Genomic DNA, 131029 nt, shown 5'->3' with positions numbered 1-131029 from the left:
CCCCCCCCCCCCCCCCCCCCCGTCTCCTGAATTCTAGGACTAAAGGAATGCACCATCACCGCTCAGTTCGATATGAACTCACCAATGGGTTCTACTACACTGTGTACCCTAGGCTAAGTCAGTCAGACCCCCTGGGCCCTATCTTCCTGAAAATTACATATAAAATGGGGCTAAAATAGACCACTTTTTTTTTGTGACTGGATTTCACATAGCCCAGGCTAGCCCGAAGATGATTCTCCTTCACAGACTTCCTGAGTGATGAGATTGCCTGCTTCATGGGTGGAACCCAGGGCTTTGTGAACACTGGGCCAGCACTCTACCAACTGAGCCACATGCTACCCTCAACAGACTGTAAAAGGGAGTGTATCGGGACCCCCTACTTCTCTGTCACCCCATGAGCTCCTGTGACAAGATCTGTTCTCTCCCCACTGGTTACTGCAGACAGCTGTCCACAGGACTTGGTCTCTAACTGCCCTGAGACCTGGATCTCTGCCCTCCATCAAGCCAGTATGATTTCTGTCTATGCCATTCTAGACCACTGCTGTGGGACAATGCTCTAGTGCACTGTGAAGATTTGTCACTTCTATTAGTTTAATAAAACTCTGATTGGCCAAGCAGGATGTATAGGCAGGGCAACCAGACTAAGAGAATTAATTCTAGGAAGAGGAAAGTCAGAGACACAGAGGAAACAAAATGAGAATACCTCACTGAGAAAAGGTACCAAGCCATGTGGCTAACACAGGTAAGAATTACAGGTTAATTTAAGTTGTAAGAGCTAGTCAATAATAAGCCTGAGCTAATAGGCCAAACAGTTTGCAATTAATATAAGCCTCTGTGTATTTCTTTGGGACTGAATGGTTGCAGGACCAGGTGGGAGAGAAACGTCCATCTACAAATGGCATCCAAATGAATTTCCACATAAAGCCTGAGAAAGATTAAAAAAGAAATGGGGCCGGGCAGTGGTGGCACATGCCTTTAATCCCAGCACTCGGGAGGCAGAGACAGGCAGATCTCTGTGAGTTCGAGGCCAGACTGGTCTACAAGAGCTAGTTCCAGGACAGGAACCAAAAAGCTATGGAGAAACCCTGTCTCAAAAAATCAAATCAAATAAAATAAAATAAAAAATAAATGGGGAGGGGGGACTGGAAAGATGGCTCAGAGGGTAAGAGCACTGACTGCTCTTCTAGAGGTCCTGAGTTCAATTCCCAGCAACCACATGTTGGCTCACAGCCATCTATAATGAGATCTGGTGCCATCTTCTGGTGTTTAGGTATACATACAAGCAGAACATGGAGACAGAACACTGTATGCATAATAAATAAATAAATAAAATCTTTTTTTTTTTTTGTTTTTCGAGACAGCGTTTCTCTGTGGCTTTGGAGCCTGTCCTGGAACTAGCTCTGTAGACCAGGCTGGTCTCGAACTCACAGAGATCCGCCTGCCTCTGACTCCCGAGTGCTGGGATTAAAGGCATGCGCCACCACCGCCCAGCCAATAAATAAAATCTTAAAAAGAATTTATTAAAAAGATTCAAAAAAGGATTCTAAACAGACAAGAACAGAGTCAAATGCAGCTTCTTGGTAACTGCCTTTACTCCAGTAGGCTCTGTTTGCTGGAGGTGCGGCTCCTTTAAGAGAGGCTTCCTGATTCAGCCTTAGCAGAAAGAACCTCGTAGCTCTTTTAAGAGGCCTTACTACCAAACAAATGATGTTCATGAGCAGCCAGTGGCATGCTTCTTGGTGGTGCTGTGGACCTAGAAACTTCTCAGAGTTGTGGCAAAAAAATGTGGCTCCAGCCAGTACCTCCACCAAGAAGCTGGGCTTTCAGGAAGCCAAGGAATAAAATGGAACCAGCCACCGAAGCTGCAGCTTTAATCCTAGCCATATCACGTAGCAGATTAAAGACTTATAGATAGATATAGTAAAGACAAATTCAGACAAAAAAAAACCTCTAAATGGTTTACAGGGTGTTTAAAAATATACGTAGGCTTGGGTGAGACAAGAAAAAGTATAGAGAAAGTAAAAAAATAAAAAAAGAAATAGAGTAGTCAGGTATGGTGGCACACACCTTTAATCCCAGCACTTGGGAGGCAGATGCAGGCAGATCTCTATGGCTTCAAGGCCAGCCTAGTCTGCAGAGTGAGTTCCTGTATGGCCAAAGATAGATAGAGAGACCTTGTCTCAAAAATTTAAAAAAAATAAAAATAAAAATAAAAGAAATAGAGTAAAAAAAAAGCCACTTAAAGATGGAAAATACACAGAGATATGGATACTGTATGTTATTGTGTTGTCTTTGAATTGTTTGACAGCTGAGGAAGGAGCCACAGCTACTAAAAGACATTTGATTATAAATGCTGCTAGATTAACCCAACCTGTATATTTTGAAAGTGTCTTGACTTCAAAATTTAAGTCAAAAGATATGTTACTTTGGAGAAGAGGTTTTGCTTTTGTTTCCACAGGAAATGAGAGGCTGTGGATTCATTCTTGGTTAAGAAAAATAAGGTTCAATTTAAGACGCCCTGAAGAATCTCCAGTGGGAATGAATAGCCCAGATGAGCCAGTGTTTCAGAGCACCTCTGTGTAGTTTCCTCTGAGTTCTGCATCCAGAACAGCCTCAAAGCTGCTGGCTGAGATGATCCAGCCTCACAGAATACTCTAGTCAAGACTTGACCAGAATCCTAAATTTTCTTTGGGTCCCCATAAGATTATCAGCACCCACAAGCAGCAAGAAGTAGCCTAGAAAACTATGCCCAGGGGCTGGAGATATGGCTCAGAGGTTAAGAGCACTGGCTATTCTTCCAGAGGACCTGGGTTCAATTCCCAGCAACCACATGGTGACTCACAACCATCTATAATAAGATCTGGTCCCTCTTCTGACATGTAGGCATAATACGTAAATAAATCTTTAAAAAAAAAAAAAGAAAAAGAAAACTATGCCCACATTCCCAAAATGTGGATTATGGATGATTGTCTTTGTTTAGAGTGTTGGTTACAAGTTGTTATGGCTAATGATCAAGAAAAAGCTAAGATGGAAAGTGATGCCACATGCCTTTAATCCCAGCGCTCAGAAAGGCAGAGACAGGCAGATCTCTGTGAGTTCGAGGCCAGCCTGGTCTACAAGAGGTAGTTCCAGGACAGGTTCCAAAGCTACAGAGAAACCCTGTCTCGAAAACAAACAAGAAAGAAAGAAAGAAAGAAAGAAAGAAAGAAAGAAAGAAAGAAAGAAAGAAGGAAGGAAGGAAGGAAGGAAGGAAGGAAACCATGTCTCAAAAAAAAAAAACAAAAACAAAAAAAGAAACAAAACAAAAATCTTTCTGAGATTAAAAAAAAAGAAAGAAAGAAATTTATCCAAGTCTTTTGGCAAATGTTTGCAATCCGGGAAGTTGACAGAGTGAAACAGGTGGATGGCTGTGAGTTCAAAGCCTGTCTGAGCTATCTGTAGCACGAATAATAAAAACCCAGAGACAGATATGGGGGTTCAAGCTTAAGATCAGAAAAGCAAAGTGGCCAGCCACTGGATCTTAGACCGAAATGGCCATCCCGCCTCCAGGAATCCTCAGATTGAGACTGAGAGTGAAACCTGTCTCCTCCTGTTATATACTCCTCGCTAGTGCTGGGATTATAGGTGTGCACTACCATCACCCTGCCTCTCTGGCTAACTAGTGTGGCTGCAGGGATTAAAGGTGTGTGCCACCACTGCCTGGTCTGCACGACTGTCTAGAGTGTCTGCTTTGCACTCAGATATTCAGGCAAGTTTATTTATTAAAGCAAAAATAATAGCTATCTAGCAAGACTATCTCAATGAAAGAAAAAATAGGAGTTGGGATGCGGCTTAGTAGGCAGAGGACTTGCCTAGGATGAACAAAGTCCTGGGTCCATCCTCAGCACCACATAAACCATGCTTGGTGTCACACTTCTGAAATCCTGGCACCTGGGAAGTGGAGGAGGCAAGCCAACCTTGAGACTGTTTCACAAACATGAAGGGTTGAGAATGTAACAGCAGAGTGCCTGCCTAGAATCGGCCCCCCACCACCCAGTGAGGACTGAGGTGTGGCTCAGTGGTAGAGCCCCTGCCTAGAATCCCCCAGTGAGGGACTGGGTGTGGCTCAGTGGTAGAGCTCCTGGTTGGATGCTTCCTCAGTGCAAGGCTGGGGTCACACTCACTGCAGAGCTTATCCTCAGCGTGGACCTAGGTTCCAGCCTCTACACCATACATAAAACAAACTGGGAGAGCTGGCAAGATGGCGCAGTGGTAAGAGCACAGGGTGGCCTTGCAGAGGACCCAGGTTCAGTTCCAGGCACTCACCACTTGTGCCGGTTCACAACTGTCTGTAACTCCAGTTCCTGAGACTCAAGGCCCTCTTCAGACCTCTGTGTTGCACAAACTTGCATGCAGGTAAAAGACCCACATACATAAAATGAAAACAAAATTATTTAATTCAAATTTAAAAACCAAATGAATCTTTTGGAGTTAACGGCCCTTTTTATTTTAAAGAATCTAACTTTTTAATCTCTCGCTTGGTGGCAGTGGTGCACACCTCTAATCTTAGCACTCAGGAGGCAGAGGCAAGCAGAGCTCTGTGAGTTCCAGGCCAGCCTCGTCTACAAGAGCTAGTTCCAGGATAGGCTCCAAAACTACAGAGAAACCCTGTCTCAAAAAAACAAACAAAACAAACAAACAAACAAAAAAAAAACAAAATTAAAAAACTAAAGAAAAAGAAATAAAAGAAGATTTAATATTCACAATACAGAAATCTTGGTATTGGAGGCTTTTGAGACAAGGTTTTATGTGTTCCAGGCTAACCTCAAGCTCACAGAGATCTGCCTACCTCTTTTTCAGGAGCTGGAATTAAAGGTTTGAACTGCTCCTCCCAGCCCTACCTAAAACTTTTGATCTTCCTGCCTCCACCTCCACAGTGTTGGGATCATAGGCATGCGCCACCATGACTAGTTCTGTCTCTTTTTTAAAATTTTATTTTATATTTATTTATGTATACATATGTGGGTGTAGGTGCATGCCCAACATGGACGCTATTCTCTGCGAAAACAACCAATGCTTTTAACTCCTGTGCCAGATCTTCAGCCCCAGGCGCTGTCTTTTTAAACAGCTCCCACTACTCGTCTGTTTGTTGTTGTTGTAACAGGGTCTATTTCGATGCAGCTCAGGCTGGCATTCAAATTGCTGCGCATCTCAGGGCAGCCCCAAACTAGTGATCCTCCTGTTTCTGCCTTCCCAATGCTTGCCTGCAAACCCCGGTGTCTCTCCGCTACCCTGCACTGGTTGCCTCTCTCCGTCTCAAGGTCTCTCTGCCTCTCTCGAGCTGTCTCTGGGACTACGTAATTTCTCCAATTCTGTCTTCCTCCGTGCCTGGGTATCTCCTCAGCCCTGGCTCCCCCTCTGCCTCTCTCCACTCCCTGCCCCCGCCCCTGTTGCCTCTCCTCCGCTGGAATCTTTGAAGAACAGAGCCAGGCATGTAATTGACTCGGCCGTCTCCATGGTTGCAGCTGCGGCGTTACTGAGAGATCAATTTGGAGCGCCGGGCTCCTCCGTAATTGCACCTTAATAGTTTGTGTGCGGCGGAGTGGGGCTTCACAGGAGACAGTCAGGACAGCCCAGGGACCCTGGCTGGAAAAGCCACCTGGGGTCACCAGCATCTCTAGGTCAGGCCTCGGGAAGGATTCACCCAAGGCCTTGGCAAGGAGAGGAATAGGGTGGGAGAGGCTGCCCCAAACTCCCTCCTAGAGGTGCGGTGCCCCACCTGCTGGGCCCTGCTCCTGTTTATAATTTATGCTTATGATCAAAATTATCAGCAATAATGATAACGTGATTATAATTGCCAAGCCGTCTGGCTCAATTGCAATGCTGTTGGTAAATATTGTGATAGAGCCAAGCATGAGGCCCCTGCTTCCCGGAGCTTGAGGGACAGCCGGGGGATGGGAATGTCACTGAGGCAAGGGTGGGGGCACGGGATGTGTCGTGTCCCTGTGCCCTCTCCCAACCAGGACCCTCTATGGGCTCCAGCGAAGGTGCAGGGTTGGTTGATTTAATTTTATCACGCATCTCTGTGTGTGGGTTACCTGTGAGTGAAATGCCCTTGGAGACCAGCACAGGGTGTCAAATCCCCCCAGGCTGGAGTTCTATTACCCATTGTAGATGCTGCGAACCAAACCCAGGTTCTCTGCAAGAGCAGCAGGTAACTCTTAACCATTGCACCATGTTTCCAGCCCTGGGTTTGCTTGCTTGTTTGTTGAGACAGAGTCCCAGGCTGGTCTTGAACTCCAGGCAATCCTCCTGCATCAGCCATCCAAGGCTGAGATGACAGACATATACCATCACACCAAACAACTTCCTCATCTTACATCTGGGTACGTGAAGCTCAGAGAGACTGCCTTAGGTGACAGAGCCGTGAGTGTCAGGGTAAAGACCGGTGAAGCATGCTTAATAAAAACTCAGAGAAAGTAACTGGGCTTCAACCTGAAGGTCAGAAAAGCAAAGCAGCCAGCCACTGGCTCTTACCTCTACCTCAGCTCGAAAATGTCGATCCGGCCTCCATGAATCTCAGAATGAGACTGAGAGCTGTCTCCTCCTGCTTTATAATCCTCTCTAGTTCTGGGATTAAAGGCATGCACCACTGGGATTAAAGGCATGCACCGCCCGGTTTCTATGGCAACTAGTGTGGCTACTGGGATTAAAGGTGTGTGTTACCACTGCCTGGGTCTGTGAGGCTGACCAGTGGGGCTGTTTTACTCTCTAATCTTCAGGCAAGCTTTATTTGTTAAAATACAAATGAAACGCCACTACAACCCTGATTGAAACACATCTGTGGGACCACTCCGGGACCATCCAGAGTCCAGCACCCAGCGGAGCCCAGTGCTCAGCGGAGCCCTCTTCCCCCTTTCCTTTTCTTGTTTTGCAGGCCTGGAAATGAGACCCGCAGCCTTGCGTATGCTAGGCTGGCGCTCTGCCACTGACAGCCCCAGGTGTTTGCTTCGTTTTCTGGGTGGTTTGAGTTAGGATCTCACCAGGTAGTCCAGCCTGGCTTCAGAACTACTACTATACAGGCAAAGGTGACCTTGAACCTTTCAAACCCTAGGATAACAGAGGCGCGAGCTGTCGTGCTTGACTTTATATTTATCTTTTTTTTATTGTTTTTATTGAGCCCCTCCCTTTCTCTACCCTCCCCTTCTACCCTCCCCCAAGGTCCCCATGCTCCCAATTTACTCAGGAGATCTTGCCTTTTTCTAAGTCCCATGTAGATTAGATCCATGTATGTCTCCCTCTTAGAGTCCTCATTGTTGTCTAGGTTCTCTGGGATTGTAGGCTGGTTTTTCTTTGCTTATGTCTAAAAGCTACTATGAATGAGTACATATAATACTTGTCTTTCTGGGTCTGGGATAGTCATCTTTTTTTTTAAAACAAATTCTCTCTATGTAGCCTTGACTCTCCTGGAACTCACTATGTAGACCAGGCTTGCCTCAAAGTCACAGAGATCTATCTGCCTCTTTCTCCAGAGAGCTGCAATTAAAGGCCTGTGCTCCCATGCTCAGCTCCATTTGAATCCTATTGAGGAGCTGGGACAGAGCTCAGAAGGAACCTGGGACCTCGTACACGCTAGGCAGGCACTTTCCCAACTGAGCTACACTTCCTGTCCCACTTAGGGATGTCTGAGGAACAGTCAGTCTCCCGGGCCTGGGTCAGCCTAGTCTCCTACCTGGAGATCTGGGATCCTCTGAAAGTTAATCTTCAAGTATCTTTTCTCCTCCTACCCAGGCTGATGCAGCCTGGTTTCAGTGCCTGCATTGTGCTTGAATTTAGGTCAGGTCTATTTTAATTCTACTGAGGACTTAGGTCGACTGCCTTCAGGGCAGCCGAGGAGGAGAGGAGGGAAGGAGGAGTGTTGGGCCAGCGGAGATGCAGAAGTTTGGGGAAAGATGATTAAGCAAAGGGAGGAGGCACAAAGTGGAAAGGGGCAGGGGCCCAGAATTCTGGCCCCATGGGGCTCCTCCACCTTTTCCCTCCTTAGAATGTCGTCGTGGAGGAAACAGCCAGGAGCTAGGAATTTGGCTTAGGTTGGCAGAGCATTTGCCTAGAATGCATGAAGTCCTATAGCACAAACAATAAAAACCCAGAGACAGATGTCGGGGTTCAAGCTGAAAATCAGAAAAGCAAACCAGATCTACCAAGGCTGGGTGATCCTGTCCTCAGCGTGACTATAGACTGAGACCCCGAGCTTCTGTCTCCTCCCATCTTAAAATTTTTAAATGATTTATTTAACTTTATTTTATGTGCATTGGTGTGAAGGTGTCAGATCCCCTGGAACAGGATCTTCAGACAGTTGTGAGCTGCCATGTGAGCGCTGGGAATTGAACCCAGGTCCTCTGGAAGAGCAGTCAGTGCTCTTAACCACTGAGCCATCTCTCCAGCCCCTCCTCCTGTCTTATATTCCTCTCTAGTGCTGGGATTAAAGTATGCACCACCACTGCCTAGCCTGTATGCCTGACTAGTATGGCTATCTTTGCACTCTGATCTTCAGGAGAGCTTTATTTATTAAAACACACACAGACAAAAATCACTATAAAGCCCTGTATTCTATATCCCCCCAGCACAGCATAGAGCAGACACGGTGGGGCATGCCTGGGTTCCTAGCACTCAGGGGATGAAGGCAGGAAGATCAGAAATTCAAGATCATCCTTAGCTACAAAGGACCAGCCTGAGCTACAGGAGACCCTGTCTCAATTTAAAAACAGACAGACAGACAGACAGACAGATAAATGAATATGGGTTATAAACCAGGCATGGTAGTACAGATATACTTGGAGGGTAGAGGCAAGCAGGTCAGGAGTTCATGGTCATCCTCAGCTACACGGCTAGTTTTGTATCAACCTTGTGGTACATAAGATATTGTCTCAATAAAACCACAACATAGAAAAGAGTACCAATGAAAGCCAGGCATGGTAGCCAGGGCCTTCAATCCTAGCACTCGGGAGGCAGAGGCAGAGGCAGGAGGATCTCTGTGAGTTCCAGGCCAGCCTGGTCTACAGAGTGAGTACCAGGACACCCAGGGCTACAGAGAAAAAAACAGAACATGCAAAGAAAGCAAGCCAGGCATGGTGTTGCATGTCTGTAATTCCAGACGTGCGAAGGCCGGGGCAGGAGGATGTCCAGACTTTCTACTGTGAATGAATATCAGCTAAAAGCACGTACAACCCAGAACTGGTTGCTATCTGTTAGCTGTGTGACCCCATAGAGTTACAAAACTTCTCTGTGCTCGCTCCGGTGTTCCTGGTCATAAGACGGATTAAAATAGGACCTTTCTCACAAGGCTATTAGGAGCTCGATGACGTAAGCCATGGAAAAGTAGATCGTGGAGTGTAAATGAGAGACCTCTTGGGAGGGAAATGTGGTTTTGTGGCCATCATTTTCCTCCTTCCCAGGTGCTTGGCATTGCCTGCAGCCCCTCCACTGCCCCTTCTCAGCCCCGGGCCTAGGGTCTCATTGAGATTCTTCCCTCTCCAAGTAAACCAAACCCTCGCAAATCGCCAGCTCCAGCGACTGATACCCTCAATGGGTATTCAGTGGAGTCAGAGAAGCCCTGTGCGCGGTTTGCTTTCTAGTTTATAATCAGCCTCCCTCTCCACCTTCTTCCTTCCTGCAGCTGTCCTTACGGAGTAGCTGGATGGGAGTAGGGACCCAGAGCCTCGCCTCTCATGCTAGGTTTAACCATCTCTGCGTGGTAGGAGAGCTTACAGGAACACAAGGACACAGCCCGAGGTGTCTGCTGTTGTAGACCCCAAAGAGTTGTTACCCAGAGACAAAACCACACGAGAATAAGAAGAGGGTGGGGATTTGGCTCAAAGGACAAAATACTTGACTGGCATGCGGGAGTCCTTGAGTTCCATCCCCAGCACAGCATAGACTTACCCTGGTAGTGCACACCCCTAGTCCCAGTATTCAGGAGGTGGAGGCGGAGAGATCCGAAGTTCAAGGTCACCCTCAGCCACACAGTGAGTTGAAGGCTATCCTTTGCTATGTGGGACCCTGGGTCAACACCCATAAAAGGAACGGCTGGGCAGGGCTGGACAGACGGCTCAGCAATTTAGAACATGCACCTGTTTTTGCAGAGGACCTGAGTTTGGTTCCCAGCATCCCCACTGGGCAACTCACCACTGCCTGGAACTCCAGCTCCAAACAATCTGACCCCTCTTTATCCTCCACAAGCTTCTGTATGCTTCTCTGTTTATGCTAGATACACATATACTCAAGCACGTTCACATAAATATCAAATAAATACATTTTTGAAGAATAAACTTGCTGCTAGGCGGTGGTGGCTCATGCCTTTAATCCCAGCACTTGGGAGGTAGAGGCAGGCGGATCTCTGTGAGTTCGAGGCCAGCCTGGTCTACAAGAGCTAGTTCCAGGACAGGCCCCAAAACTACAGAGAAACCCTGTCTCAAAAAAAATGAAAAACAAACAAAAGTAAATGAATAAATAAATAAACAAACAAACTTGCCACCTAGCAGTGGTGGTGCACATCTTTAGTCCCAGCACTTGGGAAGCAGAGGCAGATAGATCTCTGTGAGTTCGAGGCCAGCCTGGTCTACAAGAGCTAGTTCCAGGACAGGCCCCAAAACTACAGAGAAACCCTGTCTCAAAAAAAATGAAAAACAAACAAAAGTAAATGAATAAATAAATAAACAAACAAACTTGCCACCTAGCAGTGGTGGTGCACATCTTTAGTCCCAGCACTTGGGAAGCAGAGGCAGATAGATCTCTGTGAGTTCGAGGCCAGCCTGATCTATAGAGCAAATGCTAGGACAGGCTCTAAATATACACAGAGAAGTACTGTCTCGAAAAACAAAAATAAAAAGCAAAAAACAAAACAAAAAATAAGCTTTCAGGGATATATATAGAAATCCTGTCTCAAAAAAAACTCATAAACAAACAAACAAATAAATAAAATAGATCAGCTAGTCCCAGAGGCCAAAGAAAGCACTTATGTGGTACTTGTGAGACTGCGTAGTTGGCTCAGTGGGAAAAACCTACCCTTCCAGGTGATCCGTGCTGTTCCAGGCAGCCGGAATCCTGTACGGAAAGGCTCCCGGTCAGCATGAAGCTGGCTGAGCAGATGAAGGTAGGTACTGCTGGGGGTGTCAGGAGGGGAGGCTAATGGACCAGGTATCCTGAGGGCAGCAGGGAGACTCAGCAGGTTACAGGCGGATGAGAGACATGGTCAGAAGTGACATTTAAACTCTTTGTCCACTGTGTGAAATGGTTGCCCTCCAGGGCTGTTCTGAGGTTCCAAGTTATTAGAACTGAGAGTCCCTGACCAATCAGGCCACGTTATACTTCCACCTTATGCTCCCAGGCGCCTGGATCTTCTGCAGAACGGCAGACTCGCTTCAATCCCAAACTTAACTTCTTCCTCCTGCTATTTTTAATATAGCCACCTTCTTAACATGCAAATGAGCATCTCTCGTCTTTGCATAATTTCCCCCAATTAACATTTGCAAGGTACCAAAGAGGACAGCAGATACCCCCCCTCCTCTTGGAGCCCCTCACTCTTGGAGGAGAAGGCTCAGCAAGCAAAGAACATGGTCCTTTTGTTCCTCAGGCGGGGACCTATTGAGATGATGAAACACTCCTGTGTGAGCCTTTTAGCACTTGGGGCTTCAGTTTCCCCGTGTGAATACACAGGGCACAAGGAATACACACGGCATCATCACTAAGGGGTTTTACACGGTTCTGGGGTTTAGAAATCTCCCAGGGTCTCTTCTCATTCCTTTATAAGGGGAAGGATAAAGTCAGGCAGTGGTGGTGCACACCTTTAATTCCAGCACTCGGGAGGCATAGGTAGATGAATCTCTGTGAGTTCAAGGCCAGCCTGGTCTACCAAGCAAGTTTCAGGACAACTAGGGCTGTTACACAGAGGAACCTTTTCTTGAAAAACCCGATAGATTAGATAGATAGATAGATAGATAGATAGATAGATAGATAGATAGATAGATAGATAGATAGATGATAGATAGATGATAGATAGATGATAGATAGATAGATAGATAGATAGATAGATAGATAGATAGATAGATAGATAGATAGATAGATAGATAGAGTAGATAGGTAGGTAGATAAGTAGATCAGTCAATCAATCAATCTGATGCCCTCTTGTCCTCCTCCGGCAACTGCACACACACAGTGCCATAAACAAATCTTTTTTTTTTTTTTAAAGTGATCAAGCCTGGGCTACAAGGAAACACTTTCTACACTCCAGGCCTCCTCAGTCCCAACCTACTGCCTACAGGCACCACACTCAGACTCAGTTTCTCCAAGCTGTTCACTTCTCACCCGATCAGGCCATGGGCTATCTCCTCCCAGGATGCTCTGGTGTTCCAAGCAGGTCTGGGGCTTTTTCAGAGCATAGAAGGTACCCCTCCTTTCTGTGCCCTCCTGTGGCCTGGCAGGGATCTGGGCACATAGAACTAGCTACCTCCAAATGCCTGGTTTTGAAATACATGGTAGGATCTTGGGTGCAGACTTCTTTGCTCTTCAGTCACCCAGCATCCCTGAGGCCCAACAGGATTCCTGCCTCTCAAATGTCCTAAAGACAGGATGCAAATTCTCTTTATTTTAAGATAGTATTGGGGATTGAACCTGGGGACTTACACATGAAGGGCCATATCTCAGCTCACTGGGGGATTCTAGACAGGTGATCTACCACTGAGCCACACCCCAGCTCCTCACTGGTGGATTCTAGGCAGGGGCTCTACCACTGAGCCACACCCCAGCCCCTCACTGGGGGATTCTAGGCAGGGGCTCTACCACTGAGCCACGCCCCAGCCCCTCACTGGGGGATTCTAGGCAGGGGCTCTACCACTGAGCCATGCCCCAGCCCCTCACTGGGGGATTCTAGGCAGGGGTTCTACTGCTGTATTAAACCCTTAGCCATTTTTTCCCTTTATTATTTTTGAGAAGAGGTCCGCGCTAATCTTGAACTGTCTATCCTCTGTCCCAGCCTTGTGGAGTCACCTCTCTGTATTTTGATACAGTTTCTCAACAGCCTAGAACTCAGGGCCCAAGGCTACATGCTGTCTTGACCTCTCCTACCGAACACTGCGACTATAAGCATGCCCCCCCCATTCCCAGCTGTTTACACAGGCTCAGGGAGTTAAATGTCGGCCTTTTTTCTAGAAAGGCTAGCGCATTACTGATGGGCCCCTGGTAAATCATCTTCAATAATGACTGAAGGGCTGAGGACTAGAAGGTTGACTTAGGAGTTAAGAATACTTCTGCTTTTTTTTTTAAAAAATTAATTTCATTTTACATTCTATCCATAGTTCCCCCAGCCACCCAGTCACCCGCTGCTTTTGCAGAGGACCTAGTTAGCCCTTCCCACCACCCATATCAGGTAGCTCACCACTACTTGCAACTCCCAGCAAATCCCAATTCCAGGGCGTCTGACACCCTTGTTTGGTCTCCATGAGCACCTGTATGACATGGTGCACATATAGACAGACACACACATATACATATAAATATAAATACAGAGAAATTTTGCAGGGCGTGCTGGTGCACATATTTAATCCCAGCACTCGGGAGGCAGAGGCAGGAGAACCTGTGTGAGTTCGAGGCCAGCCTGGTCTACGAGTGAGTTTCAGGACAATTAAGGCTACATAGAGAAACCCTGTCTCAAAAATCAAACCAAATATCTATCTATCTATCTATCTATCTATCTATCTATCTATCTATCTATCTATCAATCATCTATCTATCACAATATACATTATATTAGATATCTATACATTATATATTGTTATTATATATGGAGATTTTTTTAAAGAAGAGGAGGTTTGAACCGCAGTGTCTGTGTTTTCTAGTCACGTACACTTCCCTGTTCTACATTTTGTTTTGAAAGTTTTACAACTTCACTGTTCACACGCAGTTTTTTGCTCTGGGTCTGGCTTTGCTTATGTGGGAGGTGGGAATCTATTTTCGGTCTTTTCCCATATGGACAGCTAATTGTCCTTGCACCATGATTCGACTAGTCCAAAACAAAATATAAGGTGTTTGGGAAAAATCACTAAAGATCTTGATAGCACAAGACCGTAATAGCTAACTATAAAGATAGATAACCGTAAAGTTAACTTAGGGATTTACATTGTTATAATAATAATAATAATAATAATAATAATACAACCCAACTTGTCCAGGCATGGTAGCTCAGACTCGTAGCACGAATTCTCTTTGGTCTTAATAATAAAAACCCGAAGTCAGCTGTCAGGGAGTGCAAGCTGAAGGATCAGAGAAGCAGAGCGGCAGCCACTAGAGTTCTCACCTCTACCAATGCTCAGACCAAAGGGGCAATCCTATCCTCAGACTGACTGTCATGAGCTCTTCTGTCTCCTCCTGCCTTATAGTCCTCTCTCTGCCCAGCCCTACCCCTTCCTTTCTCCACCTCCTTAGTGCTGGGACTGAAGGAGTGTGACTCCCAAACATGGAGATTAAAGGTGTGAGCCACCGCTGCTTGGTTCTGTTTCTCTTTTAGACTGGATCAATTTCGTATAGCCCAGGGTGGCCTTGAACTCACAGAGATCATCTGCCTCTGTCTCCCGAGTGCTGGGATTAAAGGTGTGTGCCACCACTGCCTGGCCTTTATGGCTAGTCCTACACTATGATCTTCAGGCAAGCTTTATTTGTCAGATCAGAAATAAAATATCACCATGGGCTTATAATTCCAACAACACTCAGGTATCTGAGAAGGATGCCACAGACAGGCTTGTGACCAGTCTGGGTAATGGAGGAAGACCCTGTCTCAAATAGCTCTCATATACCATGGTCTCATATACCATGGCGGTGTATATCTTTCATTCCAACACTTGGGAGGCTGAGGCAGGCAGATCTCTGTGAGTTCGAGGCCGGTATGATCTCCATAACAAGTTATGGCCAGTCAGTGCTATGAGACCCTGGAGAGAGAGAGAGAGAGAGAGAGAGAGAGAGAGAGAGAGAGAGAGAGAAAGAGAAAGAGAGAGAGATCAAGCCAGAAGTGGGGCCTGGAGAGATGGCTCAGCAGCTAAAAGTGTATACTAGCGGACCTAAATTCTGGTGCCAGCACCCACATTGGGTGGGTCACGCCCCCCGGTAGTTCTCGCCCCAATAGATTCAGTGTGTTTTTAACTCCATGGTACCTGCGCTTATGCGTAACACAGACACGCCATGTTAGCCAGTGTTCTCTAGAGTACCAGAACTTACAGAATGAATCTCTCTCTCCTCTCTCTCTCTTCACATATCTCTGTGTGTACATATATATACTTCCAGCAGAATGCGTGACCCAGGTTAGAGGTGTGTCTTCCTACCTCAAAGATTCTGATCGTCCTACTTCAAACTGAGCAAAAATCTCTCACAGGTTTGCCTCCCATTTTTGTGTTTTGCTAACTCCAGATGAAGTCAAGCTGACAACCAAGAATAGCCATCATGCAACCTATTATTATTATTATTATTAATATTATTTTTATTTTATTTTGCTTTTTTGAGACAGGGTTCCTGGCTGTCCTGGAACTAGCTCTGTAGACAAGGTTGGCCTCGAACTCATGGAGATCCGCCTGCCTCTGCCTCCTGAGTGCGCCTGAATTTTTTTATGTGGGTACTGGAGGTGGACTTCAGGTCCCCCCGTGTTTGCAGAAAAAGCACCTATTGACTAAAGCATCTCCCCACACCCTGTTTTTGTTTATTTTTGAGACAGGGTCTTGCCATCCCTGGCTGGTCTCAAACTCATGGTCCTCCTGCTTTACCCTCCTGGGTGCTGGGGTTATAGGTGTCCTCCATCGCACCCGGTCTCTGAATCCTTTGATAACTGACTGGCGTGGGGAAGTTCAGCAGATCTTATTTATTCCCAAAGATGAAAGGCAACCATTTGCCCAAGAACACACCACTATTCCACAGTGCAATGGAGAGGGTGCTGCTGGGTGGGGCTTAGGCGTGTGGAGTTTCGTTTGGGAGTGACCAGAATGTGCTAGAATCATAGTGGTAAGTGAACAACTCGCGATTTATAATAAAAACCTTTTGAATTGTACATGGAATGGTGAGTGAGGTACGTGAATGGTCTCAAACAAAACATAGGTGTCTTTGTTCTGATGTGTTGTTTTAGACGAGAAACCGGTGGAGCCCAGACTGACCTCCAACTCAGTAGGCAGCTGAAGACAAGCTTGAATTTCTGATCCTCCTGCCTCCACAGATTACAGGCACAGACCACCGTCCTAGGATGTGCAGCGCCGCGGATGGACCCCAGGGTTTTTGTGCTGCTGGGCAAACGCACGGAAAACCAACTGAGCTACAGCCGCGGTGCCAGGACTTTTCTTTACAGAGCGAAGAGTAGCTCAGATGAAAGAAACAAGAGCGATGCCAGCGAGATGAAAAGTGGAAACCGCAAAGGAGAAGGGTGAAGTCTGAGTCCCAATCAGCACACACAGAATTAAAATTAGAAGCCAGGAAGAGGGACTTGAAAGTTACTCTTGCCAGATAAAAGTGAAGAGATTTAAAATAACGATAAAATTAAGTGACAGATGAAGATGATTCCAGAAGATAGGAGATCAAAGCCCGGAACCTGGATTAAAAGATTTTTTTTTTCCTCTAAACTATCAACGTTAAAGATTCAGGCGAGGTCTAATTGGATACAGGAGGCCACCCAGGAGGTGAAGTCCTGGGGGAGGCAGCCCGAGGGGCGGGGCCGTGGCGTGTTTGTTTTTTTAAACTTGATGGAACCTTAAAAGGCAAGAGCACTGAAAATAAACCTGTCTCGGAGGAAGAAAGCGTCCAGCCCAGAGCTGAAAGAGTCTAGGAAAGAAGAGACAGAGAAGCCAGGTGTGATGGCACACGCCTGTAATCTCAGCATTTGGGACGCGGAGGCAGGGGGATCAAGAGTTTCAGGTTACTCTTGGAGTTGAGGCACAGCCTGGGATGAAGTGAGGCTCTGTCTCCAAAAACAAATAAACCAAAACCAAAACAATAAAACAGTGAGAGAGAGGCAGAGGCGAGAGAGAGCGAGAGGGAGAGAGAGAAAGAGACAGAGACAGAGAGAGACAGAGACACAGAGAGAGACAGAGACAGGCACACACACACACACACACACAGATCTTCTACCTCTTTAGTGAACAAAGACACTGATGGGCAGAGAGGAGGCAGGCCCACGGGCAGTGGGCAGAGGCACGGCCTGTGGACATGAACTTGGTGTTAGGAAGAAGTGGCCGGGCGGTGGTGGCATGAGCCTTTAATCCCAGCACTCAAGAGGCAGAGGCAGGCGGATCTCAGTGAGTTTGAGGCCAGCCTGGTCTACAGAACTAGTTCCAGGACAGCCAGGGCTGTTACATGGAGAAAATCTGTCTTGAAAAACAAAAACAAACAACGCCCCCCAAAAGAAATCCCAAACAAACAAAAAGAAAAAAAAAGAAAAAAAAAAGAAATAAAAGGAAAGGAAGGAGCCTGTGACACAGTACTCAAACTCTGTTACTAGAATCAACACCCGTGTGCAGGGTCCCAGACAGCGAGCAGAGGAAAGGATTCTAGTGTTCGAGTGACGGCGTGTGAAACCACACACGTGCTAAGTGGCCCTGTACAGCCGCTCTGCAAGGCAGGCTGTGCCCTGCTGTCCTGTCCTACACAAGAAATACCTGTGGCCTTTGTTTCACTTTTTGGTTGTTGTTTCTTTATCAAGACAAGGTTTCTTGTAAAAGCTCTGGCTGCCCTGGAACTTGTTCTGTAGACCAGGCTGGCCTCGAACTCACAGATATCCACCTGCCTCTGCCTCCCAAGTGCTGGGAAATTCAAAAACAAAGAACAAGGCACTGGAGAGAAGGCTCAGGGGTTAGCAGGGCTTTCTGCTCTTGCAGAGGCTGTAAATTCAGATTCCAACCCCCATACAGGGCGGTTCTCGAGCGCCTGTAACTCTGGCTCTATGGGATCTGGTGCCCTCTGCTGGCCTCTGTATGCAACCACATACATGCGGCCTACAGACAAAATACAAACAAAATAAAGCCTGCACCTTGAGAGATGGAGCAGGGGTTAAGAGCGCATACTGCTCTTGCAGAGGACCTGAATTCAGTTCCCGGTGCCCATGCTGGGGTGCTCAGAGGACGACTTGTAATCCTACCTCCAGGGGGAGGTCTGATCGCTCTGGTTCTGCAGATACTGGCACTCATGTGCACATACCCACACACAGGCACACAAACACATAATAAAAAAAAGCAGGTAAATCTTCAGAAAATAGAATAAAAGCAGAGCTAGAGAGATGACTCCGTGATTAAGAGCACTTATTGCTTATTGTTCAAGTTCCCTGAACCCACATGGTGGCGTACAACTGTGAGTAACTCCAGAGCCAGGGATCTGGCACCTTCTTCTTGCCTCTGTTGACACCAGGGATATACGCAGTACATGCACATACATGCAGACAAAATACTTAAACATATAAAAAAAATAAATAGGGCTGGAGAGATGACTCAGTGGTTAAGAGCATTGACTGCTCTTCCAGAGGTCCTTAGTTCAATTCCCGGCAACCATGTGGTGGCTCACAACCACCAGTAATAAGATCTGGTGCCAGCTTCTGTCTGCAGGGACACATGCAGGCAGACCATTGTATACATAATAAATAAATAATTTTTAAAAAGTATTTTTTGTTGGTTTTTGGTTTATCGAGACAGGGTCTCTGTGTAGTCCTGTTTTGGAACTCGCTCTGTAGACCAGGTTGGCCAAACTCAGAGATCTGCCTGCCTCTGCCTCCAGAGTGCTGGGATCAAAGGGGTGCACCACCACCACCACCTGGCTAAGAAAGACATCTTAGACCAATAAAGAATGGGGATTAGAAAGGTCAGGACCAGGTGGTCCATACCTTTAGTCCCAGAACCTAGTAGGCAGAGGCAGGCAAATCTCTGAGTTCAAGGCTAGCTTAGTCTACAGAGTGAATTCCAGGACAGTCAGGGCTACACAGAGAAACCCTGTCTTGAAAAACAAAGCAAAATGTGAGGACAAACAGTGTCCTCCTCTGCAGTAGGAGGGTGCCTCTTGAGAGCGGCTTTGCCAAGAGGACAGGAAGAGCACACGTGTGTAAGGAGGTGCACAAGCACCTCTGGATGAGTGCAGATGCATGTCTGTAGGTTTGTGTATGTGTGTGTGTGCAAATGTGTGCCTAGATATAGTGATGCATGTATGGTTGTGATCACACAGGTAGATGTGGTTGTGTAAGAGTATGTGTAAACACACACAAATGTTTATATGCACAAACGATATTTGCATGTATTGCATATGGATGCATGTTTGGTTTGTATGTGTGTGGTGTGTTTGAGTATATTTATCTGTATATTGTGCATGTGGGTCTTTATGTATGTATGTTCATGAGTATCCATGTATGTGTATTGTGTAGGCATTTGTTACGTGTGGGATGTGTGGATATGTGCTATTAATGTGTATAAGTGCTTACATGTATGTTTGATGGGTGTGAAAGTGTAGGTATATATGTACATACATGTATGTACATGTATGTGTTAATACATGTATCTACATGTATTAGTAGGGGTTTTGTAGAATAACATAACTTATAGGATGAATACATACATACATGCATACATAAATACATACTTACATATATGTACAGACTGGTTTTGTGTCTCAATTTGACACAAGCTAGAGTCATCAGAGGAGGAAGTCTCAGCTGAGGAAATGCTTCCTTGAGATCCAGTGGCAAAGCATTTTCTCATTTAGTAATCAGTAAGATGACACACACACGCACACACACACTTGCATATGTACACGTGCACACGTGTGCACATACACGCACACAGGATGTACTGCATGAAGAATGACTGCAGGGCAGCGGTGGAACCTTTAACACCAGCACTGGGGAGGTAGAGGCAGGCAGATCTCTGTGTGTATACGTGGATATTTATATGCATGTGTGTGAGGTGTTTGTGTAACATGAATTCTAATTGTTCTTAATAATATAAACTCAGAGTCAGCTGTCAGGGCATGCAAGCTGAAGGATCAGAGAAGCAGAGCGGGCCAGTCACTAGAGAGACCTTTTACCTCCACCAATGCTCAGACCAAAGACTGCAACCTCAGACTGGCTGCTCAGCAGACTGCACTGAGCTCCTGTCTCCTCCCACTTTATAGTCCTCTCTCCCCCCCGGCCACATCACTCCTGTCTCCACCTCTCTAGTGCTGGGATTAGAGCCATGGGATCCCGAGTGCTGGGATCACCTTTGTGTGAGCTCTGTTTCTCTTTTAGACTGGATCAATTTTGTGTAGCCCAGGGTGGCCTTGAACTAACAGAGATCTGTCTGCCTCTGTTTCCTGAGATTAAATTCCTGGGATTAAAGGTGTGTGCCACCACTGTCTGGCCTCTAGTAGCTCAGTTCTGCACTCTGATCTTCAGGCAAGCTTTATTTGTTAAAACACAAACAAAATATCACTACATTTCCCCCTTTTTTGTCTAAAATAAAAATGAAGGCTAAAACTAAATAAGAAAAACTATATATAGTAAGTATAATAACTATATATAACATTTACAGGCAATAAGTCCATCAACAATGTCTAATCCATTTGCATTTGACAAATTCAGAGAAAATATTCCATATCGATCCTATCTTATGAGTCCAAAGTGTTGTACATAATTCACTCTTTTTAAAAAAATATTTATTTATTTATTATGTATAAAATACTTTATCTGTGTGTATGCCTGCAGGCCAGAAGAGGGCACCAGACCTCATTACAGATGGTTGTGAGCCACCATGTGGTTGCTGGGAATTGAACTCAGGACCTTTGGAAGAGCAGGCAATGCTCTTAACCACTGAGCCACCTCTCCAGTCCCTAATTTACTCTTTATTCTAACTTGCATTACCAACTCAAAATTATCTTTTTAAGTCTCTCAACCTTATATACTTTAGTGAATCTCTTTTCTGAGTCTGGTAAACAAGGGAAACTGTAGCTATAACTGTCTAGTCCTCAACTCCCTCAGAGACCCAGGAAGGAAATGACATTACCTGAGCAAGCAGGAAGTGTGAGCAAGTGACTTCCAAAAAAAGTGAGAAGTTACAGAAACAGCTGGCTGCCTGGACAGTCACCTAAGGTTCCTCTGCAACGCTGGAGCATCTGTATTTGACCTATAGGTCTAGAACATTCAACAGACTTTGCTAGGAAGCAGGAGTTTTGAAGGACTGTCCTGTCTTCTCTTGACAAGGTTTAGCAATCACTCTTTTGTGTCCTGCTTGTTCAATTAGGACAGCATACTGTCAACACCCGAGGCAAGGGCACTTTCTTGTCCAGTGACTTACTTACTTTTGCCACAAAGAAAGTAAACTACACGTGGAGTTTCTTTGATGCCCATTGTCTTCTCTGTAGTAGATTGGTGCTGCCATGAACAGAAGTGTCTTGTCATTAGAAAAAAAACCCCTTATGTTATTAAAGCAGAGTGTGCATGGCATGACTGTATGTATAGGTGTCAGTATGTATGCATGTGTATGAGTAGTAGGTGTGTGGATATGTGTGTAGTGAATTAGGAATATACGTGTTCATATATATTGTGTCAGTGGATGTCCATGTGTATAGGTGCGTGTGTCCATATGAGTGTGTAAGGCATGTGCTTTTATGGAAAGATTTCTCTGAAGGGTAAGGCTTGAGCTAGCAACTGAGGAACAGGCCAGAATGGGTATGGAAAGCGGTTAGGACAGGATGAAGGACTGCCTTAATTTGCTTTCTGTTTTTGTAATAAAACACTGACCAAAATCAAATTGGGGCGGGGAGTTTATTTGACTGACAGGTTACAAATTCATCACTGTGGAGAGAGGAGGTGGGCGCTCGAGGCAGGAACTGAAGCAGAGAGCATGGTGGGATCCTGCTTACTGGCTTGCTTCCCCTGGACTGCTCAGCCTGCTTTCTTATAAAGCCGGGCCCACCTGCCTAGGAATGGTACCACCCACAGTGCAAGCCCTTGAACACCAACCAAGCACCCCCCCAGACAGGATCACAGGACCAGCCGTGTTGAGTTGACAACTGGAGCTTTGACAGGGGGAGGAGGACAGTCAACAGTGGGTGCAGTGTGGGGCAGGTGTGTGGACTGGATGAGAAGAGAGGAAAACACACCTGGGGTCTGAGAAGTCTGGGAAATCCGGGGCAGAGGGAAGGGCACCTACTGAGCCAGGGGCGAGGCTCTGCCTCTGGCTCTGAGGACAGGAGGGGACAGTAAGTCCTTCCCTCTGCTGGCACGTGACAGAAAGAACAGAAAGCCTTGCCCAGGGTTCCAGAGAACAGTCCAGAACTATGCCATCTTGATTCAGCAAGGATCCTAGTGAAGACATTTTGAGTCACCCACAAGGAAACTTGCTTCACAAGGAACAGGGTGTAGGAAGGGGGTCAGTCCAGGAGCTGACCTGAAGGGGTCCAGGATATGGAACAAACGTTCCTTCTAGAGGTTTCTATCGCTGGGATGAATGGGTGGACAGACAGATACCTGTAGGGTAGGGGGGACACCATGTGCCTGGTGGCTCCTGGGGACAGGGAACTTTAGGGCCAAGAGGGAGACACCAGGGAACTCTAGGGCTAGGAGGGAGACACCCACGTCATCTTTCCTCTGCTAGCTTGCCAGTCGGGTCCTAAGCATTCTGTGCTCCATGGAGAAGGGCCTGGACCAGAAGGTGCTAGAGCCAAGGGAGACACCTTGTGGTGAGTTTTGTGCATTACAGGCAAGGCTATTTCTAAGTTTTGTATATGTGTATGCATACCTCCCGCGTGTCTCAGTCTCCTCCTCCCCTTTTGTCTTCTTCACTCCCCTCCTCTCTCCTCATTTTTTATCTTCCTCCTTTCCATCTCCAACCTCTCCTGTCTCCTCNCCCCCCCCCCCCCCCCCCCCCCCCCCCGTGCTAGGCTAATAGGTGTGTGAGAGACCAGTGGTGCTGGGCTCTGAACCCCGATCTTCATGGTTGTACAGCAAGCTTTTTTAGCTACTGAGCCATCTCCAGCCCCAGCAGTATACTTTAATAACTAAGCACTTTCCACATTTATATGAGGGAAAATCTCTCTCTTGGGGAGCACATGAAATCAGTAGGGGTCTCCCAAGTGTTGGTAACAACCTGGATACAGTGGAGAGCTGGCCAGAATGCTGCCCTGCCATTCTCGTCTGTTATCCTCACCTCGCCCCTGTTGTCCATTTATGGCTGGAAGCTTGAGTTGATGTTCTCCTCACAGTCTGGAAGGAGATAGAGGACGGGAGAAAGAAAAGAAGAAAGCCTGTGGAGATTGCCACAGCTGTAATCCCCGCACTCTGTGATCCTGAGGCAGAAGGAGCACCATCTCAAAACAAACCAACGAGGGGGCTGGAGAGATGCCTCAGTGGTTAAGAGCATTGTCTGCTCTTCCAAAGGTCCTGAGTTCAATTCCTGGCAACCACATGGTGGCTCACAACCATCTGTAATGAGGTCTGGTGCCCTCTTCTGGCCTGTAGGCATACACACAGACAGAATATTGTATACATAAATATTTTTTAAAAAAAAAGAATGAGAAAGAAAGAAAAACTTATTAGGAAAATAAGGCCCAAGGATTAGGCTCAGGCACCAATAAAAAGATGTAACCCCCCCACACACACACCGGGAGCCCATAAAGTGATAGACACCATGCACTACAACAGCAGGGTCCCCACACCCGCTTGTCATCTGATACCCAGTGTGTGCTCACGAAGGACCAATAGGCAGTATTCCTGACTGGCCCTAGGGCCTCAGCTCAGCCTGGTCCCCTGCTTGGGACTTTGGCCTAGAAGAACATTGAATGCTGTAACCCGGGCTTACGGGGTTATCCTAGGAGGAACGTGAAAGACAGCAACACTGAGAGCTGCGGATGTCCAGCTCAGGCTCTCAGAGGGAAACAATATTAGCCACTGGGTGAGAGAGCCGTTCTTGTGATATTTTGGCAAAGACCGTGACTGCTTTCTGCCCTTTCCCTAAGACTCTGCCTGAGACGGAACTGATGAGTTTTGGATTGACTTTGCTGTCAGAGGTTCTGAGGCGGCCCGACAGTGACTCTGTCTCGTGGTTATTATCACTCTAATGTATTAGGATTGTTATCCAGAAAGAAAACTTAAAGGTGGGCTTCTGTTTACCGGACTACCCTTAATCCTCCAGAAGCCTCCCAGAACCTCGCCCCACAAGGTCAACTACCTCTGGAAGGGTTCCTTGTTCCTGGTCAACCCCACGGCCTGTGTCAGTTCAGACCCTCACCCATGGACTGTCCCAGAGAAATCTGCTTGCTTTGCCACAGGTTTGCTCTTCTCTCCGCTCCCCCCAAAAGACACCCTTGTCAGTTTGATCCCCAATAAATCTTTCTTCCCATACACAGAGGGGTCTGGTTTGGCAGCCTCTCTGTGCCATCCCTTAGAGGACGTATGTAATTTGGCTTTACAGGGGGTTTAAATTAAGGGATTGCCTTGAAGTCTCAGAAAAGCCTTTGGAACTATGTTGAGACTGAAGAACTATGGAGGCTTTCGAAGTTGGACTGATGCATTTTGCACTATGAGAAGGTTACAAGCCTATGGGAGCCAGGGAGTGGAATGTAGTCGTTTGGATGCAAATGGCCCCCATAAGTTCATGTTTGACTACTTCGTCCCCAGTTGGTGGAACTGTTCTGGAATGAGTAGGAGGTGGTCTTGTTGGAGGGGGTCCCTGGGGGCGGGCTTGGAGGTTTCCAAAGTCCAGGTCATTACTAGTTTGCTGTCTGCCTTGTGATTCTAGGTCAGAGGTAAGCGCTCAGCCATGCTCCAGTGCCCGCCCGCCGGCTGCCATGCACACTCTGAAACTCATCAAATACTTCATCCTATAGCTCGCCTTGGTCACGGTGCTCTGTCACAACAACGGAAAAGGAACTAGAACAGGACCTCGATTGAGAAACTGCCCCCACCAGACTGGCCTGTAGCTACGTCTGTGGGGCATCTTCTGAATGAATGGTATGGGAAGATCTAGCTTCCTGGGGACAGGGTCACTCCTGGGCAGGTAATCCTGGTGTGTAGAGGAAAGCAGGCTGAGCAAACCACGGGGAGCAAGCCACCAAGCAGCACCGCTCTATGGCTTCCGCTGCAGGTCCTGCCCTGATTCTCAGTGGTGGACCGTGATGTGAAACTGTGAGCTGCAAGGAGCCCTTTCATCCCCACTGCTCATACTGTTTTATTACAGCAACAGAAAACCTACGATACCCGCAGACTTAAAAAACATGCTTGTGTATGTGCGCGTGCCTGTGCTCCTGTGTGTGAGTGTATGTGCGTGAGCATGCACGCACACTCAGGTACGCGTGTACACACGTGGAGGTCAGGGGACAAACTCGGGTGTTACTCCTTAGGGACACGGTCTACCTTCTTCAAATCCAGCCCCTAGAAAGCACCCCCCCACCTCCATTGACCCTTCAGAGTTGAGAGCCGAGTTAGAACCCACTCCCGTCCCCAGGGTGTCCAAGACAGAAGCAGGCGACAGCAGGAGTCCTGTACCTCAGACACAAGCTTTATTGTCCGAACACGGACTGCCACACTTCCACAATTCCACTGGGGGAGGGGGAGGGAGGGGACGGCTGAGCCACAGTCGTGTGGTCACACCGGGTAGGCTGAGGGGGCCTTCAAAGGCCAGTGCTTGTGAGGAAATGGCTTCTTGCACACCTCCCAGGTGCAAGCCCACTCCGGGGTGGGGCTCAGCCCCTTTTGGTCCCTACTGTGGGAGCCTTTGGCTATTAGTTCCTAATCCGTGAGCTGCCCGATTGTGCGGAAGAGAGCAATATTTGGCTCTGCAGTTAGGCCACTAAAGCGTCAATTCTAGGCTCTAGGCTGCTTGTTGTTAAAGGCGAGTGCTACCCAAAGCATAAAGGAGGGTGGAGATGCTAATTCGACTCCTCCCGACAGGTGAGCGTGAGCGCCACCTGCTGGTCCATCCTTCTAACTTACCATAGCGGTCACCCACTGTGGTCCCACCCTGGGAAGACAGGAACCGGACCCTCTGAGGGTTGCTGGGGTCTTTGGAGTAACATGGCAGGGGTTCCCAGATCGGTTTCTCTCCCCGCCCCCCCCCCAATAAAACGCCATGCGAATGCTTTGTTTAAAGAGTTTTGTACCTGTTCTAGCTTGACTCCAAGCCCCAAGCCAGGCCTGGCTCAAGGTCAGGAGGGGAGGAAGAACATCTGCGTGCTCACCTAATACTGTAGCTGTCTGCTCAGTGCTTTCTGGGCAGCAGGTGGGGGTAGTATGCATACTAGCCTGGTGTTGAGGAGGGAGGAGCCTGTCGATCCCCAAACCTTCCCTGGCTAAAGAGGCCCAAGAGACCTTGTACCAATGTGTAAATGAGTCAAGAATGCCCTTCCTAGTTTCTGAAGACTGAAGCCCTTCTCAGTGTGTAGGTGTCCAAGCAGGGGCCCTGCACCACTCCTCAGAGGCCTGCAAGGTACCTGGGGACACCAGAAGGGAAGGGAGGCAGGCGAGTACCCAGGTGCCCAGACAAGACTCAAAGCAGCCTGCTGTAGCCAAGAGAGGCCTAACTGGATCGCTTCAGCCTCTGCAAAGTCCAGAAGCGCCTTGGGACAAGAGAGGTTGTCTGGGGCCAGGCCCAGCTGTACCGCGCTCTGTGGAAGGCCGTGTCTGTGGGAGCCTCCTGGTCCGGCAGGGGGTTCAGGTGGGAACTGTCCACAGCGGTGAGGACAATACAAACACAGTCTCATCTCCAAAGAGACAGTTCTGGCTCCTGCCTGGAGGTGGAGCTGCAGGTGGGAAGCCCGGCAGGGCTCTGGTGGGAATGGGGCCGGTTCATGGCGTCCCTGGGTCAGTGTTTGTCCTAGAGAGAACAAGGGTTTGATCGTCAACAGTCTTGAGGGATGGATGGGCAGATGAGGGAGGGACAAGGGGGAGGAGAGCATGCAGGGTACGGGGAACACCATGTGCCAAGGCCCTGTGGCAGGAAAAGCCTGGATTCTATAAGGAGACCCAAGAACCTTTGTGGAAAACGGATCTCAAGAAATAAGAAGCAAGCTGGGTGATGGCGGCTGTCTCGAAAAACCAAATAAATAAGTTAAATTATATAAAAAAAGAAAGAAACATGAAGCAGACCCCAAACTTCAGTCTCCACATCTTGAAGTGATGAGGACCATATTTCTTACGAGGTTTCTGGAAAAGCAAACCTTCACATGGTCTAGACAACAGCTCCCAGGGTAGCAGCTGCTCTGCCACCCCAACACTGCCGGCTGCGCTGCCCTCAGCTACTTGGCGAGGAACGGCCTTCAAGGTCCTCGTTCCCAAGCCCGACCCTTGTTAAATGCGGAAGGTCAAGGAGTAAGCTGAGTTTGTCTTCATTTCAGCCTCACCTGCCTGGGTCACACAACGACCTGGGGACAAAGATGCTCCCAGACCAGGGGCTATCATGGGTGTTTGTAATAATCTGGGGGAATAATCTGGGGGAAAGGTGAGAAACTGGAACAAGGGCTGGGGATGTGGTTAGCAGTAGAGCCCCTGCCTAGAATCCCCCAGTGAGGGGCTGGGGTGTGGCTCAGTGGTAGAGCCCCTGCCTAGAATCCCCCAGTGAGGAGCTGGGGGTGTGGTCAATACGAAGGCTCTGGTTCCATTCCCAGAACCACAAAAAAAAAAAAAAAAAAAAAAAAAAAAAAAAAAAAAAAAAAAAAAAGGGAGAGAGAGAGAGAGAGAGAGAGAGAGAGAAAAGCAGGACCATTCCTGGATGGGATAGACTAGTACCAGAATCTTCCTAAGCAAGCAACCCCCTGCTGTTACAGGGCACGCACGCACACACCACAGAGTATTCTTGTTCCTAGTGTAGTTAATGACTTCCACGAATTTTTTCATCGGTGCTGGCTTGGGCGACCTAGAGAGACTGCTGGCGCACTTACCTCCTGTTTGTGGGCCTTGTCTGGCTGGTGGATACCGTTGGCAGAACCGGAATTGCTGATGGTCTGTGAGGGAGGGGAGTGAGGGATGGGGATGATGAGGCGCCACTGAGCAGTTGGTCAGGATGCAGTTCCACATGTAACCACAAGGGGGACCGGGGTCCCCAGTGGGACCAACCAGGCTCAGAGTCAAAGCCTTGTGGCTGGGGTCTCCCAGGACAGGACTGTTTGCTTCCTTTTCAGATTTAGGTTCTTAGGATGGGACCACCCTCCTCAGACTGGGGGGGGGCTTCCAGTCTTGGGTCACTCTCCTGTGTCAGACGGGGGTCTCCAGGATGGAGCTGCCTCCCATTTGGGACTGGGGTCCTCGGACTCGGCCACCCTCCCGGCTGCAGCCCCGGATGCGTGCTCACCGGAGTCCTGTCTGAGCCCCTCAGAGCCTCCACCAGCCTCTCCACCTGTTGGGCCTGGTCCAGTGCGTCCCGCAGGGCATCCTCCGTGCTCACCAACTGGTGCTGCAGTCGCAGTAGCTCGGGCGCTGATGCTGGGTCAATGAGGGAGTAGCGTCTCTGCTCTGACAGGGACTTCTCCTTATCCTGGAAGGGTGGAGGTGCGGGCACGTGACCTGCCTGTGTGGGTGCTAACCGGTCCTACCTCCCTTTTGAGTCGAGCCTGGGTTTTACAGGGACTCCCTTATAACGTCTCCAAGCCCTAGACTCTAAGACCTCCCTCTCCAGCCTTACCCGAGCTGCCCCTTCCAACTTCCACAGACTCCGCTACACCCAGTACTCCTCTCTCACCCCCAAGCCCATGTGACCCTCCTCCCACCTATCCCCGGCCCCTTACACGTGTCTCTTCTCTCCTCGCTACGATTCAGGACGGTCAGCGTCCACATACTCCACTCTCCTCCCATCAAAGCATCCTCCCAAGATGCACCTGGCAGGCTCAGCCTCCCCAACCCTCTCGCCCCAGCCTGAGACTTCGGGCCAAGCTCTGAGCATCTATGCAAACCTCATTGTCTCTCCAGGACTCAGGGTCTTCATACGGCTTCCAGCTTATCACTCTTTTCCCTGAAGGACCAGGGCTGGTCCGTCTCACTGGAGCCCCAGGGTACAAATACGAACTCCTCTCTACCTGTACCTCATATGGAAAGTCCACCAGCATAGGCTCCTCCTTCCTCCCGTGTCACAGAGCCACACAGGCCACAAGTGCGCTGACACCTAAGCGGGCTAGACACAGGACCTGAATGCTGTCAGGGCAGCTGGGCCCGACAGCCACCATTCCTAGGATCCATGAAACCAGACGAACCCCATATGCCTAAAGAGCTCCTTTCTTTGTTTCCTCGAATAGGATCTCATGTAGACCAGGCTGGCACAGAGCTTGCTATGTAGCTGAGGATAACCTTGAACGACACCTCCCCAATACTGGGATCACAATCATAGGCCACCCCATTTGGTTTTATATAGTGCTGGGGATAGAACCTAGGACTTCAAGCACCAAACAACATCCCCAGCTCCCTGAATGTTCTTTACTGTCCCACCTTCCTCTCTACCCTGTGGATTCTTCCAGGACCAGAAATGGCAGATCTAATCCCTGTACTCCAAAGTGCAGGGGGAAAGAAGATCCCACCCTCCTTGGTCTACCCAATCCATACACCAAAGATGGCCGGAGATGGCTTGGGGATCAAGCTTGCTGACAAGTCAATCAAAAAGGGAAGGGGGGGGGGTCCTAATTCTGTCCTGTGCTGCCAATATCACCACCTGTCTCCATCCCCACCCAGGATAACTCAGCTCGATGTCAAGTCGTTTTTACTGAAGAAACTCCACCACCCTCTGACTCCAAACCTCTCATCTCTGCCGAGACGGCCTACAGCCCCACACAGCACTGAACAAGGAGCCCAGCCCCTTGTTTCTGGTTGCTCACCTCACTGCACGGATGTTTCCTGCCCTCCACACACGAATGACTTTTGCACGTCTGGCTCTGGTCAGACCAGGCTGTGTGTGTGTGTGTGTGTGAGCATCTCTAGCTATGATGTACAAAAAGGGGCTACTAGGGACCCTCCAACTACTATGCGCTTGGGATCCCAGAGAACTGGATTTCCAGCCCCCTCTGTAACTCTGGAAGATCACTGTAGGGCTCCTTGGCCCGGCAACCACTTAGCCTGACCCCACCCTTTGCCTGCACGTACCAGCCCAGTCAGCTTTTCACGCAGGCTCCGGATGTCATCCTTCAGTTTTTGTTCCTTTATCCGCCATTCTGCCTTGTGCACCTCGCGGCTCAGGTCTCTCTCGGGCCCTGGGGAGTGGCGATTGGCTTCTAACAGCAACACCCTTAGCTCATTCAGACTCCTGGGTGGGCGGACAGTCAGAGAACCAGGGCTTCAGCTGGGCACCTCACCCCCACAAATGTAGTGTAAACCAGATGCCTGGAGGCCCGGTACCACCAGGGGGCGCCAGTCACAGGCAATGGTGCATCAGAGACAAGCGCTGAGGAGGACGTAGCCTGGGTCTGCCACACCCAGGAGGGGCAGCCTTTGGATGCAGGATGATCGAGAGGACTTGGCTGTTCTTAGAGTTTTGCTTGTTTTTTTTTTTTTTTAAAAGATTTATTTGTTTTTATTTTATGTGGAAGAGTGTTTGGTCTTCATGTATGTCTGTGGACCATGTGCATACTTGGTGACCCCAGGGGCCAGAATTGGATCCCCCTGGAATTGGAGGTACAGATGTTTGGAGCCACCATGTAGGGGCCGGGAAGCAAACAGGGATCATCTAGAAACTGGCTATCTCCCCAGTCTCAAAACTTTTTTCCTGTTATGTTTTGACACAGAGTCTCATGTAGCCCGGGCTGGCCTCCAATTCTCTACGTAGCACCTTGAATTCCTGACCCTCCTGCTTTCCCCTCCCAGATTTGATAACCACAGTCACGGGCCATTATGTCTGGTGTATGTGGTGCTGGGCATGGAATCCAGATGTCGTGTATACTGGTCAGGATTGCTACCAACGGAGTCACATCCCTTTGCCCTTAGATTCCCTTAGCCCCACGGTAATCTCTCAAATATCGGAATCACATGTGACACCATTGTGCTGGGTGTTACCAATCTGGGGTTAGAAGTAAATGAGAAAAGTATTCCAAAGCCAGAGGAGGGCTGGTGAGATGGCTCAGTGGGTAAAGGCACTTGTCGCCAAGTTTGAGGACCTCGGTTCAATCCCCTGGGGCCTGCACAGTGGAAGGAGAGATCTAACTCCTGCCGGTTGCCTTCTGGACTTCACAAACATTCTGTGGCACACACACAACCTCCCATAGGCAAATAAAACAAATAAATAAATGCAATTAAAAAAAAGGAAACAGGGGCCAGGCGGTGGTGGCACACGCCTGTAATTCCAGCACTTGGGAGGCAGAGGTAGACAGATCTCTGTGAGGTTGAAGCCAGCCTGGTCTACAGAGTGAATTCCAGGATAGCCAAGGCTACACAGAGAGAAACCCTGTCTTGAAAAACAAAACAAAACAAAACAAAACAAATGACAAACCCGAAAAACAGTTTGCTGCTTACATTAGAGGAGCTGGGCATAGTGGCTCACCTCTATAATCCTAACACATGGGGAGCTGAGGCAGGAGGATTAGGGAGTTCAAGGCAGGCCTGGGGTGTGCAGAGAGGCCGTATATAAAAAAACAAAAACAAAAGCTGGGGCTAGAGAAAGGGCTCCGTGATTAGAACTCTGGCTGATCTTTCAGAGGACCTAAGTTTGATTCTCAGTTCCACCTGTAACTCCAGATCCAGATCTGAAGCCTCCCTCCCCCCAGCTTCCACAGGCACCTGTATACACATGGTGCACATTTAGACACACACACGAAAGTTCTGAGTAAACTTAATTATTTTACAAGTGGAGAGTCATTCACAAGACCACAACGTGAGGGGGGCACTCATCTTTCTCATAAGTTAGGCACTCGGAGGGGCTGGGGAGATTACTCAGTGGTTAGAGCACCTATGACTCCCGCAGAAGAGCCGAGTTCCATTCCCAGCACGCGTATGTCAGCTCACAACTGTCTGTGACCTCAGTTTCCTGGGATCTGATGTCCTCTTCTGGCCTCTGTGAGCATCAGGCACCCACGGGGTACACAGACATACATGCAGGCAAAACACTCACAGACATAAAATAAAGACATCTAAAAAACAGTCAGGTGGTGGCGGCGGCACACCCCTTTGATCCCAGCACTCTAGAGGCAGAGACAGGTGGATTTCTGTGAGTTCTAGGCCAGCCTGGTCTACAGAGTGAGATCCAGGACAGCCAGGGCTACACAGAGAAACCCTGTCTGAACAAAACAAACAAAAAAAACCCAAAAAACATAAAAAAGTAAGAAAACAAATTAATAAGAAAGGAAGGAAGAAGGAAGAAAAGCAACAGTCTTTGCAGCCTCTTTGAAACTGAGCGGTGCCACTCACCGCTCCTTCCGCAGCAACTCTTGGCTAATGTGGACCAGCTGGCCCGAGGCATCATGGGTCTTTCGAGACACGGCTTCCAGCTCTGCCTCCAGACGCCTCTTCTCCTTCAGGACAGAGTCCATCTTTTTCTCTCCTGATTTGCACTTGTTCTCCAGGGCTGGGGAAAGCCACAGAGAAAGGAGAAATTTCAGACACAAATGGGAACTGGGGTTGTGGCTCAGTGGGTAGACTGCTGGCTCCAGCACATCAGAGGCCCTGGGTTCGAATCCCAGCGCTGCCTACACTGGAGGGGAGGGTACACTGGCCTATGATGCAAATACTTCAGAGATGGAAACAGGAGGACGATCAGGAATTCAAGGCCAGTCTGGGAAAACCAGGGTTTCAGGAGACTGCCCCCCCATCTCAAACACCAATGACTGGTCTAGCCAGAGTGGTCACCCTAAGATGCGGGCAGTGCCAAACATTGTACACAGGTTTATAATTCCAATACTGGTGAGGCTGAGGCAGGAGGATCACTGTGAATTCAAAGCCATAGTGGTTACATAGTGAGTTTCAGACCAGCCTAGGATAGAAAGACCCTGTTCCACACAACAACAAGAGTAGTCAAGGCCTTGCAAGCATGACACCCTGGGTCCATCCCCAGCACCACTTAAACCAGGCGTGGAAGCACACATGGGTCACCTCAGCACCTGGGAGGCAGAAGGAGGGTTAGCAGTTCAAGGCCATTCTCAGCTTCATTGGGAATTTAGGATCTGCTGTGACTACATGAGACTCTGCCTCAAAAAAAAGAAAGGAAAGAAAAGAAGGGGGGGGCTGGAGAGATGGCTCAGAGGTTAAGGGCACTGACTGTTCTTCCAGAGGTCCTGAGTTCAATTCCCAGCAACAACATGATGGCTCACAACCATCTGTAATAAGATCTGGTGTCCTCTTCTGGCCTGCAGGGACACATGCAAGTAGAATGCTGTACATATAATTAATAAATAAATCTTAAAAAAAAAAAAAGAAAAGAAAGGAAGAAAGGAGGAAGAAAGAGGGAGGTAGCATCCAAGTTAGTACAGACCCTCAACTGGACACAGTCTAGAGTCAACCAAAAAGAGCATTGCAACTGAGTAACTCTCTTTATCAGGCTGGTCTGTGGGTCTGTGAGTGTGTAGTCTTCTGATTGTTAATTGATACAAGTGGGCCCAGTCCACTGTGGGCAGCCTCATTCCCTAGACAGATAGTCCAGCCCACTGCGGGCAGCACCATTCCCTGGACAGGTGGTCCTGGGCTGTATCACAAAGCTAACAACACACAAGGCATCTACCAAGCCAGCAAGCAACTTTCCTGTGATTTCTACTTTATGCTTCTGCTTGAGTTTCTGCCCTGAGTTCCTTCAGTGATAGACTGTGACCTGAAAAGCCCAGCTCACCCAAGCCAGCATCCCTGGCTCTGTGGGGTGGGGATGTACGGCAGGTCACTACGGCTGTCTTCACACAGCTATCCAGACAAGGGAAAAGCTGAGGCTATTGGGAGAGTCCACAGCCCAACTACCTTTCTCAAGGCCTGTGAGGCCAGGTAAATGTAACCAGGACTGGAAGAAAAGCGGGGTGGGAACCAGGCCCCGGGAGTTAGCGGGCTGTTCCTGGAGCAATGCCAAGGGCACTCTGAACCAGTGAGTTCCACAGTCAGAATTCCAGACTTCTGACCTCTCCCAAGCTGTGGCCCAGATTCTATATTTTATTTCATTTCTTTTATATTTTATTTCTTTTAAGACTGTTTTATGTAGCCCAGGCTAGCCCCGAAATTTCAATGCAGCCTTGAACGTCCTGATCCTCCTGCCTCTACCTCCTGAGTGCTGGAATTACAGGTGTGTAGCACCATGCCAGGTTTCTTGCAGTCCATCCTACCTCTCCTGGGGACTAGGGGCTGCACAAAAGAGGCCTGTGAGACTCAAGTCTTCAAGAAGGCCATGGACAAGACCTGGTGGGTCCTAGGGGCATGAACTCAGTTCCACATTATGTGATTGCTCAGCAGAGCCCAGGTATAGCTCTCAAGGAGACAGCCCAGCCCAGCTGGACCTCAGAGCCACAGAGCCAGCCTCCACTAAGCCCCAACATCCGGCCCTAGGGAGGGAGACTTACCACTTACTTGGGCCCTGAGCATGTCCATCTGGGATGTCAAGGCTGCCACCTCTTTGTCCCTCTTGTTCAGTTTGTCCTGCAGGCCTAGAAGAGGAAGAAAAGACAGGGACCCATGAATACCCAAGGGTCACTAGTGTGGCCAAGGGGTGACCCTCCTAGGGGCCACACGCTTGTGTCAAAGATCTCTTCTCACCGCCTGAGTCACCCACTCAGAGGAAGATGACCCAACAGCCTGTGGTTCAGGGAACATGCATCTCCATCTCCTTGGCTTCCTCAAGCCAAAGGAGTCGAACTAGTGAAATAAAGATGGCGGCTGTAGAATTATGACAATCCTGTACGGGATTGCTTCCCAAACCACCAGGAAGATGTGTTGGAGCATATGGACGGTTCTCAAATCCAACTGTTTATCACCCAGCTCTTTTGCGTAGCCCAGGCTGCCCTCAAATGGATGACACAGCTGAGGATAACCTTGAACTCCTCGTTCTTTTGCTGCCACTTCCGAAGGATCACAGACACACATCACCGTGCTGTTTTATGTGGTGGTGGTGGCAGAACCAGGGCTGCACACATGCCAGGCAAGCCCCCCACCGAGCAACACCCTCAGCTGCAACATATGCCTACTTTTCTTGAAATAGCATCCTGATACATAGCCCAGACTAGATCTGATCTCATGGGAAGCAGATTTTTTTTTTCAAGACAGGGTTTCTCTTTAGCTTTGGAGCCTGTCCTGGAACTAGCTCTTATAGACCAGGCTGGCCTCTAACTCACAAAGATCCAACTGCCTCTGCCTCCCGAGTGCTGGGATTAAAAGTGTTCGCCACCACTACCTGGCACAATTATTTTTTGAGACAGGTTCTCCACATGTAACCCATGCTAGCCTTGAATTCATGGCAGCCTTGCCTCAGCCTCCCTAATGCTGGGATTATAAGTGTGTGCCACCGTGCCTGGCTAGTTTACATCTAATTTTTAAAAGATAAGGTAAAAACCAAACAAGTGACAAGGAGGAGCAGTAGGCAGAGAGGCGTCTGCCATCTGCAATCCCACCTTACGTACCGAACCCCAACTTTCCAGAGTGAACCGTCACCAAGGTTAGAGCGGCTCACCACAGGGAGGCCGATACTCCGCAAGTCACAATTCTAGCATACACCCTCCAGTTTCCCACCTCTGTATATCCCAGACATGGACGGTCCTTCAATTCTTGTTTACAAATTCCACTTATTTATTGTATTGTGCAGATGTGTGTGCGCATGCGCGCGTGCCACAGCTCACAGGTGGAGTAACTTGCAGGCCAGAGAGCAACCTGCAAAAGTCGATTCTCTCCTGCCAACCATGTGCCAGCTGGGGAATCGAACTTAACGCCTCAGGCTTGGCAGCCAGTACCTTTACCTGCTGGGCCACCTCACAGGCTTGTGGGAAGGTGGTTTATGAGAGACTGAGACACCTGTTCCTTCCCTGGTTCTGTGACGACCTCCCCTGGAGGGGTGGCTACACACAGCAGGTGGCCCAGTGAGGAGCTGCTGACAGACCTTGTGACTGAGCTCCAAGGAAGCCTCCAGCAGTCTTTCCACAAAGCCCAAGGCTACTCACCCTCCACAGTCTCTTTCAAGCGAATCTTCTCCTCGGAAAGGTCATTGGGCTCGATCACCTGAAAGGAGAGTTCAGTAAGAGGACACACTTGCCACCGTACCCAGGACGGTTCTTACACCTTAACTTGGGAGAAGAAACCTTGGGGATCCAGGGACCCAGTATGCCAGCAGAGGGCGCAGACATACTTGGATTCTTCTGAGAAAAGAAAAGCCCAGGTTGGCTTCCATGTCCCTTGAAGGATTCCCCTGCAGCCCCAGATCCACTATTTCAGAGAGTGAGGAACAGAGGACGGACCTTAGAACCTTTTCCATATTAGGCAGGAGCTCTAACTAAGCCACACCCCAGACCCTCACTGGGGATTCTAGGCAGGTGCTCTACCACTGAGCCACACCCCAGCCCCTTACTTGGGATTCTAGGCAGGGGCTCTACAGCTGAGTCCCATCCCCAACCCTTCTAAATTTTTCATTTTCACCATTGATTCATTAGGTTGTATAAACTGGCTTTCGACTCACTCTGTAGCCTCAAACTTGTAACCCTCCTACCTCAGTCTCCTCAGGTATTATGTATTGGTCTGGTGTGAATAGCTCCTTGATTAAACAGGTTTTTTTTTGTTTGTTTTTCAAGACAGGGCTTCTCTGTGTCTTTGGAGCCTGTCCTGGAACTAGTTCTGTAGACCAGGCTGGTCTCGAACTCACAGAGATCCACCTGCCTCTGCCTCCCGAGTGCTGGGATTAAAGGTGTGCGCCACCATCGCCCGGCGATTAAACAGGTTTATTACAATAACTCAGTGCCTCTTGTCTTGAGATCTGCCTTGGGAATCTTTCCAGTCATCCCTAGGACCCCGGTCTTGATGCTCCAGTTGTAAAATAGGCACTGAATGCACACAGCAGCGTCCAGGGCCGGCTCCTCCAGGGACACCCTTACACTGCTTATTAAACAGGAAACTCGGAGCCAAGGAAGAAAAAGCTGATTGAAAAAGAAAAATTGGGGATCTGGGTAGATGATTCAATTGGTAAAGTACTTCCCTTGAAATCAGGAGGGCTTGAGTTTGGGACCCAGAAGCCACATAAAAAAACCTGGGCACAGCCGGGTATGGTGACACACACTTTCAATCCCACCCCTGGGAAGCAGAGGCCTGCCGGTGCTAGGTGGTCAGCCAGCCAGCCTAGCCTACCTCAGGTGTTCCAGGCCAGGTAAACGGGTCAAAAACAAAGTAGATAGCAGCCAAGGTTGACCTCTGGCCCCCACACACGCACACATGTGTATGTGCACACACATGTGCGTGCACACAGAGACACATCAGCAAAGTGGAATACGGTGGCTCGCATCTGTAAGCATGGCTCTTGAGAGGTAAAGGCAGAGGATCAGGAACTTAGGGTTATCCTCAGCCACAGACGAGTCTTTAGTTTGAGGCTAGCCTGAGACAAACAAATAAATGAGAAATGTCTCTTCCTGGGAGAAAGGCTACAGACAACCGATTCCCTGAACGGCACACTGCAGAGAGAGACCGTGCCTGTCTATGAAGAACCAAACAGGGTCATCTCAGACCACGCTGCTCCCAACAATCACCATGGCTCTGAGGGAGATGAAAAGGCCCCCTTTGAGCCCCTTTTTGGCTAGCTCTGGGCACAAGGGAAATGCTCCCCACGCAGCACACAGAGGCCCCACCTTCCCAGCCCCTCCCCATCTGAGCCCCACAGGAGCAGAGAGCAGCCTACATGGCTGTGCTGGGCAGAGCACAGGGACTCGAGGGCTTGGAGTTTATTCTCAGCCACCAGAAGCTTTTCCCGCAGCCGCTCTCCCTCCCTCTGCAGCGTATCGTAATCCACTATCTTCTTCTCAGCCAGGGAGATCTGTTCTTTGAGGAACTCGATGACCCGATTCTGGCCACGGAACTCCAGGTCCAGCCCCTCCAGCTCCTGGGCGCGCAGCTGGGCATCGCGGCACTGGTCCTGCACCTCCTGGAGCTCCAGCCGGTGCTGGCTGGCCTGCTCCTCCAGTTGCGCCCTCCAGTGCTGCTGCAGCCCCGCCAACTCCTCCTGAGCCTCCTGCAGTTTCTGCCGCAGGGCCTCCTTCTCCTTCCCGAGCATGGCTGTCTCCAAGTCGTGCTTGGCTTGCAGGTTGCCTAACTCCAGCTGGTGTTCCATCTTGATGCCCTCCACCAGCGCCTTCAGCTCCCCGATCTCCTTCTGCTGAGCGCCGGGGCCAGAGTTCAGTGTGGCTTTCAGGTCCTCCAGGGACTTCTGGTGATCAGAGGCCAGGGAGTCCAGCTTGGATTTCCAGTTGTCCATGAGTCCCATGTTCTCGCTGGTGGCCTGCTGAACCTTGGCCTTGAGGTCTGCCACCTCCTGTGCGTACTTCTCGTTGGCTGCCCGGAGCTTGTCCACCTCAGCCTGGTAAGTCTTCAGCATCTTCTCGTACTTGTCCTGGAGCAGGGTGCTGTCTCGCTGGTGCTCCTTGCTAGCCGATAGCAGTCGCTCTCGCAGCCGCAGGGTCTCGGCGGCCTCAGGGTGGTCCTGGGGTGGTGGGCCCGACTGCAGGAGACACTGCTGCAGCTCTTCGATTTCACCGCGCCGCAGGCTCAGCTCCTCTTCTAACTGCAGCACCCGAGACTTCTCGGCCACTGTGGTGAGCTAGCGTGAGAGAAAGGGAGACGGGTCAGTGGCCCAGGCTGAGCATAGCGGACGCGAAAGCCCTGACGGAGGGGAGTCAGATGACGGGAAGGTACCTATTTCTACCTAGGTACTGGCTTTTCTCCGGGCCCCTACTGAACCCCGAATGATAGGGTGAACCACAAAGCCTTGTTGCTCGGGTGACTTAGAACCCATCAGTGCATGAGAGAAGTTTGAGGTTAGAACTTTCTAGAAGTTATACGTGCATGCCTGTCTCAGCAATCTTCCTGCCTCGGCTTTCCAAATGCTGGGATTGCAGGTATGTGCCACTCTGCCCAGCTGGAGAAACTTTCTCTGACTTGCAGTCGGGCTGAGCCTGTCTAGAGGGCGCTAATCAGTCTAGTGAGTTTCTCCGCACGCAATATTCTGGCACACAAAGCACACAGGGCGTATGATCACCAGGCAATGGCCAGTGTGCATATGAATGTGTCTCCAGCTGCTCACGTGCCCTGCATGGCGCTATGGCCACCAAGAAGAAACAGGGCCCTTGCCTCAAGCCTGCCTGTAAGGAAGTTTTCCTGATCAATGCTTGCTGTTTGGTCAAACTCCTCCCCACAGAGCTACAGCTGGGTTGGACAGCTGTACGGACACATGTACAGTGCACGTACAACAGGTGTGGAAGGGCCAGCTGGGTCTCGAGTGTGGGACACAGAACCACACCCTAGGATTGACGGGACCATTGTCCCAAATGCAGCTTCTCAGGGCCTCCTTGACACACTTATGACTATGTTCAGACTTGGAGACTGACATAGTTCCATTCTTTGGGGATATCCCAACATACGAAAAGCCCCACTGCTTGAGCCCCAGAGATCCTCCAGGTTGGCCCTCTGCTGCCACCCTAAGACTCTCTGGGCTAGAGCATCCTGTATCTGCATTGCTATCTCTGACCTCCGAGGCAGCATGGACAAGGAAGCCCGTGTCCACCTGAGACCGCTAAGATCACTCCCAGGAGGATTCTTTGTCGTGATGGACAGGAAGGAGGCTCAGGGGAAGGTCTCAGAGAGAAGCCTCGGCTCAAGGAGTCATGAACTTGGGAGCAATCCCAGAGGATCAATACCCACTTCCCAAAGAGCCACAGTGAGCCTGACTCAAATCTCAACTTCCGTCCCAGAGGGGAGCACGGAAGGAAATTCTAAAAAGGGAAAGCGGCCATAACGATGGCTGAGGAAATGATAACAGGCAAGGGGGGTATCGAGGGGCCGAGGTGACGGCCAGGTGGGTGGCGGTGGCGGGCGCGTTTTACCCTGTTATCCGCTAATTCTCTGAGCAGCCGCTCGGCCTGCGCCTTCTCCAATAGCAGGCTCTGCTCCAACTCCCCAATGCGCGCGTGCTCCAGCTGGGTCTGGGTCTGCTCCACCCAGGGAGGGAAGAGGGATGGCAGGGCAGACAAGGAAGGCAGAGGTGTGGGGAGGAGGGCACGGGGAACAGGAAGCCGGAGAAAGAAAGAACGGGAGTGAGAGAGAAAAAGAGGAGAAAGAGAAAGAGAGGAGGCGTCATCTTCAGCGAACAAGACTGTGAAAATAGATCAATGAGCCGGAATCTCTTGGGGGGAAGAGAGAGAAGATCTCAGAAGTGGGGTGCGTGGGGGGCTGGGTGCCCTCCCCTCATGGTAGCATAGCCTTGAGTATATTCAAACAGAGGAGGCTGTGGGAACCATCCCTTGCCAGCCTCTGGCGATGCCGTGGCAATGGCTTCCCTAATTTCCTCTTCTGACTCTTAAATCCTGCCATTTCCTGCTGCCACTCTGGGAGCCTGTGGGCTTCTTTAAGGGTCTTCTCCCTCCCCACCCCGAGGCAGGGTTTCTCTGTGTAACAGTCCTGGCTGTCCTGGAACCCACTTTGTAGACTATAGGCCGGCCTCAATCAAATGCACAGTGTTCCGCCTGCCTCTAAGTCCCAGGATCAAAAAAGTGTGCCACCACCACCCAGCCTTTTCTTTCTTTTTTGCTAATTACATTTATTCATTTAGTGCATGCGTGTGCGTGTGTGCGTGCATGCACATGTACACATGCCACAGTGCACACGAGGGCAGTCTGAGAACAACTTGTGGGAGTTAGTTCTTGCCTTCCACCATGTGGGTCCCGGGAATCAAACTCAGGTTGTCATTTGGGCAGCAAGCCCCTTTACCTTCTGGGCCCTCTTGCCAGCCCTTCCTGTCTTGTCAACTCTGGCTGGCCTTGAATGCCCTACGTAGACCTCGAGCTCACAGACTCTCTCACGCCTCTGCCTTCTGAGTGCTGGGACTAGAGGTGCACACCACTGCACCTGTTTTCTTTTTGGTCTTTTGAAGCAGGGTTTTGCTACACAGCCAATCAAGTGCTGGATTGACATGTAGGTGCTGCCTTCACTTCCGGCTTTAAGTCTTAGCTATAGCATCCTCAGAGAGGATGAAATAATGATCCCAGGACTTCAAGACACCCAGGACTGTATTCAGGGGGAAAACCCAACAGCTCAGGGTTTCCCAAGTCATCTTGACTTTGCTGTGTAGTTTAGCCTGCTTGTTTGGTTGGTGTTTGGAGCCAGGGGCTCACTATGTTGTCAAGGCTGACCCCTCACTTCCCAAGTATGAAAACTGTACCAAGCCCAGCTTGGTTTAGAACCGAGTATGTAATCCCAAATGCCCTTGAACCTACAATCCTTCTGCCTCAGCCTCCCTAGTGCTGGGATAACAGGTACCCACCAGGGGTGACCCCTGCCTAACAGAACTCACGCCATCTTGATTCTCCTCGGCAGACCTCCTGGGTGGGGACTGGGCTTCCTGGAGCCTAGCTTGGCCGGCGTCCCTCCCCCTCCTTCCCGTTCCCCAGGCTCTACAGAGGATGCCTGGTCTCTGTGAAGTACAAGGGCACTTCTGTCCCCCTCTTTACAACACCCGTTTCATTCGAGAACAAAGCATGACATTCTCTGGGTGGCACAGGGCTGGCATTCGGGTGGCCCGTGATGGATCTTTGCAAGTCAGCGGGGAGGTGGGAAGGACACGCACCCTGGGGTACTCCTAGGAGACCAGAATGGAAACCAGGTTTGTCTCAGGAGAGTGGGGAGGGTGCAACTCACCCTTAGGGAAACACAGGTTAAAGCGACATCTCCCCTACCCCCACAACCCTGCAGCAAGTCTGAAGGGGTGAGTGGGGCTTAGACATCAGGAATAATATTCAGATGCCAGGAAGAAGTGGCCAGCCACGGAGACTGGAAGATTGGAACCTAATACCAACCACTCAGGAAAGGACGGGGGAGAGGGAGGCCTAACGAGCAATAATGAGCTTAGTCACGAGGACAGTAAAGGATGGGGTGACCTAGCCCAAGGGGATCAAGTGTTCTCTTTAGGACAGGGTTCAGGCTTTCAATTTTGACTTCGGTGTGTGTGTGTGTGTGTGTGTGTGTGTGTGTGTGTAGACCAGAGGTGGATACCAGACCTTAACCAATCTCCATCCTGTTTTCGGAGGCACGGACTCATTGACACCGGAGTTCACTGGCTAGGCCAGCCAGCTTGTCTCCAGGGACCCTGTCTCTAGTTCCTCAGCCACGGGGTTAGACATGCATCATGCCCGTTTCTAAGGAGAGTGCTAGGGGTCCAAACTCAAGCTCTCTGTTGATTTTCCTCATCGTGGGCCCCTAACTAGGGGGTCCTATATAGGTGTTCTGCTGAGTCATGCCCCCAATGTCCCTAGGCCCCCCAATATGGGTTTCTAGGTTAGTTATCTACTGCTGAGCCAAACCCCCAGGCCTTGGTTTTGACTTAGTCTTTTTTCTATTTATGTATTTATTTTCATATCGCCTGCATGTATGTATAATACCATGTATGTGCAGTGCCCTTGGAGGCCAGAAGGTATCAGATGTCCTGGAACTGGAGTTACAGGTGGTTGTGAGCCACCATGTGGGTGCCAGGAGCAGAATTCAGGTCCTCTGCAATAATAGCAAGTTCTCTTAACCACCGAGTCATCCCTGTGGTGCCACATTTCTGTCTGTTTGTGTTTTTTTGAGACAGGGTTTCTCTATGTAGCCCTGGTTATCCTGGATCTCACTCTAAAGAAGCAGGCTGGCCTCCAACTCACAGATATCCACCTGCCTCTGCCTCCCAAGTGCTGGGATTAAAGGTGTGTACAGCCACCACCCAGCTAGTTTTGATTTTTTTTCAAAAAAATATTTTAAAAAAGTGTGTGTGTGTGTGTGTTCCTGGTGCCCATGTAGGTCCCCATGGAGGTCAGAAAACAGTACTACATCCCTTGGAGCTGGTGATAAGGAGGCTGGGAGCCATCTGGGAACCGAACCCCGGGTTCTCTGGAAGTGTAGCGAGTGCTCTGAACCACTGAGCCATCTCTAAAGCCCCTGGGTTTGCCTTTTAAGATGGGTCGGGGAAAGCAGCATGGATAGGTTAGCACGGTTCACACTCTGGCTGCTCCAAATATCATCACCATTTAGTCTTCAGAGTAAAAAAAAAAAAATCAAAACTGGATGCCACAGCCCTTCTGGCTAAACTGGGCTGTACACCATTTGCCCTGTCCCCCTTACTTGATGCCAGCGCCAGACCACTGGCAGTCCTGGGACCAACCAGATTCTCTCCAGGGGATAACTGGGTGGTAATGTCTGGCAGGCTGGACCAGGGAGCAGATGTAGAAGAGACCAGACAGACAGGCAGCAGACAGACCGGCTGACCAGGGTCACCAAGGGTCTGCTAGCACTTGGCACCACCCTGGCTGGCTCCAGTTCCTTGAACTGCCGGCCCAGGGTGGCGTGATGTGTGCATTTCCCTGCCTGAGCCTCTGTTGATGGGAGCAGGTGAAGGGGGCTCAGATCTGGCAGCCCCTGCACCCCACAAGCCCACCCATCTGTCCTCTGCAGGGGGGCTGCTGCCCGTCAGATAAGCCAGACACAACCACCTGTCCTGTCCCTTTGTAACAAAAACATAATCCTAATGGCTTCAGGCTGGCTAATGATGCTGGTCTTTCCCCCTTCTCCTTCGTTCCTTCCTTTCTTCCTTCTTTCTCTCCCTCTCTTCCTTCTTGGGTCTCATTTATTCATTTATCCCAGGTTGCCCTCAAACCCAGAGCATAGCTGAGGTTGGCCCTGAACTCCTGACCTCCTGCTTCTACTTCCTGAGGCCTGGGATCACAGGTGTGTGTCACCATGTCCAATTTTTATCGTTGTTTAAAAGACAGGTTCTTACTATGTCGGCCTGCCTGTCTTAGACCAGATTGGACTACACAGACCAGACCAGCCTTGAATTTGCCATGCAGCCAAAGATGACTGTAATGTCTATTTCCCCGGCCTCTACCTCCCTATGCTAGGATTACCGGCACGTGCTACCATGCTGAGATTTGAACCCAGGCCTCACACATGCTAAGTAGGCACTCTACAGACTGAGTTACAGCTCCAACTCCTTTTTACTGTTTTCCTGACAGGGTCTTGCTAAGAAGCGCAGACCGATTTGGACTTGGTATGTAGCCCAGGCTAGCCCTGAACTTGCAATCGTCCTTCTCAGCTGCCCTAGAAAGCTAGGGTGCCACCAAGCCTTGGCCAATCTGGAACCTATGGCTGGGCCTTCTAAGGTCCTTCGGGGACCTGGGAATTAGTCACGCATGCAGACCACTGCGTCTCAGCTCCATTTAAACAAGCCCTACAGGAATGGGCACTTGACCTGTAATGAACTTCGGCCATGGAGGAAGCCCAGGGCTGCCAAAGGGAAGTGGCTTCCAGAGGCCGGATGGGCCAGAGGCATTGCAGACCCACTTGGCCGCTCCAGGAGTTCTACCTTTTTCCTTTCCAAGGGAAGGTCGGGAGACACAACAGAAAAGGTGGCCAAGGGTGGCCTCCTGACCCCAGAGGTCTCCCCAGGCTTTAGTGGCAGGGCTAGGTGTCCCTGAATGGACTTAAGGCCCCTAGTCCCTGATTCAGCACAGTGTGTTTACTGGTTAGGGATGATCCGGCTGTGTCCGAATACAGGTGGCAAAATGGAGAGGGTACAGGACGAACCAGAACCCAGCAATCGCCATCTCTGGTGCCCACACCTGTTAGCTGGTTACAGCATTAGGATAGTCTCTACTTTCTTGAGCTCTGGTCCTTTTTTCCCCCAGGCTAGCCTTAAACTAATAAACAAATAGCTGAGGATGACCTTGAACTCAATCCTCCTCCTTTCACTAGAACTAGGGCTCCTGAGTGCTAGGCAAGCACTCCACTTCGCCAACTGAGACACAGCCCCAGCAGGCGAGCTCTGGTTCTCCCATCTGTAAATTCTGTGATCCCAACTACTCCTTCTACCCAGGCCTGTGTCTACGACCCCGGGAGTCCAGCTCCTATATTGTTAGGTAAAGTCCTAGACCGTCAGCGACCTCGTCTGTCCCAACTCTACCTTCAACCAACAGTGTGGTGTCCCTTGGACTCCTGGAACACAGCTATGCCCATTTCTAACACCAGATGTCCTAAGGTCGCCCCTCCTCTACTCTTCCATGGAGGGGGCCTTTGACTCTAAGTCACCCAGGCCTCTCCAAGGAGGTCTAGGCTTACTGCCTAAATGCCAAGGTCACTTCTCATGGCAAGGACTGGTCCTACAGTGCCAAGTGAGCAGAGGAGGACAGCATCCGTTACCTCTAGGTCTCCTTTGGTGATGGATTCTTCTTCCACCCGGAACTGCAGGTCCTCCACCTTCCTGTGGGCAGGAAAAGAGGCAGAGGTGAGCTTTTGCAGCCAAGGACATAATGTGCACGCACACACGCGCACACACGCACACACACATACACGCATGCACACACACTCATGCATGCACACATGTGCACACACACGCGCACACACACGCGCACACATGCACGCCCTCACATACACGCATGCACACATGTGCACGCACAAAGACAAGTGGATATGCATCAGGCCAGCTATGAAGACATCAGAAGATCTCAGGAAGCAATCTTGAACTTCAGAAGAGCCTGTCCCCATATAGCCAGGAACTACCTTGAATCCTATATTTGAGGAGGGAAAGAACCTTCTGGAAGCCTACTGCACTGAATACAAGCCTCCTTCCTCTCAGGATGTCCACAGAAAACAGAGGACAATAGTCTGAGCCAGCTGTGGTGGAGCATAGCACTGGAAGGTCAAGGCAGGAGGTTTGAGAGTTAAGAGGCCAGCCTGAGTTACAAAGTGAGACCTTGCCTCAAAACACCAAATCAGGGCTGGGCGGTGGTGGCGCACACCTTTAATCCCAGCACTGGGGAGGCAGAGGCAGGTGATCTCAGCAAATTTAAGGCCAGCCTGGTCTACAGAGCTAGTTCCAGGACTGCCAGGACTGCTACACATAGAAACCCTGTATTGAAAAACAGAACAAACAAATCCAAAAAACAAAACAAAACTCCAGAAAAATAAAAACAAAGCTGGGCCGGGCAGTAGTAGCACACACCTTTAATCCCAGCACTCGAGAAGCAGAGGCAGGCGGATCTCTGTGAGTTCGAGGCCAGCCTGGTCTATAAGGGCTAGTTCCAGAATAGGTTCCAAAGCTACAGAGAAACACTGTCTCAAACAAACAAACAAACACATAAATAAAAAACAACAAAGAACCCATGCCAACTCAGGACTGTGGCTCTTCAGTGGGCATACTTCTCCATGTGGTCCTCTCTCAGCAAAGAGGATGAGGGAGGCCAGGAGACTTCCTATTCGCTAACTCCACTCTCATCCTCCAAGTTGAGAGCTGAGGTCCCAGCACGCATTTTCTGGGCTTCCACTGATGTAGACGGTCCCCAGGACCCCACTGAGGGAGTCAGGGGCTCCCTTCAGGGGACACACATTCACCTGTACACTTGCCAAACAAGCACAGAGCAGGAAACAGCACTAGCTCATGCCACCATTGGTTTGAGCTGAGGTGTACCTATAAGGCCACAAAGCGACGCTACACAATGCTGGGACCCGCATCGAGGCCCTTGGTGAACACAGCCCCCACGATGTCTTATTTTGAAAGAAAGGAGCTTGTACCTAGCTTATGTATCTGAGTTTAGGAAGCCACGGCTTGATGGTGTGTGTGTGCCCAGAGGCCAGAAGAGGGCATCGGGTGTTCTGTTCCACCACTGCCTGCCTTAGTCCCTTGAGACAGAGTCTCTCACTGAACCTGAAGCTAGAATGGCAGCCAGAAAGCCCTAAGGACCCTCGTGGCTCTGCCCATCCCTCCAACAGCAGGGTTACAAGCATAAGCAGCTATACCAGCTTTCCATGAGTGCTGGGGATTTGAACTCGGGTCTTCACGTTTGTAATGAAAGCGCTCTTCCCGCTGAGCCATGGCCCTGGGACTCCATCAGGGGGACATTCTCTAGCTCTCTCCTCTGTCGTGTCGTTCTGCTGGGTTCTCGGTGTCGTTGTTTTGATTTGTCTGAGACAAGGCCTCACTATGTAGCCCTGCCTAACCTGAAGAAGCTCACTAGTTAGGCTTGGCCTTGACCTCACAGAGACCTGCCTGCCTCTGCCTCCCGTGCTTTTCAAAGGTGCCTGGCTCACCTTTCGAGGCAGAGGCTCTCACTGAACCTGGTGGTACAAACTGGACAGACTGGCCAGGGGGCTCCGTCTTTGTATAGCTAATGCAGGGGTTGAAGACGTGTGTGCCAACGCCTGTCTTATAGCTAGGGATCTGAATCCCGGCCTTTCTGTAGCAGGCGCTTTACCAACTGAGCCATCTCCCAGCCCCCACCTCAGGATGCTTTAAAAGACTTTTTTTTTTTCCTTTCTGGCATGAGACGCATCACCATGGGAACCAGATGTGTGGGCCAGACTACCATCTCATGCAGATATAAATAAACCCCCATTCCCCCCCCAGTGAGACTGTAACTGCAGGACTTGGCGGAATGCCCAAAACAGATGCAAATGGGGGTGTCAAGACTGGGGGCTGCTGCCAGCATGGGGGAAGGAAGGACCATACAGACAGAAATTGTTATCTTTTGGGAAGGATCAGGCCTATATCCCAGCAGAAGACCCAGGAAGAAGACAGGCCCTGTGTCTCTGGTTGGGGCTGATGGGCAAAGTCTGTATCTTTCTGTGGGTCTCTGGGTGTGCATTAGCGTGCTCATGTCCTCCACGTTGGTTAAGGGCTTTTCTAGGGAACAGGGAGTTGCGGGAACTTCTGCTCTATCCTTTGGGCCATCTCAAAAATTGATGTATGGGCCAGCAAGATGGCTCAGTGAGTAAAGGTGCTTGCCGCAAAGCCTGGTGAGCTGAGTTCAATACCTAGGACTCACAGTGAAAGGAACTAATGTCCACAGGTTGTTTGCCGATGTTCATACATGTGTACACACACAGACACAGACACACACACACACACACTTTTTTTTTTTGGAGACAAGTTTCTCTGTGTAGCTCTGACTAGCCTAGAATTTACTCTGTAGACCCGGCTGGTCTCTAACTCACAGAGATCCACCTGCCTCTATTGGGATTAAAGGCATGCGCCACCACCACCCAGATTCAAGTATTTTTTAAAAGAGCCCAAGGCTCTTTTCCTGCCTAGTGATGAAAGCCAGGCTTGCGCAGGTTCAGCAGGCTCTCTCTCACTAAGCTCCAGCTCCTCTTCAGAGGGCTTCAGATAACATCTTGTTATGTGGCTCAACCTGACATGAAATCTGCTATATATACAGTCCAAGCTATCCTCAAACTGTCAGCAATCCTCCTGCCTCAGTCTCCTTAGTGTTGGGCTTATAAATGTGAACCATCATACCTGGTCCAAGCCCTTGCTGTTAAAAAAAAAATATTAGCTCTCTTTCTGAGACAGGGTCTTATGTAGCCCAGGCTGGTCTCAGACTCACTACGTAGCTGATCAGGACCCTGAACTACTGATCCTCCATCTTCTACTTTCCGAATGTCAAAATTACAGGCATCTAACACAGCTCCCAGTTCATGTGGTCCTGGGACTCTGGCCCAGGGCTTTGTGTACGCTAGACAAACACGTTACCAACTGAGCTACATTCCCAACCACATTTTTTTTTTAAATTTTCGAGACAGGGTTTCTCCATAGCTTTTGGTTCCTGTTCTGGAAATAGCTCTGTAGACCAGGCTGGCCTCGAACTCACGGAGATCCGCCTGCCTCTGCCTCCCAAGTGCTGGGATTAAAGGCATGCGCCACCACCGCCCGGCCCCAACCACATTTTTTTGTTTGTTTTTTTTTTTTTTATTTTGTTGTGCTAGGTTGCCCAGGTAGCCCAGGCTAGGCTGGAACTACTGATCCACCTACTTCAGCTCCCAAGTACTAGGATTACAGACAGGTCTATGCTGTATCACACCTGACACCCCCTTCTTCTACCCCTCCCCCTTTTCACTGGGCTCAGCGGGTGCCAGGGACGTACCTCCTCTCCTCCTCCAGCTGATTGGACAGGTCCACTTTCTCTTTCCTCACATTCTCCACCAGCAACCGTGCCCGCTGCAGCTTCTCCTCGGCTTCTGCAACATACTGACCCAGAGCAAGGCCAGAACAGGGTCAAGTCAATTCCAGCCTTCTCCCGGGGACAGGACAGAGGCAGGAGAGGGTGCAGGAGAGGAGGCCCACGCTTCCTGTCCCTTGTTGGCCCCAACCAGGCGACATGAAGAGAGAAGGCCCAGCAGGGAAGGAAGCAGAAGGCCGACAGTGTGTGTGTGTGTGTGTGTGTGTGTGTGCACGCATGTACCCTAGGATCCTCCGAACACATAGATGAGGGTGGCTTTAATATAGTGGGGGTTTTGTTTTGTTTTGTTTACTACTGGGGATCAAACCCAGAGCCTTGTATAGGCTAGGCAAGTGCTCTAATGCTAAGCCACGCCCCCGCTCCCGACCCCTCACTAGGGTCTTTAGACAAGTACTCTACTACTAAACATCCCAACACTGATGCGACTGTATTAATCCAAGCTCCCAACACCCGGAGAAGGACAAAGAGGACAAGCTAGCTCACAAATGGGCCCAGGCGCCCAGAGCAGGACCTCACGCAGCAGACAGACATTAAAGTCGGGTGTGACGGTGCAGCTCTGTGGTCGCAACACTTGGGGAGGGAAGGAGCTTGAGTTTGGCTACCCTGTGCTACAAAGTAAGACTGTTTCAAGAAAAAGGGGGAAAAAAAGCAGGAGTCTGGGAAATTTGGCTCCATGGTGGGAGCAGGCCTAGCATGTATAAACCCCGAGGCTGGATCTCTATTGTTGCAAAAATACATTTCATACAAACATCAGAAAAATGGTTAGGATAGGTAACAATAAACCCTAGGCTGAGGGTAAGAGGCTCTATCTCTGAAATATATTCCACAGATGTGTGTGCCCCAAGCATTATCTGACACATGAGCAGTCCTACCCTAGAGATGACCATTTCAGTTAGGAATCCGGACACAGCATGGCGGGTGTCAATAGACGTAATTCTCTCTCTCTCTGTGTGTGTGTGTGTGTGTGTGTGTGTGTGTGTGTGTGTGTGTAATCCTGAGGGTGGAACTTAAGGCTACACACACGAGACAAGCGATCAACCACTGAGCTACACGCGCCTCAACCCCACTACCTCAACTATCACCAAAGCGGAGGAAGCAGGGGAAGCGGGGAAGGGGGAAGAAAGAAAAATGGCTCAGTGGATAGAGACGCCAAGCCTGGTGGCCAGAGTTCAATCCACGGTGTCCACATGATGGACAGAGAGAATGGACGCCCCCCAGTTGTCCTCTGACCTCCACATGCGCACTGTGATACACATAATGCTCTCTCAAAAAACAAATAAATTAAAATGTCCCAAAAGGCTTTTAGAAAAAGAGAAAAACTGGTCAGCTAGTGTTGGTACAGACTTTTAATCCCAGCACTCGAGAGGCAGAGGTGGGAGAAACTCTCTTGAGTTTGAGGCCAGCCTGGTCTACAGACTGAGTTCCAGGACAGTTAGGGGTACACAGAAAAACCATGTCTTGAAAAAAAAAAAAAAGAGAGCGAGAGAAATTCATCCAGGCATGGTGGTTCTCACCTGTAATTCCAGTACCTGGGAGGAGGGGGCAGGAGTGTAAAGAGTTTGAGGCTAGCCTGGATAACAGGGTGAGCTCCAGGCCAGCCTGGGCTACAAAGGGAGACTCCTCTGTCTAAAAAAGCAAAAACAGAAAAGTCTCCTCTGACCTAGAAAACACTGGTATGGGAGTACTAAAAGCAGGAAGCACAGGTTTAAAGGCCGGATCGTTATGGGCATCCCTCCAAGATGGGCCCCTAGAAGGAATCCTATCTTGGAGGCAAGCTGTTAAAACTCAGGATGTTCTAAAGGGAAGTAAAACCATCCATCTTGGAGGGAAGCTTGTGAAAACTCAGGAAATAAACAACTCAATAACTTCAGGAAGTCCCTGAAACTGACAAAACTCATTAAGGCCCTGCCCCTTCAGTTTATGTAGGGGAACCCTCTCAAACAAGCTGCCTGTTAGAGGCCCAAACCAATTGAGCTCACTAGTAGAGAGACTTTCCAAACTGCGAGCTGGCTGGGGGCTGTGCACTGTGCTCTGGGTTTCTAGTTTCCATGACCACCCTGTGGGAAGAGGTGTTCGGCGCACCTGGAGCCTGCCAGCTACCCACCTGCTCATGCTGTGCCTTCAGCAGGGCGATCTCCTTCTCCACCTCACAGATATGGCTGGTGGCCTTGGCTACTTCGGCCCTCTCCAAATCACGCTCAGCCAGCAGCTGCTCAATGTGCTGCTGCTTCTCCTTCAGCGCTTCCTGCAGGGCTGTCGTGCCTGAGATCTTCCGGGCGTAGCGTGACGAGGTCTCTGTGAGCTGGAGAGAGTGGGCAGGGGTGGGACTCAAGACACTCGGGGTGTCGTACACAGAACGGAGGCCTTGTGCTTCTCCGCCCGCCTGTGCCTCAGGATGTCTGAAACTCACTCGCTGATTCACCCTCAGAAGCAACATGATAGCTGAGACTCCACTTTCAACAGGGCTGCCTTACCCTGGCCAGCTCCACTCTAGACCAAGAAGTACCGAATGAAGTCCTTCTACCCAGACCCAAGTCACTTCCTCTTCTCTCCTCATCTGCAACAGCCTTTGGAATTCCTTGCCTGTATCTACCCAGCACTGTTTACCCGGAGAAGGTGACCAAGAAGCCAGTCATAACAATAATAAAACATATAAATGGACCAATGTTTCCTACGAAGAGATCACACTGCCCCCGCCCCCACCCCCACCGAGGGATGCCTGGAATCAGAGCAAGCCAGGGACGGATTAGGACACTTGATCCCACCCTCCACCCTTAACATCAGCATTCTCCAACTCCCGGGTTCTATCCTTACCAGGCCACTCCGGCTGGGCCGGCCGCCAACTGAGGAGGCCACGGAGCTGACAGAGCTGATGGAGGAGCTGCTGGGACTGTGGGTCAAGGCCGAGACGCCCATAGCCATCCGTTTGGTCTTCTTGGCCTTGGCTGGACTGGTGGATGGGAAGCCAATTCGGATGACCTTGTGGATGGGTGCAAAGAGACCGAACTTGGGTGGGCACTGGAAATACCTGGGAAGCACGACAGAGCCACAAGTGATGCCATCGTTACCTGGGGACTCCCCTGCCTCCTACTCCATCCCTGAGCCTGAAAGACAGAGGTGTCTCCTCAGGCCACACATCCCCCCCTTCGCCCCCCCCCCCCAGCCACATCCCAAAGTGACAGGTCCTCCAGAAGGAGGAGTCGGACAAGGTGGTGCACGCCTGTAATCCCAGCACTGAAGAGGTGGAGGCAGGGGATTAGGAAGATGGGAGTGCCAAGAATTTACAGCTCTGGAAATAATATTAAGACATGTGCTTTCCGTCACACACAGAAAAAGCAGCAAAATCAAGGTGGGGCCTCCCAGGCTACACTGTTCCAGGACCCTACAAACTATCTAGGGTACCCCAGCTGTAACTTTAACAGTTGGTCTACTTCCCAAACCAGCTTTCTATCCCTGGGGGCCCCCTGCATAGAGAAGAAAAACCCTGAAGGAGAGGGTGCAAGCTCAGCCTCTGCTATGTAGTGGATCAGAGGCCAGCCTGTGCTACACAGGGCTGTTTCTAAAAAGGAGGAGGGAGGGATCTGAGCGCGCGGGACACCTGCAGCTTTTCGCATCGCTCGGGAAACACTTAGATTCTCACTTTTCTGCCCAACTCAGCCCTGTGTGATAAGCAAGGGAACATAGAATGGAAGGACTCCCTTAGTGCCTGCCTGTAACAATGGCCTCTGCCCTTAGCTCTCTTGTCAATCACTCCCCCTGCCTAGCCTGACACGCTGTTAGGAAGCACGCAGGCATCACTGGCGTCTAGTACATCAAGGCCACTCTACCTCTGCCGCCTCATCCCTGTCCCTCTGACAATCCTCACGAGAGCCCACTGTACCTGGTGCCTGCCACGGCCCCGTCGTTCTTCCCAAGGGGCTCATCCAGCTCCACGCCACACCACTCGCCTTTCGCAAAGTCCGTCTCCCCAACATACCGTACCACGCCAGTCTTCGTCCCACCGACCTGTTGGCACATGGAGAGAGGCAGGTCCAGAGGATGCAGGGGACACAGGTTGAGCCTGGCAGAGGGCAGATGAAAAAGAGGAGATACCCACGGACAGCTGGGAGGAACACAGGGTCCAGGGAGTCACGTGACTGCTATGTGGAAGGGCACAGGCTTGGAGAGAGACACACAGATCTGAACTGCTGCAGGAGTTTGGGCAAGTGACAGAACCTCTCTGAACCCCAGCGTCTTCATCTACCAAAGGAGCACTTGTGATAATTAAATATTGTATGTACATAACAACTACATGATGCTAGAGCCCAGGTAAATGCTTTCAGTAAAAAGACAGAAGCAGTTTTCAGGGATGGGCCAGTGGCCCAGTAATAAAGCCCTGCCTAGAATCCCCTAGTGAGGGACTGGGGTGTGACTCAGTGGTGGGGCCCCTGCCTAGAATCCCCCAATGAGGGGTTGGGGTGTCAGTGGTAGAGCCCCTGCCTAGAATCCCCCAGTGAGGGGCTGGGGTGTGGCTCAATGATAGAGCACCTGCCTAGAATCCCCAAAGAGACAGCGCCCTCTTCTGGCCCCCTTGGGCAACTGCATACACACACACACACTTAAAAAATAAAATTTAAAAAAATCAAAACAGAAAAAGTATATAGTAGTGTAAAAAAAAAAAGTTAACTGAACAAACCAAACAAAACTCCAAGCTATACAGACACATAAATTAGAGGCCCAAGTACTTGCAAAACCAGGTCTGATCTAATTTCCTTCTGTTGCTGCCATGATAAAGGTCCCTGGGAGAAAGCAACCGAGGGGAGTAGAGGGTTTACTAGGCTCACAGTTCCAGGTTACAGTCTAACACTGTGGAGACGTCAAGGCAGGAAACGAAAACATCATATCCACAAGAACAAACACCTGTCCTTTGCTTGCTTCTGACACTCTGCTTTCTCTATTCTTATACTGTTCAGGAACCCCTGGTAGGGGATGGTGCCGCCCACTGTAGGCTGGGTCTTCCTACATCAGTTAACAACCAAGACCGCCCCTTCTCAGACATGACCATATGCCAATGTGACCTGGCTAGTTCCTCATCTGTGACTCCCTTCTCAGCTAAAACTGACCAGTACACCAGGGGTTCTCACCCTTCCTAACACTGCAACCCTTTAATACAGTTCCTCATGTTGTGGGCACCCCTAACCATAAAATTCCTTTCTTTACTACCTCATAACTATAATTTTGCTACTGTTATGAAGAGTAATATAAGATCTGTGTTTTCTGATGGTCTTACACGACCCACAGGTTGAGAACTGCCACAACCCACCTTTCAAAGTCCAGAAGCTTCATTCCTTTCCCCCCAAAATAAACACCATTTCCTCTTTCAGCGGAATGATTCCATAACCATGCCCATCTCTCTAAATAGCAGGCTTCTGCTGTAACTTCTGTTAGAAACATTTAAGGTATTTTTAACTGACATGTAAGAATAGTCTGTACTTCAGTGATCCTCATTTTTGCGTGCACTGGTATCTGGCTTGCATGCTATCTATGTGAGGGTGTTAGGTCCCCTGCAACTGGAGTTAAAGACAGTTGTGAGCTGTCATATGTGTGCCGGGAATTGAACCTGGGTCCTCTGGAGGACTAGCTAGTGCTCTTAACCACTGAGCCATCTCTCCAGCCTCCACCCCTTTTTTTTAAATTTATTTATTTATTATGTATACAATATTCTGTCTGTGTGTGTGTCTGCAGGCCAGAAGAGGGCACCAGACCTCACTACAGATGGTTGTGAGCCACCATGTGGTTGCTGGGAATTGAACTCATGACCTTTGGAAGAGCAGGCAATGCTCTTAACCACTGAGCCATCTCTCCAGCCCCCAACCCCCTCATTTTTTTAAACTGACAATAGCTGTACTTATAAATGGGGTCCAGTGTGATTGTGTATACAGTGTCCGTATTTCTACAGCGTGCACTGTTCAACTCAGGGAACTACTGCTCCTATCCCTTGACATAACCATCTTTTTTTTTTTTTAATAGGGAGCTTTTGAAAATCTCTCTAGTGTTTGTAATAGAATAAATAGGGAGCCTTTGAAAACTTCTCCAGTGTTTGTAATAATATACACAAACATAGAGCTGGGGATGCAGCTCAGCTGGCAGAGGGCTTGGCTAGCAGGCAGGAGCCCTGGGTTCCAACCCCAGCACCGCTGCACAGAAGGTGCGTCTGTGGTCCCAGCAATCGGGAGGTGGAGGCAGGAGAGTTCAGGAGTTCAAGGGCATCCTTAGATACACAGTAGGTTAAGGTAACACTCCAAGCTCACGCACGTGCATGTATGTCTGTGTGTGTACGTGCATGCGCGTGTGTAAATATGTGCTATTATGAGCTACTGTCACCTACTCTGCTTGACCTCAGTTCCATTTATTATTTATTTCACATGACCTCCAGTTCCATTTAATTTACTGAAATGGCAGGGTTTCATGTGTGTGTGTGTGTGTATGTAAATCTTCTCTTTTGTGTGTGTTCATGTGACTACGTACATGTGCATCTGGACCAGAGGTCCCTATCAGGTGCGTCTTCATCTGCTCCACCTTCGTTTTTGAGACAGGGTCTTTCACTGAACCTGGAGCTCGGCTTGGCTAGGCTGAGATTTAGCTGGGATGCTGGTCAGCAAGCCTCAGGGATCCTCCTGCCTCCACCTCCCCAGTTGTGGGATTATAGGCATGCACCCCAACAGTCCAAATTTTCCACCTTGGTTCTGGGGGGTTAAATTTAGGTCCTTGTACAGTGCTTACCAACTGAGTTATTGCCCCGACCCTTTGTTGTTAAGAGAGGGTCTTGTTCTGCAGCCCAGGTTGAACCAATACTTTGTAGCCTCGACTGGCCTCTTAGGAACTGATACGTCCTGCCCCTCTCCCTAGAATGCTGGGATTACAGACATGCCTCAGCACTCTCAACTCCTCTTAATCTTCTAACACGTCTGGACATTTTCTTATTTCAGTAACCATATTTTTCACTCCCCCTAGAGCCTTTTTTGCCCCAATGAATATTCATGAGCACATGAATATTCATATATACATATTTGTCTCCACATGAATATCTGTAGTGATATGAATATTCATGGCCCTATATTCAGTGGTAGTCTGAAGTGCCTTCTCCAATTTCTCAGATGACTGACCATCTTTTCCCCACGGAAAGTTCTGGAAGCCTCTACCATGAAAACTGCCATATTGGTTGCCAACCTCAGGGGGGTGAAGGAGGAGGAGGCTGCAGAGAAGCAGGGGAGTCTCGGCCTGCATGACAAAAGTGCTTGTCCTACAGTCTCAGCCTCAGGTTCACCTAGAACTCTGATCCTCCTGCCTCCACCTCCCAAGAGCTGAGATGACAGGTGTGGGCCGGCATGTTGTTTTATGGGGTGCTGGGATCAAACCCTGGGATCTGTGCTTGCCAGACAACCTCTTAACCAGCTGAGCTATAGCCCCAGCTGGAGAATCCCATTTTGTAAAAAGTATCATGGTTAGACAAGGTGTCTGAGCAAGACCAGCCTGGTCTGCATAGAAAGTTCTAGGCTGGCTAGGGCTACATGGTGGGCAAGAAAGGAAAGAAAGAAAGAAAGAAAGAAAGAAAGAAAGAAAGAAAGAAAGAAAGAAAGAAAGAAAGAAAGAAAGAAAGAGAAAGAACCAGTCTAGATTTAAATGCACCACCACCACCACACACACACACACACACACACACACACACAAAATGCTCAAGTGTTGAAGACTCCATCCCCGCTGGGGGCAGGACTAAGAAGGGATTGATCACGAGGGCACTGATTCATCCGTGTTAAATTACGATGAGTTCATAGCTGGATGGGCTGTTCGGAGGTGGGGCCTGCTCAGAGGAAGTACTCACTGTGGGTGTTTTGACATCGGGTCCCTAAGCTCTGCACTCAGCTCGCTCTCGGCTTGCACCCCCCTCCCAGCTTTCTCCCACTGTGCCTTTCTCTCCAGACCCAAAACGATGGAGCTGGCCAACTCTGACCCGATCCCTCCTAAGTCACATGCTTAAACCCATCTTTCCTCTCTTGTTTTCACCCCTGGTATTTCATCACAGCCACGAAAGGCTGATGAGCAGATGGGTCTGAGACCCAGAAAGAACACTTGCCCAGGGTCACACAGCAACAGGCTTCGAAGCCAATGTCTTTTCCGCTGCTATTCTATGCGGTACCAATGAGGAACGCGGCCTCATCCGTGTTCAAGTTCCCTTTGAGTCCCTTCTCCGCTCAGCCCCTGGGTTCCACCTTATCCACGAAGCGGCAAGGGGCGGAAGACAGAGAGAGAGAGGCCGTGCGCCCAGCCGGGTACCATCCACACTTACCAGCACACGGTCTCCCAGGTGGAGGTCCTTGTCACCACGCTTCACAGAACCGCTGTCAGAGAGGTTGGAACCAGACTCATTGCCTGTCTTCACGGAGCTGTTAAGGACACTCTCCCGCAGGGGGATGACTCGGCTGGTGAGTGGGGGTGTGGCGGTGCCAGAATGCAAGGACAGGTTCTGGGCAGTGAGGGATTCCACTGAGTGGGCGTCACTGCCAGAGCCCTCAGCTGTGGGCTGGCGGGTCAGCTTGGAGGGCCGCGTGAAGATGCCCTGCAGAGCCGGGCACTCGAAGTAGCGCACGCCACCCACCGCTCCGTCATTCTTGCCCACTGGGTCGTCCAGGACCACGCCGGCCCACTGGCCTGGCGCAAACTGTGTCTCACCGAGGTACTGCACCACACCTGGCTTCACGCCATTCACCCACACCCTTTCGCCCACCACAAAGTCCCCCAGGAAGTCATCACCCACTTCAGCTGCCTTTGGACCTGGCTTCTCAGAGACAGTGGTGGTGGCTCCGGCCGAGGAGGGGCCCGACGCCTGCTTGTGCAGGGGAGACCCTGTGGATAAGTTAAGAGGCAGTAGTTAGGACTAGCCTGGGAACTGGGAGACAGACAAAGCTGGAGGGTGTCAGTTATTTGATGGGGAAACTGAGGCAGGCGTGGTCAGCAAGCAGTATGACATGTAAGGCTTATTCCCTCTGGACAGTGGGTAACTCAGAGGCTTTCCTTATTCTTTAGGCTACCAGGGGTGTCCAGTGTTTGAGCATCTCAGGGACACACTGCCCTCTACACGGTACGCACTGGAGGGGTGAGTGTGGCTGACAGGGTAGAGCTCTTGCATGAGGCCTGGGCTCCATCCTCGGGACCTCAAATCACAAACAAACAAAAAACAGAATAGAAGTTGGACCGATTAGATGGCTCAGTGGGAAAAGGGGCTTGCCCCCCATCAAGCCTGGCAATTTGAATTCAATCGTCAGGACCCACATGTTGGAAAGATTGAACTTTTTAAAGGAGTCCTTTGATCTCCAGATGTGTGCCAAGGAATGAATGCCACCCCTCCCTTCCATGATAAACAAACAAATGCGAACCAGTCCTGTAAAGTGTGCTTGGCAGGCCTAAGCTATGGGCCTAGCTCTTAAGCCCCGAGCGGTGACCAACCCATCCCATCAAGGACCCCACTTTACCTGTCCTCTTTGCTTACAACTCAAGCAGGGGTCCCAGGGTCTCAGCGGCCCAGTGTGGCTATTCTTAGAAAAAAGCTACCAGCTCAGCTGTCCCAACCCTCAGCTGTCCCAGCCCACAGGACCCTCAGATAATCTCTTCTGACCCCTGCCTCTCGCAAGGGTCACAGGTCCTCCAACCAATTGCTTCAACAGCTGCGGCAATTCAGGTCACAAGTCTGTGATGCCAGCCGAAAGGTTCTTTGATTTATCTTTCCTTTTAGCCACCCCTAGCCCCCTGTCTGGTCCTCCCAGCTGCCCCTGCCTCACAGGGACTAAACCCTTTTCAAATTCCTCACAAAGACAGGCAGGGAGATTTCGGCTGCCTGGGGATGGGAGAACATAGGGTGCCCCAACAAGATTTGTATTCCTAGTTCCATAGCACATTGGCCAGGCTTGGTTAAACCCCCTCCCTAAATTGGTACCTCAGTTTCAGTTTCCCCAAGAGACAACTAGATAAGATGTGTATATATATATACACATTTATATATGTATAGAGAGCTCTGTGTGTGTATATATGTATCAATCATAGCCCAACAATATATATGTGTGTGTGTGTATTATATATATATATATATATCCATATCCTAAGTACTGTTGGACTATGATTTTTATTTTAATCATTTGAGATGCGCTCATGTAACACAGGCTGGCTTCAAATGCCCTATACAGCCCACAACAGCCTTGATCTTTCCTCCTCCACCTCATGAATGCTGGGAATACAGATGTGCACCACCACACCTGATTTATGGGATGCTGGGGATAAAACCCAGGGCTTCTAGCAGGCTAGGCAAACATGATACCAATTAGACCACATTCCCAGGGCCCTTCTGTTGTTTTGTTTTTAGAGTCAAACTACATAGCCTTGGTTGGCCTTGAGTTCACCATGCGGAAAAATCGAGCCTTCAACTTACAGCAATCCACCTGCCTTATCTTTCCCAAGATCTTAAGCATGAGGTCACCAAGTCTACCAATACTGCCAATCTCTGCCAGGGCAGGTGGTTCGTGTAATGAGAGCTCTTAAGTTGTCACATGGGCCAGCCAGTGGTGGCACATGCCTTTGAGTCCAGCTTGGGAGGCAGAGGCAGGAGATCTGAGTTCGAGGCCAGCCTGGTCTACAGAGTGAGTTTCAGGACAGCCAGGGCTACCCAGAGAACCCATGTCTTGGTGGGGAGGGAGGGCAAAAACACAAAACAAAAACAAAGCATCTGACACACGGGCTGTTCTCTTGGCCCACACCCTCATGGAACCACCTGAGGCTGGAGCCTGGATTTAGCGTTGCCTCTGAGGTCCCCACCATTGCACACACTGTATGCAATGAAGGCTGAAGGCCAGTCACATCTGGCAATGCACATCTGTCATTCCAGAAGTGGGAGGCTGAAGCACAAGGACTTCTGAAGGCAGTCTGAGCTACTGACAGAGTTCAGGATGGGACCAGACAAGTTAGTGAGCTCCTCAGCCAGGCGTCAGGGACACAAACTATACCTCACGCAAGCAATTTATCCTTTTCCTGGACGGCGATTTCCATCAGGAGAAAAGGCAAACAGAATTTATTTTGAGTGGCTGGGTGTGATGGGCCCTACTCTTCAGAGGGGTAGGAGGAAGGATCAAGAGGTAAGGGTCATCCCCAGCTATACAGAGAGCCTGAAGCCAGCCTGGGCTACTTGAGAACCTGTCTCAGATTTCACTGTTGCTGTTACTTCAGGTTTTAAGTTCAAACTCAACCCAGTGTAGAAGCGCTCACCTTTAATCTTTAGACCCAGCACCAGGAAGCAGGTGGATTTCTAGCAATTCCAGGCCAGCCAGGTCTACATATTGAGTTCCAGGCTCATCAGAACTGCATCGTGAGACCCGGTCTCAAAAGCATTCCAAGTAGAGCTTCAAGAAGGATTAAGGATAACGTGAGGAGGAAACAGCTGCGTCTGGTTCAGCAGCAGATGTGGGGCTCAGGGTGGGGACCCAGACGGCACTGTCCCCTGCATGAAGAGGACTCGAGACTTGGAGGGGGGGTGCGCATGTATGCAGGCGCATGCCACACATTGCATGCATGCAGGCGCATGCCACACATTGCATATACCATGTGTGTGCAGAGGTCAGAAGAGGGTGCAAAAATCTCGGGAGCTAACCGTATGGGCGGCTGCGAGCTGCCAACTGTGGGTGCTGGGAACTGAGCTCTGGAAGAGAAGTGAGTGCCCTGAGGCACTGAGCCATCTCCAGCCCCTCACCTTGTTTTCCTTGATAGGATCTCTCACTGAGCAGCTTGCCAAGTATCTCTGTCTCCCCGGGGCTGGGATTACAGCGCAGGTGCACCACTGCACCTCATTTTCTAGTGTCTCCTAACCTGAGTTAGCCTGGAATTTCCTCCGGAGCCAAGGATGAACTCCTGATCCTTTCTGTCTCTACCTCTGAGTGCTGTGACTACAGACAGACACCGCCAGGCCTTGATATGTGACGTTAGGGATGAAATCCACAGCTTCCTACATGCTTGGTCAACAGAGTCCCATCCCAGCCCCACCCTCAATCTGTTTTTTGTTTTTGTTTTGTTTTGTTTTTACATAGGTTTTGGGGGCTTGAACTCAGGTCCTCATTCTTGCAAGGCAAGCCCCCTTATGGTCTGAACTATTTGCTCAACCCCAATAGGGTTTTCCTTACCTGCCAAGGCTCAGCCAGAAGGAATCCCAGCTCACTGAGCAACTACTTCCGGCCAACCCTGTGGACACAAGGAGGCCACCAGGGAGGACAAATGAGGACCATCAAGGAATGGGGGAGGGGCACACAAGAGGAGAAGCTGTAATTCAGCCAGCTGAGCCTAAGGAAGGAAGGGAGAAGAGCTCTGGGGTACTGAAGGGAATGGGCACTCGACCCTGAACGGGGTTCCCATGATCCCTAGCTGGGCTGTGAACACGGCTCCGTTGGTGGAGTGCACACATGAACCCCACCTCCAACACCACATGAACTTGGTGTGATGGCACGTGCCTGTTATCACAGCACTCTGGAAGTAGAAGCAGGAGGGTCAGGAGTTCATGGTCATCTCTGCTTGTATGTGGTGAGTTCAAGGTCAGCCTGAGCTACAGGAGACTGTCTTAAAAACAAAACAAAAAACAAAAATCCACATACACACAAAAATAAAAGAGAAAAAGAATAAAGCTGGGGAGATTGCTCAGTGGTTATATGCTCGCTCAACAAGCCTGAAGACCCGAGTCTGGATCCCAGAACCACCATAAATGCCAAGTGGCCACATGTTATTCCAGCCTCAGAAGGTGGAGGATGAAACAGCCGTATTGATGAGCTTGGCATTTGATTGAGAGACCCTGCCTCAGGGCATAAGGTGAACGAGAGATGAAGAGGAATCCTACAGTAGCCCCAGGCCTGCAAGGCCTACCCAAACAAACAGATGCAGCCCGACATACACGTGCACACTGGTTACCAGAACCTATAAACTCTGGGGTGACCTCGGCTTTTGCCTTGATGGCCTTGGATGGAAGAAAGGTATCCTACTCTAGGTCCTGGGCCTCCTACGAGGCAGTCACCTCTCTAAATGTTCCACAAGACACAGTTCTAGCAGCACAGGATGCTACAAAGTGGGACAATTTAATTAACTTCTACGCTAAAAAACAAAACAAAAACCCACCTTACAGGGGCTGGAGAGATGGCTCAGAGGTTAAGAGCACTGGCTGCTCTTCCAGAGGACCTGGGTTCAATTCCCAGCAACCACATGGTGGCTCACAACTTTCTGTAATGGGATCTGGTGACCTCTTCTGGCCTGCAGGCATACATGCAGGCAGAACACTGAGTAAATAATAAAAAATAAAGAAGGAAGAAGGAAGAGGGAGGAGGAGGAGGACAAGGAAGAGAAGATGAAGGAGGAGGAGGAGGAGGAGGAGGAGGAGGAGGAGGAGGAGGAGGAGGAGAAGGAGGAGAAGAAGAAGAAGAAGAAGAAGAAGAAGAAGAAGAAGAAGAAGAAGAAGAAGAAGAAGAAGAAGAAGAAGAAGAAGAAGAAGAAGGCGGCCTTAGGGGTACTTTCCTGTGGACCGCTGGGAGCTTTTATCATGTTCATGAGCACCCTGACCACACAGGAGGGGCTAGAATAAGGTGAGCCTACTGACGCCTCAGCGAACCTGCCATCTTTGGCAGCAAGAAATGCTAAAGCAGGTAAAGTGTGTCACCCTGCCACGGAAACAGCAGTTTCTTGGTGTCACCTAAGGAGGCCTGCCTGCCCACCTGTGCCAACTCGCAACAGCAGCTGCCAAAAGCCCCTCACTTAGCCTCTCTCCCACTCCTCCAGCTCCACGGTGCTGTTTTTAGTCTGCACAGGTCTACCGGCTGGGCTACTGGACTTCAGCTCCGGCAGCTGGATACACACAAATCCCTCTGGTCAGGCTGTCCATCCTTAGGGGGTTCCCTCCCCCACCAAAGGAACATACATACATGGCCTGAAGCCCCAAGTGGCTTTCTGTTCCTAGCCCCTCCCTCTCCCCAGGGGCTCTCAGAGGCGCAGGCCATGAAGGAAGGAATGACGAACAGCCAGAACGATGAACCTCTCCAGAATGGCATCTCCCTTCAATCAGCCTTCAGACAGTTCCCACCCACAGGGCGCTCAAGGAAGGCTGGGTCTGTCCCTCCCATAGCAAAAGAGCCCTCTGCAGTTCGAACACCCCCACCCTGTGGCACCTAGCCAGCAAAGCTGCCTCTGTATCCTGCATTTCCCGAAGGCATCCTCCATCCGCTTACTCCGGGTCCAGGAGTGTTCAGCAGCCTTCCAGAGTCAAATGCCACTCGTGAGCCCTCTCTGTCCCCCCAACTCAGGGCCTGGAGACAGCTGGGGAGCCCGGGCTGGGATGGGGAGGGGATGAGACGAGCTTCTTACCCTGAAAAGAGCAGAGCCAGCTCCCCATGGAGAAGCTTCAGGCACTGGCCATAGGGTCCAGTGGGCAGGCGGGCCGGCAGGCAGGCGCTGGCCTTGGTCCCCGCCTCCCAGATCGATAGTGGACAAAACGTCAGGAGTGTTAGGAGGCAGCCCTGCCCCCTGCCACACAGCTCCGGAAAAGCTCATCTTGGCTTCCCCATCCTGACACCATTAAAAAGTTTAGGATGTGGTCAGGGGAGGGAGTGGAGAAGCCGGCCTTGAAGGAATGCTCTTGACCTTGGCTGATTGAAAGTGAACAACAGGGCCTGATCCACAGTGATCCAAACATCTCAGACTAGGCACTCAAGTGATGGGCACGGAGTGGAGGAGCAAGACTATACCTTAGGAGGGTGAAGCAGGAGGATTGCCACAGATCTAGGCCGGCCTGGATTACATAGGGAAACCATCTCAAAAACAGGAGGGTCAGTGAGAAGGCCAGGGTTTAGGGAGAGGCACTTGCCACCAAGTTTGATAACCCGAGTTCAATCCCTGGGACCCACATGGTGGAAGGAAAGCACCAACTCCTAAAAGTAGGCATCTGACGTTCACGTGCCTGCTGTGGCATGTGCACTCACACATTATACATGTGTAAAATAAGTAATAGGAAAATATATCTAAAATAAATGAACCTACATCTGAGGGGCTGGGGTGTGGCTCAGTGGTAGAGCCCCTGCCTAGAATCCCCCAGTGAGGGGCTGGGGTGTGGCTCAGTGGTAGAGCCCCTGCCTAGAATCCCCTAGTGAAAGGCTGGGGTGTGGCTCAATGGTAGAGCCCCTGCCTAGAATCCCCCAGTGAGGGGCTGTTGTGGCTCAGTGGTAGAGCCCCTGCCTAGAATCCCCCAGTGAGGGGCTGGGGTGTGGCTCAGTGGTAGAGCCCCTGCCTAGAATCCCCCAGTGAGGGGTTGGGGTGTGGCTCAGTGGTAGAGCCCCTGCCTAGAATCCCCTAGTGAAAGGCTGGGGTGTGGCTTAGTGGTAGAACCCCTGTCTAGAATCCCCCAGTGAGGGGCTGGGGTGTGGCTCAGTGGTAGGATGAACTATTACTGGGTCATTCAAATGTGACAAGATGAATGCTGTAACAAGGTGAGTGACAAGTACAACCAGGGAAGTCCTTCAAGGCCTGCCAGAATAATAGAGACACAATGGTTGCCTGTGGCCCATATTTCTCTGCTTGGTAACCCCAGGTCCTAGCACATCTTCCAAGGGCCAGAAGGGACTTCTTAGCCATTGCATTAGAAGGAGACACCAAAGACTGGGGAGATGGCTCAGTGGTAAAGCATTTGATATCGATACACATGCATGAGGACCTGAGTTCAAAGCCCCAGGACCCATGTAAAACTGGGCATGGTCATGTACCTCTGTACTCTGATAGCCTGGACAGCACCATAGGTGATGGAGACAGGAAAACCCTTGGAAGCTCATAGGCCAGTTAACCTGATGTAAACACGTAGATGATAAGAGATCCTGTCTCCCGTGAGTTCTAGGCCAGCTAGGACTGACTACACAGTAAGAACCATATCTCCAAGAGAGAGAGGAGACTCTCAATATAGAAGCTACATGAACACCTGAGCAGTCCTCTGATCTCTGCATTGTGCTGTGCACACCTGGATTGCCATTGTCACAGGTACATGAACGCACACACGCGCACGCACGAGACTCCAGAGAACCTTCAGAACCAACAGAACCTTCCTTCCCAGTGCAGAGTGGAGGCCACACCAAGCAGGCACCTGCCTGTTCACTGCTCAGGACAGATGCTAACATCTCCCTGGCAGACAAGTCCTAGAGCATCTTCCAGAGATGCTCCATCCTATCCGTGTTCCTCCACCTAGCTCCACCTTTGGAACCACCTCGGTTTGCATCCCAGGGAGATATCCGCCAATCTAGTCTCCTCCCTGGGCCCCTGCTGCATCCTGTGTCAGGCTTCTGGGTACCAATACAGACCTCCTCTGCTACACATGGCATCCATCCAGGTCATTTCCCCAGCCAGACCCTCTCTGCCCAACGCTGACATCATGCCTTGGGAGGGAGCCACAGCCTTGCTTCCCAAGGCAGGCGCCAGTTCACACATGGCTCTCTCAAACCGTCCTGGGTGTCCCTCACGGAGTCCCAGTCCCCTCAATGCTTTGTGTTACTGACTGATAAATCTGTTTTGAGAGAGGGTCTCCAATGTCCGGAGCTAGCCTCAAGGATAACCTTTAACTCTTAATCCCCTTTTCCCCACAGGCTGGGATGACAGATGTTCATTATATCTTGTTTACGTAGTGCTGAGGACAGAATCCAGAGCCTTGTGCATGCTGGGTAAATATCCTGCCAACTAAGATACATTTCCAGATTTTGAGACAGGGTCTCTCATATTTAGCCCAGGCTAGCCCTCATCCCACAATTCTTCTGCTTCGGCCTGAGTGCTGGGATTACACATATGTACCACCATGCCTGGTACCTCCATCGCTTCAGAGGGCAGAGAGCCAGTCCCATGGGTGGCTGGGAACCTAAAGAGCCCAGAAATGGGGAGTGTTTTCCCTAACACTTGTTACCAAGGCTCTTGGCACTGACAACCCAAAGCATAAAGGTAGAGCCTTTGCCTAAAATGACCCAGTGAGAGCCTTGGGGTATGGCTCAATAGTAGAGTACCTGCCTCGAAACGCCCCCACCCCTGGGAGGGGCTAGAGATGTGGCTCCGTGAAACGCTGGCTTGGCATGTGTGAGCTTCTGGATTAAATCCCAGACACTTGGAAAAAAAGAAGTTGGGGCCCCACTTGATGGGGGGGGCAATGAAGAAAGAACCCAGAAGAGACAATGGGCCTTTCTCCCTGAAGGTCATGTCCTGGCCTAGGGCCAGGCTGGCTGGTACACTTCCCCAGCCACTGGCTTCCACAGAGTTACCCCTGCTGGAGTAAGCTCAGCCCTCTGGGAGCCTGGGGCTAATCTTCTCTCTTTGTACTTAAACTATCTTAATATTTATTTTTATCTTATGTGTATAGGTGTTTTATCGCACGTAAGTATGTGCACCATGTATGCGTGTAAGTATGTGCACCGTGTATATGCAAGTGCCCGACCAGAAGGGGGCATCGGATCCTCTGACACTGGAGTTACAGATGGCTGTGAGCCAGCGTGTAAATGCTGGGAGCTGAGCCTGGGTCCTCTGCAAGAGCAGCAAGAACAAGTATTCTTAACCACTGGACCATCTCTCCAGCCCCTAGAATTCTCTTTGTTGCTACGTGAATGTATGTGTGTGTGTATGGTTGTGTGCAATACTGGGGTTGGGGTGTGTGCCATAGTTCTTGAAGACATCTGGCAGGGTCATTTCTCTCTTTATGTCATATGGGTCCAGGGATTGAGCTCACAAGCCCAGCAAAGCCGTTTGTCAACCTAACATTACTCAGCACACTCAAGCTCCTCCCACGAAAGGACAGCGGCCCTGTGGCCTCCCCATGACAGGCAGTAAGCTTGCATCCTTCGCCTCGATGACTGTACATTTGCTCTCTAGCCTGATCCTCCCGTCAACCCCCACAGTCTATGCTCACAGTGGAGCTAAGATACTTGGGGGTCCCCTAGGCCACACCCTGTACAGTTCTTCCCATGCTGGAAAGACACCTGAATCCCTGCCCTCCATCTGATACCCCCCAACCTCAGCCCTCCTCCTTTCCACAGATGTGTCTTTGTGTGTACACAGTCATGCTGTATGTGCCCATACATGGTGTGCATGCATGCAGAGGAAGCTGCAGTACTGAGTGTCGTAGTGACATGCCTATTTCTGTGATAAAATACCCTGACAGAAGGCAACGCAGGGAGAAAGTGTTAGCTCCTCAGTTCCAGGTCACGGTCCATCACAGAGGAGAAGTCATGGCAGGAACTTAGATGGCTGGTCACATCACATCCACAGTCAAGAGCAGAAAGAAATGAATGTCTGCATACTCAATGCTCAGCTGACTTTCTCTACTCTCACACAGTCCAGGGTCCCAAACCAGAGACCAGTGCTGCCCACTTTCAGGTTGGGTCTTCCCAGGTCGAATAACAATCAAAGAATCCAAACACACAGACAAGTTTACAGGCCAACACAATGTTGACAGTCTTCTGTGAGACTCTCTCTTGCCATGTAATTCTAGGTTGTGTCAAGTTAACAATTAAAACTGGCCACCATACTGGGTGCACGTCTTTAATCCCAGCACTCGGGAGGCAGAGGCAGGCGGATCTCCATTAGTTCAAGGCCAGCCTGGTCTACAGTGTGAGTTCCATCCAGAACAGCCAGAGAGAAACCCTGTCTTGAAAAACAAAACAAAAACAAAAAACAAGGAGAGAGACAGACAGACAGACAGACAGAGGAAGTGATTCTGCATGGGGCGGCTGGGATGGTTATACAGAAGCCCTGGGGCTCAAAGTTAATTTGGCTTGTGCAGAAATAAGACCCTTCTCGGGGCTGGAGAGACGACTTGGTTGGTGTTTACCACACAAACGTGAGGGCCGGAGTTTGGATCCCCAGCACCCATGTCAAACCCAGCAAGGACATGGCAGTTCAGCAAGAGGATCCCTGGGGCATGCTGGCCAGCCAGCCTAGCTGAATTGACCAGTTCTGGGTTCAGACAGACAGACAGACAGAGACCCTGTCCCAAAGAGTGAGGTGGGAAGTAATAAAGGAAGACTCCCGATGTGGTGGGTAGTTAATTTTTTGCAGGGGGGGGGGTGTTCCAAGACAAAGTTTTTCTATATAACCGTCCTGGCTGTCCTGGAACTCACTCTGTAGGCCAAGCTGGCCTCAAACTCATTTACCTCCCTAGTGCTGGGACTGAAACCGTGCATCACCACCACCCGGCTTTGTTTTTGTTGTTTTTTTTCAAGACAGGGTTTCTCTGTATAACAGTCCTGGCTGTCCTGGATAGAACTTGATCTGCAGACCAGGTCACAGAGATCCCCCTGCCTCTGCCTTCCAAGTGCTGGAATTAAAAGGTTCTAAAGGTTCTTCTGGAATGCCTCCCGTGAGTACAAGTGGATCTGCCATCTTGGAGGGGACACTGGACTGCATCGCACTTGTAGCAGGTTGTCGTCAAACCTTTGGGACAATCCAATGAGATGGGCAGAATCCTATGCTGCCGCGTGAAGTGTAACATGTAAGGGACTGTGTAGAGCTGTTTATAACTGGGTACTCATCAAAGACACAGAAAGACAAATCTCTAGCTGGGTGTGGTAGATCTTGCCCATAATCTCAGCGCTGGAGGACTTGGTAGGATAAACAGGAGTTTGAGGCCAGCTTGAGCTGTACAACTTGAGACCCTGTCTCTAAACCTAACCAAACTCTTCCCAATTCTAGTATACCCTCTATGATAGTGAGATCTGTCAATCTGAGAGAATCTGGAATCTCCAAGGAGACAGGCCTCTGGGCATACCCGTGGGGATGTCCGTGCTTCTGCTGACTGATTCAGGAAGACCCATTTTAACAGTGGGTGGGATTATCCCCTGAACAGGGAGTTCTGGCCCGCAGAAAACAGAGACAGAGATGGACAGCAACGTGCATACACCTCTGCTTCCTGATGATGGGTGAGATTCGCTGTTGGGGTTGAGGATGAGTTGGTAGGGCGCTTGCCTGTCATGCACGAAGCACCAGGTTCCATTCCCAGCACAGTACAAACTGGGCACACTGGTACACAGCGGTACCCTTAGCATCTAAGAGGCAGAGGCAAAGAATCGCTGAATGTCTGAGGCTAGCCTGGGCTACACAATGAGTTTCTAAGCCCTGCAAGTGATACAGCTCCCTCCGAGTTACCCACACTCCTGTAAGAAACCCCAATAAATTCACTGGTTAATCATGCCGGACTTTGGGGGGAATCCTTCGTTTGGTCTGCTGTTAATGTCCTATCTGCATGGGGTACACGTTTGCTCATGTCTCCCCAGGAAAAATCCCCATGCTGCAGCCCCCTTCCCACTCTCGGCCCCACCTACCTTCCTTGGAGCCACTGGCTGGTGCCACCACAGAGGATGAAGCTGACCCTATGGATGGTCTGCCCACGGGACTGGAGTGCTTGCCCCCTCGACCAGGGGGCTTCAGGCCACTGGGCTTCTGCATGGTGGGGCCACTAGGAGGGCAGACAAAGGCAGATGACGGTCACATCCTCCCTGCCATCCTTGGTCACCTGCGGACAGAACACAGGGGCAATGGAGTCATAATGTCCTCACTAGCATGTGGGAACTTGGCTGGTCCCAGTAGTCCTGAAACTGACTGAGCCCATCAGAGGCTGCCAGTATTTCCTCTCCGTTTTGTTTGAGATAGGGTATCCTGTAGCCCAGGCTGGTCTCCAACTCATTATACAGTGGAGGAAGACACTGAGCTCCGCCTCCATCTCCTGAGGGCGGGCTTACGGATGGGAACCACCACACCTGATTTACTCAGGCCTGGGGATGGACTCAGGGCTGGTGTGCCGCACTCTTCTCCTTTGGCTTGCTATTCCTGACACGGGGTCTCACTACATATCCCAGAGTGGATCTTCCGCTCCTAAGCCAGCCTCCGGAGTGGTGATTACCAGTGTACCTCACCAAGGTCCACGACACTGGGTCACTTGTAGATGGAGAAGTGATCTTTGTTTTGGGGCTGCCTAGCCGCGGCTGCTAGAAGTTGCAGAACTTATGAGCGACCGCAGGGGACAGCTAGATGGTGAACCGGGCCACCATGGAAGGCAGAGCAGAGTCTGCCCCTCCCTCTACTAGTCTCAACTGTTGGTCTGGCCTACACCTATCTGAAGGGCACTGCCACACACACCAGAAAGGATCTAAAAGAAAAAAAAAACCCGTCAGCTCGCTCCTTTAATCCCAGCACTTGGGATGCTGAGGCAGGAGGATTGCTGCAAGTTAGTTAGTTAGTTAGTTTGTTTTTCAAGACAGGGTTTCTCTGTAGCTTTGGAGCTTGTCCTGGGACTAGCTCTATAGATCAAGCTGGCCTCGAACTCACAGAGATCCTCCTGCCTTTGCCTCCCAAGTGCTGGAAATTAAAGGTGTGCACCACCACCGCTCAACTGCTACAAGTCTGGAGTCACCCTGAGATACATAGCAAGACCCTGTCTCAAAAAGGCCAAGAGAGGCTGGGAAGTGGTGGCACACACCTTTAATCCCAGCATTCAGGAGGCAGAGGCAGGTGGATCTCTGTGAGTTCGAGGACAGCCTGGTCTACAAGAGCTAGTTCCAGGACAGGACAGTCTCTAAAGCTACAGAGAAACCCTATCTCGGGGGGGGGGGGGGCAAGAAAGAAGAGGTGGTGGCAAAGAATGGGAGAAAAGGAAACACAAACACACACACACACACACACACAGTACAGGGAGCTCTTGGCAGAAATGCTTGGATATCTCAGAATGTCTCTCAGTCATGTGTTCAGCAGCCAGTGTTTGCTTTTGTGTGTGTGTGTGTGTGTATGTGTGTGTGTGTAATAGGCATTAGCCTATCTATAGTCATTCACATACTGAGTAGGTGCTCTACCACTGAGCCACACCCCAGCCCCTCACTGGGGGATTCTAGGCAGGGGCTCTACCACTGAGCACACCCCAGCCCCTCATTGAGGGACTCTAGGCAGGGGCTCTACCACTGAGCCACACCCCAGCCCCTCACTGGGGGACTCTAGGCAGGGGCTCTACCACTGAGCCACACCCCGGCGCCTAACAGGGGCACTCTAGGCAGGAGTTCTACCTAGGCAGCACTATGTGAAAAGGATTCGAAGGTGTGGCCTCGTGAGAGGAAGTGTCACTGTGGAGTGGGCTTTGAGGTTTCAAAAGCCCACTCCAGACCCAGTCTCTCTCTCTGTGTCTGTCTGTCTCTCTCTCTGTTTGTGGATGGGGGCATTGCTCCTTCTCTGGCACCACACCGGCACGCTGCCATGTTTCCTGTCATGATGATAATGGACGAAACCTCCGAAACTGTAAGCCAGCCCCCAGTTAAATGTTTTCTTTTACAGGGGTTGTCCTGGTCATGGTGACTCTTCACAGCAATAGAACAGTTACTAAGACAGAGATGCATGCATTTAACCCTAATGCTGGAAGGCAGAGATGGGTGAATTCCCTGACCAGCCAGCTTAGTCTTCTTGGTGACTCCAGGCTAGTGGAAAAGCCTGTCTGAAAAAAACAAAGAAACAACTTCCAGAGTTGACCCCTGACCTCCACACAAGGGTGCATATATGTGCACTGGGACCAGACACACACACACACACAGACACGAAGAAAAGAGAAGGGAGAAAGGAAGGAGAGACAGAGGGAAAGGGAGGGAGAGACAGAGGGGATTAGTAAAGAAGGGGAAGGAAGAAGGGAAGAAAGAGAAGAAAAGGAAAGAAGAGATGCTGGCGAGATGATTCAGAAGGTAAATGTGCTTGCTGCTAAGCCCAAGGACCTGAGTTCAATCCCCAGGTCCTACACAGTAAGAGAGACCAACTCTTGGAAATTGTCCTTCCCATGAGCAGGCAGCACACGCAGGCCTGCACGCAAAAATAAAGGGAAATAGGTTATTTTAGGAAGAACATCCTCATAGAGCCAGGAGCTAGAAAGAAAAACTCAATTTCATGGTTTTCATCACAGTGGAGTCACAGTGGCAGGGTCATGCTGAACTGGCCCCAGGGCTAGTCCTCCCCTACCTCCCAGCCCAGCGGCCCTACCCTAAAACAATATTTCCAAGACCCTGACCTCAAGGGACAGCGCCTGCTTGCTTCAACTAACAAAAGAGAGCCGGGAGCTGGCAGAAAGGAACCTAGCCGGCTTTCAGCCAGTTCCAGCTATCCCAGCCAGGGGACTGGAAGGGACCGGAAGGGGGACGGGGGAGGGGAGAGAGAGCAGGAAGAGGGGAGGAGGCAGAGGGCTGAGCTGGCCCTCTGTGACTCAGCCCTGCTCTGGGACAGAGAGCTGGTTGTGGGGTGGGGGGTGGGGACTTGGGAAAGCTGTGACATGGCCATGTGGCCTCTGGCCACAGCACAGTCATGGTGGAGGCCATGCAGAACTAGCGTGGCCTGAGGTCTAAATTCAGTCTCCCTCCAAGGTGACAGTACCAGGGTGGTCACCTATACGATGGGATGCAGGCAGCAGGCGTGGTCAGCACAGTGACTCCAGCACAAAAGAGGCGGAGGAGGAAGATCTGGAGTTCTGGGCAGGCAAATAGCCTAGCAGCTTTAGACAATTGCCCCCAAACCTGATGACCTGAGTTGGATCCCCAGGGCCCGCAGGGTGTAAGGGCAGAACTGGCAGATATACACACTAAAATGTAGTAAGATTAAAATTTAAAAAACAAAAACAAGTTGGGCTGGTAAGGTGTTTGCTCTAGCATCCGTGAAGCCCTGGGTTCAATCCCCTGCACTGCATAAACCAGGGGTGGTTATGCACACCTATAATCCCCAAATTTGGGAGGTGCAGCAGGAGGATCAGAAGTTTAGGGTTATCCTCAGCCACACTGTGAGTCTGAGGCCAGCCTGGGCTACAAAAACAGTTTAAAAATTGTAAGCCATCTTGGTGGTGCACATTTTAATCCCAGCATTCGGAAGGAAGGGGCAGGCGGATCTCTATGAGTTTGAGGCTAGCCTGGCCTATGGAGTAACAGTGTAGCCAGGGCTACACAGAAAAACCTTGCCTCAAAAAGGAAGGAAGGAAGGAAGGAAGGAAGGAAGGAAGGAAGGAAGGAAGGAAGGAAGGAAGGAAGGAAGGAAGGAAGGAAGGAAGGAAAGAAGGAAAGAAGGAAGAAAAAGAAAAGAAAAACTGGGGTCTAAGTATGGCTGCCTTGTGGGGGTGAGGATGCCTGAGTTGGGAAGATGTAACCCCAGGAGTATCCCAGATACTTGACACAGCTCAGAAGTCCCATGTCCCAGCTCTCCCTGGCTCTGTGCACAGGAGCACTGTCTGGGAACTCAGGTCCAACAAGAGCAACAGGCCCCTCTGTCCTGCCCTCAACTGCCATTTCTCGGAAGAAACCGGAGCTCTGTTTCAGGGTTTCCATTTCAGCGGCCTGGGGGTGACTGGCCGCAGTTTCAGCAAGGGACAAGGCCCAGGATGTCAACCCAGTGAATTGGTGGAGCCCCAAAGACAGGAACAGTGCCAAGCGGGGCAATGGAAAGCCCAAATCCTCAGAGATAATGTGGCCCCGGGGCAGGGTGGAGGGCACCAGGATATAGGCGCCCTGGCCCAGAATCCCAGGAAAGCCCCTGGCCCTGGATCCTTCACTGGGTGCTTCTGCCAGGAGACAGTCCCTGGATAAGGGTACTACACTACTGAGGCTCATGTATATCCAGCCTCCTCTCTTTCAGTTTTTAATTTTTTTACGGGGAGGCGGGGACGGGGATGGCTGTTCATGCCTGTTCCATGTGACAAAGGGTGACAACAGGAACGGGTGTTCATTTCTCTTCTTCCACAAGAAGGTTCTGAGGGGGGGGGGGGCTGGAGAGATGGCTCAGTGGTTAAGAGCATTGCCTGCTCTTCCAAAGGTCCTGAGTTCAATTCCCAGCAACCACACGGTGGCTCACAACCATCTGTAAAGAGGTCTGGCGCCCTCTTCTGGCCTGCAGGCATACAGACAGAATATTGTATACATAATAAATAAATAAATATTAAAAAAAAAAAAGAAGGTTCTGGGGACTGAACTCAGGCCATTGGGGCTTGTCAGCAAGCCCCTTTACCTGCTGAGCTAGCTTGAAGCCCCTTGTTTTTGGTATCTGATATATAGCCTAGGCTGGTCCCAAACTCTCCATCTTCCTGCCTCTTTCTCCCCAGTGCTAAGATTACCGGGCCTGGATACCATTCTGATTGCATATGGCTGAGGGTGAGAGAACACAGGCAGCTTGCTATGGGTCACTGAGAGGTCACCTGAGTCCATGACCTCCCAGTCCAAGACAAACCAAAGGCAAGGCTGGGACGGACTCTCCCTGTGAGTCTTGCCAACTTCCAAGCCTCAAACCAGCTGGGCCTCAGGCCTGGGAGAACCAGAGAGATGTAGTCCATCTGCCTGGCCCCTGACCTCACCCTCCTTCCTCTCCCCACCCCCCCCCACCCGGATTACCGGCCCAATACTTGCAAGGCTGTGTTAACCACTGGAAGCCCATGGCAGAGATGTGCAAAGGTTAGGGGTGAGGCCCCTGGTTATGTCTTGGTCCCCTTGAGAGTGCCGAGAAGGCAGAGCATCATGCAGAGAGAGAGAAATGGCCGCAGAGACCAGCGTGAGCCTCTGGGAGACAACATTAAAGCACCACCAGCTAGACACCAGGGAGACTTGGAGACTTGACTTCAGGGAGGGAAGTGGCTGGACCTGGGAAAACCGAGCAGGGAAGAAAGACCAACAGCAGCCAGCCCATAGTCAACTGCCAACATTGTTGGTTATTTTGTTTGTCTGTTTATTTGGTTGGTTTTTGTTTGTTTGTCCCTTCATGAAGCCCTGGCTTGTCCTTAACCCATGTGGGTCAGGTTGGCCTCGAACTCACAAAGTCTGCCTGCTTCTGCCACCCCAGTGCTGGGATAAAAGACAGACCACTACACCTGGACCAACTTTGTTAGTTGTTTGTTTGTTTGTTGTTTTTTGAGAGAGTATCTCATGTAACCAGGTCTGGCTTCAAACTCACCATCTGAACTCCTGAGCCTCCTGCCTCCATCTCCTGAGTGACAGGATTACAGGTATGAGACACCATGTGGATTTTTGTATGTAAGGTTATAGTCAGTATAAAGTTAACGTGTGTGTGTGTGTGTGTGTGTGTGTGTGTGTGTGTGTGTGTGTGTGTGTGTTTGGAAACAAGGCCCTGTTATGTAGACCAGCTTCGCTTAGAACTGTGGATTCTGTCTCAGACCTGGAGGGCTAGAGCGACTGGAATATACTAAAGCACACAGTCAAATGTTTGGTTTGTTTGTTTGTTTTTTAAACTACCTGGCAGGCCAATGTGATGGTTTAGATGGTAAAGGCACTTGCTGTGCAAACCTGGTGACCTGAGTTCAAGTCCCAGAAGTCATGCAAAGATGGAAAGAGAGAACCAACTCCGAAGAGCTGTTCTCTGAGCTCCAAAGATGCCGCATGATACACACACACACACCATGCAAGATCACACACACAAACACACACACCATGCATGATACAGACACACACCATGTATTACACACATGCATGATCTCACACAATGCATGATCACACACACACCACGCATGATCACACATACAAACACACATCATGCAGAATCACACATACATTCCATGCATGATCTCACACATACACACACCATGCATGAACACACACACACATACAAACCATGCATGATCACACACACACCACGCATGATCACACATACAAACACACATCATGCAGAATCACACATACATTCCATGCATGATCTCACACATACACACACCATGCATGAACACACACACACATACAAACCATGCATGATCACACACACACAAGCACACACCGTGCATGAACACACATACACACCATACATGCACACACACACCATGCGTGATACACATACACAGTAATAATAATTTGGTTGTTCAAACTATGCTGGAGAGCTGCCTCAGCAGTAAAGCACTTGCTGTTTTTATAGAGGACTTGAGTTCAGCTCCCAGAACCCACACTTGGCAACCTCACAATGACCTGCATCTCCAGCTCTAGGGGATCTGATGGTCTCTTCTGGCCTCCAAGATCACCAATACACACACACACACACACACACACACACAGGCACACTCTACATAAGAGAGAGGCCAGCTAAGATTACATAGACTCTGTCAAAAAAAAAAGAAAGAAAAACCAAAGAAAGAAAATAACAACTTTTAAAAACTGTATTAGATTTATTCATTTTATTTCACATGAGTCTTATCCGTGTGTATGTATGTCTGGTGCCCACAGAGGTAAGAAGAGGGGGTTAGATCCTAAAGGAATGGTTGGTTGTGAACCACCAAGTTGGTGCTGGGAACCGAACTTGGGTCCTCAGCAAGAGCAGCCAGTGCTCCAACAGCTAATCTAACTCTTTTTTTTTTTTAAAGTTTTTTTGAATCAGGGTTTCTCTGTGTAACTTCAGAGTCTGTCCTGGAATTCTCTTTGTAGACCAGGCTGGCCTCAGACTCACAGAGATTCACCAATCTCTGCCTCTCAAGTGCTGGGATTAAAGGTGTGCACTACCACCGCCCGGCTGCTAATCTAACTCTTTAGCCTCAATAAATGTAATAATATTTTTTTAAAAAAAAAAGGCGGCAAGCCAGGTGTGGTGGCGCACACCTTTAATCCCAGCATTCAAAAGGCAGAGGCAGGTGGATCTCTGTGAGTTCGAGGCCAGCCTGGCCTACAAATCAAGTTCCAGGGCAACTAGAACTGTTACACAAAGAAACCCTGTCTTGGAAAAAAAAATAAAAACAGATGAATAAATAAATAAAATAATAAGGTGAGGTTAGAGAGATGGCTCAGTGGTTGAAAGCACTGGCTGTTCTTCCAGAGATCCTGAGTTCAATTCCCAGCAACCACATGGTGGCTCATAGCCACCTATAATAGGATCTGATGCTCTCTTCTGATATGCAGACACACACACACACACACACAAAATTAAAAATTAAAAAAAAAAGGTGGAGAGATACCTAATCTGATCTCCATAGGCACATACATATTCACACATCTGCACAAACATGTACACATCTCACACTTCACACACACACACACACACACACGCACACACCTATTCTTCTACATCTGTCTAACTGGGATTAGAAGTGAGAACAGGATGACTAAATCACAGGTACTTCCTTGGATTCTAGTTTAGGTACTTTGGTACCATCAGACCGCACTAGCTGCAAATGAGCGACCCCTGTCCTATGATCTATACCATGTGAGTCTCTCCCAAGGCTCTGACTCCCTGAGGGCAGGACGCAGCAGGCAGGGTCATAGTCTGGCACAATGTGGTACTGTACAGAACGAGTCTCTTCTCCACAGTAACCCTTCATGTCAAAGGACACCCCAGCATCCTTTCCTATTCTGGGAAATCCTGAACAGGCAAGAGACGGGAAGTAAGAAGAGACAGGAAGAAGAGTTCTGGCCCTGGAGCAGCATGAGAGAATTCAGCCCGACGAGGGGAGGGCAAGGAGGGATGACTGAGGGCGCAGCGAGGAGAAAGAAGTCAAGAGTACCACCCACACATTTGATACTAAAGCCCGTGATACTAAAGGGGTGGGGAGAAAAGAATGGAAGAGAGACGGGACACAGTGCAGTGACTCCCGAGATAAGCTCTGTCGCCACCAGCGAGACATCCCAATCAGCATTATCTACGGTTGCTTCCAAAAAGGCAGTCTCACCGTGGCTACCAATGCAGGCTGGACGCCAAGCACCCACCATACAACGTGTACCGTCTTACTCATGCCCAGGTTTCCTGCGAAGTGGTACTCGGTGCCCGGAATGCCCTCTCCCACTTCTCACCGAGAGCAGAAGGGTGGGGAGAGCTTTTGCAAAGTTTATTCGCTGGGTGCATCTCAGGACCTAGGACAGCGCCAGGCACGCAGCTCAAAATTGGTAGCTTAATGGCTCCATTAAAGAGCCCTGGGGGGTGGGGATGAGTCCTAGATTCATGTACACAAAGTCCTGGTCCATCCCCAGGACCACATAGGCTTGGCCTTGCACATAGATAAGTGCCTGCAATTGACAGGGGGGTCAGGAGTGCAAGGTCATCCTCCACTATGTAGAGAGGTCGAGACCAACCTGGGTGAAGCGGAGCCTTGCTTGTTTTTAAAGGATCTGAGACTGGAGAGGTTGCTCAGTGGTTAAGAGCACCAGCTGCTCTTCCAGAAGACCTGGTTTCAATTCTCAGCATCCACATGGCACCTCACAACTGTTAACTCCAGTTTCTGGGAATCTGACGCCCTCCTCTGGCCTCCACGAGTACTTCATGAATCTGGTGCACAGACGGGACGCAGACAAAACATCCATACACATAAAAAAAAAATTTAAACAATCCTCATCTGGGCTGGAGGCATGTTTCAGTGGCAGAGCACCTACCTAAAATCCCCCAGAGAGAAGCTAGGGGCATGAAACAGTGGTGGGTGCCTACCTAGAACCCTCTAGTGGGGCGCAAGTAATGTGGGTCAGCTGCCAAGCACCTGCCCGAGCCTGCAATGCTCTAGGGTGGAGACCAGGGCAAGCCAGGACTGACAGCACACGGCCCTGTATTTACAGCCTGCTAATCATTCCTCCCGGCCTCTGCTGCCTCCCGCTCGGAAAGACAACCGTTCATTAAGCTTTCTCAGCAGTCCTGAAGGCATCACTTACAGTTCGGGTCTCCCTCCAAGAGCAGGCAGATGGGGCCAACAGAGGCTCTGGGGCCTCAGAAAACACAGGCGGCCGCAACTGGACCCACCTTCGGTATCCAGAGCCAGGGAGGAGACAGTGTACCCCCCTCCTGGGTCAGGGCTGAGAAGGTTTACCTAGGTCACACTCTTCAGTTTCTCCGAAGTCACAGTATCAGGTGACACAACCACGAACTGTCTACCACACTGCTCCCCCATCGTTACCACTAGCTCCGAGGCACAGCCATGCCCCAGTCCTCCAGACACAGACACACACATGCGCACACACCCATGCACGCACACACACTTCATGCACTGAAACCTTGTCTGACAGACTATACCAGCTGTTCCCAGCCCCCGTCTAGCACCAGTTGAGCATATGGGGGTAGCCCTCTCAATCGGTCTCTCTGGCAACCCAGGACTAAAGGGGGTACCACCAGGAGGGGCCTATGAACAGGAGCTGAAGCCAGCGTTTGGAATAGCCACACTGGGCCAGGCCACATAGGCAAGGAAAAGATAAAACAGAGGCAAGATCAAAAGTAGAGAAAATGAAACCACCATCCAGAAAAAAAAAAAAAAAAACAGTAGGGGCCAGGCGACAGGCCAGCTTCCCAGGCTAGCTGTCCCAGAACACCCCCCCCACACACACACACACCTTGGCAATTCTTCAGTGAATAAGTCTCATTTCTCTTACTCTGAAATCTCCTTTTGGGGGCCTGCAGGACGGTGAGATTGGTTCGTAAGGGAAAGAACTGGCTACCAAGCCGAATGAACTCAGTTCAATCCCTGGTACCCACACAGCAGAAAGAGAAACAACTCCCCAAAGTTGGTCCCTGACCTCCACAGGCACAGCACCAGCACGTGGGAGTGCGCACAGGCACACACATGCATGCAAGCACACACACACACACACAAATAAATACAAAATTAATAAGCAGATGTTAACTGAAGCCTCACTTTACTTAACTGAATGAAGCTCTGATTCCTGGGGCAAAACTTTCTCAAAGAAGCCAGACACAGTGGGGCTATGGAGATGGTTCCCTCGGCAAATGACCTGCCACACAAACACGAGGACCTGAGTTCAGATCCCCAGCACCCGTGTCAAAAAGCAGCCCGTGCCTGGAACTGCAGCACTAGAGAGGTAGCCAGGAGGACCGTGGGGCTGGAGAGTTAGCCAGCCTCATTGAGTCAGCGAGGCCCAGGTTAAGCGAGATACCCTGTCTCAGAAAATAATGTGAAGGGCCAGCAAGACGGCGCAGGGGGCAAAGGGGTTTGCCACCAAGTCCACCAACCTGACTTTAATCCCTGGGCGGCAGAATGAGAGAAGAGCTCCGGGCAAGCTGTCCTCTGACCTCCATAAGTAGCCATGCATACACACCCACGCACAACCACAGAAACACAAAATAAATAAAGCATGAAATGGGCAGTGATTGAGGAAGACAGTTAACCTTTAGTCTCTACACACGCATGTCCACCCAGATGCACACACAGACACACACGTATACACACACAAATGCACGTGCACACACAGACACACACACACTTATGCACAAATGCCAACCATGGTGTTACATATCTGTAACCCCAGTACTTGGAAAGGACAATCAGGCTAGCCTCTACTATGCAGCAAATTTGAGGCCAACTTGTACTACATGAGATCCTGTCTCAAAACAACAAAGACTCCTAACCACGGGGCATCCAAGGGGGCCGGGCCTCTTCCAATTCTGTGTCCCTTCCGTGACAGCTGGGATCAACGAACCATGCCCATACTTATAGCTTATAAAGAGAATTGAGGTGACCTTAGTGGAGGCATTTAAAATCTGGATCTGGTCAGCTGACGATCAGCAGAGAGAGAGAGAGAGAGAGAGAGAGAGAGAGAGAGAGAGAGAGAGAGAGAGCGAGCGCTAGAGAGAGAGAGAGAGAGAGAGACCGAGCGCTAGCTAGTCAGACAGACAGAGACACGGGGGAGCCAGTCTCACGGAAGGCAATTGTACAGGCTCCAAAAGCCAGATAGTGTTTAGACTTTGTACTGACAAAGGGTGTGGAGGTATCGGCACAACTGTAATCACGCTTTAGAGACACAGACCTGGGAGTAGGGTAAAATGACTTTGCGGAAGATGGTGTGTCCTGTAGGCACACAGTAAGTGCTTAACCAGTGCACGGACAAAGCACACAGTGGTGCATACCTGTCATCCCAGAACTCCAGAAGTGGAGGCAGGAAGGTTAGCCTTGGCTACATAGTGACTTTGAGGCCAGTCTGAGCTACATGGAACCTTGCCTTGAAACAAACAAACAAACCCAGAGCCGGTGCTGTGGCTCACTTGGTGAAGTGCTGAACCAGGATGTACGAAGCCCAAGTCTATCCCCAACACCATATAAACCTGGAGGAGGGTGGTACAGCTGTCACCCCAGCTGCTGGGAAATGCAGGCAGGAGGAGCAGAGAAAAGTTCAAGGCTGGGGCTATATAAGTCTAAGGCAAGTCTGGGATACGTGAGATTTCATCTCCTGTAAGCAAAGCAGGGGCTAAAGACACAGCTTAGGGATCTGAAGTTGTTATTGCTGCTTCAGAGGGCCCAGGTTCATTCCCAGCATCCACATCAGGCAGCTCACAACAATCTGTAACTCCATCTCCAGGGGATCCCATCCCCTCTCCCGGCTTCCATGTTGTACCTGCACACACATGGCATACGGTCCCATAGATACACATGAATAAAGATAAACGTAAATCTTCAAAATAATGCAAAAACCAACAACTGAATGTATGTTCATATAAAAGGCAGAACCACTGACCATGGTAGCACATGCCTTTAGTCCCAGCAGTCAGCAAGCAGAGGCAGGCAGATATCTGTACATTCAAGGCCACCTTGAGCTACCTAAGCAAGTTCCAAGCCAGCCTGGGCTACACAGTAGAGACCCTGCCTCAAAAGGGAGTGGGAGTGTAGGACCAAATCTTCCTGGCTCAGAGTAAACACTTAATATGTGTTTTTAAAAACCTGTATGAAGGCCTAAATTCTGCTACAGGGCGGCACAGTTGTCTCTCTGGAGAAAGTTGTGCAGCTGCAGGACCAGAGAGGGGCTGGAAATCACACGGGTTTGTTTCCAGGTGAAGACAGGGAAGACTTAGGGCTAAGAGGATTTTTATAATGCATTGCCATCAGTGAAGGAAAGCAGGAAGTCGGAAGAAGGGAGGCAGAAAGAACAGGCCCTGGGGCGGGTCTAAAAGGCTAAGCTCTGTGAAGGTAAAGAGCTGGCCAGAGTAGGGGAGAAGTCTCCTCCTGCCCCAGGCTGAGGGCCGTTTCCTGTAGCAAAACTCTTCAACTGGGACTGTAGTTCAATGGTGGCACTCTTGTCAAGAATCCGCCCCAGGGGCGTGGCTCAGTGGTAGAGCCCCTGCCTAGAATCCCCCAGTGAGGGGCTGGAGTGTGGCTCAGTGGTAGAGCACCTGCCTAGAATCCCCCAGTGAGGGGCTGGGGTGTGGCTCAGTATTTAAAGCACCTGCCTAGAATCCCCCAGCAAGAGGATAGGGGCATGGCCCAGGCAGAGAATGCATGAGGTCCTAGGTTCAATTCCCCATGCCACCAAATATACATATAAGTAAAATCACAAAAGCTCTGTCCTAGGAGATATAATTCTCTCAAAAGTCCTAAAAGGCGAATACCCTCAGTATACCCATTTTACTGATGGGGAAATGGAGACAGAGAGGTATATGATCTTGTCCAGAACCACACAGCTATGCAAGTAGCAGAGCGAGGATTTGGACTCACGATATCAAGCTCCAGCCCAGCTACCCAAGCACACAGCAGCCCCTGCTCCTCAGGATGTGTTTTCCTGAGGAAATTTGGGGATTGGGGCACTGCTGAGATCCATGTGTCCTGTGTTAAGTGGGCACCTACTGTATGAAGGAAGAGAACTAGCAAACTAGCCTTGAGCTTCACGCCCCACTAACCTAAATCTTTCTCTGCGCATCTAAGCCAGAATGCCTCCTATCCGGAAGCTCTTGCGGGAACCATCCATCTCCTATGCAAAAAGCACCCTTGGGCAGGGCACTGGGCTCAACCACCCTTCAGGGTCTGCCCCACCCTTCAGCTGTGCCACGTCTGTGTTCCAGCTTCTCCACAGACGGGGCATCAGGCTGGGCTGGACTGTGCAGAGCGGTTCCGGTTCTGTGTACCTGCCAGCCCCTGGTGGTGCCAATCCAGGTGACAGCAGCCTTATGAATGAAGGGCTCATTGTTTACATTACAACTGATGGAGAGGAGGCCTCTGGCTCACAGGGAGCTAGGGTAGCCCCACGTGGTGCTCTCTACCTCCTCAGAGCAAAGCCCCAGGCCAGCCCCACCCCCACCATCCTCTGTCTGGGCACCTTTCAAGATTAAGGCCAACTCCTCTCTAGTTCTACCCCCCCACTCCCCCACCCCCGCCATTTGTAGTCCAGAAGACAGGAGTGGAATCTCAGAGACTGGACGCATTCCTGTGTTGTGACTCCTCTACCCCTAAGGTGTTCCTCTGCAGCGACCTTTCCTGGCTTGGGCCAGGCTGTAGAGGAGGCACGCGTGGCAAAGCCCAGTGTGCCCGGGACAAACACACACAGGCCCCGCCTGGAGTCCACGCGGGCTGGCTCTGGAGGCTCAGCCCTGCATCCTGCGTCGCCACTGCCCCTCCCTGGGGGGAGGGAAAAAATCTGCTGCCTCACCAGCCACCAGCGCCAGCTTGGGGGTGCACCCCTGTGGAAAGCCAACCTGCCTGGGCCTCCCACTTACCCTACCCTCCTATTCCAAGCCAGACTCTCCAATCAAGTTTTGCTAAGGGCACGAATCAGGCGACCCCAGGTGGTGGGGCGGGGGCCTCCGTGTCTCATCCCAGATGCCAGGTCTGGGGATGAGGACTGATGGCCGCGCCCACCAGGCTGTGCCCCCCCCCACCCCGAGTCTGAGAGCTTCCAAGAGCTCTACAGCTCGTCCAGCTGTCTGAACTTGCTCTTGGAAAGAGGACCCCAACAAATAAGCCCGAGCCCCAGTCTGTGGATGCGCGCACCATCCGGGAGTGCAATCCAGGGGCGTCCTCCAACCCCAGCAGCGCGCCCTCCGGGTTGAGGAAGTTGGGGTTCGTACCGCCCACGCCCACCAACGGCGGCGACCCTGCCCGCTGTCCCTGCCCACGCAACGACAATGCCTCGGTGATAGTTCCCCCCTTTTCTTCCCAGGCTAGGGTGTCGCCGCCCCCCGCGACTCTGCGTCCTTTGTTGCCCGCGCGCCCCCATCGCGCGCGTCCCCAGAGCTGCGCCTACCTTGGAGCTCCAGCAGCGACAAGGACCCTACACCCCTTGGCCTCCTCTCGGTCCGACCGTCCTGGAAACGAGGATGCTGCGCCCTTCCCCGCACGCCGCTATCCTAAGCCGGTCTCCGCGCTCCGAGTCCGGGCCTCGCACACGATCTACGACCAGAAGACAGAGGGAGGGGCGGATCCAGTAAGCCGGGCTTCTGCCTGCGCTCCCGAGGCGGAGCCGAGTCGAGCCGAGCCGAGCCAGAAGGAGCCGAGTCGAGGGGAGCCAAGCCGGGAAGAGCCGAGCTCCGTGGAGCCCTGCCAAGGCGAGCCGAGCTCAGCCGAAAGGAGCCGAGCGCCAGGAGAGCTCAGCGGCCGGAGAGCGAACAAAAGGGGCCGGCGCAGCGGCCGGCGCAGGAAGGTGGGGCCCGGAGCAACGGGGGAGGGAGGGGGACGCGGGTAACCGGAGGGGAGGGGTGGTGTTGGGGGCGGAGCCCGAATTCGTGGTCTCACGGTTCTCCGACATTAGTGACGCTCAGAAACTTGGGAGCGGGAGGGCAAGAAGTCTTTGGAACCTCATCTTCCCCACGCTGTCCACCTACAGCTGACTTGGACCTTGGAAATAGAGTTCATCCACCCCGCGCTTCAGCTCTAGGCACATATGTGTGTCCCATTTTCTGTTTCAGCCATGCGTGGTTTATGTGAATGTTCCATATTAGGAAGCTTGAGATTGCAAGGGGGCGGGGCGGCGATCTGGAAGGCTTCACGGAAGAGTTGAGTTGGGGACTGTGTTGAAAGAGGCCAGGAGGGGGTGGGAGGAATAATGTAACTGAAGTGAGAACTTCAGTGTTGAAATAGGACCCATGGCAGAGTGAAAAGAATCTACCTCCTGAGTTGGGTCCTGGCTCAGTGGTAGAGCACCTGCCTAGAATCCCCCAGTGAGGGGATGGGGTGTGGCTCAGTGGTAGAGCATTTGCTTAGCATTAATGAGGCTCTTGGTTCCATCTCCACCAACAGAAAAAAATAATTAGCTTTTTTTAAAGTGCCTTTTTTTTTAAGTGCCTCTAATCCCAGCACTTGAGACAGATCTGTATTAGCTCAAGGCTAGCCTGGTATACATAGAGAATTCCAGGCCAGCCAGGGCTATATATGAGACGCTGTCTCAAAGAGAAGGAAAATTAATACCACCTCCCACATAACATGGTTGAAGAGCATATACTGCTCTTGTGGAGGACTTGAATTCAGTTTCCAACACCCGCATTAGGTAGCTCACAACTGCCTGTAACTCAGATGTGTGTGCACATAACTACACATATACATATAATTAAACATATAATAAAAAAGACAAAGAAATGGGAAGCTGGGGATGTAGCTCAGTTGGTAGAATGTTCAATTTACACACAGAGCCCTAAATTCAATCCCTAACACAGCATAAAACTGTGTAACTCCAGTAGGAGATGGAGGAAGAAAAGTCATGAGTTCAAGGCCAGCTTTGGCTACTTAACAAGTTTGAGAATAGTCCAGGCTACATGGGACCCTACTTGAGAGGGAAAGGGTCACAAGTCCCCATGTGAGGCACCCGAGCATCCTGTTCGTGCCCCTCAGCAGGTAGACAGAAGGAACCCCCAACTGACAAGCCCCCAAATGGACCCAGAGCAAAAACCTGCAGGCTAAACCCCTGCCTCAGGCTCTCACCATCAGCTCCAACGCGTCGCCTGGCAGCTCCTGGACAATGCCTCAAAGGGTGACTGACCTGAGAGGGACACCTTTGGCCCTGGCTATTGGCAAGTTGGTGCTAGGTGAGGAAAAGGTAAACCCTTGCCTTCCTGGAGAATTTCTGGCAGGCACTCTATGTCTTCGCCACACCACCGGTTTCAGTGGGGGAGTCTAGGCCAGTGCTCTGCCCAGAAACCACACCCCCAGGCTCTCCTTTTATTTATTTTTGAAACAGAGTCTCACTAAGTTACCCAGAGTAGCTTGGCACTCCCTCTGTAGCCCACACTGCTCTAGTACTCCGGATCCACTTGCCTCAGCCTCTCCCGTGCTGTGATTCCAGTCTGTGCCCATGTGCCATCGTGTCTGGTCCCAGCCTATAATCTTAATATTAGGTATATATGAAGACAAGGATGGAATTCAGACAGCTGGCATGCTGACTAAGCAAGTACTTTGGCACTGAGTTCTCCCCCATCCCCCCCCCCTTTTTTAAGGTTTCTTTTATTTTTTGAAATAGATTCTCACTACGTAGTCCTAGCTGGCCTGGAACCCACTAGTGAACCAGTTTGGCCTTGAACTCATGACCTGAGACTGTCTCCCAAATGCTCAGATTAAAGGCATGCACGGCTGCTCTTTTTTTAATTATGCTTATGTGTGTGCTTTTGTATAGGCATGTGTACTCGAGTGGGGTCACCCCATCCTCCCATTCTGGGTTCTGGGAACAGAACTCAGGTATTCTGTGTGAGCAGCAAACATTGGGGTCTCTTTGTTTGTTTTTTAAATATTTATTTATTATGTGTCTGCAGACCTCATTACACCAGACCTCATTACAGATGGTTGTGAGCCACCATGGGGTTGCCGGGAATTGAACTCAGGACCTTTGGAAGAATAGGCAATGCTCTTAACCACTGAGCCATCTCTTCAGCCCCAGCAGCAAACATTGTTAACCACTGGTTCTTCCCTACAGCCATTGCCTCCTTTAATGGGATGTTTTCCAGTCTCTGAATGGCTATTTAAAGCTGGGCATAGTAGCACAGGTCTTTCATCCCAGCACTGGGAGGACAGAGGCAGGTGGATCTCTGTGAGTTCAAGCCCAGCCTGGTCTATGCAGTGAGTTTCAGGGCTACATAGTGAAACGTGTCTCAAAATACATTAGAATCTGTCTTCAAGGAATTTGGAATAATATGAGAAACACTCATGTCTTTGAACCTCTCATAAAACCCTGGACAAAACCATGTGGATTCAGCATATCATTAACCAACCCTGTGTGCTCCTGCCATAGTGGTTTGGTAGCGGGTGTCCGTGGGAGTTTTCGATTTCTACTACACCACCCGCCTTTCGGTGTCTTCTCGCAATAGGCATTAAAGAAACTTAAAGTCCAAACACCACTGTGTGGAGACTCTGGTTTGAATGAGGATGGTAGCCTCTGCTTATTGGACCTGAGGTACCCGGCCTTACAGCTGAGACCTCGGCATCAGAGTGGGCGTGGCGTCGCTATGGAGACTTCTGCTGAGGGGGGGCCACCACCGGGCTGTTCCAGACACGTGGACTTGGCTGGTTCCGGATTCTTCCTGCCGCGGAGGAAGCCTATCTATCTCTGCCTGTGGTTGGTACAACTGATGGAGGAAGGGGAAGCTGACATCATGAAAAGGACGGAGGGCTCTGCAATCCGCTGACGGGAGCCAGATTCTGAGGTCCTGGGAGCTTTTCCCTGCAGCCTTCCGGATTTCCTGAGAGAACTCCTTCTGTAAATAAACTGCAGATTCAGCTTCTTGAGATAAGGTCTCATTTAGGCAGCCCAGGCTGACCTTAAACTCTCTAGCCTGCAGGCTGAGCCTCCCGAGGGTTGGAATGACAGACACGCTGGCTGGCTGGCTGACGTACCCAGTGCTCTGTGAACTCTTTGCCTGGGGACACAGGGATCTGTATGCTGTCCGCTTCTTCCAGCCCTGTCCTAGGAGCAGTACCAACTCTAAGGGGACATCCGTGTAAAGGCTGTTTTTTTTTAAATAATGTGTATGTGTCTGCACCTGGGCGCAGTTTCTTTTGAGTCAGAAAAGAGAACAGGTTTCGCTGAAGCCCGAGCTACAGGCCTCTGTGAGCTACCTACCCAGTCTTGGTTGCTGGGAACCGAACTGAGAGAAGCAAGCACTCTTAACCACCAAACTAATTTCTCCAGCCCTGTAAAGGGGCATCTCTTTTGAGATTTTTGGGCCCTACTGGGAATTCATGGCACTAGGATCCTTCTGTTTCCTCCCAGAACACACACTAGAGGCAGATGGACAGATGGGAGGCAGATGGACAGATGGAATGTCACGAGTTCGTGCCTCTCACTAAGAGACACCGTTAGAGCTGAGTGTGGTGATGCATTCCTGTGGTCCCAAGTACTCAAGAAACTGAGGCAGGACCATCACTGTGATGAGTTTAGGTCTAGCCTGGACTACATATCATATAGGCTAGGTAAGACACCAGTGCCGTTACCCTCTGTATTACTTTTCTATCGTTGTGATAAAAACATCATGACCAAGGCAGCTTAGGAAAAGGAGGGATTATTTGTCTTACTGTCCTGGAGTGGAGAGACTCTCATAGGGGACGGTAGGGCTACGCAGCAAATGGTAGACACAGCAGAAGCTGAAGGCTCACCTCTCGCACCACAGGCACAAGGCAGAGGCGGTAAACTCAAAGTGGCCTGGCTCTTTAAATTCTCCAAGGCTCACCTCCAGGAGCACCCCTCTCCCAACAGGGCCACACCTCCTAAATCTCCCAGAAGCTCCAACTGGGGACTCAGTATTCAAACATCTGAGCCTGTTGGGGGGCCTTCCTCCCTGAAAGGATAAAAACCGTAGCAGAAGGGTACCTACGGAGGGCTCTGCCAAGGGATGCCCCTCAGAGAACACACACATACAGCAGTGTTAGTACAGAAGGTTTATGGGGGTGGTGGTGAATGAGGGAAAGGTTGTCGCAGAGTGGGGACATGAGAGAGAGAGAGAGAGAGAGAGAGAGAGAGAGAGAGAAGAGACAGAGACAGAGACAGAGACAGAGAGAGAGGCAGTTAGACTGAGAGAATAGGCAAGAGAGAGAAGCGGGGGCTGGAGAGATGGCTCAGAGGTTAAGAGCACTGACTGCTCTTCCAGAGGTCCTGAGTTCAATTCCCAGCAACCACATGGTGGCTCACAACCATCTGTAATGAGATCTGGTGCCCTCTTCTGGCCTGCAGGCATACAGACAGAACACTGTATACATAATAAATAAATCTTAAAAAGAGAGGTGGGGGGGACTATGGCACAGTCCCCTTTAAGCGTGTTTCATAGCTGATGAAGGAAAGGCACCTGGAGGCAGGTGATTGCCATAACTGCCTCAGCAGCTGAGGCCGTCTGAGTGTCCCTTTAATGCTCCCCTTAACAGAAAGGACACGTGGCAAGAGGTAGGACCACCGCCTACGTTTGGAATAATAAGAGTCTCTTGTAAACCAAGTGAACTTAGCTGTCTAGAAGATTCTCAGTTCTGTGCATTTGGCAGCAGCAGCAGCAGCAGGGGAAATATATTCAAGGTTGACCCTTGTCCCTGGAACTGGGGAGCCAGCATCCAGATAAGTTCCTCTAGTTCAGAAACCCACAGAGTGGTGGCTGAAAAGTCCAAGGAAGGAAAGACCAACAAGGAAATAAGCAACTTCTACAACAGGATGGGTTTGATCTGAGAAAAATGTTGGGAAGGGAGGTCTGCGTTTACAGTTGGGAGGTGGGGCCCAAAAGCTTCGGCTGCTGGGAGTGATCAGGGGTCAAAGAGTCATGAGCAGTGACTGGACATTGCTGGGTGATCACAAACATCGCCAAGGGTCAGCCATTATGAGGGGTGCAAGGGATACGGACATCAAAAAAATAAGCCTAGAATTGCTGTGGTTTAGGGGGAAACTGCCATTTAAGCAAAATGGAGGTTTTCAAAATGGCGTTTTGATGTTTATTTCTTCAGGTCGGTAAATAGAGATGGGAGGAAGCTGCGTCTCTGGTCCCTTCCTGCTAGACTGCATTCTCCTCCGTGGGCTGCTGAGGAAGTCTCTTGTATTGGGAATCTCGAAGCAGAAGAATCTTGTCCACGTGCCCTTTGGTAGTGTTCTGAATGAAAGAACTCATTCGCTGGGATACAAAATGAGTCAGGCAGTTAAGAAGACAAGGCCCGAAAATGAGCAGAAAGAGGAGAAAGAAAATGGGTCCCAAGAGGGATGACAACCACGAGGGCAGCCAGTATCCCAACCCCAGCCCCTGGATCCAAGAGCTGGAGCTCGGGCGGAATTCAGATGCTCTTTCTCCGAGTTTCCTGGCTGCGTCCCGGACTACTCCAGACTGGTTTACATAGAAGCAGCACTCTTCCTGCAGGAAGAGGCAGGTGCCCCCTTTCTCGGCCGTCATGAGGTCTAGAGCTCTCCGGTTTTGGAGGACGATGCCCGCCAGCGAGTCTATTTGGTCTTGGAGGGTAATAATGGAGGTGGCTATTTCATCTAGGCTGTCTGAGAGAGCCTTCGAAAGCTGTTGGAAATAGATGGTTGAAGTGGTGACGCCAGCGATGCTTAACCCGAGGGCGGAAGTGATGCCCAGGCCCACGAGCAGAGGGAGGAGGTGAACGGCTCTCTTCCCGCGAGAAGTGGAGACCGAGGAGGGAATTGTAGCGAAAAGGGGGACGGTTATGGTTTGGTTACTGGGAAGGAGTTCAATGTTTGGGTATTGAAAGACAAGGGTACAGACGCCCGACCAATTGGCCGGAAGACAGACGTACGTGGAGCTTCCGCAGAGGAAGAAGACGCCGGAGGAGTTGAGACAAAAGGAGTACGTTAAGGAGAGAAGATGGGAGAGGATGTTTGGGGTGACGTCCCCATTTTCCTGGACGGTGGGTTCATATTCCCAGATTGAATATTGTCCAGAGAGGGCTGCCCCCATGAGGGGCTGGTACTGAAAGAGTGGATAGGGATCTTTGTGTCCCTGGAGTTTAATCTTGAAGTATGTGGTGTCCACAGACAGGCTGACGGAGTCATTTCTGTCGGCTGGTTCAAACAGCGTGAGGTTGTAGCAGGTGCTAGATGGACGGGAAGGACAGTGCCTCCAGGGAGTGGTTGGGTAGGTGTGACAATGGATGTCATTGGCCGGGCAAGGGTAGTAAGGCTGCCCTGCGGTTAGGGAAGGGGGTCCTGAAAAGCGTAAGGGGTTTCTCCACTTAGAGCCTGGCATGGTCGTTAGTTCGGCAAAGGCATAGCTGGTGGACAGGTCAATGGATTGGTGGTCCGCCGAGGGCAAAAGACGGAAGGTGTGGTTGCAGAGGGAGGCAGAGAGATTGCCCACGAAGGTGGCATATTTTGAATCCTTGAAGAAACGGGATACACAGAGAGGGGCCTGGGAGGCAAGAAGGGTCTGCGTAGAGAGCGGCCCCCATATGGGGCGCTGGGCGGATTCATAGACGCGATCGTCAGTATATTTCACAGAGGTGAGTCGGGAAAGTAGCGGGAGTATGCCTGTTAAGCTCGTGAGCTGAAGAAGAGCAATAGCCCGGCGGTCGGGATTGGCGAACGAGTAATACGCAGTTAAAGGTTGGAAATTCTGGAGGCGTTTTTCAAGGTCGGCGATAGGATAAGGGCCGGAGAGGGTCCGGGTCGAGTATGTAATATGAAGTTTCATGGGTGAGTCGGTCCAAGTTGTTAGTGGGGCTGGGACGGCTAGAGAGCGCTGGGTTTGGATGGGCAAACACACCCAGCAGTCAGAAGAGAAGGAGGAGTTGGTGTCCTTGAGGAAGCGGTGGGCGAGGTTTATGAGCGGCACCCAACTCTCAGAACAGGCAGAGGGGTAAGAAACGAGGAGGAGACAGAGAACCCAAGGGCGGATCATCATGGCTCTTCCGGGGTGGCTGGCGGTGGTGGCAGACAGACACAGGGAAGTGGTCCTGAGAACTCTGAGGTCCAGTCACTTGGTCCAGGAGTGACCGAGGAGTCAGGGAATCTCCGGGTTGTGCCGGTTATCCTTACGGAGACCGGACCTGTGAGAGCAGAAACACAAACAGGTGGAGGGTCCCAGAAGGGTTGGAAGTCTTAGAATCAGGGTCTAGAGCCGCTTTTGAGCTTAGATGTAGCCAGTGACAGATTCCCTTTACCTTGGCTTCTGTCACAAGCCCTGAGTGTGGCCTTGGGCCACGGTGGTGGCCACGGTGGATAGCTACCACTGCTGGTGGCCTGTGACATTACTGGAGAGCCCCTCTCTTGCCAGATGAAGGCAGAAGGATGTGGTGTGTGTATTTAGAGTCAGCGTAGACACCAAGCTTTTCTTTTTGTGCTAGTGTGGGGCCCTGGTAAAGGGTGATGGCCTCTGCCTGCCTTGAGGCAGTGTTGGGGTGCGGGTGGAGCCCTGAGGTAGTGTTGCCTGTGACAGTGGCATAGCCTTAAAGAGCACCCATCAATATACCAGTTCGGGGGGTCTAAGCACTGGGAACTTAGGGTTAGGGTTAGAAAGTAGCAGCAAGTCGGGGGATCCATAAAAGAATGGGAGTCGTTTGTAGGGCTCAAGTCTACAAGAAGGAAAGTGGGTGGACTAAGCATTTTAGAGCATTGAAAAGTGATTAAAGGGTTTTGTATAAACTGTGTATGTAAGCCGGGGGGGGGGGGGGGGGGGGGGGGGGGGGGGGGGGGGGGGGGGGGGGGGGGGGGGGGGGGGGGGGGGGGGGGAAGGTGTCGGATCGGATGGGGAATGGGTGGTAGTGCACGCCTTTAATTCTAGCACTTGGGAGGCAGAGGCAGGTGGATCTCTGTTAGTTCAAGGCCAGCCTGGTCTATGAGTTCAGGACAGTCAGGGCTACACAGAGAAGCCCTGTCTTGAAAAACCAAAAATAAATTAAACAAAACAAACAGCAGTATATTTATCTGTTAAATGCGGGAGGGGGGGGGGAGTCAAGTCACATATGAGCTCAAGGAGATTGTGGGAGGTGGAGACAGTAATAGATTGGTAGAGTGTTAGTTAATATGAGGGCTTCTGTTGTTAAAGGGGGGCACCCCAAGGGTTTTCAAGGAAGAAGGCCAGCCCTGAACCACCACTTAGACAGATGGTAGTAACGGCACTGGCCGAGGAGACCTAAGGTTGCTAAGGATGAAGGTACAAAGGCAGGTTTGGAGGGGTCTGGATGCCCTCAGGCAGGAGCAGTTGTGAGGGTCTCTGAGCCTAAGGAATGAGCTTGAGTAGGCTGTGGGGCTCCAGAGGTTCTGTGAAAGGGACACCAGCAGCCTGGCTTGCTAAGACCCTGAAATTGGAGATCCAGATACAAAAATTCCCCGCTAGGCCCAGAAAGAAGAGAAAGTTTTCATTTAGCTTGGGGGTGGGGGAATAGGTGCCCTTGTTTAAAGCGTTGCAGCTTTGGGGTACCCCATGGGAAGAGGAGGCTTGAAGGAAGTCAAGGTATGTGACCTGCGAAGAGGTTACCTGAGCTTTAGAGGGGCTTAGCATCCCTGGGCAGCCGAAAGAGTGGAGAGGATAGAATGTTGTACACACGGCTCATTTGAAGGCGCTTGGAGTGAGGTGGAGACTTCGAAGGTCAGGGCCAGAGCCCAGCTGAAAATATGAGGACCATCTCAAAATCCCTCGGAAAGTCTGTCCATCTTTAGTGGGTAGACATTTGGGTACCGGGGGCTCCCCAGGTCAATGTATAAAGGTCTTGACTAGAAGGGCCCAGATGCCGCCAGAGAGATGTTTAAGAGCTTTTGCCGCAGAGGACCCAGTGTCAGATTTTAGCACCCGCGTAGTGGCTTACAACCCTTGGTAACTCTAGTTGCTGGGGAATTCTGACCTCCTCAGGCACCAGCCATGCAGGTGAAGCACATACATACATGCAAGCGAGGCCCTTGTGCACATAAAACAAAATACAAAATCTTTTAAAAATAATAGCCCAGCGGTGGTGGCGCACGCCTTTAATCCCAACACTCAGGAGGGAGAGGTGGGTTGATCTCTGTGAGTTCGAGGCCAGCCTGCTCTACGAGAGCTAGCTCTGGGACAGGCTCCAAAGCTACAGAGAGACCCTGACTGAAAACAAACAAACAGAGGAGTAGGACGTCTCTAAGTGTCTTCGGGAGGGGTCAGGTCTGGGTGACAGAGTAACAGGAATGACAATAGTGGTGTAGAACTCATCTAGAGTGCCACCTCCCAAGAGAGGAGTTGGGCAACCAGGAGTGGCCGGGAAAAAATGAGGAAAGGAATGCCCAAGCAGTCTGCAGTAACCTACCAATCTGGGTTGCTTAGGGGTGGGTTGCTTAGGGGGGAGGGAACTGATGTTGGGGTGCAGCCAATTCTGGTAAAACTGAATAAGCAGCCCCCCCAATCCAATAAACATGATGCAATCTTACCAGCTATTCACAGGTTACCTAGGGTTCAGATGGAGGCAACGACGCCGATCCCAGTCAGTAGTAATCAATCCCTGATAGCTTGCCAAGCTGGAGTTCAGGCTCAGATCGATTATTGGGACCTGATATAGAAAGAAGCAGGGTTCTGGGCAACTAGAGCTAAATGCAGTCTGGCTTGGGGTGTCTTTTCTCCCAACATGGGGGGCAGGGCAAAGTGGCAGGCACAAACTGGGGCAGGCTCTCAGAGGGGGTAAGAGTCAGTCTCCAATCTTCGAAGCTTCCAATGCCCTCACCCCCAGCTCCCTGTAGGAGCCACCCAAGGTCGGAGGCAATGAGCGACGTCTACAACCAGGGAGTTGGCTGTTCACAGAGTAGGGGTAGTTATGGGGGGATGGGGGCGGGAGGAAGGCATGGAGGGATCCCAGGAGTGGAGGGGTAAGTAGTAAGAGAAAGAGAATTTATGTGTGTCATAGCGGGCACAGTGGCGCACACCTTTAACCTGCCCTTGGGAGGCAGAAGCAGGCAGCTCTCTGCGAGTTCCAGGCCAGCTGGGTCTCCCTAGTGAGCTCCAGATTCAAGGATACAACGGTGAGACCCTGTTTCAAAAAGCAAAACAGAATGTCAGGTGATCATAAGCACCTCTTACGACCAGCTATCCTCAGCTGGTTGCAGGGTGTCGGGAGGAGTCTAGGAGAGCAAGCCTGGATTAATGTAGGTTAGTGTAGTTTTGGGAAGCTATCATTAATTCACCACAATGGAGAAAAACTTCAAGATGGCATGGCCATAGCTGGCAGCAGTGACCCTGGCCTGTCTTCATTGCAAGAATTCTTGCCAGGCATAGTGATTCATTGGGAGGCAGAGGCAGGCAGATCTCTGTAAATTCGAGGCCAGCCTGGTTTACATAGCCAGCTTCAAGCCTGCTGGACTACATAGTGAGACCCTGTCTCAAACAAAGCAAAACCAAAAGAACTGTATCCCTAAGGCATAAGCAACATCTCCTCACTCTTCATAAGATCCCAGTGACAGAGCTGGAAAGTTAACTCAGTGCTTAAGAGCAAGAACTTCTTGTTCTTGCAAAGGACCCAGGTTCGATTCCCAGCACCCACCTCCACACATGCATTTGGTGCATAGACATACATGCGCACAAAACACACATACGCACAAAACAATAAAAGTAAATCTTAAAAAAAAAATTCCAGGGCTGGAGAGATGGCTCAGAGGTTAAAAGAACTGACTGCTGTTCTGAAGGTCCTGAGTTCAATTCCCAGCAACCACATGATGGCTCACGCCCATCTATAATTAGATCTGGTGCCCAGAACTCTATATACATAATAAATAAATTTAAAAAAAATTCCAATGACCAGCCAAAGTATGATTCCACCAAAGGTGGCCTTGGGGGCACCAGGCAGTTTATTAGGCTTACCTCCAGAGCCTGGGTGACCCCAAAGCAGCTGCACTGCGAAGTCTTTGTCCAGCATGGATGATGGCTTCCACGTGGCACTGGGCTTCTTCAGCTAATGCTCCTCAGTTTATATACTCTCCCACGTCCTTAGACAACACCTCTGGGCTATATATAATTAGAGCGTAGTTCTGTGGAAGGAATGGCTGGAATCTCAGGTAAGGGTCCAATGGCCCTCCCCACCCTCTCCTTCTAAAAGGCGATGCAAAGAGTCAGCAGGACCAGCCATGATGGACAGATGAGAACAGGAGTTTGCCTAACAAGCTGAACTTCTGCTAGGCTGATCAACTGTTTGGGACCTTCCAGGTTTGTGGCGAGGTGGGGATGTTGCAGGCCAGAGCTTAATTAAAATTTACCCTGGGCTATCTTTAGCCCTCCTTTTTTTAGACATTCCTTCCCCTGCTCTAAGCCTGATCTAACATTCTTGTGACTATCAGGTGAGACGTTCTTTAAATGTATTAGCTTAGCAGGCCACTACCTTGCTCAACCCAAAAGCTAAGGGTGACCTCAGATAGCATTAGGAGACATTTCCCAGCTTTGCTGTATGTAATCTGCCTCTCCAATGTTTCCACCAACGTAATTGAAAAAAAAATGTATTGCAGCTGGAGAGATGGCTATGCAGTTAAGAGCACTCACCGTCAGGAGGCAGAGGCAGGAGGATCTCTGTGAGTTCGAGGCCAGCATGGTCTACAGAGTGAGTTCCAGGACAGCCAGGGCTACACGGAGAAATGCTGTCTCAGAAAACAAGAATAACAGCAAAAAGAGCATTCACTGTTCTTGCAGAGGAACCAGGTTTGGTTCCCAGAATCCACATGGTGACTCACAACTGCTGTTAACTCCAATCCTGGAGAAATCTGATGTCCTCTTGTGCTGTCTGTGGGCACCAGACACACACTTGGTGCACATGCACACATGCACACAAACACTAAAACACATAAAATAAAAAATCCTTAATGAAAAAAGAAGTGTTTTGATTTATGACTTTCTTTGCTCTGTTCCTATAGAAACTTAATGAAATTGATGTCTCATTGGAAGACAGAATTTTGAGTACCCTAAATCTGTGTGCTCAGGCCCTGGTCATTCATATTTGGCTTCAGAATGAATTACTTCTTATCCCCTTTTAACTGAGCTGTGTCTTTACATCCACATGGGCACAGCTGATCTGGTGGAGATGGAGGCCACTTTGCTGGAAGGACCACGTTCTACAGCTGTGGTTCTCAACCTTCCTAATTCTGCGACCCTTTAATACAGTTCCTCGTGCTGTGGGGACCTTCAATGATATAACTATTTCATTACTATTTCATAACTGTAAGTTTCTTACTGTTATGAATTGTAACATAAATACTTTATGGGAACCCAAAGGGGTCACGACCCCCAGGTTGAGAACCGATGTTCTGCAATGTTCTCTTTCCAATACCTCAGATCACCTTGGTTTCACTGTCTGGTTTGGCCTTTCTTGGGTTACCTCCGGGACACAGAGATACTTCACCTACAGCTCAGGCTTCACTTGACTACATAGAAACTCTTCTGCAAGGTACATGTGACCGTGAAGATGGGTTCTGTAGCTAAAAGGCTCAGGATTAGTGTGGTCTCTGAGCCAGCATAAAAGTTAGCAGGTTGTAAAGTACGTGACAGCTCCCCTAAGGACGAATTCTATTAACTGAGAGCTAAACATAAAGTCTAGGGAGGGAAAGAATGGGGTAGTCATTCTGGGGGAACCAGGCCTAATAGCGCACGCCTTTAATCCCAGCACTCAGAAGGCAGAGGCAGGAGGATCTCTGAGTTCCAGGCCAGCCTGGTCTATGTAGCAAATTCCAGGACAGTTAGAGTTGTTACACAGAGAAGCCCTGTCTCTAAACAAACAAGCATCTTTCTGAAGGATTTGGTTTGGTCTGGCTCTATAGATAGCAAAGGTCACTGGGTCATGAACAGCATCTACTTCCAACTTTCTGGGTGGAAAGCAGGGGTTCTACATCCTTCGGTCCTGCGCACTTAACATTCCTGGTTTCCCTAGCGCTTGTCTGTGTGCCCTCTATACAACAGTATACAGAAGTGAGAACCCTTATTCAAGCCGCTGTGGTCTCAGGAACAAAGCCCTTCTTACAGTGCGTGTGTCTGAATGGATGGCACTTGTGTGCGGGGAACCAAACTTGGGTCTTTTGCAAATTAAGTACTCTTAAGCACTGAGCCATGTCTCCAGACTGAGCACCGGGGCCTCCCCAGCCTCACCTCTGCCTTCCTAGCCTCATGAAGGAAGCAGGCTGGCTCTTCAGAGCCGCGCTGCCCACACCTATTCTTTGTGTGACGTAAACCACAGCCCTTTTCCCTCTGCATGCTCCAGTCTCCCTCTGAAAAATGGGGACATGGCAGCACCTCCTGCAACGGGAATCTGGGGCAACAAAGCAAGATAACCTTTTTTTTTCCCCTAGAACTTTTCACATACTTGGTAAGAACTTGGTGAGCTGTAAGTAGCATCACACCCCACCCCATCCCCATTGCTCCCTATATCTCTACCCCTCCACATCCCCACAACCTGAGTTCCACCTGCTGAAGTTGCAGTTACCTATAGCCAAACCACCGTAGAAAAGGAGACTTCTAGAAACCATAGGCTTGAAACTCAGAGTTGAATAGGCAGAGATAGGGAAAGTGTAAGTTTGAGACCAATTTGAGCCATATAGTGAGATTCTCAGGCTCTCTGTCTGTCTGTCTGTCTGTCTGTCTGTCTGTCTGTCTCTCTCTCTCTCTCTCTCTCTCACACACACACACACACATGCATACACATGAAACAATTCATAAATGTAAATTGCTGTGCCATTTTAAGTAGCATGATGGAATCTTTCACAGTCCCCATCTCTCCATCTCTCCGTCCGTCTTACCTGGGATGTGAGTTGTCTCTTTGCTGAGTGTTTCCATGGTATATATGCTACCTTCCTGTTAAGTCTACTAATAGCCTTCTTTGCAGACTGATTGATACACATAGCATCCATGTCATATACACAATCCTGTTAGCTATCTCACTTATCAAATGGATTGGTTATTACTAACTAGCTCTTACGTTTAAATTAACCCATTTCTATTAATCTGTGTATTGCCCACATGGCCCATGGCTTTACCAGTTCTTTAGCATCTGGCTTCTTGGGCAGTTTGCTGGCTGACATCTCTCGACTCTTCATCTCAGTCCTCAGTTTGGTTGTCCCACCTAACCTTTTCCTGTCTTGCTATAGGCCAAACAGCTTTATTATTAACCAATGAGAGTAATAGATATTCACAGTGTGCAGAAGGATCATCCCACAGCAAACATTTAACTGGGGTGGCTTACATTTTCAGAGGTTTAATGGTTCACCATCATCATCACTGTGCAACATGGTGACGTGCAGACAGACATGGTGCTGGAGAAGTAACAGAGTCCTACATTTTTACTCAAGGCAACAGGAAGTGATCCGCATCACAGGGTATGGCTTGAGCATATATGAGCCCTCAAAACCCACCTCCACAATCACGCACTTCCTCAAACAAGGCCACACCTACTCCAACAAGACCACACCTCCGAATAGTGCCCCTCCCTTTGAGGGACCATTTTCTTCCACACCACCACGCGGGGTGTGGTATGATACTTTGGAGTCTTAGAGAGCAACAAAGGACAAAAGAGGACGTGTTAGTTAAAATACCGAACAACAGCGACAACAAAAGTGAGCAAGGGTTTATCTTGGTTCACAGTTTAAGGGCATACAGCCATTCATGATAGAAATGTCACAGCTGCAGGAGCCATGAGGCCTGGTCCCGTTGCCCATGAGGTCAAGAAGCAAAAAGAGCCGAATGCTGGTGCATGGTTCACTTTCTCCTCCTCATTTAGTCCAGGACTTCAGCCCATGATGCCACTCACGTTCAGTGTGAGCCTTCTTAGAAACTCCCTCACAGAGAAGCAAAGCCTTCTCTCTGGGTGTTTCCAGATTCGTCAAGCTAGCATTCAAGATGGTGTCTACGTAGGAGATGAGGTCAGGAGGTCTCCAGGATGCAGCGACGGTTGCTCTCCCGGAGCCAGGGCTGCCAGGGACCAATTAGTACCGAGGAGCGGAAGTGAGGCTCCAGCCAGGCAGCGCTCCCTGGGAGAGCGGCTACACATTCCAGGAGCCCACACAGCTGGAACCAGGCATCCTCAGGCCCTCTCTACGGAGCAACACCCACACAATTGAGTCATCACCCCCAGCCTTGACAGCTACATCCTCTCAGTCTGCCCAGGCAGGTTCCATGCTGACCCAACATGCGCTACTCTTGCCTTCCCTTATATTATCGTGTAGCCCACAGCTCCCAGGACACTGCAGGAAGGGCAGGTCAAACACAGGGCTTCCAATAGTCCCCAGTGCCTCTCTCCTCCCTAAGCCCAGAACACACACACACACACACACACACACACACACACACACACGCGCGCGCGCGCGCGCACGTGCACACCACACACAAACACACACACATATACACACACCCGGAAGGAATGGGGAAAACCAGCAGCCTGGGAGCCTGGGCCACAGCAGGCCTGATTCTAGCACATTCCCAGATGGTCCTTTTTAAGCTGGGAACTTCCTGTTTTGTTTCCCAGCCACACTTCTTTTTTCTTTGAAATTTGAATCAGGCCTGGTCTGCAAAGGGAGTTCCAGAACAGCCAAAACTGTTACACAGAGAAACCCTGTCTCAAAAAAACAAAACAAAAATTTTTGTCAGGGTCACAATTTATAGCCAAGGCTGGCCTGGAATTCTCTCTGTAACCCAGATCAGCTTGGAATTAGAAGTGGTCCTCCTGCCTCAGCCTCTCCAGTGCTGGAATTACAGGCATTAGCTACCAGGTCTACCAATTCCAGTGTTTCTTTTTTTTTTTTTTTTTTGCTTTTGCGAGACAGGGTTTCTCTGTAGCTTTGGAGCCTGTCCTGGAACTCCCTTTGTAGACCAGGCTGGCCTCGAACTTACAGAGATCCGCCTGTCTTTGCCTCCCGAGTGCTGGAATTACAGGCGTGCGCCACCACTGCCCGGCTAATTCCAGTGTTTCTAAATCATAATTGCCTTTCCCATACAACAACAACAAAATGTTTCACTCTGTTAGGCCACTTTGAAAATGAGGGAAAATTGGAATATTCTTATTTGGACCAAAATTAAAACCAGGGCTGGAATGATGGCTCAGCAGTTCGGAGCATCTTTTGCTCTTGCAGAGGATCTGAATTGGGTTCCCAGCACCCAAGTCCAGCAGTGCACAACTGCATGTAATTCCAGCTCAAGGGCCTACAGCACCCTCCTCTGTCCTCCATGGGTACCTGCACTCACATGACACACATACACACACACACATAATTTTTTTAAAAAATAGGGCATGGTAGCAAACACATAATTCAAATATTCAGCAGACAGAAACTGAATGATCATGAGTTCAAAGCCAGTCTGAGCTTTATAGAGATCCTGTCTCAAAAAAAAAGAAAAGGGGAGGGGGGATAGGGTGTGGCAATGCACACATGTAACTCTAGCACATGGGAGGTGAAGGCAGAAAGTTCAGAATCATCCTCAGCTACATAGTGAGTTCAGAATCAGCCTGGGCTACCTAAGACCCTGCCTCGAAATGAATGAATAAATAAATAAATAAGATAAAAATTGTACTTGAGGGTAATGAGATGGCTCAGTGGGTACAGGAACCCACAAACTGAGAAGAGACCAACTCCTGAACGCTATCCTCTGACCTCCAGTTGAGTGCCAAGTCTCAAGTTCACAGGCACACACACTAAATAAATAAACCATCCCTGATGAACTGCCAGTCCTGGCCCTCTGAATCTGTGTTTCCTAGCGTCTAAATAAAAGCTTTGGAAAAAGATCATCTCCTGCCTAAACATCCCTCACCCTTTACCCCTCTAGCTACAAAATGTTCTGACTTGATTATACTATTTCCGAAAGATTAAGAAAAGCCTTTGCTGTGTAGTTGCACCAGTGCGCGCGCATGCGCATTCATGTGTAGTGGCTCATACTTGCTTTCTCAGCACTTGTGAATCTGAGGCAAGAGGACTGCCTCAAACTATAGGAAAGCCTGGGCTCCACTGAGCCCCTATAGCTGAGATAAACCAGGACAGCCCGGCAAAGCGGTAGATGTCTTTGATCCCCGGAGTTGGGAGGCAGAGACGGCTGGGTCTGTGAGTAGGAGAGGCTGCACAGTAAAACTGTCTCAATAAAAAACAAAAACAAAAGAAAGGGCTTGGAGAGCTGGGTCAGCATTGAGAGCACTGGCTACACCTCCAGATGGCCAGAGTCTGGTTCCCGGCACACACGTGGAGGCTCACACTGGTCTTTTAACTCCAGTTCGAGGGGACCTGGCGCCCTCTTCTGGCCTTAAGGACACTGTGCATGCGGTGACCGACATGCAGGCAGAACACTCGCATTAAATGCATTTTTGAAAAGATTAACAAGGACTGTAACCGGAGCGAGGTGGGTAGCAAGCTTGTCTACCAGGCAGGAAGTCCAAGGTTCTATGCCAGCACCCCAGAAGTGGGAGCAGGGGTGCATGCCTGTAATCCCACACCCAACAGAGACCGAGGCAGGAGGCTATGAAGTGAGTTCCAGGACAACTTGGACTACACGACACTTAGTCAAAAAATAAATAAAATGAATGTTTTTTTAAAGATTAGGATGGGGCTGGAGAGATGGCTCAGTGGTTAAGATTGCTCTTCCAGACAGCCCGGGATTCAATTTCCAGCACCTACATGGCAGCTCACAACTGTAATTCCAGTTCTCCGGGACCTAATACCCACGGCAAAACACAAACACACATAAGAGAAAGAAAAAAAAAGAAAGAATAGAAAAACAAACTAAAGAAAAAGAAGCGGAGTGATGGTGGCGCACGCCTTTAATCCCAGCATTTGGAAAGCAGAGGCAGGTGCATCTCTGTGAGATCGAGGCCAGCCTGATCTATAAGAGTTTCCAGGAAAGGCTCCAAAACTGCAGAGAAACCCTGTCTTTAAAAACCAAAAAGAAAAGGAAAACAAGAAAGTTTTGTGTTCCTCTGGAAACAGACCTGTGAACAAAGCTTGGTGGTCTAATTTCAGGAAATGGCCAAGAAATACAGAAAATGCCACAAAAATCTCCTGCCTCTGGTCTCCTTGACCACAGAGGAAAAGTCCCTCAAAATCCCATACGGGAGGCGACAGCAACCAAAATATTAAACCACTTCTGGTCCCTACCAGCTGGCTGGCCTGGGTTTCTTCCCTTCTAAGCTTGGCCTAGAAACTCATATTTTATTCATGAAAATGGAGGCCCTGGGAGGCCTTGGCATAAACAGGATGTAAATATTTGCGGGCAGTTGAAGGAGCGGTGACATCTGAGCCGGGGCTGTCCAGAACTGGGATGTCTGGGACAACGCTTACTTGGGGACCCGCCTACCTCCACCTCCGCTACAGGTTGAGGTGGAGGACCAGGACCGAGCGGGAGGTACTGGTACTGGTTGGTGTTCAACGTGGAGGCACAGGGAGCTGGAGCTCGGGTTTGCGATTCCAGTGTCCTTGAAGCGAGCCCCGGGATACTGTTGAACCTGCCCTCCTAACCCCGCCTCCCACCCCTCCGGGGCGGGGGCGGGCTCCTCCATTCTCCTTTCCCCCAGCTGATTCAGATTCTCTACTGTCCACGCCCCTCAATAGCTCCCCTAGGTGTACCTAAGGGGGTACGTGTGGGGGAAATGTGTGTGTAGTGGGGGCATTCTAGGCAAGGGAGCTCTACTACAGAACCGTGCCCCTCGCCCCTCCTTTTTTTTTTTTTTTTAACTTTTTTCTTTCTTTTTTCCTAGGTCTCATGTAGTCCAGGCTGCCCCGGAAATACATAAGTACTTCCAAGTGCTGGGATTACAGGTATTGTAATACCTAACAACCCAGTCCGGTGGACCGGCTTTATCCTGAACCTTTGCAGTTCCCCGCAGCGGCTGTGGAAACTCAAGGGTTCCCAGGGTCTCTCCCTGAGCGGGAAGTGATACTTATGGGATCATCATGTCCCCATCTATGTTCCGCAGCTAGCTCCACTCCGCTGATGTTAACTTGGCATGGCTGGGAGCTGCCTGGAGAACACCGGAGTGGCCTGGGACGCGCACAGGAGGCCCTCCCACACCTCTAATCCCAGCAGAGGCAGGGGGATCTCTGAGTTTGATGACAGCCTGGTCTACAAAACAAGTTCCAGGCAGGACAGCCAAGGATTGCAATACAGAGAAACCCCATTTTGAAAAACAAAACAAAACCCAAAAAAAAAAAAAAAGTTTTTTCCCTCTCTGTACCATATCTGAGTCATCTCTCCCTCCGTCTCCTCCAGAGACATTCCCTGGGCACAGTCATTAAGTGGGTCACAAGGTGGCTTTGGGCTTTGGGCACCAGCATCCAAAGAGTGACCACTCAACAGGGACATCATCCCAGCTGTCACTTTGAAAAGAAACTGCCATGTGAGAAATGGGGAATGCTCAAAGAGGAAGCTCATGGTCTGAGCACCCTGGTCTACAGGCCCTGGTAAACCTTCCACCCCCCCCCCCACCACAGTACGCAGGCAGCGGGAGGGAACAGGAAGGGGAGGGTCACCCATAGCCACCCATGGCCCAGACTTCACAGGAAGTTGACCCTATTTTTAGACAGGGTCTCCTGTAACCCAGGCTGAACCCCAACTCCCGATAAGCTTAGGATAGCTTTGAACTTCCGATACTGGGATCACAGTCAGCTCCAAGCCCAGTTGATATCATGAATGCAGTGCTTTGTGCATGCTAGGAGGGCACTGCCAGCTGAGCTACAGCCCCATCTCTATTTTTCATATGATTTTACCCCCTATAGCCCTCTGTGCCTTGGGTTTTGATGCTTAGCTTTGCCGATGTTCTGAGAGAGACTTCCTTTGTAGTCCAGGCTTGCCTAGACTCCACAGGCCTCTTCTGCCTTGGCCTCTATGGTACTACCACCATGCCTACCTTGGTCTCTTCCATTTTGAAGAAGGATTTAATTTTAATTTTTGAGATGGGGGTCTCATGTAATCCTTGATGACCTTGAAGTCACTGTGGAGCTGAGAATGACCGTAAACTCTTGATCCTTCCGTCCCCTAATATTAAGATTACAGGCATATATCACGATGGGTGGGTTTTATGCACCAGTGCTCCAGCCAGGCAGCGGTGGTGCATGCCTTTAATCCCAGCACTCGGGAGGCAGAAGTTGGTGGATTTCTGTGAGTTCAAGGCCAGCCTAGTCTACAGAGTAAGTTCCAGTATAGACTCCAAAGCTACACAGAGAAACCCTGTCTCAAAAAACAAAAACACTTTCAAAATATTTATTTGGTATATATGTGTGTGTAAGAGAGAGAGAGAGAGAGAGAGAGAGAGAGAGAGAGAGAGAGAGAGAGAGAGAACTACAGCAACAATGTGGACGTCTAAGTACAATTGCAGGAGTTGGTTCTCTCTTCCATTGTGTGAGTTCTGGGGACTGAATTCATGTCATCTTTTGGTAGTCAGCACCTTTACCTGCTGAGCCATCTGTCTGGCCCTGTCATTGTTTGGTTTTTTAAAGATTTGTATGTTTTTATCTTATGGGTATGAATCTCTTGCCTGCATATATTATATGTGCACGCCTGGTGCCTGTGGGAGGCAGAAGAGCCAGATTCCCTGGGACGAGAGTTAAAGATGGCTGTGAGCCACCAGGTAGGTGCTAATGAGATCCAGGTCCTCTGCGAGGGCAGCATGGCAGCGTGTGTTCTTACCTGCCTAACCTTCTCTGCAGCCCATTGGGGGTTTTGTTTTGGTTTTGTTTGTTTGTTTGTTTGTTTAGTCTCCCCCGCTTGGCTGCCTGGCCATCAAGCCCTGGGTGATACATGTGCCTCTTCAGAACAGGAGTTAAAGACATGTGCCAATACACCCAGCATTTTTTTTTTATTCCAGCATGTCTCAACCTGTGGATTGAAACCCCTTTGGGGGTCACGTATCTGATATCCCTCATATCACATCTTCCACATATCGGCTATTTTACAATTCATAACAGTAGCAGAATTACAGCTATGGAGTAGCAATGAAACAGTCTTATGGTTGGGGGTCACCCCACCATGAGGAACTGTGTTAAAGGGTCGCAGCATCAGGAAGGTTGAGGACACTGGCTTAGACTATCTTTACTTGTTCTTAGTCAACCTCATGCATGTATACAATGTACCGTGATTATACCTGCCCCCACCCACCGTCTTTCCCTGTGTCCCCACATGTCCCACTCCCCTCTTCATGCCCTCGTGAGCTCTCCTAACTCACTGAGTCTGATTAGTTCTGCCCACTATGCCTGGGTGCGGGGTCATCCACTAGAGTGTGGACAACTAACAGGGGTGATGGTCAGAAGAAAAATGACTCTCGGCTGGTGCAAGGGCTCAGTGGCCAAGAGTGCTTGCTAGCTGCTTTCCCAGAGGACCTGAGTTCAGTTCCCAGCTCCTCTGCCTAGGGGCTTAAAATGGCCAGTGACTCCAGCTTTAGGAGATCTGACGCCCTCTTCTGGCCTCCCTGAGTATCTGCACTCACATGCATGTTCTCTCTCTCTCTCTCTCTCTCTCTCTCTCTCTCTCTCACACACACACACACACACACACACACGCACATAAACAAACAAACAAAAAATAAATAAATAAAATCGAGAAAGAAAGAAAAATTGACTCCCCTTTCCCCAGCTGCCATCATTGCCAACAGCTCTTCTTTTCAGTGTGAGGCCTCATAAACCCTTCCCCCATCTTTTCTGTGTTTTTGTTTGTTTGAGGCAGGGTCTCAGGGTGTAGGCCCAATCCTATGGTACTGGCAGTATTGACCACACCGCTGTGCGTGAACTCAGAGATACAGATGCCTCTCCCTCCAGAGTGTGCTAAAATTACATGTACCACCATGCCCAGCCCAATCTCTTCTTTCTTTGAGACAGGGTTATGTGGCCAAGCAGGACCTCAAACTCAATATGCAGTGGAGGATATATGAGTCCATGCCCCAGCTCCAGCACAGCATAAAACTAGGTGTGACGGTGTGGCGGTGTGCCTGTCTGTCAACCCAACACTCAGGGCAGGGAGGCAGGAGAGTCAGGAACTCAAGGTCAACCTCAGCCACGTAGACACTTCTAGGCCAACTTGAGCTACATAAGAGTCTACTTTTTTTTTCTTAATTAGGGGGTTGAAGGGGCTGGAGAGATGGCTCAGAGGTTAAGAGCACTGGCTGCTCTTCCAGAGGTCCTGAGTTCAATTCCCAGCAACCACATGGTGGCTCTCAGCCATCTGTAACGAGATCTGGCTCCCTCTTCTGGCATGCGGGCATACACGGAGGCAGAATGTTGTATACATAATAAATAAATAAAATCTTAAAAAAAAATTAGGGGGTTGAAGAGATGACTCAATAGTTAAGAGCACTTGCTGCTCTTGCAGATGTCCTGGGTTCATTCCCAGCAACCACATGATGGCTCACATTTGTCTTTAACTCCTGTGCCAGAAAATCCACTGCCCTCTTCTGGTCTCTCCTGGGCACTGGACCGACACGGTACATACACATACATGCAGGCAAATACCTAAATACATAAAACAAAAATTAATGGTGGCATTTAATCCTACCACCCAGGAGGCACATGCAGGAGGATGTCTGTGAGTTAGAAGCCAGCCTGATCTATGTAATGAGCTCCAGACCAGCCAGGGTTATATAGTGAGACAAATAATAATAACAGTAATTCATTATAAATAAATAAAAAGATAAACCTAGGCAGCTTAATGAGACTCTGTCAAGAAATAAAAATCAAGAATGGTGGGGTGGGACTGGAGAAATGTCTCAGCAGTTAAGAGCACTGGCTGCTCTTCCAGAGGACCCAAGTTCAATTCCCAGCAACCACATGGTGGCTCACAACCATCTGTAATTTCAGGTTCTAGGGGACCCAGCATCTTCTTCTGGTTTCCCAAAACAGTGCATGTTTGAAGAGCCTGGACATACATGTAGGCAAAATATGCACATAAAATAAAAACAAAAAGATATACTTAGTGGTAGAGGGCAGGCCTAGCACAAGGTCTGGACCCAAGGCCTGATATCACACACAGAGGAAAGGGTAGAATTGAAAACCAGTTCCTGAACAGAAGTCCTCACGTTTGCAATAACCTTTGAAATGGGCCAGGCAATAATTCTTGGTTAGTGGTCATGCTTGTTTAGCTTTAAGGCCAGCCATGACTGAGTATGTTTGTGTTTTGTTGTTTAGGAAAACACCCCTCTGCTGAGTCCTGCCCCTAGCTCCTCTCTAGGGGAGGCCGGGCAAGTGTTCTACCACAGAACTAAATATCATTAGACTTTTTCACCATGTATTTATTCCATTACATTTATTTATATGTATGTGTGCACACATGCACACACCAAAGCATGGTAGTGGGGTCACTTTTGCTCTTCCACCATGTGGGTCCCTGGGATCAAACTCTAGTCTTCAGGCTTAGTGGCAAGGGCCACCCACTGATCTGTTTTAGTTTTGAGATGGATCTGGCTGAGGTGACCCGGCTAGCTTTGAACTTGCCATCTTCCTGTGTTAGCCCCTCGAGTAGCTGGAACTCCAGCGTGGGTCACCACACCCTTGGCTGTAAGTCCTTTGTATTGTTACACTTTTTGAGCTCAGCCCTCAGCCTGTTCGCTCCATCATGCACCCAGCATGGTCCTCTGAAACATTATCAGTTGTAGTCTAGCTATTCTGTCACAGGATCACTCAGGAGACAGAGGCAGGAGGATCACAATTTTGAAGCCAACTTGGGCTACATAGTAAGACCTACTAGCAAAAAAAAAAAAAAAAAAAAAAAACAAAAAAACAGTAAGGCGCCAAGATTGAAGTCTGGGATCTGGTTTATGCATTTATACCCCGTGCCTAACAAGCTAGGTATGAGGAAAACATTACTTCCTGTAAGAACAGCCTTCTTGGAATGCACACCCTCTGGGCAGCAGAGAAGGTGGTGAGCGTGTGTGCGTCCCTGTGTGCGCACACACATGCCTCGACAGGTCAGGATTCCTTGCCAAAGGCTCACTGTGGATTCTTCAGATAATAAAGCCCACACACAGAGATCTGGGATTAGGGAGTAGACACAAGAAATGTTGGCCTAGGTGTTGGTGGTGTTGGCTCATGGATCCCAGGGTTAGACAAGGATGTGTGATGCCCTGGGTTTAGTGCCCACATGACTTTAGAATGGGCTGGGAGGCTGGAGAGACGGCCCAGTGAGAAGAGGTATGTACCGCTCTTGCAGAGGTCTTGAGTTCTGTTGCCAACACATGCGTCAGCTCACAACCGTTTGCAATTCCAGCTCCACAGGATCCAGTGCCTTTGGCCTCCACTGGCAACTGCATTCATATGCACATACCCTTACACACACACACACACACATACACTCACACACACATAGATACACGCACACACACTCACACATACATGCACATTCACACACACACACTTTAAAGTAATAATAAAATGAATCTTAAGAAAAAGAGAGAGCTGGCGAGCTGGTTCAGGGTTAAGGATACTTGCAGCTTTTGTAGAGGACCCTAGTTCAGTCTCAGACCCTGACTGTCTGTAACTCCGGCAGGATAGGATTTCCTCTTCTGGCATCCGAGGGCACACCCCCACCGCACAGGTGCACGGCCCTCATCAGACCACATGCAGACAAAGACATAAAAATAAATCTTAAAAGGGGTGCTACACACTTGTAATCCCAGCACGTGTGAGCAACAGGCAAAAGGATCCAAAGTTCAAGGCTATCCTAAATTACAGAGCGACTTTGAAGGCAGTCTGGAATTTTAGTCAAATGGTCTCCCCTTGAGCTACACCCCAGCCCCTTGCTGGGGGATTCTAGGCAGGTGCTCTACCACTGAGCCACACCCCAGCCCCTCGCTGGGGGATTCTAGGCAGGTGCTCTACCACTGAGCCACACCCCAGCCCCTCACTGGGGGATTCTAGGCAGGGGCTCTACCACTGAGCCACACCCCAGCCCCTCGCTGGGGGATTCTAGGCAGGCTCTGTAGCTCACAGCCGCTCTCCTCCCTCTGTGACTTTGTTTTTGGGAAGACATGAAGATCTTTCCCTGTCAGTACATGTAGACAGACGAGTTCCAGTTTTTAGTGACTGTGTGTTACGGATATCTCGTTTCTCTACTGATAGATGCTTCTTTCATTTTCTTTTCCTCAGGAGAAAAGTCAACAGACCGAAAATAAAAGTGAAGACACTCAGAGCTCAATGATCAGCCTGCGCAGCACAGGGGCCAACAGACCACCCACAGCTGAGGTTTTAAAGGTCACCCCACATCCTGGGACATAAAATCTGTCCTCTGCCCATCTGGGAAAGTTCTCTCCTTGTTTTCTTATTATTAAAAGAGGAAGCAAGAAGGAAAAGCATAGCCAGGAGTGGTGGCTCAGTCTTTAATCTCAGCACTCCAAAGGCAGGGGCAGGGGGAAGCTGAGTTCAAGTCCAGCCTGGTCTACATAGAGAGTCCAGGTCAGCCTGGTCTACACAGAGAGCCCTGGTCTACATAGAGAGATTCTGTCTCAAGAACAACAGAAAGCAAGGCAAGCAATTCAAAACTGTTAATGTCCAACTAAAGAGTTCAAATGAAAACCTTTGTGCTTACCAGAGGCGATTGGAGGAGAGCGTCTAGACAGGCAGAGGAGTTCTGTAAACGTGCACAAGGCTGAGTTTGCTAACAATAGGGCAAGCCCACTTGGAAATCACCAGCTTCAACGCTACAAAATGCCACCTTGGGGAAAAGGGCTTTTATTTTTTTCTTTTTCTGTGACACTGGTGGTTGAACCCAGGGCTTGTGACTCGAGCCCTGTTATTTCTCTGTGTCTCTCAGGCTGGCCTCCATCACCCAAGAGCTAAGGTGTGTGGTCTCCTGTCGGCTTTTGTTGTTTTACTGAGGCGGAGTCCCCTGTGCAGTCCAAGGCTGGCCTAGAATGTATCATCCTCCTGCCTCCTCAGTGTTAGGATGACAGGTTGTACCACCACGCCTAGCAAGGAAGGATCTTCAGTTTTCATTTTATTTTTCTGCATTTTTGGGATGGGGGTCTCACTATGTATAACTCTGGCTGGCCTTGAACTCACAAAGACCTGGCGCCTCTGCCCCTGAGTGCTGTAACTAAAGGCCTGTGCCACCAAGAAAGTGTGCCAGGAGGTGGTGGTGCTACACACCAAACTCAGGTCCTCTGTCAGAGCAGGGAGAGCTGCCAACCACTGAGCCACTCTCCAGACCTGGAAAATACCTACTTGTTCAGTTTCTATTTGTTTACTTAAAACTTAATTTGTATGTTCTATACACGCATGTGCGCAGGTCCACTCACCTAGGCAGGCTGTTGTGGAAGCCAGAGGCTGATGTGAAGATGTATTTCTCAGTTTCTCTCCACTTCATTTTTTTAATTAAAAAAAAAAATTTATGGGGCTGGGCGGTGGTGGCGCACGCCTTTAATCCCAGGACTTGGGAGGCAGACGTAGGTGGATCTCTATGAGTTCGAGGCCAGCCTGGTCTACAGAGAGTTCCAGGCCATCCTGGTCTACATAAGCTGACCCTCTTTCGAAAAAAGAAACAAAAATTACGAGAGGGGGGTGTGGTGGCTTTGCATTCCAGCATCAAGAGGCAGGACAATTGATCAATGTGAGTTCACGGCCAGCTGGAGCTACACAGTGAGCTCCCGGGCCCAAACTAAAAATTTATCATTATTGGGCTGAAGAGATGGCTCAGTGGTGAAGACAGTAGCTTTCCTTCCCGAGGACCTGAGACCAGGTCCCAGCACCCACACTGGCCAGCTCACAACTGCCTGGAACTCTAGCTACAGTGTCCAATGCTCTCTTCCTGCCTCTGTGGACACCTGCACAGACACGTACATATAAATAAAAGTTCTTTATTTAATATGAGTGTGGGTGTGTGTTTACAAGGGTCTGGTTACCCACAGAGACAGAGGAACTAGTTCCAGGCAGTTGTTGTTGTTGTTTTTCGAGACAGGGTTTCTCTATGTATCCTTGGCTGTCCTGGAACTCGCTCTGTAGACCAGGCTGGTCCCACAGAGATCCGCCTGCCTCTGCTTCCCAAGTCCTGGGATTAAATGTGTGCCAGCACTGCCCGGCTCTTTTTTTATTTTAAATGATTTATTTATTTTTACTTTATGTACATTGGTGTTCAGTCTGCATGTATGTAGGTGTAAGGGTGTCGAATCCCCTGGAGCTGGAGCTACACACAGTTGTTGAACCCGGGTCTTTTGAAAGAGCAACCAGTGCTTTTAACCACTGAGCCATCTCTCCAGCCATAAGCAATATATATTCTTAAGCACTGATCCATCTCTGTATGTAGCACAAATTCTAATTATTCTTAATAATAATTAAGTCAGCTGTCAGGGGCTGAAAGCTGAAGGATCAGAGAAGCAGAGCCACCAGCCACTAGAGTTCTTACCTCTACCAATGCTCAGACCAAAGGGGTGATCCTGTCCTCAGACTGCACGCTGCTTAGACTATTCTGAGCTCCTGTCTCCTCCTGCCTTATAGTCCCCTCTCTGCCCAGTCATCACTCCTGTCTCTATCTCCTTAGTGCTGGGATTAAAGGCATGGGATCCCATGTGCTGGGACCACCTTTGTGTGAGCTGTTTCTCTTTTAGACTGGACAGATTTTGCATAGCCCAGGGTGGCCTTGAACTCACAGAGATCCATCTGCCTCTGTCTCCCAAGTGCTAGGGTTAAAGGTGTGTGCCACCACTGCCTGGCCTCAAGTGCCTTAGCTCATACTCTGATCTTCAGGCAAGCTTTATATGTTAAACAGAAACAAAACATTGCTACATCTGTAGCTCCTCCACCTTATGTTTTGTTTGTCTGAGATGATGTCTCACTGCGCCACCTTGATTGGCTCTGAGCCTGCTACATGGACGAGGCTGACTCTGAGATCACAGAGTTCTACCCTCCCTTGCCACACCTGCCATCCACCTTACTCTTTTGAGAGAGGGTTTCTCACTGAACCTGGAACTCACAAGTTCAGTCACACTGGCTGGCCAAGGAGCCTCATGAATCCTCCTGTCTCTGTCTCCTCAGCATTGGGGTTATTGATGTGTACTACTGTGCTTGGCCTTTACCTGGGATGTGGGAATTCCTGACTCAGGTCTGTGGTTGCGTTGTAAGCACTTGACTCACTGAGCTGTCTTCCAAGACCTTCAGTTTTTAATTTTTTGCTTTTTTGAGACAAGGTTTCTCTGTATAACAATCCTGGCTGTCCTAGAACTTGCTTCATAGACCAGGCTGGCCTCGAACTCAGAGGCCCGCATGCATCTGCCTCCCGAGTGCTGGGAGTAAAGGCATGCGCCACCATGGCCCAGCATAATTTTTCATTTTTTAAAAAATATTTATTTATTTATTTATTTATTTATTTATTTATTTATTTGTTATATATACAATATTCTGTCTACATGTATGCCTGCAGGCCAGAAGAGGGCACCAGACCTCATTACAGATGGTTGTGCACCACCATGTGGTTGCTGGGAATTGAACTCAGGACCTTTGGAAGAGCAGGCAATGCTCTTAACCTCTGAGCCATCTCTCCAGCCCCCAATTTTTCATTTTTTAAATTTACTTAGTGACGTTGTGGCTTGAACCTAGAGCTCTGTGTGTACAGAGACAAGTACTCTGTAGCTTGAGCCCTGAGCCCTTCTGTTGTTTAGACATCTTATTTTGTGCCAGACTGGCCTGGCACTCACCATCTAAATCATTCTGTCCTCTCTGCACCCATCCGCACTGCAGCCTTCTGAGTGAAGAATTCCAGGTGTGGGCCATCACGCCAGCCTCAGGCCTCTACGTGACTTTTATTTTGAAGCAGGGTTTTATGCACTGCATTGACGACCAGTGCCGTGGCACAGGTCTTTAATCTCAGCAATGAGGAGGCTGAGGCAAGAGGACGGCTGAGAGTTCGAGGTCAGCCTGGACCACAGAGCAGACTTTTCTCAGAAACCAAATAAATACATAGGTGAATAAATAAAATATGTAACCTCGGCCCTGAGGAGGCCAGTCTGAACTATAGGACAAGAACCTGTCTAGAAAACGCAAGAGAAAGAAAATACAGGCAATCCTATTCCCCCAAGAGAGGCAGTGCTAAAGAGATGTCTGGCAGGCTGTTAAAGGTTCTAGAGGCTCAACGCTGCAGGGGTGGCGCAGGCCTTTAATCCCAGTACTCAGGAGACAGAGGCAGGCGGGGCTCTGAGAGTCCGAGGCCAGCTGGTCTACTGGAGTACACAGGGAAACCGTGTATCAACAAAACAAAACAAAAAGAGAACTAGAGATTCTTGCAGAGGACCTGGATTTGATTCCCAGGACCTACATGACAACTCAAAAGAGTCTAACTCCAGCTCCAGCGGACCCAACACCCTCCTCTGTACCCATACAAGGCATGCATATAAGTGCATGCAAGCAAAACACTCGCATGTCTGAAATAATACTTTAAAAAGTAATCCTTCCATCAGGAAAGCTGAGGCAGGAGGATGGCCGCTAATCAGAGGTCAGGCTAGGCTGCTGAGCGATAATATTCAGTTTCAAGAAACCAAACAAGTGAAGATAAAACGAAACAAAATGAAGTAGAATACAATTAAATAAAATATGATCAGATGACACAAACGTCCTTTCCTAGAGAGACGTCCTCCTCGATCTGGCCCTTCTCTCCTTCCTCGCCCGTCAAACACGGTCTCCTGCAACCACGGCGGCCTCTAGCGGCCAGTGCGTGGCCACGCTGCACTCTCTGCGCAGGCGCGGAAAGAGACCGCCTCCCACGCCCACTTCCGCTCCCCTCCCAGGATTGCCCGGAAACCGGGGCCGAGACTTCCGTGAAAACGTCACGGGGCGGAGCCTCGGGTGGCGGGAAGAGCCGGCGTAGGAATGGAAGTGCAAGAGAGCGGTTGTGGCGCGGCCGAGAGTGAGGCGCCGGCGCCCTCGGCTGTCCCCAGCAAGACCGCGGGCGGCGCCGGCCACTACGAACTGCCGTGGTGAGCGCGCGCGCGGAGAGGTGATGGCGAGTGAGGGCGGGCCGAGCTCCCGGGACCCGGCTGCAGGCAGTTTTGGGGGGAACACCGAAGTTGCGACCCCGGGAGTTCAGATTTTCTTTCTCTTTTTGAAACTGGATTTCTTTTTTACTCCCCCCCCCCCCATTGTGTCAGGGTCTTGTGTGGCCCAGGCTGGGCTCTAACCTACTGTGTAGCACAGGATAACTTTGAATTGCTGCTCCTTCTGCCCCCGTAGGATGACAGGCGTGCTGGGGATGGAACACAGGGCCTCGTGGATGTTAAGCACGCACTCGATCCCATTCTCAGCCCTGAGTTCCGCTGGGCAGCCCAAGCTGTTCTTGAACTTTCAGCAATCCTCCTGCCTCAGTTTCCCAAGTGCTGGAATGACAGATGTGAGCTACCAGGCAAATACAGAGGTTTTTAATTTATTGAAATTGAGGGATGTATGGCTCAGAGCTCACCTTGGACTTGACTAATAGCGCGTCACGTATTCTTTTATTGTTTGTTTAAAATATCACCTAAAAAAATACCCCAACACTTTATTTTTCTTAAGATAGACCTCACTACCCTAAGCTAGTTTTTTTCTTTTGTTTGTTTGTTTTTTTGAGACAGGGTTTCTCTGTGGCTTTGGAGCCTGTCCCGGAACTAGCTCTTGTAGACCAGGCTGGCCCCGAACTCCCAGAGATCCACCTGCCACTGTCTCCGGAGTGCTGGGATTAAAGGCATGCGCCACCACTGCCCGGCTTCCTAAGCTAATTTTGAACTTCATGCATAACCAAATATGACCTTAAATTCTGAACCGACCGTCTCTTCCACCTAAGTACCAAGGCTGTAGGAGTGTGCCACCACCACTCCCAGTTTTTTGTTCAGTGTTTTTTTTTTTCCTGGATGAAAATTGATTGCAGACATTTGTACAAAAGCACATACTATCATGGCCCTACCACTGGCACTTGCTTTTCTTTATCAAACGTAGGGTCTCTGTCACCAGGCAGCAGAGTGATCCCTTAGCTCTCTGAAGTATCTGGACTATGTATGTAGTGGTTCTCCACCTTCCTCATGCTGTGGTGACCCCCCCCATCATAACATTATTTTCATTGCTACTTCATAACTGTAATTTTGCTACTGTTGTGAATTGTAATGTAAATATCTGTTTTCCAATGGTCTTAAGTGACCCCTGTGAAAGGGTCGCTTGACAATCCCCAAGAGGTCATGACCTACATGTTGAGAACCGTTGATCTAGAATAATACTAGGAAAAATATTACAAAAGCTGGAAATGTTGGGGCTGGAGAGATGGCTCAGAGGTTAAGAGCATTGCCTGCTCTTCCAAAGGTCCTGAGTTCAATTCCCAGCAACCACATGGTGGCTCACAACCATCTGTAATGGGGTCTGGTGCCCTCTTCTGGCCTGCAGGCATACACGCAGACAAAATATTGTATACATAATAAATAAATAAATATTAAAAAAAAAGCTGGAAATGTGACTCAGTGGCAGAATTCTTGCCTGGCATTCTCAGGGCCTAGAGTTCTATCCCCAGCACTCAAAAGGAAAAAATAAAAAGGCACACATTGCATGTAATTTAGCATTGTCCGGTCGCCACAGTAATGAGTACAAAGGAAATCGGTGTCCAAATGGAGTAGCATACATCTGTTAGGTCACTGTCAGCTACACAGTGAATATGAGGCCAGCCTGGGCTACAGGATAGTCCTTGTCTCCAGAAACAAGTCCTGATGACATGGCTCATGATGAGGGTGCTTGTAGCCAAGGCTGGCAACCTGAGTTTAGTCCCTGGACTCTACTGGTTGGAAGGAGAGAACTGACTTTCAAGTTGCTCTCTGACCCCGACACCTGTGCTGTTGCACACACAATTTAAACATGTGTATGTATGTGTGCTTAAAGAAAACAGAAAGCACTCCCGAGGCAGAAGTTGACGGATCTCTGAGTTCAAGGCCATCCCGGTCCACAGAGGGAGTTCCAGTCTGGCAAGGACTACCTGGTGAAACTCTGTCTCTGAAAACAGAGAAACGAGATCAACAGAATATATTTAAAGAGCACAGGAAACGTCGATGGTCAGATCATTGTAAATCTGCCATATCTGTGCCCAGAGCTGGAAGAGGTCATTTTCTCTCAACATTGCTCGTTTATTTAAAAGGCAGAACTTAGCGGTCAGGAGGCTGTGATAGGAGGGTCATGAGTTCCAGGCCATCTGGAGATGTGGCCCAGTTGATAGAACGCTTATCTGCCATTCAGAAAACCCACATTTCCATCCCCAGCACCTCATAAACTGGATGTGGTGAAGCCTGTGATCCTAGGACTAGGGAGGATTACAGGGAAGATTATTTTATGTCTGTGGGCGTATGCAGTGCCCTCAGAGGTTGAGGAGAGGGAGTTAGAACCCTGGGAACTGGAGTCACAGATGATTGCGAGCTGCATGTGGGTGCTAGGAATTGAACCTGGGTCCTCTGGAAGAGCAGCTGGTGCTTTAACCACTAAGCCATATCTCCAGCTCCAAAGGAAAAATATTTTAATGAAGTGTCCAAGTGCCATTTCAGAATTGCTTAAGAACTGTTCACACATGGCCAGGCTCCGGAGGCAGAAGCAGGTGGATCTCTGAGTTTGAGGCCAGCCTGGTCTACAGAGTGAGTTCCAGGACAGCCAAGGCTACACAAAGAACAGAGAAACCCTATCTCGGGGGTGGGAGGGTGGGGGGAGAGGGGCCAACTGTCCACTGAGACTTCCCAGTCACGGCCCTAAACTACCAGTTGCTGCTTGAGGGCGGCAAGAGTAGGCCAGCTGTAACAATAGCAAACTGAGGGTCATTGCAGTCTGCCCAGCGCAGCAGAGACCTGGGGATGCAGCACTTACATCATTGCTGTGATGGAAGTGGGTGTGCGTGGGTCCATCGCTGTGCCTCGGCAGTGTCTGCAAGTGGTGTGCAGCAGAGCTGGCTAGACGGAAACCACAGCTTACCGTGAGCTTCCTCTGCCTTGGGGTGGACAGGCGAGGAGCCAGTTCATATCAGAGAGTCTCTTGCTATCTTTGTTTTGTTTAAAGCTTTTTCATTTCTTTATTGAGAGGATGGGGGGGGGGGTCTTGCACCTGCTATACCACCTGTGTGGAGGTCATAGACCAACTTCTAGGATTCTCTTCTACCATGTGTGTCCCAGAGATTGAACTCAGGTGGTCAGACCCATCAGCAAGCACCTTTACCACTGAGCCATCTTGTTGGCTTCTTTTTTGGTCTTGTTTTTGGGGTTTTTTGAGACAGGGTTTCTCTGTATATCCCTGGCTCTCCTGAACTCACAGAGGTGTACCACCATTGCCTGACTTCCCCCTTCCCCTTTGGGATTCATTTTATTTTTTGTGTATGAGTATTGTCTGTGTGTCTGTCTGGGCATTGTGTGCGTGCAGTACGTGAAGACGCCAGGAGAGGACATTGCGTCCCTTATGATTACAGTTCCAGGAGGTTGTGAGCCACTGTGTGGATGCTAGAAGTCAAACTCAGGTCTTCTGTATCAGCAAGTGCCCCTAACCACTGAGTCATTTCTCTAGCACATTCTTTTTTAACTTATTGAAAGTCTCTCTCTGCTTCCACCCCCAACATACCTAGGATTTCAGGTATCTGCCACCATGCCTGGAAGGTTTTTTAATTTTTTGTTGTTGTTATACATTGGTGTTTTGCCTGCCTGATATGTTTGTGCAAAGGTGTCAGGTGCCCTGGAATTGGAATTACAGTTGTTAGCGGCTGTGTGGGTGCTGGGAATTGAACCCGGGTCCTCTGGAAGAGCAGTCAGTGCTCTCATCCACTGAGCCAGCTCTCCAGCCCATGGTTGTTTGTTTATTTCGTGCCTGTATGTGCCAGCAGCAGTCCCACAGTGCACGTGGGCCTCACTTCTCTTCCTCCACCAGGTTCTGGGGCTTAAATTAAGGCTGACTAGCTTTCCTGTGACTACCTTTATACACTGAGCCATCTTGTCGGCTTCTTAGTTCTTCATTTTTGAGGCAGTTTGTGTATGTGGTAGAGGCTGGCCTGGATCTCGGGGGTCCTCCTGGCACGGCCTTCCTGGGTTGGCATGACAGGTAACACGGTCCCACCCTGCCAGAATTTTCAGGGTTGCCCTTTCCTGTCCGATCCTCTAGTTACTGAGAGGATAACCATGACAATATTTGCTTTTTCCTAAAACAGGGTTGAAAAATACAGACCAATAAAGCTGAATGAAATAGTCGGCAATGAAGACACAGTGAGCAGGCTGGAGGTAAGGACTCTTAACCGCTTCCAGCATCACGTGTGGATCTGACTAGCTAGTGGTGATTGGATAAAGATGGCCGAGATGGGGAAGGAGGGTGACATCACCTATTCCTTGCTGGGGTGACAAAGTACATGGTGAGCAGAACTTACATCAAGAAGGGTTAGTTTAATTTGGCTTTAGCTCACAGTCTAAGGTCGCAGTCCATCCTGGGGGAAGGTGTGGCGGCAGAGATATGAGGCAGGTCACGCTGCATCCACAGACCAGAAGCAGGGAGGTGGGTGATGCTGCTCACTTAGCCCACTTCCTCCTTTTCACTGAGTCCGGGACCCCAGCCCATGGGAGGATGCCACCCTGTGAGCCTGATGAAGGATGACAGACAGCTTGTTAGCCTTTGCAGGCACCTTATCTGCTGAGCCAGTGTGCTTTCTTGTATTGTTGTTGGTTTGGGGTTTTTGAGCATACTACCCGTTATGTAGCCCTGACTGTCCTGAAACTTTCTCTGTAGACCAGGCTTGCGTCTAACTCACAGAGATCCACCTGCCTCTGCCTCCCAAATGCTGGAATTAAACAAGTGTGCCACCACCACACCTGGACTATTTATTTGTCTTCAAGACAGAGCTTTGATATGTAGCTTAAGCTGGTCTTAAACTTGCTCAACCTTGAACAGGCACCAAAGCTACAGAAAAACCTTGTCTCAAACAAACCAAAAAAAAAAAAAAAGATTCGCTCAACCTCCCTGGTGCTAAGATCAGAGGCATGTAGCCACACTTAACTTAATGAACCTCTTTTACCTAGGTCTTTGCGAAAGAAGGCAATGTGCCCAATATCATCATCGCTGTGAGTACCTGGGCCTGGTCCCCTGGGCATCTTGCATGTCCACTCCTCCCTGGGGAGGCCCACATGTCCCTGATTGACTTGTTGGAGAATCAGGGGAGCAAGTGCCAACAGTGGGAATTGTGGGAGCAGCAAGATCTACATGGAACCCTTTAATTAATCAGTTAATTTTTATGTGTATGGGTGTTTTGCCTGCATCTGTGTTTATACACCATGGGTATGTCTGGTTCCCTGGGAGGTGGGGGTAGTGATAATATATCCTTTGGAACTGGAGTTACAGCCCGTTTGGGGCATTGGGAATGGAAGCCAGTGCTCTTAACTGCTGAGGCATCTCTCCAGCCTCTGGGTTTTCCCTGCATGAAGCAGAGAACTCTCACCCACAGGGTCCCCCAGGAACCGGCAAAACGACCAGCATCCTCTGCTTGGCGAGAGCACTGCTGGGCCCGGCGCTGAAGGATGCAGTTCTGGAGCTCAACGCATCAAATGACAGGTACAGTGGGAGGGGAGGTGGAGGCCTCCTGCTGTACCTGAGTCTAGAGGCTTCACTTGGTTCTAGCTCGTGCCTGGTGCTTGCTTCTCTGGCTCCACACTTAACAGGGGAATCACTGCCTTGTCTGAGTGTCTGAGGAGCACCTGCAGGGTTCCTCGTTTTGATGAAAATGTTAAAAAAAATACTCTTTAAAATTTGTTTTTATTGCTGCTTATTTATTTATTATTTATTGTGGGGAGAGGCATATGCCACGACATATCCACGTCACATATGCCACGTGCCACGATATGGAGGTCAGAGGACACCTTGCTGGGAGCTGGTTCTCTCCTTCCACAAAGTGGATCCTAAAGGATCAAACTCAGGTTGTGAGGGTTGGCAGTAAGAACCATCCCCCCAACCCTGTCCTGTGTGTGTGTGTGTGTACGCGTGTGCGCATGCACACACGTTCATGAGGATCAGAGCATAATCATGGGAAATTTTTTTTCCTTTTACTTTTATGTGGGTTCTGGGGATTGAACTCTGGTTGTCAGTCTTGCCTGGTCTGCCAGCTGGTTGTGCCATCTCACCAGCCCTGAAACCACTTTCAAATGTCAACTTCAGTCATGTTAATATGTTTGTGTTCTTGTGCAACAGCTTTCTGGCCCTGCGAAACTGAAACTGCCCTCATGCGCCTCCCCATTTCCCTTCTGCAGCCCCGGCAGCCACAGCCCACCTTCTGGTCTGTGTATTTGACTATTAGCTCATGTTCCCAGGTTAGAATAAAGTCTTGTAGCCCTTGGGGCTACTCGGAGGATTTACAAGCCCCTTGTGAGCTTGGGGTGGTCTGTGGGAAATCCCAGCACTGGGAAGGGTAAGGCAGGTGGATTCTGAGTACCAGGTCTGCTCAGGTGCTATATAAAGAGCCTCTCTCAAAAAATAAAGTATGGGACTGGAGAGATTGCTCAGCAGTTAAGAACATGTGGTGCACGCCTTTGATCCTAGCACTGGGGAGGCAGAGGCAGGCAAATCTCTGGTTTGAGGCCAGCCTGGTCTACAGAGCAAGTTGCAGGACAGGCAGTGTACTCAGAGAAACCCTGACTGGAAAACCAAACAAAGAAAAGGAACATGCTACCCTCACCCAGAGTTTCCTTGCACCCACATCAGTCAGTTCACAACTGCTCAGAACTCCAGCTCCAGGGCTTCTGACACCTGGTCTCTACAGGCACCCGCCTGCTCATGCCTTGCATCTGTGCAGACATGTTAAAAAAAATAAAATAGGACCATAGATGGCCCAGTAGATAAACGTCCTTGCTGTGCCAGCTTGAGAGCACTGGTTCTGCCCATATAATTCAAAGTGAAAGCGAGAACTGGGTCTTTAAAGTTGTCTTCTGACCGTATGCGTGCACATGTACACACGCGCGTGCGTGCACACACACACACGAACCCCTACCCATGATGATAAAAAGTTCCTCCATTTGTGACACATGCCTTCTTCCTGTTTTTCAGGGGAATTGATGTGGTGAGGAATAAAATCAAAATGTTCGCCCAGCAGAAGGTCACCCTTCCCAAGGGCCGACACAAGATCATCATTTTGGATGAAGCAGACAGGTGTGGGCTGGAGGTGGGGGTCCCCAAGTAACCCAGGCTGGCCTCAGTTTTCCAGTCCTCCTGCTTCTGCCTCCCGAACAACAGGGATTGTGGGCCATGCCCCAGACCTGGCACCCACTGCCCTCTTATGCTTGCCTCAGCATGACGGATGGTGCTCAGCAGGCCCTTAGGAGGACCATGGAAATCTACTCCAAGACGACCCGCTTCGCTCTGGCTTGTAATGCTTCAGACAAAATCATAGGTGAGCATTCCACCTGGGTCACTATTCAGTGAGGAGTCTTTTTTTTTTTTTTTTTTTTAAGATTTATTTTGCGAGGTGGTGATGACACACGCCTTTAATCCCAGCACTCAGGAGGCAGAGGCAGGCAGATCTCTGTGAGTTCGAGGCCAGCCTGGTCTACAGAGCCAGTGTCAGGATAGGCTCCAAAGCTACACAGAGAAATCCTGTCTCGGAGAAAAAAAGAAAAGAAAAAAAAAAGATTTGTTTATGTATGTGAGTGTTCTGAGGCATCAGATCCCACTATAGATGGCTGTGAGCCACCATGTGGTTGCTGGGAATTGAATTCAGGACCTCTGGAAGAGCAGCCAGTGCTCTTAACCTCTGAGCCATCTTTCCAGCCCGAGACTCCCTTTTTACTTATTTACTCTTTTTTGTTTGTTTGTTTTTAGAGACAGAGTTTTTCCCGCTTTACTTTTTATTCTGAGACCTGGACTTCCCTTACCCGGGCTGGCCTTGAACTCACTTTATAGCCCAGGAATGCCTTAAACCTACAGTTCTCCTGCCTCGGCATCCTGAGTTGTTGGGGTGACAGACATGAGCCACTCAGCCCATCTGGTTGTTTCGTGTGCTGCAGCCCCTGGCATCAACTCTGCGTTAGGCTTTGTGGCTGCCCAGTATGGCCAGGCCTCCACCTCACCACAGTGCCTCCTTATGGGGCCCTTTGTCCTTTAGCCCAGCTACTGCCCACAGCACTGGTCTACCTGTGAGGCTGGTGTTACATCTTCCTGTCACCTACTGCGTGAGTCATCCTGTCACCATATTGTGTGTTCTCTCTGTCTCATTTCTATTTTGCTGATCCCCAGCAGTGGGGGCTTTTCTGTTCCACTTCCCCCTCTGCACCCAAGTGTGTGTGTGTGTGTGTGGTCATACATAGCTTTGTTACCACACTCCTTTTCCACACCAGCTCACGACTGCCTCGTGAATGACACCAGGCTCATGAATGTCATCGAGGTGGGCAAATTGCTTAATGTGACAGGACCCCTCCCACACACATACACCATTTATTTTAGAATTATTCTGTGTGTGTGTGTGTGCGTGCACATGTTGGGGCCGTGTGTCTGTGTATAGACGTCAGAGAATAATTTGTGAAATCAGTTATTATCTAGATGGGTCCCAGAATTGAACTCAGGTTGTCAGTCTTAGTGACAAGCATCTTTATCCACTAAGCCATCTTGCTAGACCCCCTGTCCTTTTTTATTGTTGGTATTTGTGTTTGTAATGTTTTTGAGCCAGAGGCTCAAGTAGCACAGGCTAACCTTAAATTGACCAAGGTTGACCTTAAACTCTTGATCCTCTTGTCCCTACCTCCCTATGTAATCCCAAGTGTTGGGGTTATAGGCAGACACCTTCGTCCCTTGTTCCCCTGTGGAGAGTCAAAGAGCTTGGGGTTCCCTTCCAGTCTGACCAAATTGATCTTTCCTGAAGGGCCCACCCATCACACTGTGACTCCAGAGACCCCTAACTCCTTGTGGGGAGGGGAGGCTTATATGTGTGGTGGTGTCTGTCCTGAGGCCTACTTCTCTCCAGAAGCAGGACCTGGGTGTTGCTAACTCAGGTCTCTTTCCTTTTTTATTTTTTTCCAACAGTTAAAGGCAGGCGTTTTGGGGGGTAAGGAAACACACACACAGCACATGCACAGAGAAAAAGACCCTCTGCAGAGCAGGGGGCAGGACCGGGAAGGCCAACCATCCAGCCTCTTTGCTTCTTATCTGATAATTTGACACTTGGCTCTGGTCAGCTCTGTCCTGATAAGCAGCAGGCCTTGCCAGTAAGCGCTCACTGTGCTGTCTCTGTCCAGAGCCCATCCAGTCACGCTGTGCAGTGCTCCGCTACACCAAGCTCACTGATGCTCAGGTCCTCACCAGGCTCATGAATGTCATCGAGAAGGAAAATGTGCCATACACAGATGATGGCCTGGAAGCCATTATCTTCACAGCCCAAGGGGACATGCGCCAGGTTGGTGGGTGACTGTTGCTGCCTGTCTTGGTTAGGGTTTCTATTGCTCTGATGAAACACCATGACCAAAACAAGTTGGGGAGGAAAGGGTTTATTTGGCTTATACTTCCATATTGCTTTTCCTCACCGAAGGAAGTTAGGGCAGGAACTCGAGCAGTGTAGGGGCTGATGAAGAGGCCATGGAGGGGTGCTGCTTACTGCCTTGCTCCCCATGGTTTCTCAGCCTGCTTTCTTACAGCGCCCAGGACCACCAGCATGGGCTGGGCCCTCCCCATCAAACACTAGTTAAGAAAATGGCTTACAGCTGGATTTTATGAAGGATCTCAGTTGAGGGTCCCTCCTTTCAGATAACTCTAGTTTGTGTGTCAAGTTGGCGTAAGAACAGCCAGGACACTGCCCTCTCAAGCTGAGGTTGAGGAGTGAGTGTTGTACCAAGTCTGGGGGGTGGGCGTTGGCTCTCTGAGAGGCAGGACCGGGAAAGACATATTGGCCCTTGATGCATCCCTTGCCCTCTCCAGGCACTGAACAACCTGCAGTCAACCTTCTCGGGATTCGGCTATATCAACAGCGAGAATGTGTTCAAGGTATTAGGGCTTGGGGCTGCTCTCAACAGTGGGCCACACGGCCATGCTCATTCTTCCCACCACAGCTTTGCCTCTCGTGCCCAAGGGACCAGTGGGGGGGGTCCACATGTGAGTGGTGCCAGATGGGCAGATCCACGCTAGCCTGCAGCAGTCTTCCTTGATTCCCTCCCTCACCACCTCCCCGCAGAGCTCCCCTGTGCTGTGGGCTGGGCTCTGGTTTCTCCTTCCCTCCCCTGTCTTCTGTCCCCCCTTTCCCCTCGCATCCCCTCCCACTCTCCTCCTCTTTTCTTGACCGAGCCTGTGGCCCAGGCTGTACCCAGGCTGGCCTTGAACCTCCACCTCCCACATCGGAAATTACAAGCATGCACCACCATCCCCAACTTACTCGTTTTAGAGACAGGTCTCAATATATAGCCCATACTGGCCTTGAATTGAGATCCTCTGGGGTGTTTTGGGTATTGTTTTGTTTTTTGTTTTGTTTTGTTTTTGGGTTTTTTTGTTTTGTTTTGTTTTCTGAGACAGAGTTTGTTCCACCCCCACTCAGCTCTTCCTGAGTTCTAGGATACAGGCATGTGTCACTATGCACAGCACCTAGGATACAGGCGTGTGTCACTATGCACAGCTCCTAGGATACAGGCGTGTGTCACTATGCACAGCTCCATGCCATTAATACCACCCAGGAAGAGAGTCTTTGGGGCCTTTGCCTGCTTCATGGTTCATTCATTTCGGATATGAGAAATGTAACCATGGCATCAGGAGCTGTCATATTTGGAGGTGTCTGTGGAAGTGAGAAGAGTTCCCAAATCCCATTCCAGTTGTTGGAGAGTTGGTGCTGACTAGTCCGTGGGGCCTCATGCTGCCTCTCCTGGTGTTTGCTCAGGTCTGTGACGAGCCCCATCCCCTGCTGGTGAAGGAGATGATCCAGCACTGCGTGGATGCCAACATCGATGAGGCTTATAAGGTGGGCCCTTGTTCCTCCCCTGGCTTCCATGGTGGCACCAGGACTCCACACCACTGCCCTTGACCCTTAAAATCACCCTTGGCTTCGGTGGACTTTCTTACTTTGCTTGTCTCTCAGAACCTGACAGAAGTGGCTCAGGAGCAGCAGGCTTTACTCGGATCTGCTTGGAGAGGGTGCAGCCATCATGGCGGGAGGCATGGCAGCTTGTGGTGCTGGGGGCGTGGGGCTAACACACTTTACTTTTTTTTTCTTTTCTTTTTTTTTTTTAAATCTGCAGGTCAGCTGCTTGTCCAGTTGACCAGGGGCAGGGCAGGGTTGGGCAGGGAAACAGGTACAGACAGAGGCTGGTTACTGAAGGAAGAACAAAGCTAATCCTAACACTACCAGAATCCACCCCAAGCTGCCAAAGCTCAATGGACTCTCTAGACACAGCCCCAGGCTGGGGGAAGAGGACTGGGAGGGAGGGGAGACACAGGGCTAATGGAATCCTGCCCTGCTTAGGTCGTCTGGTCCCATCATGTAGGGGCCTCTTCCTTACTGAGCCTGGGAGAGCCAGCAGTAAGGAATTCCACCTGGAAAGCTCTGGGTAGGGACATGATGTAGGCAGGATGTCAGACCATCGTACCCGTGGTTGAGGACAGGCACCTGCAGGGAAAGCGGGCTAACTTACCTGCATGATCAGAGGGCTGGGTGACACAAGGCATCCATGGGGCCACCAGCACCTCCATAAGGTTCAGGTGTTCCTCAGAGCCTCATGGGTCACCCGGGCCAAGCTGATGGTGATGGGCTAGGACCACTGTGGGACCAACTCCATCTCCCTTCCCTGGTCACGGTGTTCAGAGCCTGTTGGGTCTTTCATCTAGATTCTTGCTCACCTGTGGCACCTGGGCTACTCACCAGAGGACGTCATCGGGAACATTTTCCGAGTGTGTAAAACCTTTCCGATGGCCGAATACTTGAAACTGGAATTCATCAAGGTTAGTCAGAGCTCAGGAATACCTTGTGCGCTTTTGCCACCTTTTGAGTCTAGTGGCTTCATGCTTTATTTTTAGACAAGGCCTTACAGTGTAGCACAAGCTGGGGCTACAGGCATGCGCTACCACACTACCGTGCATTGGCCTCTGCAGTGCATGGTGCCCTCCAGCTCTGCTGTAGCGTGCCCATTGCCCGGCCCTTATCACTGAGCAGTGTTCTGCTGTGTGGCTGTGTCGTGGTCACTTGTTCTCTAGGAAAGGCATTTGTAACTAAAATGTCACTGCATGCTGGCACGCATGAGATAGCATGGCTGCCGGGTTCTTGTTCTACATGATTGGGTTCCCAGGTGTGAGACCACCAACTCAGACAAGTGTACATTTAACTTCGGTTAATGAATTTGACTAGAGCCGGGCAGTAGTAACGCATGCCTTAAATCCCAGCACTTGGGAGGCGGAGGCAGGTGAATCTCTGTGAGTTCGAGGCCAGCCTGGTCTACAAAGTGAGTTTCAGGGCTACACAGAGAAACCCTGTCTTGAAAAACAAAACAACAAAAAAAAATTTGGCAGGGGGTGGCTCAGTTGGGAGAGTGCACACCTCAAGTGTGCAGAGCCCTGGGTTGGTCTTCAGCCCTGCATAAGATGGGTGCTGCTAGGTGTGGTGGTGCTCACCCTCAGTGCTCCACAGTGAGACTAGGTGTGGTGGTGCTCACCCTCAGTGCTCCACAGTGAGACTAGGTGTGGTGGTGCTCACCCTCAGTGCTCCACAGTGAGACTTTGTTTCAAAACAACAACAGCAAAAGTAACTGGGTGTTCTTTTGCCTGCCTATAGTTTCATACCTTGGAGGTAGAGGCAAGAGACTCGGGGCTATCCTCAGCTACATAGGGGCTTTAAAACTGGCCTGGCCTATGTGAGAGCCTAGCAGACTGGTGCTGTAGCTCAGTGCTGGAAGCCCTGGGTTTGCTCCCTTTGCCTGGAACACCCTTTTCCAGCATGAGCTAAACTTGAGTGAAGCCAGGTTCGTCCTCTTACTATCATGCATTTTGAGGTCATTGTGTGTGTTTTGAACCAACACAGTTTAGATAGAAAGGAGCTACACTCCCGGCTAACCCACTGGTTCCTTGAATTTGTGTTTCAGGAAATTGGATACACTCACATGAAAGTGGCGGAAGGTGTGAACTCCTTGCTGCAGATGGCTGGGCTCCTGGCCAGGCTGTGTCAGAAGACCATGGCTCCAGTGGCCAGTTGAGATGAAATGAGGAGGGTCCTTGCCACTGAGACACTGATGGTCCAGCTGTCCAGTCGTGGGAGATGTGCCCAAGACATCATAGAACATGCTCACTTCACTTCTTGTTCTGGGAGAACAGGGTCTCTTGTAGCCCAGGCTGGCTTCAAACTCCTGCAGCTGTGCCTGACCTTGAACTGCTGACCCTCCTGCTTCTGCCTCCTGAGGGCTGGGACCTGAGCATGCTGGCGGCTGTGTGACTGAGCTCTGGAGGGTTTCCACTTCCGCTCTTTTATTTGAATTCAGCTGCAGGCCTGATATGGGGCGTGGCGGGAAGGTCCCCAACCTCCTCAGACCTGGGGTTGTAGCTGATGAAATCTCAGGATTTTGTCCTGCGATGCTTAACTGCTTGAGGCCTTTTGTCCCCTGCTAGTAGAAAACAGTGCCCGCGGAGCGCAGCAGGTGAGCTGGCCGGGCACCTGACCCCCTGCATGCCATCTCCAGAGCCCACGAGAGGCGGAAGAGAGCTGACACCACAGAGACAGATGTTCTCTGAGCACAGAGTGCAGTGGCACACACCTTTAGTCCCAGCACTCGGAGACAGAGGCAGGAGGATCTCTGCAAGTTCAAGGACTACATAGAGAGACTTGTCTCAATAAAAGATGTCATCTGGGCCCTGCATACATGCACACACAATAATAAGTAAAATTATAAAAATAAAATTTAAGAAATTAAGCCAAGTACAGTAACACACACCATAATTTTTCAAATTATTTAATGTGTATGAGTGATTTTTTTTTAAGGTTGATTTGTCTGTGTGTATTGGTGCTTTACCTGTGCACTGTGTTGCATGCAGTACCCGTGAAGGCCAGAAGAGGGCATTGAATCCCTTGGGACTGAAGTTGCAGATACTTGTAGACCTCCATAAGGGTGCTTGGAATTAAACCCAGGGCCTCTACAGGAACAACCAGAACTGCCTCCCCTGTCCCACAAACCTATAATGCCAAGCACTCGGGCTAAGTTCAGACTAGCCCCTGTTAAAGTGAGTCCAGGCCAGCCTGAGAAATGTAAGAGCCTCCTGATTTATATAGCAAGTTCCCGGCCAGCCAGGGCTACCCAGTGTGACTATCTTCAAAAAACCAAGAATGGAGAACAACAGAGGTAGCCGCTCAGCCCTGTGGACACGATAGACAAAGACACGTGGCAGGGCCTGCTCTTGAACTCACGGTTTATTGATGGTTGGTGAGGACCAGTTTTCTTTCCCTATCACTGACCCACAAGGTCCTTGCAAGAATGGACGATAAATCTGAGCAGGCTGGAGCCCACTAAGAACAAGGAGACCCAAGGTTACCCTACACCCCATTCATCTGTTAAAGTTAGTTCATGTAATGCTCTCTGAAAGACAGGAAGTCCCCCTGACATTGACACTATTAAATATGGCTCCAACAATAGAAGTTAACCACAGAAACAGGTAACATGACCAGAAACCAACATTCATAAGCAATGTGAGGTTCAAACAAGGAAAAAAGATACAAGGTAGTGATACACCCTGTGATCCCAGCACTAGGGCTGAGGCTGGAGGATTGCAAGCTTGAGACCAATGTGAGTGATTTTGTTGTGCCAAGTTTTAGATATGGTACTGGGGACAAAGCTTCCCTCCAGTCCTGGGCCTCCCGTTAGCACAGCCAATGTCCCCAGGCACCTGCTTTGCCCCCAGAGAAGTCCAGGGCATTGTGTGGAGGTTGCAGCCCTGGCGAGTCCCAGGGTCTCCCAGGCTGTGTGTCAGGGGGTTCTGGAACACCTCCCAGGAGCAGCCACAGCCAGGTCTGAAGCTTGAGCGTTCTGGGCAAGCAGGCTTCAGCAGGCAATGAATGCTTCAAATCACAATTCCCTCGGGCCCTTCAAGAGAGAAGAGAGTTAGGAGGCAAGGGTTGGTGCCTGGAGAGGTGTCTCAGTAAAGTACTTCTTACATAGGTGTGAGGACCTGAATTCAATTTCCAGAACCCACATAAAAAGACAGGCATGGCTGGGCGGTGGTGCCTCACGCCTTTCATCCCAGCACTCGGGAGGCAGAGGCAGACAGATCTTTGTGAGTTGGAGGCCAGCCTGGTCTACAAGAGCTAGTTCCAGGACAGGCTCCAAAGCTACAGAGAAACCCTGTCTTGAAAAACCAAAAAAAGAAAAGAAAAGAAAGAGAAAAAAAAAACCTGTCTCAACAAAACATAAAGGAAAGTTTGCCAGGGGGCTGGAGAGATGGCTCAGCGGTTAAGAGCACTGGCTGTTCTTCCTAAGATCCTGAGTTCAATTCCCAGCAACTACATGGTGGCTCACAACCATCTGTGATGAGAACTGGTACCCTTTCCTGGCCCGCAGGCAGAACACTGTTCTAAATAAATAAATCTTTAAAAAAAAAGGGGGGGGCTGGAGAGATGGCTCAGTGGTTAAGAGCACTGCCTGCTCTTCCAAAAAGGTCCCGAGTTCAATTCCCAGCAACCACTTGGTGGCTCACAACCATCTGTACTGAGATCTGGCGCCCTCCTCTGGCGCGTGAGCATACATTGAGGCAGAATGTTGTATACATAATAAATAAATCTTTAAAAAAAAGAAGGAAAGAAAGCCTGTAAGGATTGCAAACAAAGCTACTATAAACACTGAAAAGAGAGAGAGAGAGAAAGAAAGAAAGAAAGGAGAAAAAGAAAGAAAGAAAGAGAAAGAAAGAAAGAAAGAAAGAAAGAAAGAAAGAAAGAAAGAAAGAAAAAGCTTGTCAAGTGTGGTGAAAGGTAGGAGGGAGAAGGGAGCAAGACCCAGATCCACTGTCCCTCTCGTCCACTAATAAATCCAATGCCTGCGCTGGCTGACCGCCAGCCTCTCCCATGCCCTCTGCTAAAGATGAGTATCTTGCTTCTGCCACCTCCCTACGGCTGTTCCAGGATGTCCTTCCCAATGAGGAGGAAGAAAATCCTGGTCTCCACCACCCCATCTCAAGTTACAGCCGGTTCTCCTGGTTGTTCATCACCAAGGCTTCTTACCAGGGAACATATTACATTTTTGGTTTTGGGATTTTTTGAGACAGGGTCTTACTCTGTAGGCCAGGATGTCCTGGAACTCAGAGATCTGCCTGCCTGTCTTCTGAGTGCTGGGATTAAAAGTGTGCACCACTATGTATGGTATATTGAATTTTCTTATGTTTTATTGTTTATCTGATCCTTCCTTCCTTCCTTCCTTCCTTCCTTCCTTTCTTTCTTTCTTTCTTTCTTTCTTTCTTTCTCTTTATGTTTTTTTTTTTTT

The 131029-nt window shown here is 50.0% G+C and overlaps 4 protein-coding genes and 1 long non-coding RNA gene across 11 annotated transcripts in view; 2 read left to right on the top strand and 3 right to left on the bottom strand.

The window, feature by feature from the left end:
• Positions 1-25490: 25490 nt before the first annotated feature.
• Clip2 (CAP-Gly domain containing linker protein 2) lies at positions 25491-84463 on the bottom strand. Of its 4 annotated transcripts, XM_050166126.1 has the most exons (17): positions 84087-84458; positions 69486-69676; positions 57431-57987; positions 52985-53109; positions 51919-52132; positions 51209-51406; positions 49009-49112; positions 45290-45350; positions 39952-40056; positions 37755-38669; positions 36037-36094; positions 34450-34533; positions 32327-32483; positions 30074-30233; positions 28299-28481; positions 27889-27951; positions 25491-26825 (listed from the first exon to the last, which is right to left on the bottom strand). In XM_050166126.1, the coding sequence occupies exons 2-17, from the start codon at positions 69607-69609 to the stop codon at positions 26814-26816; spliced, it is 3120 nt and encodes a 1039-aa protein (XP_050022083.1). In that variant the 5' UTR covers positions 69610-69676; positions 84087-84458; the 3' UTR covers positions 25491-26813. The 4 variants fall into 4 exon arrangements, 3 of the variants coding, with proteins under 3 accessions (XP_050022083.1, XP_050022084.1, XP_050022085.1); XM_050166127.1 differs by lacking the exon at positions 39952-40056 and having other exon boundaries at positions 84087-84457; XR_007595983.1 differs by lacking the exons at positions 25491-26825; positions 27889-27951; positions 28299-28481 and having other exon boundaries at positions 30086-30233; positions 34457-34533; positions 84087-84463.
• A 5305-nt stretch (positions 84464-89768) lies between these two features.
• On the bottom strand, positions 89769-92378 carry LOC126516010 (syncytin-A-like). The gene has a single exon (XM_050166131.1). It carries the CDS (start codon positions 91645-91647, stop codon positions 89791-89793), a length of 1857 nt encoding a protein of 618 aa, XP_050022088.1. The 5' UTR covers positions 91648-92378; the 3' UTR covers positions 89769-89790.
• Positions 92379-102816: 10438 nt separating this feature from the next.
• Positions 102817-111486, top strand: LOC126516015 (uncharacterized). Of its 2 annotated transcripts, XR_007595985.1 has the most exons (4): positions 102817-103050; positions 103403-103463; positions 103622-105271; positions 109773-111486. It is a non-coding gene; the product is annotated as an uncharacterized lncRNA (long non-coding RNA). The 2 variants fall into 2 exon arrangements; XR_007595986.1 differs by lacking the exon at positions 103622-105271.
• Positions 111487-114425: 2939 nt separating this feature from the next.
• Rfc2 (replication factor C subunit 2) lies at positions 114426-128514 on the top strand. The gene is made up of 11 exons (XM_050166132.1): positions 114426-114586; positions 118789-118858; positions 119648-119689; positions 120070-120176; positions 121662-121763; positions 121904-122004; positions 123842-123999; positions 124518-124583; positions 125464-125544; positions 126408-126521; positions 127655-128514. The coding sequence occupies exons 1-11, from the start codon at positions 114480-114482 to the stop codon at positions 127763-127765; spliced, it is 1059 nt and encodes a 352-aa protein (XP_050022089.1). The 5' UTR covers positions 114426-114479; the 3' UTR covers positions 127766-128514.
• A 438-nt stretch (positions 128515-128952) lies between these two features.
• The window catches only part of Lat2 (linker for activation of T cells family member 2), a 16395-nt gene continuing 14318 nt past the window's right edge, over positions 128953-131029 (bottom strand). For all 3 annotated transcript variants that reach the window (XM_050166136.1, XM_050166137.1, XM_050166135.1), the window contains one exon: positions 128953-129640. The gene's annotated coding sequence lies outside the window, so the exon portion shown is untranslated. The remainder of the gene's footprint in view (positions 129641-131029) is intronic.

The sequence above is a fragment of the Alexandromys fortis genome, unplaced genomic scaffold, assembly GCF_014885135.2.
Source record: "Alexandromys fortis isolate MF-2015 unplaced genomic scaffold, M_Fortis_MF-2015_v1.1 scaffold_151, whole genome shotgun sequence".
In the NCBI taxonomy this organism is placed as follows: domain Eukaryota; kingdom Metazoa; phylum Chordata; class Mammalia; order Rodentia; family Cricetidae; genus Alexandromys; species Alexandromys fortis.
This window is presented reverse-complemented; position numbering and strand designations above follow the sequence as displayed.

Bases quoted from the DNA above. Each gene is read 5' to 3' on its own strand.
- LOC126516010 (XM_050166131.1), bottom strand. From the start codon at position 91,647: ATGATGATCCGCCCTTGGGTTCTCTGTCTCCTCCTCGTTTCTTACCCC.
- Rfc2 (XM_050166132.1), top strand. From the start codon at position 114,480: ATGGAAGTGCAAGAGAGCGGTTGTGGCGCGGCCGAGAGTGAGGCGCCG. The intron at 114,587-118,788 runs GTGAGCGCGCGC...TTCCTAAAACAG, and splicing joins GGCCACTACGAACTGCCGTG to GGTTGAAAAATACAGACCAA. The intron at 119,690-120,069 runs GTGAGTACCTGG...TCTCACCCACAG, and splicing joins TGCCCAATATCATCATCGCT to GGTCCCCCAGGAACCGGCAA.
- Clip2 (XM_050166126.1), bottom strand. From the start codon at position 69,609: ATGCAGAAGCCCAGTGGCCTGAAGCCCCCTGGTCGAGGGGGCAAGCAC. The intron at 52,133-52,984 runs GTACAGTGGGCT...CGTGCTTCCCAG, and splicing joins GGGGCCGTGGCAGGCACCAG to GTATTTCCAGTGCCCACCCA. The intron at 51,407-51,918 runs GTAAGGATAGAA...CACTCTCTCCAG, and splicing joins GGCCCAGCCGGAGTGGCCTG to CTCACAGAGACCTCGTCACG.